This window comes from Staurois parvus, unplaced genomic scaffold (genome assembly GCF_062004578.1).
Source record: "Staurois parvus isolate SC_StPar_1 unplaced genomic scaffold, SC_StPar_1.0 ptg001227l, whole genome shotgun sequence".
NCBI classification, from domain to species: Eukaryota; Metazoa; Chordata; class Amphibia; order Anura; family Ranidae; genus Staurois; species Staurois parvus.
Genome location: NW_028319023.1, coordinates 1,094,361 through 1,235,819, shown reverse-complemented (window position 1 = coordinate 1,235,819; position 141,459 = coordinate 1,094,361). Strand labels below are relative to the sequence as shown.

The 141,459-nt window shown below is 48.4% G+C and overlaps 1 protein-coding gene across 1 annotated transcript; it reads right to left on the bottom strand.

Annotated features, from left to right (window-relative positions):
* Window positions 1–36,244: 36,244 nt before the first annotated feature.
* Window positions 36,245–125,816, bottom strand: LOC149438013 (dual specificity testis-specific protein kinase 1-like). The gene is made up of 10 exons (XM_089660340.1): window positions 124,399–125,816; window positions 60,307–60,428; window positions 56,698–56,746; window positions 55,379–55,525; window positions 53,055–53,137; window positions 51,423–51,504; window positions 51,258–51,341; window positions 48,871–48,960; window positions 46,648–46,780; window positions 36,245–39,958 (listed from the first exon to the last, which is right to left on the bottom strand). The coding sequence occupies exons 1-10, from the start codon at window positions 124,579–124,581 to the stop codon at window positions 38,349–38,351; spliced, it is 2,583 nt and encodes an 860-aa protein (XP_089516466.1). The 5' UTR covers window positions 124,582–125,816; the 3' UTR covers window positions 36,245–38,348.
* Window positions 125,817–141,459: the final 15,643 nt, after the last annotated feature.

Sequence of the window (141,459 nt, the reverse complement as noted above, 5' to 3'; positions counted from 1 at the left end):
ACCAGGAGGAACCCAGGACCAACTGCACCAGGAGGAACCCAGGACCAACTGCACCAGGAGGAACTCAGGACCCCCTGCACCAGCGTGGGGTCTGACAATGGGTCCAAGGATTTCATCCCCATACCTAATGGTAGTCAGCATGCCATTGTCTAGCCTGCAGAGGTCTGTGTGTCCCTCCATGGATATGCCTCCCCAGACCATCACTGGCCCACCACCAAATCGGTCATGCTGAACCATGTTACAGGCAGCAGAACGTTCTCCATGGCTTCTCCAGACCCTTTCACGTCTGTCACATGTGCTCAGGGGGAACCTGCTCTCATCTGTGAAAAGCACAGGGTGCCAGTGGTGGACCTGCCAATTCTGGTGTTCAATGGCCAATGCCAATCCAGCTCTATGGTGCCGGGCAGTGAGCACAGGGCCCACTAGAGGATGTCGGGCTTTCAGGCCACCCTCATGAAGTCTGTTTCTGATTGTTTGGTCAGAGACATTCACACCAGTGGCCTGCTGGAGGTCATTTTGTAGGGCTCTGGCAGGGCTCATCCTGTTCCTCCTTGCACAAAGGAGCAGATACCGGTCCTGCTGATGGGTTAAGGACCTTCTACGGCCCTGTCCAGCCCTCCTAGAGGAACTGCCTGTCTCCTGGAATCTCCTCCATGCTCTTGAAACTGTGCTGGGAGACACAGCAAACTTTCTGGCAATGGCACATAACCATTTTCCCTCCCCGGTGTCATGTGACTGGTTGGTGTTACAAGGTCTCAGGTGTGCATGGGGATCAGGTGTGTTACATTTGGTGTTATCGCTCTCACTCTCTCATACTGGTCACTGGAAGTTCAATATGGCACCTCATGGCAAAGAACCCTCTGAGGGTCTGAACAAAAGAATTGTTGTTCTACATAAAGATGTCCTAGGCTATAAGAAGATTGCCGAGACCCTGAAACTGAGCTGCAGCACGGTGGCCAAGACCATACAGCGGTTTAACAGGACATGTTCCACTCAGAACAGGCCTTGCCATGGTTGACCAAAGAAGTTGAGTGCACGTGCTCAGCGTCATATCCAGAGGTTGTTTTTGGGAAATAGACGTATGAGTGCTGCCAGCATTGCTGCAGAGGGTGAAGGGGTGGGAGGGGGTCAGCCTGTCAGTGCTCAGACCATACACCGCACACTGCATCAAATTGGTCTGCATGGCCGTCATCCCAGAAGGAAGCCTCTTCTAAAGATGATGCACAAGAAAGCCACAAACAGTTTGCTGAAGACAAACAGACTAAGGACATGGATTACTGGAACCACGTCCTGTGGTCTGATGACCCCAAGATAAAAGTATTTGGTTCAGATGGTGTCAAGCGTCAAGTTGGCGGCAACCAGGTGAGGAGTACAAAGACAAGTGTGTCTTGCCTACAGTCAAGCATGGTGGTGGGAGTGTCATGGTCTGGGGCTGCATGAGTACTGCCGGCACTAAGGGGCTACAGTTCATTGAGGGAACCATGAATGCCAACATGTACTGTGACATACTGAAACAGAGCATGATCCCCTCCCTTCGGAGACTGGGCCGCAGGGCAGTAGTCCAACATAACGACCCCAAACACACCTCCAAGACCACCACTGCCTTGCTAAAGAAGCTGAGGGTGAAGGTGATGGACTGGCCAAGCATGTCTCCAGACCTAAACCCTATTGAGCACCTGTGGGGCCTCCTCAAACGGAAGGTGGAGGAGCGCAAGGTCTCTAACATCCACCAGCTACGTGATGACGTCATGGAGGAGTGGAAGAGGACTCCAGTGGCAACCTGTGAAGCTCTGGTGACCTCCATGTCCAAGAGGGTTAAGGCAGTGCTAGAAAATAACGGCGGCCACACAAAATATTGACACTTTGGGCCCAATTCGGACCTTGTCACTTAGGGGCGGACTCACTTTTGTTGCCAGCAGTTTAGACATTAATGGCGGTGTGTTGAGTTATTTTGAGGGGACAGCAAATTCACATGTTATACAAGCTGTACACTGACTACGTCACATTGTAGCAAAGTGTCATTTCTTCAGTGTTGTCACATGAAAAGAGAGAATCGAATATTGACAACAATGTGAGGGGGGGAGGGGACTCACTTCTGGGAGATACTGTGTATATATATATATATATATATATATATACACACACATTGTATACAGTCCGGGGGAGGGGGGGGGGCTCACTTCTGGGAGATACTGTGATTTTATATATATATATAATGCCCTGCCCTGAGACCCTGATGTCTCATTAAAGGGAACCTGTCACCTAAAAATCATCACATATGGGACTTTATGTTCCCTGTGTGATGAAAAAAAAGTAAATTTTTTTTTAATTGCAAAAAAATAAAATTACACACAAGCACATTACCTCCCCCCCCCCAAAAAATGTTGAGCCACCCCCACAAATACACATATACAAACGTATGGGTGTTGTATATGAAAACATCGCTTGCAATATGTTACATATCGCCGCGCATGCCAGGATGAGAGCGAGAATTCTAGCAGCAGACCCGTATACTATACCGATGACCTGTAGGGGGCTTTCAAAGCGTCACCTATAGATAATATAGGGGACTGAGTTTGTCACCATTTCACAGGCGCACACAAATTTAAGGTTTGGCATGTTGGGTATCTATTTACTCGGCACAACCTCGTCTTTTATGTTTTACCAACAATGTGGGTAATTTATTGCATTTATTTGCCCTAAAGATTACTTTGGTGTGGTTTGTCCTGAAATTTTGCGTTTCCTAAACCTTCGCGGTAATATCGTACGACGTACAAAAATTGGAACTACCGCTATTTTATTCTCTAGAGCAGGGGTGTCAAACTGACGGCCCTCCAGCTGTTTTGAAACTACAAGTCCCATCATGCCTCTGCCTTTGGGAGTCATGCTTGTAACCGTCAGCCTTCCAATGCCTCATGAGTAGTTTGGCAATAGCTGGAAAGCAGGGGCGGACTGACCATTTGGAAACTTGGGCACTGCCTGAGGGCCTGGGGTCAGTAGGGGGCCCCATAAGATGCCCTTGGTACCTTTTTCATAGGCTTCTTTGAATTTGGGCAAGGACACAGGGGCCCCATGATCCCCTATTGCCTTGGGGCCCCATGAGTTGTCAGTCCGCCCCTGCTGGAGAGCCACCAGTTTGACACCCGTGCTCTAGGGTGTCTTCTTTCAGAAAATATATCATGTTTGGTGGGGGGGAGGGTTGTGTCATCTTCAGGCCTGTGCAAAAAATATGCAAAAGTGGCTCTAGCAATGAAAGGGCCCATCGCTAGCTGAAAAAATAGCTGCAGGCATCCGGTATAACCCCTTCACTGGGATGAGTAGGGAACTGAGGCTGAAGTGGTTAAAATTGCGTGCGCCTGTGAAATGGCTACAAACTTTGTTCCCCAATATCTATCATCACTGCCCCCTACAGGCCATCGGTTTAACCGGACTAGAATTATCGGTCTCACTCCGGCGCACACGGCGATATGTAACATACGTACCGCAATCAACGTTTTTGTGTGTAGACCCCCTCCCCCCCCCCGACATGTGTATTTTTGTTTGTACATATACAGTTGTGTTCAAAATAATAGCCGTGTGATGAAAAAAGTGACTAAAGCTGAAAATCCTTCTAATAGCTTTTATTTCCATCCACACAAATGCATTGGGAACACGACACATTCTATTCCAAATCACAACATGAAGAAAAATACATCAAATTTGTGTTGTTCCTCTAAAAAAATGGAAGAAAAGTGAATATTAGACGGTTCAAAAAAATGGCCGTGTTTGTATTCTTCTTTACAAACTCCAACATTCACTATATAAACTGAGAAATGTTTGAAGATTTTGCTTTCCTTTGAATGACTTGATGAATATTTGGTTGTAGTCGCACTGTTTCTGAGAACTGCTGTACATCTGTGTTGCATGGAGTCCCCCAACTTCTGGCCCCTGTGATCAGGTATTCCAGCCCAGGATGATTGGACCACATTCCACAGTTCTTCTCTATTTCTTGGTTTGGCCTCAGAAATGGCATTTTTGATGTCACCCCACAAGTTTTCTATTGGATGAAGATCCGGGGATTGGGCTGGCCACTCCATAACGTCCATCTTGTTGGTCTGGAACCAAGATGTTGCCCGTTTACTGGTGTGTTTGGGGTCGTTGTCTTGTTGGAACACCCATTTCAAGGGCATTTCCTCTTCATCATAAGGCAGCATGACCTCTTCAAGTATTCTGATGGATTCAGACTGATCCATGATCCCTGGTATGCGATAAATAGGCCCAACACCGTAGTATGAGAAACATCCCCATATCATGATGCTTGCACCACCATGCTTCACGGTCTTCACAGTGTACTGTGGCTTGAATTCAGTGTTTGGGGGTCGTCTGACAAACTGTCTCCGCCCACTAGACCCAAAAAGAACAATCTTACTTCCATCAGCCCACAAAATGTTGCCCCATTTCTCTTTAGGCCGGTCAATGTGCTCTTTGGCAGATTGTAACCTCTTCAGCACACGTCTTTTTCCCAACAGTGGGACTTTGCGGGGACTTCTTGCAGATAGCTTGGCTTCACATAGGCGTCTTCTAATTGTAACAGTCCTCACAGGGAACGTCACACCTTCTTTCATCTTCCTGGAGCTGATTGTTGGCTGAGTCCTCACAGGGAACGTCACACCTTCTTTCATCTTCCTGGAGCTGATTGTTGGCTGAGTCCGCCCCATTTTGGCTATTCTTCTATCCATTCCAATGGTAGTTTTTGGCTTTCTTCCACGTCTTTCAGGTTTTGGTTGCCATTTTAAAGCATTTGCCATCATTTTAGCTGAGCAGCCGATCATTTTCTGCACTTCTTTATATGTTTTCCCCTCTCCAATCAACTTTTTAATCAAGGTACGCTGTTCTTCTGAACAATGTCTGGAACGACCCATTTTCCTCAGAATTTCAGAGAGAAATGCACTGTAACCAGCATGTCCAACATTTGCTGCCTTCCTTCCTTAAATAAGGGCAATAATTGCCACCTGTTTATCAAAGAATGAATGACCTCACTAATAGAACTCCACATGGCTATTATTGTGAACACGCCCCTTTCAATGAGTGATTCAATGACACAGAATCAGCAGCATGCATGTCATGACTGTTGGGTCTGTTGGATTTCTATGACTCTACTACACCTGCTAGGAAATTATTTGCCATGTAGAAATATCATTTCCACCAAAAACAGTGATTGATCCGGTTAGTGATGTCTGACTGCTAGTATTTTCAGCACAACTGTATGTATGCGGGGCTTTAAAAAAAATCTTGGGGTGGGGGAGGGGTAAGTAAATTTAAGTGGTTGGGTTTAACAATTTTTTTACACTTTTAGGTTTATTATTCATCAAATAGGAGGCAGATGGTCCCAGCTAGACGGCAGTCCTGAACCACCCTCTCATGACATTTGGGTTCCTCAGCAACATGTGTGAATCCTGGATGAAAGTTGTGTAAATCTCACGTGGAAACGTTCATAAAAAGTCCAACATTCAATGAATCGCAGCTGTTTGGTAGTCCTGAGGGTACAAATTCTCCTTCATATAAACTTTGTCTGCAAGATTGTGCAATGCCCTAGTTTGAACACTAGATGTCAGCAGCGGATCACTGATTTGTTTATGCAGAATACTTGCTATGCCCTACTGGGAACACTAGATGTCAGCAGTGCAGCGATGTCACTCACTTTCATAGACTTCTTTTATTTTGTTCTAGGTATTTATATAGCGCCATCGATTTCCACATCACACACATACTGGGGGCCAATCAACTGAGTCTTTTAAGTGTTGGAGGACACCCAACACAGACACAGGAGGAACGTGCAAATGGTGCCGTGGTTGGGATTTGAACCGACAACCCTAGTGCTGGTAGCCAGAGGTGCTAACCACTTAGCCACTGTGCTCCCTGCAGGTTTTAACTCCTTTGTACTACAGCCTCCGCTATACCCCATTGTGAACAATAGGTGGCAGTGTCTGCTCAGCTCTCGGTGTAATGATCTATGTAAAAGGCCGGGGCCGCACTTGGGCGACAACATTTTCATAGGTTTTTCACGTCCTCCCATTGAAGTCTATGGGGGTCAAAATCGCACCAGATGAAGTACCCCGACACCTTTGCAATGCTCATACAGATGGGTGCTGCATAGGTGTGAACTGGCACCATAGACAGTAATAGGATGCTTCCTGTTATGCTTTGTTGCACACGTGTGAACAGAGACTGTTAATTGTTTGACGCTTTGCATTGCACTTGGTGATGGAAGGCTTGGATGCAGCTGCTCAGCCATGGAAACCCATTCCATGAAGCTCTCTACGCACTGTTGTTGGGCTCATCTGAAGGCCACACCAAGTTTGGAGGTCTTTAGCTATTGACTCTGCAGACAGTTGGTGACTTCTGCGCACTGTGCGCTTCAGCATGCGCTAAATGGGGTTGAGGTCAGGACTCTGTGCAGGACAGTCAAGTTCCTCCACCCCAAACTGGCTCCTCCATGTCTTTATGGACCTTGCTTTGTGCACTGGTGGGCAGTCATGTTGGAACAGGAAGGGGTCATCCCCAAACTCTTCCAACAAAGTTGGGAGCATGAAATTGTCCAAAATGTTGCCTTAAGAGTTCCCTTCACTGGAACTAGGGGGCCAAGCCCAACCCCTGAAAAACTACCTCCACACCATAATCCCCCCTCCACCAAACTTTACACTTGGCACAATGAAGTCAGGCAAGTACCGTTCTCCTGACAACCACCAAACCCAGACACGTCCATTGGATTGTCGGACAGAGAAGCGCGATTGGTCACTCCAGAGAACATGTCTCCTCTGCTCTAGAGTCCAGTGGCAGCATGCTTTACACCACGGCATCCGACGCTTTGCATTGCACTTGGTGATGGAAGGCTTGGATGCAGCTGCTCGGCCATGGAAACCCATTCCATGAAGCTCTCTACGCACTGTTGTTGGGCTCATCTGAAGACCACACCAAGTTTGGAGGTCTTTAGCTATTGACTCTGCAGACAGGTGGCGACTTCTGCGCACTGTGCGCTTCAGCATGCGCTGACCCCGCCCTGTCATGTGACGTGGCCTACCACTTGGTGGCTGAGTGGCTGTTGTTCCCAGTTGCTTCCACTTTGTTATAATCCCACTAACAGCTGAGCGTGGAATATTTAGTAGCACTGTTTTCATTTTTATAATTCCATTTGATTAGAAATGTGTGAATCCTGGATGAAAGTTGTTCGAAAACATTTATAAACAGCCCAGAGTTCAATGAGCAGCGATAGTTTGGTAAATGTGTGATAAGTTCTGTGTTGGACACTATTTCCTCTTTCCTTTATTTCGGCGTTGCCGACATGATTGTGCAATACCCCAGACTGAGCACTAGAGGGCAGTGGTGCAGCACTGACTTGTTTTCACAGAATCACACTACAGCTCCTGCTGTACCCTCAGTTGGACATTAGAGGGCAGTGTCTGCTCAGCTCCCTGTACAATGATCTATGCCATAGTAAGCTATAGAAGTCATGTCCCCTCTGTACATTACATTTTCTCTCCTAATATTACATCGTGAGGTGATATCAAAATGTCTGGAGACTAGTCTTGTAACACAAATGAGAACAAAAAAAACAAACTAGGACTCCTTTGGTTGTCAAAGAACATAGCGGCTAGCACCATCCCATAATACAAGGGTCAAAAGTTTAAAGTCCTGAGCTGGTAGCCAGGCATTAAGAGTTACTCACCACCGGTTGCCCCACCCAACCCCTACCCTGCCCCGCCCCTAAACACCCTCGTAAATTATCTCATGAAATTACATAGTTACATGTTTTATGAAGAATAAAGTCACAAAAATAAATATTAACAACAAATGAATCTATATTACCATATGTAATGTAAACTTCTCCTCCATCCAACGTCCTCCACCTCCTCCAACCCATGTCCTCCTTCTCCATCCCACATCCACCTCCTCCTCCATCCCATGTCCTCCTTCTCCATCCCACATCCTCCTGCTCCTCCATCCCATGTCCTCCTTCTCTGTCCCACGTCCTCCTCCTTCTCCATCCCACGTCCTCCTCCTCCATCCTACGTCCTCCTCCTCCATCCCATGTCCTCCTTCTCTATCTCACGTCCGCTTCCTCCTCCATCCCAAGTCCTCCTCCTTCTCTATACCATGTCCTCCTTCTGCATCCTACATCCTCCTTCTCTATCCAATGTCTACCTCCTCCTCCATCCCTCGTCCTCCTCCTCCTCCATCCCATGTCCTCCTTCTCCATCCTACGTCCTCCTTCTCTATCTCACGTCCGCTTCCTCCTCCATCCCATGTCCTCCATCCCAAGTCCTCCTCCTTCTCTATACCATGTCCTCCTTCTCCATCCTACGTCCTCCTTCTCTATCCAATGTCTACCTCCTCCTTCATCCCATGTCCTTCTTTCTCCATCCCACATCCTCCTCCTTTTCCATCCCACGTCTTCCTTCTCCTCCATCCCACGTCCTCCTTCTCCTCCATCCCATGTCCTCCTTCTCTATCTCACGTCCGCTTCCTCCTCCATCCCATGTCCTCCATCCCAAGTCCTCCTCCTTCTCTATACCATGTCCTCCTTCTCCATCCTACGTCCTCCTTCTCTATCCAATGTCTACCTCCTCCTTCATCCCATGTCCTTCTTTCTCCATCCCACATCCTCCTCCTTTTCCATCCCACGTCTTCCTTCTCCTTCATCCCATGTCCTCCTTCTCCATCCCACGTCCTCCTCCTCCTCCATCCCATGTCCTCCATCCCAAGTCCTCCTCCTTCTCCATCCCATATCCTCCTTCTCCATCCTACGTCCTCCTTCTCTATCCCACATCCGCCTCCTTCTCCATCCCATGTCCTCCATCCCAAGTCCTCCTCCTTCTCCATCCCATGTCCTCCTTCTCCATCCTACATCCTCCTTCTCCTCCATCCCATGTCCTTCTTTATTCCACTTCCGCCTCCTCCTCCATCCCATGTCCTCCATCCCAAGTCCTCCTCTTACTCTATCCCATGTCCTCCTTCTCAATTCTACATCCTCCTTCTCCTCCATCCCATGCCCTCCTTCTCTAGCCCACATTCGCCTCCTTCTCCTGCTCCCATGTCCTCCTTCTCCATCCCACGTCCTCCTCCTTTTCCATCCCACGTCCTACTCCTGGGACAGGAGGCGGCAGCAATACAGGAGAGGGGCAGTGGGACGGTGGGGGCAGTGTCACAGGAGGGGGGCAGCGGGACAGGAGGGGGGCAGTGGGACAGGAGAGGGGCAGTGGGACAGGAGGGGGGCAGCAGGACAGGAGAGGCAGTGGGACACGAGGGGGGCAGGAGCACAGGAGAGGGGCAGTGGGACAGGAGAGGGGCAGTGGGACAGGAGAGGGGTAGCAGAACAGGAGAGGGGCAGTGGGACAGGAGGGGGTCAGCAGGATAGGAGAGGAGCAGTGGGACAGGAGGGGGTCAGCAGGACAGGAGAGGAGCAGTGGGACAGGAAGGGGCAGTTTTACAGGACACAGAAAAATCTCCTCTGCATCAGGTCATCAGGTAGCGTTGGGTGGTTGGGCTTCTCCAGTCCCAGTTAGGGGGATAAGCATGGGGGGCTAAGTTTTACCTATAAGCCGGGGGTGCGAGGTCACCACGGGGATGGCGGTGGTCAGGAGGAGGGTCTCACGCAGGTGTCTGGCTCCTTCTGCCGTTCTTCTCCCAACCCAACTGAAACATGACATGCCAGACAGCTGAGCCACTGGAGACATCCTGCCACTTCAAAGAATGCACCCTGTGCCTCCTGCCCAGCTTACATGCCCGGCTCCCCCCTCATCCTCCCCACTACCTCCTGTCTGACCCCCGCTCCATCCAGGCGGCAGAATGGGCACTCTCCAGCCATCCACCTGCAGGCTGAGGATCATTACTGTACACCCAAGTTACGTCACCGGTAATGATCCTCGACAGGTAGGACAGGTCAATCAAGGCCTGCTGAGTTCTCAGCAGACTTCGATGCGGTGTTCTTTCTGCTCCGGGGTCAGCAGCCTGGGGACCAACTTGACAGCAACACACCGCATGTTCATATCACACGTGAGGATTGCCTGGACTGTTCTGTATGACACCCCCGACAATGGCAGCAATGTTGTGGATTGTTCTCTGACGATAGTCATGCACAAGTGGCCGAACGGTTACAACATTTTCGGGGGTTGAGCTCATTTAAGGTCTTCCCGATCTCTCATCGTCTTCCAGTGATTTTCTTCCGCTCTTGAAGCGCACGTGCCGCTCAAAACACCTTCGAACGACTTGCAGCATCGCCATAAACTCGCTGAATCGCGTCAAAGGTCTCTGCGGCAGAGTTGCCCAGTTTCACGCAGAATTTCACATTTGACCTTTGTTCTAACTTGCTGTCCACAGTGAAATAGCCGATGTGGTAACGCATGTGGTCAGAATAACACCAGTTACACAGCTCCTGATGTACACAGGACGATGTTTTTTGGCACACTGACTTATGAAGGTCGGTGCTCCCTGTGGCTGTGCGTGCAGCCTTGTGTTGGCATGTTACAAAACTAGTCTCCAAACTTTTTGATGCCATCTCGTATGTAATTTGCTTTCATAGACTCCTTCTGCCTCCTCAGTACTACAGCCTCTGCTATACCCCATTGTGAACAGTAGGTGGCAGCGTCTGCTCAGCTCTCTGTGATTAGGGCAATTGATAAGGCTGGGTTCCCACTTCCATGGGGTTTCCTGTGCTCCATTCAAGCCTGCGGGGGTCAAAACTTACAAAAAAAAAAAAAAAAGCACTTATGCCTTACCCTCCTCCACCCCCAAGTCTTACAGATGGGTGTTGCATAGGTGGGAACGGCCCCATGCACAGTAATAAGCGTCTTCTTATGGCGCCAACTCACCAGGACTAACTGTTTTCACACAACTTTCATTTCTCTATTTGCATCCGTTTGGAAAAGTGTGAGTCCTGGGTGAAAGTTGAGTGAATCTTGTGTGAAAGCAGTCCAGGGTTCAATGTTTAAGGAACCTCAATTGTTTGGTAAATGTACAAGAAGTTCTGTATTGGACACTATTTCCCCTTTTCTGACACGGTTGCTAACCTTCCCCTTTCGACTTTTTTTTTCTTCTGACAAGTCACGGAACATTTACTGACAGAGCCCAACCTGAAATATGAAAGAAACCCCTATTAGAAACTCTGAGAATTCATACACACGGCTCAAAAAAACTGAAATGAAGACTCTGAAAACCCATCAGATCCCAAAGGGGAGGAATCTCCTGCTGGATCTCTATACTGACATGGACGGGGGATGGGTGAGGAACGTAAGGACGTCCCATCGTTTGATGGAAATGATCGACCTACAGAGGACTGAATTCAAAGACACCCCGAAAATGAAAGTGAAAAAATGATGCAGCAGGTAAGTCCATGTTGGTGAAATGTCATTGCAGCAACTCAGAATGGTCCTCAGTAGTCTGCGTGGCCCCCACGTGCTTGTATGCATGCCTGACAACGTCGGGGGAGGGTCCTAATGAGAACACGGATAGTGTCCTGGGGGATTTCCTCCCAGATCTGGACCAGGGCATCACTGAGCTCCTGGACAGTCTGAGTTGCAACCTGGCGGCGTCGGATGGACCGCAACACGACATCCCAGAGGGGTTTTATTGGATTTAGGTCAGGTGAGCGTGGGGGCCATTCACTGGGATCAATTCCTTCATCCTACAGGAACTGCCTGCATACTCTCCCCACATGAGGCCGGGCATTGCCTGCACCAGGAGGAACCCAGGACCCCCTGCACCAGGAGGAACCCAGGACCCACCGCACCGGGGGGGATCCCAGGACCCACCGCACCAGGAGGAACCCAGGACACACCGCACCAGGAGGAACCCAGGACACACCGCACCTGGAGGAACCCAGGACCCACCGCACCTAGAGGAACCCAGGACCCACCGCACCTGGAGGAACCCAGGACCCACCGCACCTGGAGGAACCCAGGATCCACTGCACCAGGAGGAACCCAGGACCCCCTGCACTAGTGTAGGGTCTGACAATGGGTCCAAGGATTTCATCCCCATAGCTAATGACAGTCAGGGTTCCATTGTCTAGCCTGTAGAGGTCTGTGCATCCCTCCACGGATATGCCTCCCCAGACCATCACTGACCCACCACCAAATCGGTCATGCTGAACAATGTTACAGGCAGCAGAACGTTCTCCACGGCTTCTCCAGACCCTTTCACGTCTGTCACATGTGCTCAGGGGGAACCTGCTCTCATCTGTGAAAAGCACAGGGTGCCAGTGGTGGACCTGCCAATTCTGGTGTTCAAAGGCCAATGCCAATCCAGCTCTATGGTGCCGGGCAGTGAGCACAGGGCCCACTAGAGGACGTCGGGCCCTCAGGCCACCCTCATGAAGTCTGTTTTTGATTGTTTGGTCAGAGACATTCACACCAGTGGCCTGCTGGAGGTCATTTTGTAGGGCTCTGGCAGGGCTCATCCTGTTCCTCCTTCCACAAAGGAGCAGATACCATTCCTGCTGATGGGTTAAGGACCTTCTACGGCCCTGTCCAGCTCTCCTAGAGGAACTGCCTGTCTCCTGGAATCTCCTCCATGCTCTTGTCTCCTGGAATCTCCTCCATGCTCTTGAGACTGTGCTGGGAGACACAGCAAACCTTCTGGCAATGACACGTATTGATGTGCCATCCTGGAGGAGTTGGACTGCCTGTGAACCTCTGTAGGGTCCAGGTATGGCCTCATGCTACCAGTAGTGACACTGACCCTAGCCAAATGCAAAACGAGTGAGAAACAGTCAGAAAAGATTAGCGAAAAAAATGTCAGTGGCCTCCACCTGTAAAACTATTCCTGTTTTGGGGGTCATCTCATTGTTGCCCATCTAGTGCACCTGTTGGTAATTTCATGAACACCAAAGCAGCTGAAACTGATGAACATCCCCCTCTGCGACTTACCTGACCAGATCCATATCCCAGGAGTGTCATGGACTTGATCCTAGACTCGGATTACAAAGTCTTCCTTTCATTTTCTGAGTGGTGTATAAACAACAACAATGCTCATAACAAGTACTTTGCCTGGTTTTAAAATGAAAAAGTCAAAACAGCATAAATGGGATTATGGAAAACCCCAGGGGACCCTGGAATGGAGTCCTGTGGTGCACTGCGGTGGCCATTGTCAGGTTGTGCCTAACAGTGGGAGGGGCTTAAAGGGGGATGATTAAACAAAACCTGAGTCTAGTCCCTGTATACTCCACACATATACCACAGTCCTTGTACCCACAAAATATTGTAGTTACCGTGCCATAGGTGACAGCCTCCAAGACACACATTGGCTAAATGGTTAGCACTTCCGCCTGGCAGTACTCGGGTCGTTGGTTTGAATCCCAACCACGGCACCACCTGCCTGGAGTTTGCATGGTCTCCCTGTGCCTGCGTGGGTTTCCTCCGGGTACTCCAGTTTCCTCCCACACTCCAAAGACATGCTGGAAGGTTAATTGGCTCCTGTCAACATAGTGTATACGGGGTCAGGGGTATGTAACATACAACATAGTGTATAAGGGGTCAGGGGTATGTAACATACAACATAGTGTAAAAGGGTCAGTGGTATGTAACATACAACATAGTGTAAAAGGGTCAGTGGTATGTAACATACAACATAGTGTATAAGGGGTCAGGGGTATGTAACATACAACATAGTGTATAAGGGGTCAGGGGTATGTAACATACAACATAGTGTATAAGGGTCAGGGGTCAGGTGTATGTAACATGTAACATATAACATAGTGTATAAGGTGCAGGGGTCAGGTGTATGTAACATACAACATAGTATATAAGGGTCAGGGGTATGCAACATACAACATAGTGTATAAGGGTCTGGGGTATGCAACATACAACATAGTGTATAAGGGACAGGGATATACAACATACAACATAGTGTATAAGGGGTCAGGGGTCAGTAACATACAACATAGTGTATAAGGGGCAGGGGTCAGTAACATACAACATAGTGTATAAGGGTAAGGGGTATGCAACATACAACATAGTGTATAATGGGGCAGGGGTCAGAGGTATGTAACATACAACATAGTGTATAAGGGGCAGGGGTCAGGGGTATGTAACATACAACATAGTGTATAATGGGGCAGGGGTCAGGGGTATGTAACATACAACATAGTGTATAATGGGGCAGGGGTCAGAGGTATGTAACATACAACATAGTGTATAAGGGGCAGGGGTCAGGGGTATGTAACATACAACAGTGTATAAGGGGCAGGGGTATGTAACATACAACATAATATACAGGTGAAACTCCAAAAATTTGTATATGGTGCAAAAGTTGATTTATTTCAGTGCAGCAACTTAAAAGCTGAAACTAATATATGAGACTCATTCCATGCAAAGCAAGATAGTTCAAGCCGTGATTTGTCATCATTGTGATGATTATGGCTTACAGCTCATGAAAACCCCAAATCCACAATCTCAGAAAATGAGAATATTGTGAAAAGGTGGAATAATCTCGGCTCAAAGTGTCCCACTCTAATCAGCTCATTCAGCCATAACACCTGCAAAGGGTTCCTGAGCCTTTAAATGGTCTCTCAGTCTGGTTCAGTAGGAATCACAATCATGGGAAAGACTGCTGACCTGACACCATCACTGACACCCTCCATAAGGAGGGAAAGCCTCACAAGGTCATTGCAGAAGAAGTTGGATGTTCCCAAAGTGCTGTATCAAAGCACATTAATAGAAAGTTATGTGGAAGGGAAAAGTGTGGAAGAAAAAGGTGCACAAGCAGCAGGGATGACCGCAGCCTGGAGAGGATTGTCAGGAAAAGGCCATTCAAAAGTGTTGGGGACTTTCACAAGGAGTGGACTGAGGCTGGAGTCAGTGCATCAAGAGCCACCACACACAGACGGATCCTGGACATGGCCTTCAAATGTCATATTCCTCTTGTCAAGCCGCTCCTAAACAACAAACAACGTCAGAAGCGTCTTACCTGGGCTAAAGAAAAACAGACCTGGTCTGCCCTCAGTGGTCCAAAGTCCTCTTTTCTGATGAGACAACTTTTGCATCTCATTTGGAAACCAAAGACCCCGAGTATGGAGGAAGAATGGAGAGGCCCAAGGACCCCGAGTATGGAGGAAGAATGGAGAGGCCCAAGGACCCCGAGTATGGAGGAAGAATGGAGAGGCCCAAGGACCCGAGTATGGAGGAGGAATGGAGAGGCCCAAGGACCCCGGAGTATGGAGGAAGAATGGAGAGGCCCAAGGACCCCGAGTATGGAGGAAGAATGGAGAGGCCCAAGGACCCCGAGTATGGAGGAAGAATGGAGAGGCCCAAGGGCCCCGAGTATGGAGGAAGAATGGAGAGGGACAAGGACCCCGAGTATGGAGGAAGAATGGAGAGGGACAAGGACCCCGAGTATGGAGGAAGAATGGAGAGGGACAAGGACCCAGAGTATGGAGGAAGAATGGAGAGGCACAAGGACCCCGAGTATGGAGGAAGAATGGATAGGCCCAAGGACCCCGAGTATGGAGGAAGAATGGAGAGGCCCAAGGACCCCGAGTATGGAGGAAGAATGGAGAGGCCCAAGGACCCCGAGTATGGAGGAAGAATGGAGAGGCCCAAGGACCCCGAGTATGGAGGAAGAATGGAGAGGCCCAAGGACCCCGAGTATGGAGGAAGAATGGAGAGGCCCAAGGACCCCGAGTATGGAGGAAGAATGGAGAGGCACAAGGACCCCGAGTATGGAGGAAGAATGGAGAGGCACAAGGACCCAGAGTATGGAGGAAGAATGGAGAGGCACAAGGACCCCGAGTATGGAGGAAGAATGGAGAGGCACACACTGCAAGATGCTTGAAGACCAGTGTGAAGTTTCCACAGTCTGTGTTGATTTGGGGAGCCATGACATCTGCTGGTGTTGGTCCTCTGTGCTTCATTAAGTCCAGGGTCACCGCAGCCGTCTACCAGGAGATTTTGGAGCACTTCATGCTTCCTTCCGCAGACCAGCTTTATGGGGATGCTGACTTCATTTCCAGCAGGACTTGGCACCGCCCACACTGCCAAAAGCACCAAAACCTGGTTCAATGACCGTGGGATTACTGTGCTTGATTGGCCAGCAAACTCGCCTGACCTGAACCCCATAGAGAATTTATGGGGCATTGCCAAGAGAAAGAGGAGAGACATGAGACTGAACAATGCAGAAGAGCTGAAGGCCGCTATTGAAGCATCCTGGTCTTCCATAACACCTCAGCAGTGCCACAGGCTGATAGCTTCCATGCCACGCCGCATTGAGGCAGTAATTGCTGCAAAAGGGGCCCCAACCAAGTACTGAGTACATATGCAGCTTCTACTTTTCAGAGGTCCAATATTGTTCTATGTACAATCCGTGTTTTATTGATTGCATGGAATATTCTCATTTTCTGAGATTGTGGATTTGGGGTTTTCATGAGCTGTAAGAAATAATCATCACAATGATGACAAATCACGGCTGGAACTATCTTGCTTTGCATGGAATGAGTCTCATATATTAGTTTCACCTTTTAAGTTGCTGCACGGAAATAAATGAATGAATGCACCAGATTCTCATTTTTCGAGTTTCACCTGTATTAGGGTCAGGGGTATGTAACATACAACAGTGTATAAGGGTCAGGGGTCAAGAATCAGTTATATACAACACAATGTATAGAGTGCAGAAGGTGAGGTGAGAGGGCAAAGAGGGATGGGAGGGAGAAAGAATGGAGAGAGGGGATGGAGATAAAGAGGAGGGGGAGGGAGAGAGGGGAATAGAGAGGGGGGAGGGAAGGGAGTGAGAGGAATACAGAGGGGGGAGGTAAAGGAGAGAGCTGTTGGGGGGGGGGGGGGGGGTGAGGAAAGGGGGAAAGAAAAATTAAAGAAGAGGAAAGTAGGGTCAGGGGAAGAGAAAGGGATGAGGGAGGGATGGGGGAAAGAGGGGTAGGCAGAGAAAGGAGGGGAGTGAGGGGAATAGAGAGGGGGGAGGGGGGAGCAGGAAAGGGGGAAAGAGAAAAAGAGAAAGGGAGGAAGAGGAAGGTGGGGGGGGTGGAGAGGGATAAGCGGGATGAGGGAGAGAGGGGAAGGGACAAAGGATAATAGAGAGGGGGGGGATAGAGAGCCGTGGGGGGAGGGCAAGTGAAAGGGGGAAGAGAGAGGGGGAGGGGAAGAGAAAGGAAGGGAGAGAGAGAGAGGGGAAGATAGAGAGCTGGGGGGAGGGGAGTGAAAGGGGGTAGAGAGGCAGGAAAGGGAGACAGAGGAAAGGTAGGCACAGGGTGGAGATGAAGGGAGAGAGAGGGGAAGGGGGGAGGGAGGGAGAGAGAGGGGAAGGGGGGAAGAGGAAGGGAGGGAGAGAGAGGGGGAGGGGGGAAGAGGAAGGAACGGAGAGAGAGGGGGAGGGGGGAGAGGAAGAGAGACAGATGGGGGGGGGAGAGGAAGGGAGAGAGAGAAGGGGGAGAGGAAGGAAAGGAGAGAGGGGGAGGAGAGAGAGGAAGAGAGAGGGGGGGAGGGGAGAGGAAGGAAGGGAGAGAGGGGGTGGGGGAAGAGGAAGGAAGTGAGAGAGAGGGGTGAGAAAAAGTGAGAGAGGGGGAGGGGTGAGAAAAAGGGAGAGAGGGGGGGAGGGGGGAGAGGAAGGAAGGGAGAGAGACACAAATGTCAAACAGGATGTAGTAATGGCAGACCTGCATGGAGTGAAGGGAGGTTGTGCAATGGAGGACATTGTGGGCCAAGCCTTGTGCTGAAAGGAAGGGCTGAAGCCTGGTTAGTGAGGACATATGCTCTGCGTGTAGAGCACAGGGGGAAGGGGGAATTCTGTGGAATTAAAAGCTTCCCACCTGTTGCATCTTTAATAAATTTGTCAAATTGATCCTCTCCTTGGAATGGCCTTTGTGTGAGGCGCATCTTGCAGGCAGCTTTAGCTGTCCATACTTCTAGCCCAAAGATTCTGGGCATGCGAATGGAGATTAGAGCCATTCTAGAAATTTGTCCCATAACGTGGTCCAGGGCACCTACACAAAAGAGTAGAGCAGAAGACAATTGCTATAATTGCTCTGAAACAGCACATATCCATGTCAGTTGTTCATTGTCCTAGTCCAGTCAGCTGCAGTTTGACATACTGAAATTGCAGCAAGAGCTGGTTGTAGGGCTGGACCTGCTAAAGACATCCTTAAGAAGCATCTCACATTTTCTATCTACAGAATCGTTGAAAGAAGGAACATCTTCCATAGGTACAGTGAGAGGTTTATTTAGGACAGGGATGGGCAGGCTCAACCACAGGAATAGCCAACTTCTTTGTAAATTTGATTTTTGCAGAAGTACCAATCTTCTCTGGAGTGACCCAATAAACATGGATTTCATATTTCATGAACAGGGAATTCTTTGCAAGTCTTTGTAGGACTGTTTGTATTCAAGGGAGGATACGGTGGTATGGTGGAGGAGAATCAAGCTGCACAATGCCAAGCGTTTTGTGGACATTAGCAACAAGCTTTCACAGATTAGCAAGAATGTAGAGTGACGCTTCCTCCTCAGTATGGTGGCAACCTGGGGAGAGAAATCTTCCGCAACTTCCTCCGATACTGCCTCAATGTCCTTTCCATTCCCTTCTATGTCTACATCTTCTATGACTGACACATCGGGATCCGACTTGAGAAACAGAAGTAGAAGAAGCAGGTTGTTTTTGGTCCCTGGATGGAGATGGTTGAAGAAAGGCCATCATTTGCACGAGGAAATGTGACATAGGAGGTAGAATTTCTGCTTTAGTCAAATAGGGTGCTGATTGCATTCCTGAAAAAGAGCTGAGATCAGATGCCGGTGTTAGAGCAGACTCTTGCTCCAATGAAAGCAACGTGTCGTCACTCGACGTATTGTGCGAGCGAATGTTTGCCTGCCATTTTGCCTTGGCTCCATTTTGCCTGGTCTCCCCCATAGCCACGTGTGAGGGGTTTACTCATGAATACAGGTGCGGAGCATAGGGTAAAGCGCATCCACAAGGAGTGCGCAGTAACTCAGGTCAGACCGTCCTGTAACAAATCCTCATGGCGAAAGGGCAGGAGGATGACCAGATCATCCACCTGACAACCTTATAAGGGTCCAAACTAGGTGGTTGACCTGGTGTGATGCAACGCCAGATCATCCACCTGGGATTGGGCTTGGAGCAGATGAATTGTAGTGCCTAGTTTGAAACGTTTACACTCAAGTGAATACATTCCAAACATCGCCCTGTTTATACAGCAATGGTCAGAGGAACAAGGTGACCCGGTCTTACCTGTTCAAGATACTGCACTGTATATAAAGTCCAGGCTTCCTCCATTACTGTGTGCATAGCTCTGAAGGGGTCTTCAAGGACTGGGTTCCATTGTGATGAACCACTGCCCTGGATCTGTGCACCCTGTGGCTGACTCTGTGCAATATGGGCCAACGTGAGCGCCCCCCCACCAGCCATTCATCAAATATAGCCCCAGGATGGTGCCCCTGAAGCTAAAGCAGCAAGCAGTCAGGATCCAAAAGCTGCGTGTTCTGTCCTATATTAAACACCATTTCCTTTCTCTCATATAATATGGACATATATTAGTCCTAGAATTCTAGAACTATTACTGGGGGTGTCCAAATCCTAGTCTCACAGAGGTCCCAAAATATAGGACCATATTACCAGGGGTACCCAAATCCTAATCTCACAGAGGTCCCAATATATAGGACCATATTACTGGGGGTGCCCAAATCCTAATCTCAGAGGTTACATCCCAAAATATAGGACCATATTACTAGGGTGACCAAAACAAAATCTCAGAGTTCCCATGCCAAATTATAGGATCATACTACCCAGGTGACCAAATGACAGAGGTTCCACTCCATATTCTATATCCACATGACCAGGGGTGCCCAAATCTAAATCCCAAAAAGGTCAATTTCAAAATACAAAAATGTCAGGGATGCCCAAAACTATATCCCACAAAAGGTCCCACCCCAAATTTTAAAAGCATATTACCAGGGGTGCCTAAATCTAGACATCACAGAGGTCCTGCTCCAATTTGAAGAACCATATTAGCCGGAGTGCCCAAATCTAAATCCCACAGAGGTCCTATCCCAAACTCTAGAACCAAATGATTAGGAGTACCCAATTCTAAACACCACAGAGGTCCTGCTCCAAACTACAAAGATCTGACCAGAAGCGCCAAAATCTAAACCTTACAAAGCGCTCTCCCAGAATTCTAAAACCATGTGATCAGGGATGTCCAAATGGAAATCCCACCGAATTCTAGAACCATATTGCCAGGGGTACGAAATCTATATCCAGCAGAGGTCCCATTCCGAATATAGAGTCTATTACCTGGGGGTTCCAAAACCAAACCCAACAGAGGTTCTGTTCTGAATTTTAGACCCATATCATCTTCTGTGCTCAAATCCAAATCCCGCAGATGTCCCAATGAAAATTCTAGAATTATGCGACCCAGACTGCTCAAACCTAAATCTCACAGAGGGCCCGTCCCAAATTCTAGGCCTATATTATCAGGGTTGTCCAAATATAAATCTCACCCCAAATTCTGAAACCATATAATCAGGAGTGCCCAAATCTAAAGGCCCCAACTGGAATTCTAGAACCAAAGAACCAAGGGTGCCTAAATCTAACCACAAAGTTCCCTCCTCAAATTCTGAAACCACATGATCAGGGATGTCCAAAGAGAAAGCCCCAGAGGTCCCACCCTGAATTCTATATCCATTCTACCAGGGGTACCAAATCTAAATACCTCAGGAGGTTCTACCCCAAAATATAAATTCATAAAACCGGGGGTGCCAAAATCTAAACACCACAAAAAGTCCGCTCTAAATTGTAGAACCGTATGACCAGGCGTGCCAAGTCTTAAACCCAGAAGTCCTGTTCCAACCTAGAACCATTAAGTACCCCCTGTGACTGCGCGGCCCTTCAGAAACCTTGATTTGGTGGTGGTGTTCCTTGTAGCCATCACCTCTGCAGGGTGTCTGACCTGGCAGCTTTATCCTGCAAGAAACCCTTTCTGGTTCTGCTATTCACCTCAAACAGGAAATCATTGCTCTTCTGTTCATCTCTCCAGCTCGAGTTCCCTAAAAAGAATTTTTTTTCTCCGTCTAAAAATGATTCAGGGGGCAATGTTCCAAGGACCACAGGCACAGAGGGGCAATGTTCCAAGGACCACAGGCAAAGAAGGGCAATGTTCCAAGGACCACAGGCAAAGAAGGGCAATGTTCCAAGGACCACAGGCACAGAGGGGCAATGTCCCACTGACCACGGGCACAGAGGGGCAATGTCCCACTGACCACGGGCACAGAGGGGCAATGTCTCACTGACCACGGGCACAGAGGGGCAATGTCTCACTGACCACGGACACAGAGGGGCAATGTCTCACTGACCACGGGCACAGAGGGGCAATACTTCTAATGCTGCAGATTGAAATGCCAGGGGAACAGCACAACATTAAAAGAATGTCAGTCTCCGTTACATATGTATAAAAACTCACATACAGTGTCGCCAGTGAGAGCAGAAAATGCCCCAGAATTGGTGGGAGGGAACACCATAGGCTTGTTGACCAATGGGAGTATAACTAGTTATATCACTGCTGTCAATGACAGAAATAATGCCCCATTACTGGCGTCAGTGGAATACCACCCCATCATTGGTGTCAGTGGAGGAATAGTGCCCCATCATTGGTGTCAGTGGAGGAATAGTGCCCCATCATTGGTGTCAGTGGGAGGAATAGTGCCCCATCATTGGTGTCAGTGGGAGGAATAGTGCCCCATCATTGGTATCAGTGGAAGGAATAGTGCCCCATCATTGGTGTCAGTGGAGGAATAGTGCCCCATCATTGGTGTCAGTGGGAGGAATAACACCCCATCATCGGTGTCAGTGGGAGGAATAGTGCCCCATCATTGGTGTCAGTGGGAGGAATAGTGCCCCATCATTGGTATCAGTGGGAGGAATAGTGCCCCATCATTGGTATCAGTGGGAGGAATAGTGCCCCATCATTGGTGTCAGTGGGAGGAATAGTGCCCCATCATTGGTGTCAGTGGGAGGAATAGTGCCCCATCATTGGTGTCAGTGGGAGGAATAGTGCCCCATCATTGGTGTCAGTGGGAGGAATAGTGCCCCATCATTGGGGTCAGTGGAGGAATAGTGCCCCATCATTGGTGTCAGTGGGAGGAATAACACCCCATCATCGGTGCCAGTGGGAGGAATAGTGCCCCATCATTGGTGTCAGTGGGAGGAATAGTGCCCCATCATTGGTATCAGTGGGAGGAATAGTGCCCCATCATTGGTATCAGTGGGAGGAATAGTGCCCCATCATTGGTGTCAGTGGGAGGAATAGTGCCCCATCATTGGTGTCAGTGGGAGGAATTGTGCCCCATCATTGGTGTCAGTGGGAGGAATAGTGCCCCATCATTGGTGTCAGTGGGAGGAAGTGCCCCATCATTGGTGTCAGTGGGAGGAATAGTGTCCCATCATTGGTGTCAGTGGGAGGAATAGTGCCCCATCATTGGTGTCAGTGGGAGGATTAGTGCCCCATCATTGGTGTCAGTGGGAGGATTAGTGCCCCATCATTGGTGTCAGTGGGAGGAATAGTGCCCCATCATTGGTGTCAGTGGGAGGAATAGTGCCCCATCATTGGTGTCAGTGGGAGGAATAGTTCCCCATCATTGGTGTCAGTGGGAGGAATAGTGCCCATCATTGGTGTCAGTGGGAGGAATAGTGCCCCATCATTGGTGTCAGTGGGAGGAATAGTGCCCCATCATTGGGAGGAATAGTGCCCCATCATTGGTGTCAGTGGGAGGAATAGTGCCCCATCATTGGTGTCAGTGGGAGGAATAGTGCCCCATCATTGGTGTCAGTGGGCGGAACAGTGCCCCATCATTGGTATCAGTGGGAGGAACAGTGCCCCATCATTGGTGTCAGTGGGAGGAATAGTGCCCCATCATTGGTGTCAGTGGGAGGAATAGTGCCCCATCATTGGTGTCAGTGGGAGGAATAGTGCCCCATCATTGGTGTCAGTGGGAGGAATAGTGTCCCATCATTGGTGTCAGTGGGAGGAATAGTGTCCCATCATTGGTGTCAGTGGGAGGAATACTTTAGGGTCTCTCTGCCTCTATACAGGTTCAGTTTTATACATCAGGACAGAGGACACGCACGCGTCTTTTTTGTAATATATAATTTTATTTGAACATTTTAAATAAGCTTTGTATATATTACTAGCATTCTTTTTGGGTACCATTTTCAAAATAATAAAATAAAAATCAAGAAAAACAAAAACACAAATAGGCAGTGCACTGTTACAAGATCATGGGGGCCGCAGAGACAAAAAAAAATTATTTACAGAACCGCCAACGGGGTGCAGAGCGCGGCCATCTGATAGCGGGATCTCCAAATACGAGGTTATCATTTAAAGACAACATTTTAAGAATATTTTAAAGCAAAAAAAAAAAAAAAAAGTTAATATTTAGTCAAAAAACGTTTGGAATGCACAAATTCCAAACAGCCCTTTCATCACCAAGGCAAAGCACTGAACAGCAGAAGACAGGGCTGGCTCCACCTACGTGTCAGGACTGGACAGCTGGTGCTAACAATGCATGCTGGGATTTCTAGTCCTTCAGGAGTTGGAGCTAGGGGGGTAGGTGGTGGTGGTGTTGGAGGGGAAGGAGAAGTCACATAAATGCCAACACACTTCGGGACGACCACCTTGACATCAGAAACACATACAATTCAGTATATAAAACTTACATGTTAGAAGCAAAGTCCCACCAGAGGACAGATTACGGTTTGGGTCAGGAATGGACAAATCCCAGAAGCCGGGGAGCCAACATATTAAAAAATTACAACTGATGCCCAACTTTTTGCTTTTATATAGAAGGCACACAGGAGCCCCAGTCTCTTAGGAGGTTGTCCTTGTCAGTGGGTGGATCAGATCAGATGGGCCTCAATCTCTTCCAAGAATGTCCCATCAGTGGGTGTGTCAGATCTGATAGGTCCCAATCTCACGAGTCTGTCCCACCAGTGGGTGTGTCAGATCTGATAGGCCCCAATCTCACAAGTCTGTCCCACCAGTGGGTGTGTCAGATCTGATAGGCCCCAGTCTCACGAGACTGTCCCACCAGTGGGTGTGTCAGATCAGATGGGCCTCAATCTCTTCCAAGAATGTCCTATCAGTGGTTGTGACAGTTCTGATAGGCCCCAATCTCACAAGACTGTCCCACCAGTGGGTGTGTCAGATCTGATAGGCCCCAGTCTCAGGGGTTTGTCCCATCACTGGGTGTGTCAGCTCTGATAGGCCCCAGTCCCATGAGATTGTCCTACCAGTAAGTGTGCCAGATCTGATAGGCCCCAGTCTCACGAGACTGTCCCACCAGTGGGTGTGTTAGATCTGATAGGCCCCAGTCTCACGAGACTGTCCCACCAGTGGGTGTATCATATTGGATGGATCCCAGTATTTTATGAGTTTGTCCCATCAATTGTTGAGGCAGATCAGATGGCCCTCAGTCATACATGACAATGTCCCATCAGTGGATGTGTCAGCTCTGATAGGCCTCAGTCTCATGAGATTGTCAGTGGGTGTATCATATTGGATGGATCCCAGTATTTTATGAGTTTGTCCCATCAATTGGTGAGGCAGATCAGATGGCCCTCAGTCATACATGACAATGTCCCATCAGTGGATGTGCCAGCTCTGATAGGCCTCAGTCTCATGAGATTGTCCCATCAGTGGGTGTACCATATTGGATGGATCCCAGTATTTCATGAGTTTGTCCTGCCAGTTGGTGAGGCAGATCACCAACTGGCAGACTGTCCCATCAGTGGGTGTGTCTAATTAGACAGGCCCGTTTCTTAGGAGATTGTCCTGTCAGTGGGTGTGTCAAGTCAGATGGGCCCCAGTCTTTCACGAGATTTCTCAGTGGGTGTGTCAGATCCCATGGGCCACAGTCTCCTGAGATTGTCCCACCAGTCGGTGTATCAAATTGGATGGATCCCAGTATTTTAGGAGTTTGTTCTGCCAGTTGGTGAGGCAGATCTAATGGGCCTCAGTCCTATACGACAATGTCCCATCAGTGGATGTGTCAGATCTGATAGGCCTCAGTCTCATGAGATTGTCCCATTATTGGGTATGTCTAATTAGAAGGGCCCCCGTTTCTTATGAGTGTGTCCCATTAGTGGGTGTGTCTAATTAGGCGGTCCCGTTTCTTATGATATTCTCCTATCAGTGGGTGTGTCAAATCAGACAAGCCCCAGTCTTATATGAGATTTCACAGTGGGTGTGTCATATTCCATGGGCCCCAAGTCTCATGAGATTGTCCCATAAGTGGATGTGTCTATTTAGACGGGCCCCCATTTCTTATAAGATTGTCCTTTCGGTTGGTGTATCAAATTGGATGGATTCCAGTATTTTATGAGATTGACCATCAGTGGGTATGTCAGATCCCATGGGCCCCAGTTTCATAAAATTGTTCCATCAGTGCGAGTGCCTAATTAGACAGACCCCCATTTCTTATAGAAATTCTCCTGTCAGTGGGTGTGTCAAATTAAACAGGCCCCAGTCTTTTACGAAATCTCCCATTTGGTGTGTCAGATCCCATGGGCCCCAGTCTCATGAGATTGCCCCATCAGTGAGTGTATCAAACTAGATGGATCCATTATTTTTTTTTTTTAAAAGGTACCATCACTGGGTGCGTCAGATCAGTTGGCCCTCAATATCTTACGACAATGTCCCATCAATGGGGGTGTCAGATCTGGTGGACCCCAGGTCTCATGAGACTGTCCGGTCAGTGGGGGTGTCTAATCAAACAGGTCTCCGTTTCTTATGAGGCTGTCCCATCAGTGGGTGTGTTAAATCAGACGAGCCCCAGTCTTTACAGAGATTTCCCCATCAGTGGGTGTATAAGATTGGATGGGTTCCAGTGGGTGATTCAGTTTAGACAGGCCCCAGTCTTATATGAGATTGTCCCATCAGTGGGTGTAGAGAATTGGATGGGTCCCAGAGGGTGTACAAGATTGGATGGGTCCCAGTGGGTGTACAAGATTGGATGGGTCCCAGTGGGTGTACAAGATTGGATGGGTCACAGTGGGTGTACAAGATTGGATGGGTCACAGTGGGTGTACAAGATTGGATGGGTCCCAGTGGGTGTACAAGATTGGATGGGTCCCAGTGGGTGTACAAGACTGGATGGGTCCCAGTGGGTGTACAAGATTGGATGGGTCCCAGTGGGTGTACAAGACTGGATGGGTCCCAGTGGGTGTACAAGATTGGATGGGTCCCAGTGGGTGTACAAGATTGGATGGGTCCCAGTGGGTGTACAAGATTGGATGGGTCCCAGTGGGTGTACAAGATTGGATGGGTCCCAGTAGGTGATTCAGTTTAGACAGGCCCCAGTCTTATATGAGATTGTCCCATCAGTGGGTGTAGAGAATTGGATGGGTCCCAGAGGGTGTACAAGATTGGATGGGTCCCAGTGGGTGTACAAGATTGGATGGGTCCCAGTGGGTGTACAAGATTGGATGGGTCCCAATAGGTGCTTCAGTTTAGATAGACCCCAGTCTAGAGATTGTCCCATCAGTGGGTGTATCAGTTCAGATGGGCCTGTCCCATCAGTGGATGTGTCAGATCAGACAAGCCTCAGTCTTTAGGGAGATTTCTCCATCAGTAGGTGCATCAGAGTGGTAGGGTTCGAGTGGGCATTTCAGATACAACAGGCCCCAGTCTCTTGGGGGATTGTCCCACCAGTGGATGGGTCAGATCAGTGTGCCAGTCTTTAGAGAGATTTCTCCATTAGTAGGTGCATCAGATTGGATGAATTAAAGTGGGCATTTCAGATCCAACAGGCCCTAGTCTCTTAGGGGATCGTCCCATCAGTGGGTATGTCAGATCAGATGGGCCCGATTCTAATGAGATTGTCCTATAAATGGGTGTGTCATATTAGATGGGCACTTTTGGTGATTTGGTTCTCTTGCAGAATTATACCAGCCAAGAAACTTCGGCATCCAACAAACGTTCGGGGGTGCAGGATTCCTGGCCCCTCGCCTCACACCACGCTTCCACCAATCCTGTGACACTACTGTGCCCTAGCACACCTACAGCAAGGTATTGGTGTTCAGGTAGAAACGCACCGGACAGCGGTAGACAGATATTCAACTCCCCCCCGCAGTAACATGTCTGAAGACAACCACCAGTTTCCCTTACCATGACTCTGCCTGGTAGGATGACCCTAAAGAAAAGTTACGGGCTTCCAAAACTGGACCGTACCACATCAATAAACATGCCATTCCTTGCAGTATCTCTTGGACTGTATAAAGCGCTCACTCCCGGGGCTCCACCCATAATCCGTGGCATTGCCAAAATACTTTAAGGGAGCAATTTACACTGCAGGTGCCCATTCACAGGCTGCCAATGCCAGCCTGACAGCAGCCATCATCGCCCATTTTTTTTCAATGCACAGAATGTATTGTGGCCGGTGGAAATTAAGGAACATTTCCTGCTACTGTATTAGCGATTTGAGGTGCCATTCAAAGAGAAAGGCACTGCGGTGCGATCACGTGTGAATGGGCTCTTTATAAATGTCCGCAAAGCAGCTTCAGAGGTTCATCTGATAAAGACGGACAGCTCTAGAGCATTGCGTGAGCTGTAAGCTACCGTGTGCCAATAATCGGGATAATCCCTGTTAGACAGCCAAGCTCCCGGGAATAAGGAACAGCTGGTGGGATCTCTGATAATGACTCCTCATAAGCTGGCTAGTTGTAGCCTTCCAGCACTCAGTTATTGACCAGCATTTCTAAGCCTTGAATAGACATTACCTCAGCTAGTTGAAAGTGCCTCCTTGTGCTTGCCTTGCCCCAGCTTGCTTCTTCTTTCTACAAGGATCTGTCCATGCCTGGTCAACGACTATATTAGTATTGTGTCATTATCAGTAGAAGGAAGTCTACAAAGGCTGGGGCCAACGACTAGGACAATTTCAGCTCAATAACACGCTTGATGGTTGGTCTGTAGAAGGAAGTCTAAAAAGAACAGTGCCTGAGACTAGGACAATCTCAGCTCAATAACAGGTCTGGTGACTGGTCTGTAGAAGGAAGTCTATAAAAGGACAGGGCCTACAACTAGGATAATCTCAGCATAACAGGCTTGGTGATTGGTCTTTATCAGGAAGTCTATAGAGGATGGGGCCTGTGACAAGGACAATCTCAGCTCAATAACAGGTCTGGTGACTGGTCTGTAGAAGGAAGTCTATAAAGGACAGGGCCTACAACTAGGACAATCTCAGCACAAAAGGCCTGGTGACTGGTCTTTAGAAGGAAGTCTATAGAGGATGGGGCCTGTGACAAGGACAATCTCAGCACAATAACAGGTCTGGTGACTGGTCTGTAGAAAGAAATCTATAAAGGACAGGGCCTACAACTAGGACAATCTCAGCACAAAAGGCCTGGTGACTGGTCTTTAGAAGGAAGTCTATAGAGGATGGAGCCTGTGACTAGGACAATCTCAGCACAAGAACAGGATTGATTGGTCTGCAGAAGGAAGTCTATAAAAGCAGGAGCCTGCGACTAGGACAATCTCAGCACAAAAGGCCTGGTGACTGGTCTGTAGAAGGAAGTCTATAAAAGGCCAGGGCCTGAATCTAGGACAATCTCGGCATGTTTATTGGTGTAGTAAAGCCCAGTTTTGGGAGCCCAAGAGGCCTGATGATTGCTTTATAGAAGGAAGTCTATAAAGGCTGGGGCCTGTGACTAGGACAATCTCAGCTCAATAACAGGCTTGATAGTTGGTCTGTAGAAGAAAATCTACAAAGAACAGGGCCTGAGACTAGGAAAATATCAGCTCAATAACAGGTCTGGTGATTGGCCTGTAGAAGGAAGTCTATAAAGGCCGGGGCCTGTGACTAGGACAATCAGTACAACAGGTCTGGTGACTGGGCTGTAGATGGAAGTCTATAAAGGCCGGGGCCTGCGACTAGGACAATCTCAGCACAGTAGGTCTGGTGACTGGTCTGTAGATGGAAGTCTGTAAAGGCTGGTGAATAGGACTAGGACAATCTCAGCACAGTAGGTCTGGTGATTGGTCTGTAGATGGAAGTCTATAAAGGCCGGGGCCTGCGACTAGGACAATCTCAGCACAGTAGGTCTGGTGATTGGTCTGTAGAAGGAAGTCTATAAAGGTCAGGGCCTGCAACTAGGACAATCTCAGCACAACAGGTCTGGTGACTGATCTGTAGAAGGAAGTCTACAAAGACTGGTGACTATGACAAGCTCAGCACAGCAGATCTGGTGATTGGTTTGTAGATGGAAGTCTATAAAGGTTGGTGCATACGACTAGGACAATCTCTGCACAGCAGGTCTGGTGATTGGTCTGGAGATGGAAGTCTATAAAGGCTGGTGCCTACGACTAGGACAATCTCAGCAGAGAAGGTCTGGTGACTGGTCTGTAGAAGGAAGTCTATAAAGGTCATGGCCTGCAACTAGGAAAATTTCAGCATAACAGGTCTGGTGATTGGTCTGTACAAGGAAGTCTATCAAGGCTGGGGCCTGTGACTAGGACAGTCTCAGCACAACAGGCCTGGTGTCTGGTCTGTTGCATAGAGAAAAGGGAACTCCCTGTGTGCCACATTCATATATTGCTTTCTGAAAAGTCAAAACGTCCTTATGTACATGAAAATTAGGCATGAGTGAAGATTAAATTACAGGATTTCCCAAATGAAGACAACCAGAAGAAACAAAAACCAAGAAAAATGCAGAAATGTCAAAATTACACAGTCAGTACAGTCCTTGCATTGAATTCCACAAATGCTACATTTCACCGTCTCGTAGTAGACAAAGCATCATAAACAGTAAGCTGGACGGGACTTCCAAAAAAACAAAGTATAGAGTATGTTAGGATTCATTTGGGTCAGGATAGCATTGTGTGCACTGAGGTAGTATAGAGCAATGTACAGAGACGGCTCCATCCCCGGAGTGCAGTCAGAGGAGCTTGGGTCCAGGCAGAAAATATAAAGGCTCAGCACAAACGATTGCTAAATGAGATGTGAGAGAGGGGGTAGTGCTCAGGCCCGGGAGTGCTCGGGCCCGGTGTGTCACAAAGAGGTTAAGTGCTCAAGTTCACATGTAGTGTCAAGTAGCCTATACGACAGTCAAGACAAAGTGCAGATCATCACAGGGCAGTGGGGACTTCAGTGACGGGACATAAAGTGCTTTGCAGAAAAACACGGGAAGGGGGGCAGCACGACCAGGTCAAAGCATACATACAGGATAAAGTGCTTGTTGGAGATGCTTTACAAAGGAAGCGCCTCGTATCCAACAGAAGCATGAACACAGATTGTCAGAGAAGTCAACATTGGGGGGTAGATACTAGCCGAGTACCGACAATCATTCTCTTTATAAAGCAGATTGTATTCTAACCAATATTTGAGTTGTCTCAATTTTGATTGGGTTCAGATTGTCACTATCGTTGTAAAATTGCTTGTGGAGCATTATTTATACATAAACAAGGAAAACACAGCAAGAAAATCTAAAAACTTGTTTTTTTTTTTCAAAAACATCCCCGTGATCCTGTAGAAATTGTTCTGGGGTTTAGTGTGTAAATTTGCGTTGTCTATGAATAACCAGCTGCTGTTGATACTCTGCTGAGCTCCGGATTGTTCCTCAAAGGAGCAGAAGTACTGGCAACCTGAACATGTCTACCAAACAAGTGCCTTGTGTCTGAGGTTTTACACAGAGGAGCAGAATCGGGTCCCAGCTAGAGTACAAGCTCTCAGCTGTCTCAGAGATGATCTGTTCTGTGCTTAGAGCAATGATTGTGATGGATCAGAGGGGGGGTTCAGAAACGCAATGAATGATGGTGTTGGACGAGACGAGGGTTTGGGAACACAATGAATGCCTGCAATTGGAACAAATTAAATAACTGTGCTCTATCAGAGGGGGCTCAGGAACTTAATGACTAATTGTGATGGATCAGCGAGGGTTCAGGAACACAATGATTTTTATGAATCAGAGGGGGTCCAGGAACTCCATGACTGTGATGGAACAGAGGGGGTTCAGGAACACAATAAATATTTTCTATGGATCAGAGGGGGTTTAGGACCACAATGAATGGTTGTGATGGATCAGGTGGAGTTCAGGTACACAATAGTTGACTGTTATTGAAGAGTGAGGGCTCAGGAACACCATGAATGATTATGATGGATCCAAAGGGTTCAGGAACACAACGAACAACACAATGAACTATTTTTATGGATCAGATTGGCTTCAGGAACACAATGATTGTGATCAATCAGAAAACAAATAATTGTGATGGATCAGAGGGGTTTCAGGAATTTCAAATTAAAGGATTGTGTTCGATCAGAAGGGGGTTCAGGAACCTAATGACTAATTGTGATGGAACAGAGGGGGTTCAGGAACCCAATAAATTATTATTATGGATCAGAAACTCAATGAATGATTGTGATGGATCAGATGGAGTTCAGGAACACAATAAATAACTGTTACAGATCAGAAGGGGGTTAAGGAACGCCATGAATAATTGAGATGGATCAAACGAGGTTCAGAAACTCAATGAATAATTACGATGGATCAGATGGGGTTCAAGAACACAATGAATGATTTTTATGAATCAGAGGGGCTTCAGGAACTCAATGAATGATTGCGATGGATCTGAAAGGGTTCCAGAGCAAAAATGAATAATTCTTACGGATCAGAGGGGGTTCAGGACCACAATGAAGGATTGTGATGGATCAGATGGAGTTCATGAACACAATAAATAACAGTTACGGATCAGAGAGGGGGTTCAAGAACACCATAAATAATTGTGATGGATCAGATGGGGTTCAGGAACACCATGAATGATTATGCTGGATCAGAGGGGGTTCAGGAAGACAAATATAAAAACTCAAGACGCAGAAGCCGGTGATAAAACTTATGGTGCTATGATGGGAACAATGGGTCAAACATCATGCAAAGGGCATTATACAACATCGACATTTGCATGTTATCCTCTAAGGGTTCAATATGAAGCTCAAAATGATGAACAATCTGCTTTAAAATCAACAAAAATACTGTGCATCAAAGGTTAGAAGATTAAAGAACTGTCAGCATATCAGTTCAAACAGTTCACCATTTCCTTCCCGCTTTACCAACAAAACCGAATAATCTCAAAGAATAATGGAATATCACGCACAATGTAATACAATTTTAGCCCTAGTGCCCATTTGAGTTTTTAATGCCATTGTGGTAAATTTCCTTTACAAAAATTGTGCATTTTTTTTTACTCAATTTATTAATCATTTTGTTTAAATTTTTTAACTTTTGCAGTATAAAATCATTTCCTCACACTGCAATGATGGTACCTGAACCAAGTCAAGAAGCAGCCAAAACATTCACTATGGATTATTGCTGAGAAGTAAGGCATCCTTCGGTGAATCGGTACAGGTCTCACCATAGGTCAAAATACATCAGTGGAGCAGGGATCATGCTCTGTACAGGTCAGGTATGACTTACATTACTGGAAGCATTGGGGTTACTCACAAGAGCCGCCATAAATAAGTCAGGGTTACTCACAAGAGCCACCACAGACGAGTCAGGGTTCCTTACAAAAGCCACCATAGATGGGTTAGGGTAACTGATAAGAGTTAACATTGACTGGTCAGGACTCCTTAGAAGAGCCGCCATAGATGGGTCAGGGTTACTCACAAGAGCCGCCATAGATGGGTCAGGGTTACTCACAAGAGCCGCCATAGATGGGTCAGGGTTACTCACAAGAGCCGCCATAGATGGGTCAGGGTTACTCACAAGAGCCGCCATAGATGGGTCAGGGTTACTCACAAGAGCCGCCATAGATGGGTCAGGGTTACTCACAAGAGCCGCCATAGATGGGTCAGGGTTACTCACAAGAGCCGCCATAGATGGGTCAGGGTTACTCACAAGAGCCGCCATAGATGGGTCAGGGTTACTCACAAGAGCCGCCATAGATGGGTCAGGGTTACTCACAAGAGCCGCCATAGATGGGTCAGGGTTACTCACAAGAGCCGCCATAGATGGGTCAGGGTTACTCACAAGAGCCGCCATAGATGGGTCAGGGTTACTCACAAGAGCCGCCATAGATGGGTCAGGGTTACTCACAAGAGCCGCCATAGATGGGTCAGGGTACTCACAAGAGCCGCCATAGATGGGTCAGGGTTACGCACAAGAGCCGCCATAGATGGGTCAGGGGTACGCACAAGAGCCGCCATAGATGGGTCAGGGGTCCGCACAAGAGCCGCCATAGATGGGTCAGGGGTACGCACAAGAGCCACCATAGATGGGTCAGGGGTACGCACAAGAGCCACCATAGATGGGTCAGGGGTACGCACAAGAGCCACCATAGATGGGTCAGGGGTACGCACAAGAGCCACCATAGATGGGTCAGGGGTACTCACAAGAGCCACCATAGATGGGTCAGGGGTACTCACAAGAGCCACCATAGATGGGTCAGGGGTACTCACAAGAGCCACCATAGATGGGTCAGGGGTACTCACAAGAGCCACCATAGATGGGTCAGGGGTACTCACAAGAGCCACCATAGATGGGTCAGGGGTACGCACAAGAGCCACCATAGATGGGTCAGGGGTACTCACAAGAGCCACCATAGATGGGTCAGGGGTACTCACAAGAGCCGCCATAGATGGGTCAGGGGTACTCTCAAGAGCCACCATAGATGAGTCGGGTTTACTCAAAAGAGCCACCACAGTCATACCTTAAACTAAGGAGAGCGACCACAGACAGGGGAAGATGCTGGAAGGTCTGGTCTCCCAAAGGCATGGGCATAATGGGACTTGTAGTTTCGAAACAGCTGGAGAGCCGCCAGTTTGACACCCCTGCTCTATAGTGAAACACTTTGAAAGCATGCTGGGTGGCTCCCCCCCCCCAATAGTAGAACGGATTACATTGCTATAGAAGTCCCACTCACTTACCACTCTATTTCAGCAAGTGCACTGGAATGGTCTAGCTCAGTATCTACAGAACAGAAGCAGGTAAGGATCTGTGATGAAAAAAATCTAGTGTCCTTGTAATGTATTTACCTGACCTGCAGGAGGATGTTTATGGTCAACAAAAGTGGATTTTTGCTTTAAGGCACTGCTCACATTGGAGTGCTTCGATTCAAAGTCTCTGCAGTGTCCAGACACCTCTGAGGAAGTCTACAGTGCAGACAAACTGCAGCAAGCTGTACATTTCACACCTCAGTACAGTGCTGGGAATGACGCCAATGACTGCAAAGCGTTTCCAATTCAGCTGAAGGAAAACTGGGCCAAGTAATAGGCAGAATCATCAACATAAGGCAGTGCCTGAAGAAACGCCGCACTACAACCGGCCAACCTGGAACACCCGCAACTGGACAGGAGCTCCATTTCTAGCCCATCCGCCCATGACGTGCCCTTACGATACAGGTAGGTGAAGACGCAGAATGGCCCCACCAAATACACGTTATGGGCGGATGGGCTGAAGAAAAGGCCAGCTGTTCACAGGCGCATCTGCAGCTATTGTCTGTTCATCCGTGTGATAACGCATACAGTAATTGCGCCAACAGAAGGTACAAGTGCTGTTATTTCTACCCGCGTGCAAAACGCATCTCAACCAACTCAACATTGACATTTGTACGAAGCAGGCGCCATTTTTATCAGAAAGGAATAAGCGGCATGGTCAGTCTTAGAGATTTCCCACCATACAGGCCACCAAGGTGAGGTCGTTTTTCTTCTCGCTCAGACGTTTTGCATCGATAGCGAAAATCAGACCGTGTCCTATCATGATTGCATTGGGCAGAAATCGCTTTCTGATATAAGCCGCTAGCAGAAAAAGCCATAAAAAAACCCCAAAACAAATACGAGGATAAAGGAAGCACCCTGTCCCAGATGTAGCCTGGGATGCTTTATCTGTTCTATCAAGGTCACAAAGGAGATTCTGTGGGCATGCCTCCTGCACAGGGGCACCAGCCTCCATCCAGGGCGGGACGTGTTTACGCATGTACCGGTGTATACCCGCGTATAGACATCGATTTCTACGGGTGGCGTATACAGCTCCTGGACAGAGATATATACTTGTATTTTACGTTCTACGGCCAAAAGTGCCCATGTGCATGAGGCCTTAATGGGTATGTCCGGCCAAAACCTTGTATTTTTGTTTTGGATGACCTTGGGAAGGGTTAGAACCCAGACCCCCCCATCCCAACCCCATCAAAAATTTAACCTAGCTTCCTGTCCAGATGACATTTTACCAGACAGGAGGTGAGGGGAACTTTCCAACAGCAACAAAAAGATAAAAAACAGTTAAGTCGGAAAGGACTAGAATCCTGATCAGATTTTTATTTCAAGAACAGGATAGGTGGTGGATACATAATATCAAACAGGTCAAATGATTACTAAGGGGTGCAAAAGCTCTGGTGAGACTGTCCCCCCAAAAAAACTGGGTTCCCCCCAAGGAGGGAACCTAGATTAGAAAGAAGTCCAACGATAAGGAAGTCTAAAGTCTTTTAATACCGATCTCGGTCCACAAGAGAACGTGAAACAGGCAACGCGTTTCAGGATCCCCGCCATCTCCTACTTCAGGGATATAAAAATGAAGTCTTTTAATAATATTGGGTCACAAGAGAACTCAAAACATTCAATGCGTTTGGGTGGTTCAAAGACCGTCTCACATCCCCCCCCTTTCTTCAGGGCTTTAAAATGGTCATATGAACCCATATGGAAGAAAAATATATTTGAAATATATTTTAAAAATATTCTACCCAACTATATTGCCATATATTTGAAACGCTACAATTTTGGTCATATTCAATATATTTTAAAAAATCTGAATATTTAAAAAAAAAAAATTTTTTAAATATATTCTTCAGATTTTTTTTAACATATAAAAAAATAAGTCATTTTAACTTATATTTTTAGATATATTTGTACATGCATTCCTAAAATGTAGATTTGTATTTTTAAAAAGACATACAGTATATCTGAAAATGTATTTTTAAAAATATTTTTCATATATTTTGTGATAAAAACGCATTTCAACATGCAGAGTATAATATCTATATATAATGGCCAAAATTGAAATATATATATATATATATATATTTTTTTTTTTTTAATTTTGGCCAAAAAAAAATAAATATATATATATATATATATATATATATATATATATATATATCTCTATCTATAGATATATATATAGATAGATATAGAGAGAGAGAGAGAGAGAGAGAGAGAGAGGACATGGCCAAAACTTTATATATATATAATTTAAGTTTTGGCCATGTTCTCTCTCTCTCTATATCTATCTATCTATCTATCTATATATATATATATTATATAAAATATGGCCAAAATATTCTTCCCAAATATATTGCCATATATTTGAAATGCTACAAATATATTTTTCTTCCATGTGGGAATACCTAATCTTTTAATACTTATATTGGTTAACAAGAGAACACAAAACAGCCAATGCGTTTTTCGTTTTTAGGGTCTCAAACATTTCCCCGTTCTACGGGGCTATAAAATTTGATATATGAATACACTATTAGGGTTGCATTCGTATCAGGGTGATACACCCCAATAATTGAATTGATATACATCAATATAAATTAGGCCAACATAGGTATCCATATATCTATTTTATAAAAGGAGGGGGGATATTTGAATGCTGAAACGCGTTGGTGTTTCTTGTGATCTTGTTGTAACCTAATATCAATATTAGAAGACTTTGGACTCAGACCTTTTTTTGGCACTCTCAGATGATATATGAGTACCTATGTTGTTTTAATTCATATCATCTGAGAGAGCCAAACAAAAGGTCCAAGGTCTACTAATATTGATATTGGTTTACAACGAGATCACAAGAAACACCAACGCGTTTCAGCACTCAAATATCTCGTCCCCTTCTATAAAATAGATCTATGAATACCTATGTCATCTTAATTGATATTTATGTATTTTATAGATATTTGAGTGCTGAAATGCATGGTGTTTATTTTTATCTTGTTGTAATCCAATATCAATATTAGAAGACCTTGGACTCTTGGACCTTTCCTTTGGCTCTCTCAGATAATACATAAATCTGAATTAAGACGACATAGGTATTCCTATATCTATTTTATAGAAGGGGAGATATTTGAGTGCTGAAACGCATTGGTGTTTCTTGTTATCTTTTGTAATCCAATATCAATATTAGAAGACCTTGAACTCTTGGACCTTTCCTTTGGCTCTCTCAGATAATACATAAATCTGAATTAAGACGACATAGGTATTCCTATATCTATTTTATAGAAGGGGAGATATTTGAGTGCTGAAACGCATTGGTGTTTCTTGTTATCTTTTGTAATCCAATATCAATATTAGAAGACCTTGAACTCTTGGACCTTTTTTTGGCACGCTCAGATGATACATAAATATGAAGATGACTTAGGTATTCATAGGTCTAGCTTACAGAAGCAGGGAGATATCTGAGTGATGAAACGCGTTGGTGTTTCTTGTTGTGAACCAATATCAACCTTAGAAGTCTTTGGACTTCTAGACCTTTCATTTTGTGCTCGGAATTTGTAATTGCCAAAAATCTGTCCCTTTCGCAGATTTTCCTTACCTGGCTTTCGGCAGGTCAGGAAGTTAGGGGAAATCTGTCTAATGATACCCCCAGATAGTGCAAACAGGGACAGGGACTCTAATCTTTCCCCACTCAGTTCAAAACTTTCTAAAAAGTTTTCCCTTTGGCAAACAAAATTCAACTTCAGTTACCCATAAAAGTCACTCTGGCTGAAGGCCAATAGCTAGTTAGGATGTAGTGGTGGGAGCAAGGGAGTACTGGTAATGCAAAATGAAAGCGGATATTGAACTCCGCCTTGGCAAGGTATGTGAGGTGGCACTGATAGGTGGGGCGTGACGTGGCCCAGGTATGACCACAAAACCTCTAAGAATGACCATTTACTGCTCATCAAGCAGGAGTCATAAAACGTCATTACAATGGAAGGGCAGCATTGGATACGTCCATTTAAAGGGTTCCTTAATTAGACCTTTCTGAGTCTCCCACGGCTGGACAGACACGACACGTTATACAGAAGGAAGGAAGGAGAGCAGAGCTGCTTGTGCCTTGCTGGTAGTTAAACTCATCAACAGAGTCTTCTTCTATCTCATTCATAAAGGGCCCCTAAATTGTAGCCATGCTTGTGCATCAACGCGTAAAAATTTTTTCTTTCAACAAAAACATTAATTAGTATTACGTAGCTCGCGCCAGTAGTCGGCCAAAGCTGCAAGTGCAAACTCGGAGCAAAAAGAACGCATGGACTTGGACATAACCATCACAGCGGCTCCATGTTTGTAAACAAAGCCCCCACAAAGTGTCCCGTGCATCAGAAGACTTTCCGAAAGCTACAGAACTTGGAATCGCTAAGTCTGCGCTTCTGGCAGCTTCCTGCTTGGACCTGGTCTGGGAGTGCCAAGCCGCGGCGCTGTGTGGATGAGGCCACGACTCGACTCACAGTTCAGGTTTTGATATCGGGAGGTGTCTGGAGGTGAACGTCGACACACTGATATGAAGCTGAAGCTCCCTAGGCAGCAGGCAGGACAGGACACTGTCTCTTCATGGTCCAGAACTGAACTGGAGGAAGCATGCAGAGGAGCCATGCTTCCGCTCTCAGCTCCTTCACACCCCAGGCCTGGCAAGCTACCCTCCCATAGGCTGCCCTCCATTGAACCCAAAGGATGAGGATGCAGCAAGCCAACCCATCCGATGGGTTTGCTGCGGACTACATTGTTATTGTCCGAAAGACTTATCCTGTTGGGGACACCTGGTGGTTCCTGCTGCCATGTGCTTACAGGGGGAGAAGGGGAACGGGAAGACGATGGTGTAGAAGACGATGAAGAGTGAGGAGGAGTCAGGCGAGTGGGAAGTGATCCATTGGCCCGAACCTGCGGCAGCCTCCTACAAAAAGTGTTCTCTTCTGTGCTCTCCGGACTGCTTGAACAATCCATGGGCTCTGCAATCTCGGGCCGCTCAAGTTCCGCATTTTCTACTGACATTGTCCTATTAGGTTTCCACCGTTGGTTCCAGTCCTTTGAACTCTCATGAGACTTTGGGATCTCTGGACCTCCCGGCTGACTCTTCGTTCCATGAGGGTGAAGATTTGGGGATAAAGCTTTGACCTCCCAGTCTGAAACACTAATAGAGTTCTCTGCAGATTCTTTTTCCTTCAGGTCATCAGTACTTGGGGGACTAGTGTTTTTTGCTAACTGTTCACTGTTCGGATGTAGGGCTTTCCTTTCTGTGGACTCCTCTTTCATGTAGTCTATGAGAGTCCCATCAAACTGTCTCACTTCCTGGCCACATGCATCAGTGCTCGCGTTCAATGTCCATTCTTTATCGAGCAGAGATTCTGTGACCCCACCAGATTCCATATTTCTTGCAGAATTTAGACTTTGTAGCAGATTTTTTGGGGGATTCTCCACTGAGGTCTGAAAATCATTCTGTAAGAACCCATTGACTGTCCTATTGCTTCCATCTGTTTGTACAGAATTGACATCAGCATCAAAACTTTCCCCTTTACAGTGGAGACCTCTCTGTACAGGGGTGGTGACGGGACAAAGACTTCCTCTTCGCACTATCTCAGGAGAGGATGGAAGAGAGCGACAGCGTCTTGGTCTGCCCATCATCTCTGAGAAATCACACTGGGCATCCACCATGGGTTCGGGGGTGATCGGACTGCTGGTCTGGTAAGTCAGTGGAGGTGGAAGGTCAAATGTCAATGAAATGACCGATTTGCTTGGTGTGTCGTAAAGCTTAATTCTTCCACCCTTGAGGTCTTCTCTCTGCGAGAAAGGGTTAATGCGGGCAGGAGTGTCATGCAAGAGGTCATTGTATAGATCCTGAGAGCGCAGTAAGAGAGGTGGCTGTGGAGAGAACATGTCAGACTGGCTGCGGGACAAGCGCTGATCAGGGGGTGTTGGAAGATCCCAGGACCGTTCCTGATTATCTGAGAGCAACGAAGGTCTCCTTTCACCTAATAAACAAAAAAAGGAAATAAATTATAGTCACTGCTTCAAAACAAATAATACTGTTAATACAATTTTATTACAAAACTCAAAAAGAAAACATTAGTTGTGTATGATAGAAAAAAAAAAAAACCTTTACTTGGAGGCCACTGAGGAACACAGGAATTCAGATACTGTTGGGTTATATACTGCCACCTACAGGACAACATACCTCAGTGTGTAGCAAGCCGCACTAGTAGAATGATCATAACACAGGGGGATGGGACCTGTGGCCTTCAATACACCCCAAGAGACTGATTTGGTAGAAGTACAAAAACCCTATTTTCCTTCTCGTCCATTTAGGGACACAGGAATTCAGATCTCGTTGGGACATCCAAAGCAACAGGCCCAACAAAACCGGGGACTGCCTGCAGTCAAAGAGCTGCCATTGTCTGAAACGGATAGCAGATGACTCCAGATATGGGAACCTGCCAACATTACGACAAGGACAACATGGAAAATCAACTTGCTGCTCAAGACCAGACAGAAAATGACACCACCAGAAACGAATGACTTCTCATGGAAGGGAACACAAAAACCTGAAACAAGCTAGAAGCTAAAGAACCAGAATTCACCAAAAACAGGTGGAACAAAAACAATTTCCTATGTAGAAAAGAAAAGACTGACAACCTGATGTGGTAAATGAGGAGTGGGGTCAAGGACAAGAACCTGTTGTCTAAAAGAGATGGTCTAGCCAGACAATCAACCCGCTAAGTGAGACTTTCCTGGAAAAATCCTGAATAAGGTATAGTCTGCCAGAGAACTCAATATCATTGAAGGTGGTAGGGTGCATAGGAAGCACCAAAACAAAGTTTGACAAGAGACAGAGGTTAGTCCTTAGCCACAGACCAGTGAGTTGGATGCAGCCAGATAAAACCGAGAATGAAGCCACTACATCCTCTCTGGAATCTAACAGATGCTTCTGGACAACCCCAAAGGAATATTGCTAAAGCACAAACCTGCCTGTCAGGAATGGACTCAGCACTGGTGGTGGGACTCACCTGCCGTGTGGGCTGCAGTACCAGGGCTGACCAGCGGGTGCTCTCAGCAGCCAGAAGCTCACTCCTGTAGTCAGCCAACACCTGGGGCTGATTGCAGGAGGTGTATTTAAGGAATGACCAGGCCTGTGATCTGGGCCTTGGTGTATGTTTCTCATGAGCCCCTGTACCTGGTATCCTGTGTTCCTGCCTTGTTGCTGACCCTGCTTTGATCCTGACCTCTGCTGACCGTCTCCTGTTGAACCCCTGGCTTGCCTGACCATCCTTCTGCCTGATCCTTGGTATCGCGCTGCCCGCTACCTGCTGAACCTGGCTTGTGATCCCGACCATTCTCTGCTTGCTCCTCCTGTACCACGCTGCCCGCACGATACCGACCCGGCCTGTCTGACTACGCTTACTTCACCCGACGATCCATCCATCCCACACGGATCACCTTTAGTAAGTCTGCCTGCCTCTTCCCATCACACTCCGTTCCTGCACTCCCCTGCCAGTACTCTCTACCACAGCCGGACGCACTCAGGGGTCACGACCTGGTTCCAGTCTGCACCAAGTCCATCCCCACCATCAGGGGCCCTGGTGAATAGCAGACTGGGACTTAGACCCCACGCCCTGAGGAAATCCGTGCTGTGGGCTGCTAGAGACACTGCCAGGCGGCACCTGACAGTACCTTACGGCCTGCCTGACCATTCCACCTCTCCAGCCTGGCTACGCCTGTGTTCCTGAAGCCTGCTACTTCCCTGTGTCAGTCCACACATTTCTGGTCATACCTGGATCCCTAACACTGCCTATTCCCTGACCTCAAGGCATATTTCTAGGAATTCTCTTGATGCCCCATATTCAACAATGCAGCAGAATCCATAGAGCAAGGAACATAAATCTTAAAAGTAGAGAAAAGCACATTTGCCTGGCTGAAGGCAAAACTAGGCAAAGGATCTGAAGAACTGTCCTTGTGTGACTACCAATCAATCAAAGAAAGACGACGTGGATGTGGATCAGTCCTTAAAGTCATAAAGGCATTCCTTGTTCCTGTCCAAGGATGCCTGCAAGAGACTAGTGTGTATTGTCTGTTGACAATTCATGGACAGCCCTCTGCCGATATTCTTCACTTGCTTTGCAAGGTCTGAGGCACACCTAGGTGCAGGAACCTCTCCTGCCGCAAGTAGGACCTGAATTTCTTCTCAGTGGTGATGATACAGAAGCACCTAGATGGTGTCAAATGAAATCTAAACCAGGAGACATGCCTCACGATGCAGTAAGAATCATCTATTCTGGAGCACCAGAAAAATGTTCCTCAGAATTATTCTCCAATGAGGCACAACCCCTATGGGGAGAAGAATACCAACTGACGACCTGATGGAAAAGATTTAATTATTGCATTAGACTGCTCAGGAACTAGAGCCAAAAATGTGGGGAATTGGGATGAAGCAGACTGAGAAGAGATTGGAGAAAGGGAGATGTATCTGAGAGGAAGCCCCTCTAGTGCCCAAAGCTTCTGCAATGAAGGAAAGTGGGGTAACTCCCTGTCGGATGATGACAGGCACTGAAGAAAGACATGCTCTGGAGCTTAGAAGCAAGAAACCATGTTGGTTCCATTTGCCTAAAGGTGATCATTTCCAAACCTGAATCCTGAGGAGATCAGATCCAGCAGTGAATAGATCCTTATCAAGGGATCTAACCAATTCTTCCACAGCTTGCCAAATTATGGACACAGCAAACGCAGAACTTGCCAGAGGAAAACAAAAAAAATGGGGTTAAAAGGAGGGATACCAACTGGTCATCAGTAGAATCCTCAAAGAAAAGCATGCCCTCTACAGGTTTAGTGGTTTTCCTGTTAAGGTGGGACAGTGGCAGAACCCCAGTGGGCAAAGATCACCGTTATTGTTATTATTATTATACAGTATTTATAAAGCGCCAACAGTTCGCTCAGCGCTGTACATTACAAAGGGGGACAGATCATGTGACAGAATAATAACAATACAATGCGATACACGAGGGGTTCGAGGGCCCTGCTCCTTCGAGCTTACAATCTAGGAGGGAGGGGAGAGTGGTACAGGAGGAAATGGCTGTGGGGGGATGGAGTGGTAGGAAGTGCGGAGGAGATCGGCAATTAGCAGGGGGTGGGGTAGGCTTCCCTGAAGAGTTGGGTTTTCAGGGTGCGCCTAAAGGAGAGGAGAGTAGGTGATAGTCTGATGGGTTGGGGTAGGGAGTTCCAGAGGATGGGTGACACCCTGGAAAAATCCTGGAGGCGGGCATGGGAGGAGGAGACCAGGGAACTAGAGAGAAGGAGGTCTTGTGAGGAGCGGAGTGTGCGTGTTGGGTGGTATTTGGATATTAGGTTGGTGATGTAGTTCGGGGCAATATGGTGGACAGCTTTGTACGTCAGTGTTAGGATTTTGAATTTGATCCGTTGCGCAATCGGAAGCCAGTGGAGGGATTGGCAGAGGGGGGTGGCGGAAACGGAGCGGTTGGTAAGGTAGATGAGTCTGGCTGCCGTATTCAGGATCGACTGAAGCGGGGATAGCCAGCGGCGAGGCAGGCCAGTGAGGAGGGAGTTGCAGTAGTCGAGTCGTGATATGATGAGGGAGTGGATGAGCTGCTTAGTGGTTTCTGGGGTTAGGAATGGGTGGATTTTGGCGATGTTGCGGAGGTGGAGTCTGCATGAGTTTGTTAGTGATTGGACTTGGGGCTGGAAGGATAGGTTGGAGTCAAGAATGACACCAAGTACTCTGGCCTGCGGGGCGGGCCTGATAGTGGCATTGTTGGACATGATGGAGAAGTCAGTGGGGGGTGGGGTCCGGGCTGAGGGGAAGACTAGGAGCTCGGTTGTGGAGAGGTTCAGTTTAAGGAAGTGGAGCGACATCCAGTCTGATATGTCGCTCAGTAGGTGTGTGATTCGGGCGGAGACCGAGGGGGTGAGGTGGGGGGTTGAGAGATAGATTTGTGTGTCGTCGGCATAGAGATGGTAGTTGAAGCCGTGGGAGTGTATCAGTTTGCCAAGGGAGGAGGTGTAGATGGAGAAGAGAAGGGGCCCGAAGAAGGAGCCTTGAGGGACCCCAACAGAGGGGGAGTGAGGGGGAGGTGGTAGCATTATAGGTAACGCTGAAGGAGCGTTGTGACAGGTAGGATGAGAGCCAGCAGAGAGCGGAATCTCTGAGGCCAAAGGAGTGTAGTTTTTTGAGGAGGAGGGGGTGGTCGACTGTGTCGAAGGCCGCGGAGAGGTCGAGGAGTAGGAGCACTGAAAAGTGGCCATTAGCTTTGGCAGTTAGAAGGTCGTTGGAAAGTTTGAGTAAGGTGGTTTCGGTGGAGTGTAGGGGACGGAAGCCGGACTGTGGGGGATCGAGGAGGTTGTTGTTGTTGTGGTGAGAGCTTAGGCGAGTGTAGACTAAGCGCTCAAGGATTTGGATGTAAATGGGAGCAGGGAGATGGATCTGAGGTTATTCGGGTCACTGGGGTCCAGGGAGGGCTTTTTAAGTATGGGGGTGAAGTGCGCATTAGAATGTTTTCCCTTTGAGAGGGAATGTGTCAAACACACGCTAATGGTGCCAAATATCCTTCAAGGAGCTTCCAGTCTGCATAGGCGAATACCTCGAATAGTGAGAAGAGAGATATTACGCCCAGGTAAATCCCCCAAAGAGGCAGACTGTCGGTGCTCTGGCTCTATGTGTCCTCCCAACACAGTCACAACTTGAGAACAGATATGAAGAGCTGGCTATTTCTCCTCCCGAATATTTATCTTTATTAGAACAAGTGTACAGTTAAAATGCCTTATGCATTTCGGCAACAAGCCTTAGTCATAGCCTTTATTGCCTAAACGCGTAAGCCATTGTACCTGTACACCTTACTTGTCCTAAAAAAGATATCAATTCAAGAAGACGAGTAGCCGGCTCTTCATATCTAATCTCAAATACCTCGAATAGTGGTTGTAGTGGGGCCCAATACCCATAAAAGGGTACTGAGCCCCACTTGAGTGTGTTGGAACATTTTTCCTTTGAGAGGGAATTTGTCAAAACGGTGATCTTTGCCCACTGGGGTTCTTCCACTGACCCACCTTAACAAGAAAACCACTAAACCTGTGGAGGGCATGCTTTTCTTGAAGGATTCTACTGATGAGCAGTTGGCATCCCTCCTTTAAAATATTTTTTTTCTCCAGATGCAAGGTTGTACTTACAATACTACAACAATAAGGGTCCAAACAACCTCATGTAACTTCATACAACCTCCTTACTGTGTGGACTCGGAGTCGGAGTCAGTGATAATCACTGCAACTGGTGGCCCAGCCTGTTCTAAGGCCTCAGCTACAGTAGGAATAGACTCTGCAGGGAAAAACATGGAAGCGTGCCTAGAGCCTCTGCGGTCAAAATTTTTGAGGAATGAAAAGCATTTGGCCGCAAAGTCTTGTATGACTGCAAGACGCCCCTGATGATAAACTAGTGAACTTGACCTCACCCAATGGAGCTAAAGCAAACTCAAGTGAGGTAATCGGAATAACCATAGGGGCACTGGATTTCAGATTGCAGTCAATGTCCTCAGAGGTACCGAGCGATTAAACTGGGAACCATCAGCAGAGTATGGGCTGAGGACATCGGTTGCAGGAGGATTGCCCCCTCTTTTGTCTGGATACAGACATGTTGTGACCATGTGGTAGAAACGCAAGTAGCCTCAAGTTATGAAGGCCTCGGGTAGTCTTAAACCCAGGCAGCTGGTGCTGATGACTGGAGGTGACCAGGGTCATAGTATGTGGGCGGTAGGAAAGACCTGAAGATTGGAATTCCACGTAGTGCTTTTGCAAAGCAGGAGCAGCAATGGATCAATGCTTCCTCTATGCTGAATGACTGAAAGGAGCATGCGAGCATTCCCACAACGTTAATCCCTTCTGCATTACGGCTGACAGTAGTGGGGAATTTGAAAAGGCTCCCGGTAATGCCACTAATGAGGCAGCTTCCAGTGCTCAGCCTCAACAGCCAACTCAACTAAGTAAATCTTCAGAGACAGGGAAAATGTTGAGGCAATGTCTCAGCTCTGGACCTGGAAAGTGCTCTACTGCTCATCAGTAGAATCCTTAAAGAAAAGCACGTAGCAAACTTCTGGAAAGCCCAGACGTGAAACCCAGTGCCCAAAGACCACTTTTGGACTAGACCCATAATGCCTAGTCCAACGGAGTCCTGGCACATCAAAGTAAGGCTTCGGAAAGATCAATTTAGAAAGCTACCGCGGGAAGACCAGCTCAAGCATTGACATAGTAAGGAATCAATAGTAGCAGAGTTCATAAATAAAACTGAAAAGAAAGAAAGACCCATGATAGGCTACGCATTTCTCAGCAGAGCCGAAAAAAAGGACTTCATCTTCCCCAGACATTAGCAAAAAATGGGAGTAATGCTGGGGGTGGGAGGGCTTATCTTGGGATGCCAGTTTCCGAACCTTCCTGTACGCAGCAGGAAAACCCAACAATTTCTGAATTTCTGTGTTCCTCAATGGATGAGAAAGAAATTCTGGCATCCGTACAGGAAGGGTTCTCCATTGTGAGTACTGATCCTCCAGGAAACAACTACTTTTATACATATATTGTGAATATACTTATATTGCATAAAATGTAAAGTTGGTTCCCTTCACTGACAAGAGACCAATCAGGAGCCGTTATCTGCCCACATCGGCACACTTACTGCTGCCCGGGGTTATCAACTCCGACACGTCCTTCCGGCTTCTGCATGGAGTCTTCATCACATCCATCCCATCCAGGATGTCTTCAAGTCGCAGACTCACCTCACAGAAGGACGGCCTGGAGTCAGGTGCCATCTACGGGGGAACAGAAAGTGTGTCACCTTCAACAGAACATTTAAAGAGAACCACATATGATGATTACACAAGACCAGATTATTCAACCCCTTCACGCAGCCTGGTGGACTTTAATGCCTGAAGGCGGGGCTTCTATACCACGTGACTACTGTGATTGGTTCTCACAGAGGTCATATAATCAGAAGTCAGTCCCACTGGCACCCAATGAGAAGCTGTGACCAAGAGTTGTCATCTGACAGCTAAATCAGTGTGCTGGGTGGTGTGAGGGAACCCAAATCTTCTGGAACAATGTTCTGCAGGATAGGGGACCCCATTCTTCTCAATGATCTGTGGAGGGAGGGGACCCAATGTTCCTAGGGGAGTTGGACCCAATCTTTCTGCAACAAGGTTCTGTAGAATAGGGGACCCCATTCGTTTGAGACAAGGATCTGTGAAGGGTTGGGACCCAATTCATCTCAGACATTGAACTGTGGACCCTATTCTTCTGGGACAACGTTCTGTGGGGCAAGGGACCCAATTCTACTCAAAAAATCTTCTGTGGGGAAGGAAACCCAATTATTTTGGGACAATATTATGAGGGGGAGGGAACCCAATTCTTCTGGGACAATGTTCTCAGGAGAAAGAGCCTAATTCTGCCCAAGAAATGCTCTGTGTGGAAGGGGACCCAATTCTTCTGGGACAATATTATGAGAAGAGGACCCAATTCTGGAGCAATGATCTATTGGGAAGGGGACCCAATTCCTCTGAAACAATGTTCTCTGGGGCAGGAAACCCAATTCCTATGAAACAATGTTCTCTGGGGCAGGGAACCCAATTCTGCTCAATGTTCTGTGAGGGAGGGGGATCCACATCCTCTGGGATAATGTTCTGTGGGGAAAAAGGACCCAATTCTTCTGAAACAATGTTCTCTGAGGAAATGGACCCAATTCTGCATAAACACAGTTCTTTGGGGAAGCAGAACCAATTCTTCTGGGAGAATATTATGAGGGAAAGGGAACCCAATTCTTCTGGGACAATGTTTTCTGGGGCAAGGAACCCAATTATGCTCAAACAATGTTCTGTGGAGAAGGGGACCAAATTCTTCAGGGACAATATTATGTTGGAGAGACAACCCAATTCTTCAGGGACAATACTATGTGGGGGTAGGAAAACAAGTTGGACTGTCTGGAAGACGTAAAGCAGGAGAAATATCCAAAAATGTATCACAACTGTGAAGCATGTTGGAGGGACTGTGCTGCTTTGTGGCCTTGGGGATTGGAAAGCCTGCTATCCCAGTGAGTGCAAAACAGTGCAAAACTGTATGAAGCCTGTTTGACGGGATTGTCAGGATAGGTCTTGTTCACATGGGCAGCCAGGAGGCGATCAAAACAGGCAGTTGAGCTGCAGTCTAACTGCCCAATACCACCACCAGCACAGCCACCCACCTAAAGAGGAACATGCATCTACACAAGGCTGTACACAAGTTGCGGCAAACATTAAACCCAAATAAATGGGGGCGCACGGCATCCGTCATGCATGCGGCTACGGCACAGTGGTTTGATCTTTTCAGTTTTAAGATAGTGAGAAGGCAATATATTGCCTCTTAGCTGCCTGTTAACTGCCCGCTGAAAACTGATCCACCACAGGAGTGAAAAAAAGTACTATAGAGCAGTCATTCTCAAACAGGGGAACCCTAGGGCTCCTTGAACTTTGGTAAATTGACCTCCTTTTTGATGGGGCCTACATAGTCCTGGGACCAAAGTCAACTTCCAACTAACCATAGTTAAAGGCATTTTTCCCATTGACCCTTATTAATTGGTTTTGGTAAGGATAACTGAAGGCCTTAAAATTATTTTAGGGGTTCCCCTGGGGTAAAAGGGTTGAGAAAGGCTACTGTAGAGTGCCAACCCAAATCTGCTGACATCAAATCCAAGATATCGGCACCCAGCAGGAGTCTCAGGGCTTTTGGATGTCTAAACAAGGGAGGATTAAACAGGTAAAGACTAGGCAGTAAATACAAAAGTACAATGTCCAGTAAGGTGCTACAATGGCATATACAGGTACAGTCCCCTTCATATCATCACAATTTATAGACATAGAGATGTTTTTACCCAACAACAATGGAAGGCCAGCTGGAGGAAGGCAGGGGGACAGTCCGGCTGCACCATCTCCCGAAATGACTTGATATCCAGACCAAAATCCTGCCGGGAGAGACACAATGAGATAGGAGAACAAAACAACACAACACCCTGACCACGTGCCCAAAACTGACACCATCTGTGATCTGGCCTTAGCCATCATTTACTGGGAATGGAGCCAGACAGGAGCATCCCCTGAGGGTTGTGAAATTGCTTCACTGGTTGCCTCTGACTGCTAGTCTCACCATATATGGAGAGAGATTGGTGATGCCACTCAGTGTTCTCCTTGTCGGAGAGGAAGTTATACCTGAAGACCTGCAGTGCAATGATCTCTCTGCCTCTGCTTCATTCAATCTGTGAACCTGTGCTTCCCCCACATCTCCTGCATCTTCCTGAATATTCCCACACTAGGAGGGCAGCTCTGACATGAAGAAGCAAAGCCCTGCTCACCTACCAAGATGGCCACCAGAGACACAAATAATTGCCACACACACAGAGACACTGTGCAGAACAAGGCATGGCAAGTCAGTAACAGGATAGACCAAGACAAGACCACAGAAAATACTGATGTCCAGTCCTTGTCTTTATTTTCGAGTGCATCTTCCACAGTAGAAGTCCTCTATAACCTGAACAATGAAATTTATCTTATCACTTTACAAGAAAGAAAAAAAATCCCTATACCATAACCGTAAGGAGTTTAGTGATCCAGGTATGGACGGTAGGACAGGGGTCTGGCGATCTAGGTATGGACGGTAGGACAGGGGTCTGGCGATCTAGGTATGGACGGTAGGACAGGGGTCTGGCGATCTAGGTATGGACGGTAGGACAGGGGTCTGGCGATCTAGGTATGGACGGTAGGACAGGGGTCTGGCGATCTAGGTATGGACGGTAGGACAGGGGTCTGGCGATCTAGGTATGGACGGTAGGACAGGGGTCTGGCGATCTAGGTATGGACGGTAGGACAGGGGTCTGGCGATCTAGGTATGGACGGTAGGACAGGGGTCTGGCGATCTAGGTATGGACGGTAGGACAGGGGTCTGGCGATCTAGGTATGGACGGTAGGACAGGGGTCTGGCGATCTAGGTACGGACGGTAGGACAGGGGTCTGGCGATCTAGGTACGGACGGTAGGACAGGGGTCTGGCGATCTAGGTACGGACGGTAGGACAGGGGTCTGGCGATCTAGGTACGGACGGTAGGACAGGGGTCTGGCGATCTAGGTACGGACGGTAGGACAGGGGTCTGGCGATCTAGGTACGGACGGTAGGACAGGGGTCTGGCGATCTAGGTACGGACGGTAGGACAGGGGTCTGGCGATCTAGGTACGGACGGTAGGACAGGGGTCTGGCGATCTAGGTATGGACGGTAAGACGGGTCTGGCGATCTAGGTATGGATGGTAGGACAGGTTCCTGGTGGTCTATGTATGGACGGTAGGACAGGGGCATGGTGATGTGTATGGATGGTAGGACAGAAGCCTAGTGGTCTATGTATGGACAGTAGGACAAGGGGCCTGGTGATGTGTATGGATGGTAGGACAGGGGCCTGGTGGTCTATGTATGGTAGGACAGGGGCCTGGTGGTCTATGTATGGATGGTAGGACAGGGGCCTGGTGGTCTATGTATGGATGGTAGGACAGGGGCCTGGTGGTCTATGTATGGATGGTAGGACAGGGGCCTGGTGGTCTATGTATGGATGGTAGGACAGGGGCCTGGTGGTCTATGTATGGATGGTAGGACAGGGGCCTGGTGGTCTATGTATGGATGGTAGGACAGGGGCCTGGTGGTCTATGTATGGATGGTAGGACAGGGGCCTGGTGGTCTATGTATGGATGGTAGGACAGGGGCCTGGTGGTCTATGTATGGATGGTAGGACAGGGGCCTGGTGGTCTATGTATGGATGGTAGGACAGGGGCCTGGTGGTCTATGTATGGATGGTAGGACAGGGGCCTGGTGGTCTATGTATGGATGGTAGGACAGGGGCCTGGTGGTCTATGTATGGATGGTAGGACAGGGGCCTGGTGGTCTATGTATGGATGGTAGGACAGGGGCCTGGTGGTCTATGTATGGATGGTAGGACAGGGGCCTGGTGGTCTATGTATGGATGGTAGGACAGGGGCCTGGTGGTCTATGTATGGATGGTAGGACAGGGGCCTGGTGGTCTATGTATGGATGGTAGGACAGGGGCCTGGTGGTCTATGTATTGATGGTAGGACAGGGGCCTGGTGTTCTATGTATGGATGGTAGGACAGGAGCCTGGTGGTCTATGTATGGACGGTAGGACAGGGGCCTGGTGGTGTGTACGGATAGGTTCTTGTCTTCAAAGACCGAGCACACGGAAACATTCATTCAGGTTGCCCTCACCTCTGTTCGGGGAAGATAGTCAGGATCTGCTGGAATCCGGGCGATTATCTCACACAATATGATCCCAAAAGAGAAGACATCAGCCTGGTGGAGGAGAAGGAGACCTGGTGAGTGGAGGTCATACTCAGCTTCTGTTCACAGATGTGATAAATACCGAGAGATTACCTTCTCGTTGTACAGGTCACCTCGCAGAACCTCGGGGGCCATCCAATACGGGGACCCAACCACAGTGAGCGGTTCCGTCTGACTGGAAGAGAAAGGCCGGGAAGATGAGGGGAGGCCATATAGAATCACAGAACATTCGCACCACGCAAAGGTCTACAGGCTCTTTTAAAGACGAACACCACCTAGAACCGAGAATTCGGGAAGGTCTGACAGATCGACCCCATTGCTGGCATCTTGTATCATTCTGGGACTCCAATGACCGGATTCTCCCAACATTTCCGGTTCCATCAAATGGCCCCAGATAATAGAAAGACAGATGGTGGTATCACTCATCTGGAGGAAAATCTCCCCATTGTGGGAGGGGCAGAGACAGCAACTACTGGGGGAAATCACCCCATTGTGGGAAGGGCAGAGACAGCAACTACTGGGGGAAATCACCCCATTGTGGGAGGGGCAGAGACAGCAACTACTGGGGGAAATCACCCCATTGTGGAAGGGGCAGAGACAAACTACTGGGGGGAATCACCCCATTGTGGAAGGGGCAGAGACAAACTACTGGGGGGAATCTCCCCATTGTGGGCGGGGCATAGACACACTATTGCAGGGAAATCTCCCCACTGTGGGGGGGAGGGGCAGAGACACAAACTACAAATCTCCCTATAGGAGGTGCCGATATTAGTCAGCTGAAATAATGAGAAAATAATAAGAATACAAAAGGAACCAGGAAGAAGTGTGTGTCATTTATACACATTGATGGGAGGGGAAGGTTTCCCCGGGGTTCGCTCCGTGCGTCTACTACTCCCTGCACAATCCACCCTTCTCACATTTCCTCTGATCTCAGGCAGAAGCAGTCCCTGGGGACACGGTGTGTGACGGCGGTGCAGAGGTCAGAGACTCGGGTTATTAAACTCAGCAATAATTAATCAGGAAGAGATATCAGATCTGAAGACCTGAGGGTGACCCCACATCCCGGCCACGCCCCTCACCACTGGATTTAATGATTATGATTAAATTGTAATGAACTCAAAATACATAAATATATAACAGAAAAAAACTAATTATTAAAAATAATCAAATATAAAAAAAGTGTAAGTTTAAATAAAAAAGATAAAACAATGAAATTATAATAACATATAAAAAAAACAAAAAAACAAACAGTACAGAAAATGTAACATGTAAACATAATAAATAAAAAAAATGATTAAATTGTAATGAACGCAATAAAACACATAAAATATATAATGGAAAATAAGACAAATAAAAAACAAATAATAAAAATGATAAACACAAATAAAAATTTAAAAAATAATGATTAAATTGTAACAAACTCAAGAATTTAATCACAAAATATATTAGAAACTAAAACCCAAATGAATAATAATCAAAATAAAAAAATACTGAAAAATATGCAGCAATACAAAGTAAATAAAAATAAAATATTGTCATGAAATTGAATATTTTTTAATTCTATCCTGTATGATTGCGAATATCACCTGCCAAGTGTATAACACACGGGGAACTCTGCATAACACCGCAGCATGCGCACAGAGTGGAGGACGCCCCTGCAGGTTCCTTGAAGGTAAACAACTCCCTAGGATAGGCAGCTTGTGGTCACATGACCTGGGGTCTCACCTGCGGTCAGGTATCTTCTCGGCCAGTCCAAAATCTGCCACCACAGCCGTGTACCCGCTGTCATCGTATCTCACCAGGCAGTTCTAGGAGAGGTGGGGAGGCGTCAATATACATGCAAATATTACATTTGATGTACCAAACACACAAGAGATTTGTCTAGTATTCCCAGTGTCTAATAGGTGTGTGGCCCCGGGCCATGGGGCCAATGTCTGTTAAAGGATTTATCCAGCTCAGAGGTCCACTTTCACACCTCAGCAGGTGGTATATGGAGGGTAAACAGCCCTCAGGTCTACCCTCAGACCGAACACCAGAGTCTGCAGGCAGTTAGGTGATGTACGGAGGGGAAAAAAAAAAAATCACAGGTCTGATCTCATGCGTAAAGAATCAGAAAGAATCAGTTTACTTGAAAAACGAAAAAGATCCAATCAAGCCCGGCATCTACTTAGTCTTCCACACATGATATATTCAAGCCCAGCATATACCTAGTTTTCCGTACATGATATAATCAACCACAGCAGCTACCTAGTCTTCCACATACTATATAATCAAGCCCAGCATCTACCTAGTCTTCCACATACTATATAATCAAGCCCAGCATCTACCTAGTCTTCCACACATGATATATTCAAGCCCAGCATCTACCTAGTCTTCCACATATGATCTAATCAAGTCCAGCATCTTCCACACATGATCTAATGAAGCCCAGCATCTACCTAGTCTTCCACACACGATATATTCAAGCCCAGCATCTACCTAGTCTTCCACACATGATCTAATCAAGCCCAGCATCTACCTAGTCTTCCACATATGATCTAATGAAGCCCAGCATCTACCTAGTCTTCCACATATGATCTAATGAAGCCCAGCATCTACCTAGTCTTCCACACATGATATAATCAAGCCCGGCACCTACCTAGTCTTCCACACATGATCTAATCAAGCCCAGCACCTACCTAGTCTTCCACACATGATATATTCAAGCCCAGCACCTACCTACTCTTTCACACACGATATAATCAAGCCCAGCATCTACCTAGTCTTCCATACATGATATATTCAAGCCCAGCACCTACCTAGTCTTCAACACATGATATATTCAAGCCCAGCATCTACCTAGTCTTCATACACGATATAATCAAGCCCAGCATCTACCTAGTCTTCCACATACTATATAATCAAGCCCAGCACCTACCTAGTCTTCCATACATGATATATTCAAGCCCAGCACCTACCTAGTTTTTCATACATGATCTATTCAAGCCCAGCACCTACCTAGTCTTCCATACATGATATATTCAAGCCCAGCACCTAGTCTTCCACACATGATATAATGAAGCCCAGCACCTACCTAGTCTTCCACATACTATATAGCCAAGCCCAGCACCTACCTAGTCTTCCACATACTATATAGCCAAGCCCAGCACCTACCTAGTCTTCCACATACTATATAATCAAGCCCAGCATCTACCTAGTCTTCATACACGATATATTCAAGCCCAGCACTTACCTAGTCTTCCATACATGATATATTCAAGCCCAGCACCTACCTAATCTTCCATATATGATATATTCAAGCCCAGCACTTACCTAGTCTTCCACATACTAAATAATCAAGCCCAGCATCTACCTAGTCTTCATACACGATATAATCAAGCCCAGCATCTACCTAGTCTTCCACATACTATATAATCAAGCCCAGCACCTACCTAGTCTTCCATACATGATATATTCAAGCCCAGCACCTACCTAGTTTTTCATACATGATCTATTCAAGCCCAGCACCTACCTAGTCTTCCATACATGATATATTCAAGCCCAGCACCTAGTCTTCCACACATGATATAATGAAGCCCAGCACCTACCTAGTCTTCCACATACTATATAGCCAAGCCCAGCATCTACCTAGTCTTCCACATAATAAATAATCAAGCCCAGCATCTACCTAGTCTTCCATACATGATATAATCAAGCCCGGCATCTACCTAGTCTTCCATACATGATATAATCAAGCCCGGCATCTACCTAGTCTTCCACACATGATATATTCAGGGTTGTCATCTACTCAGGGTACTGCTGAGCGGGCCACCCATTATATAACTAAGCCCAGCAATCACCCGGGATACCACTGAGCAGGCCACACATGGTACAATCGGACTGGTTGGACTGCACAGAGGTCTTGATGTTTGGAGCCCCAGAAGACTCAAACAAATGGAAAAAATAAGATAATGTCGTCTAGATCTGTGATCTGGATGATGCAGATTGTACGGTTATTCCTCCCACATTCCTTCAGATCAACGATGATGGGACCCCTACAAGCACAGTACCTTGGAGGTGAGGTCACGATGAAAGACCCCCTTGGAGTGCAGATAGCGCAGACCCCAGGCAATATCCAGACTCAGCTTCACCCGTACAGACCAGGAGAGGGGCTCCGAACTCTGCAGTAACTGCTCCAGGTTCCCGCCATTGATGTACTGCAAACACACAACGGCAGTCAGGACAGATCTCCGTACAATGTGACCCAACACAGCTCCAGATCTCCATACAATGTGACCCAACACAGCTCCAGATCTCCATACAATGTGACCACACACAGCTCCAGATCTCCGTACAACGTGACCACACACAACTCCAGATCTCCATACAGCGTGACCACACACAGCTCCAGATCTCCATACAGCGTGACCACACAGCTCCAGATCTCCATAGAGCGTGACCACACACAGCTCCAGATCTCCATACAATGTGACCACACACAGCTCCAGATCTCCATACAATGTGACCCCACACAACTTCAGATCTCCATACAAGGTGACCACACACAGCTCCAGATCTCCATACAATGTGACCACACACAGCTCCAGATCTCCATACAATGTGACCACACACACAACTCCAGATCTCCGTACAGCGTGACCACACACAGCTCCAGATCTCCATACAATGTGACCACACACAGCTCCAGATCTCCATACAGTGTGACCAAACACAGCTCCAGATCTCCATACAGTGTGACCAAACACAGCTCCAGATCTCCATACAGTGTGACCACACACAGCTCCAGATCTCCATACAGTGTGACCACACACAGCTCCAGATCTCCATACAGTGTGACCACACACAGCTCCAGATCTCCATACAGTGTGACCACACACAGCTCCAGATCTCCATACAGTGTGAACACACACAGCCCCAGATCTCCATACAGTGTGACCACACACAGCTCCAGATCTCCATACAATGTGACCACACACAGGTCCAGATCTCCGTACAAGGTGACCACACACAGGTCCAGATCTCCGTACAAGGTGACCACACACAGGTCCAGATCACCATACAATGTGACCACACATGGCTCCAGATCTCTATACAATATGAACACACACAGCTCCAGATCTCCGTACAAGGTGACCCCACACAGCTCCAGATCTCCATACAGCGTGACCACACACACAGCTCCAGATCTCCATACAAGGTGACCACACACAGCCCCAGATCTCCATACAAGGTGACCACACACAGCCCCAGATCTCCATACAAGGTGACCACACACAGCCCCAGATCTCCATACAAGGTAACCACACACAGCCCCAGATCTCCATACAATGTCCCTAGCACTGATCACCCTTGTGGGTGGAATACTCACCTCGGTCAGGGCATGAAGCTGCCCCTGCTGCACACACACCCCCATAAACCTGAGAAAGATGGAGAGAAGAAGAGTCAGCAAGGAAATAGAGGTACATCTACATTTTCTACTAGACTTACAGAATACGGGGGGTACACCTACCTCAAGGGGGGGTGGGGCATTATTTGTGGGGGTGCATCTACCTCAAGAGGGACAAGGTATGAAGGTACACCTACCTCAAGGGGGTGTGGGGGGGGCGTTATATGTGGGGGTACATCTACCTCAAGAGGGACAAATATGAAGGTACACCTACCTCAACGGGGTTGCACCTACCTCAAGAGGGAGTGAATATGGAGATGCACCTACAGCAAGAGTGACAGTATATGGAGGTACATTTACCTCAAGGAGGACAGGATATGGACAGGATATTGAGGATACACCTACTTATAGGAGGAGTGGATATGGGGTGTACACTTACCTCAAGGGGGAGAGGATATGCAGGGTACACCTACTTCAAAGGGAAGAGGATATGGGGGGTACACCCATCTCAAGGGGGGAAAAATGGGGTGCACACCTATCTCAAGGGGAAGTGGCTATGCAGGGAACACCTACCTCAAGGGGGACAGGATATGGGGGGTACACCTACCTCAAGTGGGAAATGATATGGGGGTACACCTACCTCAAAGATAGGATATGGGGGTCCACCTTCTCTAAGGGGGGCAGGAGATTGGAGCCGACCTACACTGCCTTGAAAAAGTCTTCCTCCCCCTTGAAACGTTCCCCATGTTGTCATGTGACAAGCAGAACCTTCAATGTATTTATTGGGATTGGATGTGATAGACCGACACAAAGTTGCACATAATTGTGAAGTGGAAGGAAAATGAGAAATGGTTTCCAACATTTGTGACCAATAAATCTGTGAAAAGTGTGGTGGCATTTGTATTCAGCCCCCTTTACTCTGATACCCCCAACTAAAATCTAGTGGAACCAATTGCCTTCAGAAGTCACCTAATTAGTACATAGAGTCCTCCTGTGTGTCATGTGATCTCAGTATAAATACAGCTGTTCTGTGAAGCCCTCAGAGGTTTGTTAGAGAACATTAGTGAACAAACGTCATCATGAAGGCCAAGGAACACACCAGACAGGTCAGGGATAAAGTTGTGGAGAAGTTTAAAGCAGGGTTAGGTTATAGAAAATCTCCCAAGCTTTGAGCATCCCACGGAGCACTGTTCAATCCATCATCATCCGAAAATGGGAAGAGTACGGCACAACTGCCAACCTACCAAGACATGGCCGTCCATCTAAACTGACCGGCTGGGCAAAGAGAGCATTCATCAGAGAAGCAGCCAAGAGGCCCATGGGAACTCTGGAGGAGCTGCAGAGATCACAGCTCAGGGGGGGAATCTGTCCTCAGGACAACTATTAGTCGCGCACTCCACAAATCTGGCCTTTATAGAAGAGTGACAAGAAGAAAGACATTGTTGGAAGAAAGCCATAAGAAGTCCCGTTTGCAGTTTGTGAGAAGCCATGTGGGGGACACAGCAAACATGTGGAAGAAGGGGCTCCGGTCAGAGGAGACCAAAATTCAACTTTTTGGCCTAAAAGCAAAACGCTATATGTGGTGGAAAACTAACACTGCCCATCACCCTGAACACACCATCCCCACCGTGAAACATGGTGGTGGCAGCATCATGTGGTGGGGATGCTTTTCTTCAGCAAGGACAGGGAAGCTGGTCAGAGTTGATGGGAAGATGGATGGAGCCAAATACAGGGCAATCTTAGAAGAAAACCTGTTAGAGTCTGCAGAAGACTGGAGACCGGGGCAGAGGTTCCCCTTCCAGCAGGACAACGACCCGAAACATCCAGCCAGACCTACAATGGAATGGTTCCGATCAAAGCATCTTCATGTGTTAGAATGGCCCAGTCACAGTCCAGACCCAAATCCAATGGAGAATCTGTGGCCAGACCTGAAAATTGCTGTTCCCAGACGCCCTCCATCCAATCTGACAGAGCTTGAGGGATTCTGCAAAGAAGAATGGGTAGAAATGTCCCTCTCTAGATGTGCAAAGAGACATCCCCAAAAAGACTTGCAGCTGGAATTGCAGCCAAAGGGGGTCCTACAAAGTATTGACTCCGGGGGGCCAAATACAAATGTCACCTCACTTTTCACAGATTTATTGGTCACAAATGTTGAAAACCATTTCTCATTTTCCTTCCACTTCACAATTATGTGCTACTTTGTGTCGGTCTATCACAGTGTTTCTCAACCTTTTTTCAGTCAAGGCACCCTATAAAATGATGGACAGTCCCGAGGCACCCTATAAAATGGACAGTCCCGAGGCACCCTATAAAATGGACAGTCCCGAGGCACCCTATAAAATGATAGGCAGTCCCGAGGCACCCTATAAAATGATAGGCAGTCCCGAGGCACCCTATAAAATGATAGGCAGTCCCGAGGCACCCTATAAAATGATAGGCAGTCCCGAGGCACCCTATAAAATGATAGGCAGTCCCGAGGCACCCTATAAAATGATAGGCAGTCCCGAGGCACTCTATAAAATGATAGGCAGTCCCGAGGCACCCTATAAAATGATGGACAGTCCCGAGGCACCCTATAAAATGATGGACAGTCCCGAGGCACACTATAAAATGATGGACAGTCCCGAGGCACCCTATAAAATGATGGACAGTCCCGAGGCACCCTATAAAATGATGGACAGTCCCGAGGCACCCTATAAAATGATGGACAGTCCCGAGGCACCCTATAAAATGATGGGCAGTCCCAAGGCACCCTATAAAATAATGGGCAGTCCCAAGACACCCTATAAAATGATGGGCAGTCCCAAGACACCCTATAAAATGATGGGCAGTCCCAAGGCACCCTATAAAATGAACAGTCATGAGCCACCCCATTATAAAATGTGGCAAACGATTCTAATAGTTTTCTATAACACAGCAACATCCACACATGTAGGACACCCAACATTAGAGGGGATTTTGTCTTCCAAAGCAAATACACTTTTGCACCCTGGTACTGTCTAGTATTCCAATGTTTCTCTTCTCCTTCAATTTTTCTCCATCACTGAGCTAATGTGACCCCAGCACTGATGGAGAGGGGCGGGGGCAGATCAAACTAGAATGCTGTGCAGGCAGCAGACGTCCTACTTATCAACTGATGTCATTGGCTGTCCGGACGCCGGGGGCTAGAAGGTCATGGTGTACAATAAAAACCTGTGGCTTTGTGCAACTAAAAAACAGGCTTGTCCACCGCAGGCTTGTATACGTTTTGGGCAATTTTCAGAGATTTTGCGAAGGCACCCCTGAAGAAACCTCAAGGCACCCTGGTTGAGAAAGGCTGGTCTATCACATCAAATCCCAATAAAATACATTGACGTTTTTGGTTGTAAGATGACAAAATGTGGGAAATATCGAGGGGTAGGAATACTTTTTGAAGGCACTGTACCTCAGGGTTTTAATATTTAAGGGTACAGCGGACTTATGATGTGGGAGTTACAGAATATGGAGGTACACTAATCCAAACGTGTTGAGGTGACTGGAAGCACTATAGAGATAAACCTAATTTAGGACATGGGTGTGACAGTATATGGGGAGGGGGGGAGGTACACCTACCTGAGGATATTGGGGTGACAGAGTCGGTTCATCAGCTGGACCTCTCGAAGCATATTGGCACGGTTGCTCATCATCTTGTTCATCTTCAGTACCATGATCTGCCCGGACTGGCGATGCCGCACCTGCGGGAAGAGTGACAAAATGAGCGCAACACCCTCAACTCCAGCTCCATCCACCAACCAGTCAACTGTCCTTCACCGGTCATACCTGATGACATCATTGCCTGGTATAAAATGGTTTTATGAAGGTAGAGAACAGATCCATACATAAGAAGAGAAGATGTACATGCCCATGGACTCTGCAAGCTCTTTGTCCTATGGACAGGGCCATCATCATCAAAGGTGGTGGCACCTTACTGGCCCAGGGAAGGGGGTGCTGACAGGTAGGCTGTATGGGGCCCCCGACTCATAGCAATGAATGGAGTGCAAGGAGCATGCCAGGGGCCTGGCTGGTTAGAAAATGTGTAATCTGCTCTAATCTATTGGGGGAGTAGAAGAATGTAGGAGAAGAATGAGAGAGGGCACCATAGAAGAGCAACACCTTAGAAGACTCTGTACTTTGCCCCTTTTAGTAAGAGCTCCACTTTACAGCAGGGACGGTATACAGCATATACCTTCCATGACCAGCAATTCCACCCATTGTCATTCTCACCTCATCCAGCAGCTAAGTCCTCCCTCCAGTCACCTTACCTTTGTCTATCTATATAGCTATAAAAATAGACACATATATATATATATATATATATATACACACTAAAATTTCCAAAAGTATTGTTCCCGCCCTCAAAATCATGTGATTCAGGTGCTCCAATCCCCTCCATGGACACAGGTGTATACAATCAAGCCCCTAGGCATGCAGACAGCTTCTACAAACATTGGTGAAAGAATGGGTCGCTCTCAGGAGCTCAGTGACTCCAAGCGTGGTCCCGTGATAGGTGGCCACCTGGGCAATAAGTCCATCCGTGACATTTCCTGGCTACTAAATATTCCACGCTCAACTGTTAGTGGGATTATAACAAAGAGAAAGCCACTGGGAACAACAGCCACTCAGCCACCAAGTGGTAGGCCACGTCACATGACAGAGCGGGGTCAGCGCATGCTGAAGCGCACAGTGCGCAGAAGTCGCCAACTGTCTGCAGAGTCAATAGCTAAAAACCTCCAAACTTGGTGTGGCCTTCAGATGAGCCCAACAACAGTGCGTAGAGAGCTTCATGGAATGGGTTTCCATGGCCGAGCAGCTGCATCGAAGACTTCCATCACCAAGCGCAATGCAAAGCGTCGGATTCCGTGGTGTAAAGCACGCTGCCACTAGACTCAATAGCAGTGGAGACGTGTTCTCTGGAGTGACCAATCACACTTCTCTGCCTGGCAATACAATGGCCGTGTCTGGGTTTGTCGGTTGCCAGGAGAACGGTACTTGCCTGACTGCATTGTGCCAAGTGTAAGGTTTGGTGGAGGGGGGATTATGGTGTGGGGTTGTGTTTCAGGGCTTGGCCCCCTAGTTCCAGTGAAGGGAACTCTTAAGGTGACATTTTGGACAATTTCATGCTCCCAACTTTGTGGGAGGAGTTTTCGGATGGCCCCTTCCTGTTCCAAAATGACTGCGCACCAGTGCACAAAGCAAGGTCCATAAAGACATGGAGGAGCCAGTTTGGGGTGGAGGAACTTGACTGTCCTGCACAGAGTCCTGACCTCAACCCCATAGAACACCTTTGGGATGAATTAGAGCGGAGACTGTGAGCCAGGCCTCCTCCCCCGACATCAGTGCCTGACCTGACAAATGTGCTTCTGGAAGAATGGTCCAACCTTCCCATAGACACCCTCCTAAACCTTGTGGACGGCCTTCCCAGAAGAGTTGAAGCTGTTATAGCTGCAAAGGGCGGGGCCAACTCAATATTGAACCCTACGGACTAAGACTGGGGGGCCATTAAAGGTCATGTGCGTGGAAAGGGCGGGGCCACTCAATATTGAACCCTACGGATTAAGACTGGGAGGCCATTAAAGGTCATGTGTGTGGGAAGGGCGGGGCCAACTCAATATTGAACCCTACGGACTAAGACTCGGAGGCCAATAAAGGTCATGTGCGTGGAGAGGGCGGGGCCAACTCAATATTGAACCCTACGGACTAAGACTGGAAGGCCATTAAAGGTCATGTGCGTGGAAAGGCCAGTGGCCCAATACTGTACACACACAAATAAAATAATTTTTACTTCAAATCTATAAATCTGCAGCAATTACCAAAAATGACGCAGAGGTGGAATGGCGAGGGGCGGGGACAGGGCAGTCATGTGACATATCTAGCTGGCGTTCCCGCGTATTTCCGCGTAGCAGAGACAACCCATATGTAATGGATTACAGAGGAGATAGGGGAGGTCAGGGAGAGGATTCCTCCACAAGGCTGTAGGAAAATGTTTATCAGATGGAGGTGGCAGAGAGTTCTCAGGCCGGGACTGACACACGCCACACCCGACCTGCAGCCCAGGGGCCACATGTGGCCCTTTATACACAAATTACAGCTAAATAAATAAATTGTTATCTCCATCACAATCTACCTCCCGCCGAAAGCAGCAAAGACAAATCCCCGGCCATCCTGTGCAGAACTGGGTGCTGGGATCAATCTCCTGGATGAAAACTTTCCATGTTCTCCCTAATACCTAGAACCATGGATGGCGGCTATAAGAAGGTCATCCAGAGTTCCACATTCCAGGACTGATTCGCAGCGGAGCATTTGGCAGCTTAAAGTATTATCTGAACCCGAGAACAAAGATGTCATTTATTGTAGCTTAAAGTGGCTGCATTAGTTTTCTCTTTCCAGACATCTCTCCCATTTATTTTTACCTGGTGGTCCTGCCAGTAATACACTTCCTGTCCTACGGTGACAACGCTCACTGTACTGTATCCGTGGAGCAGCAACGTTGGCACTCTACAGAACCCCTTCCTCTCTCCATTCAAGATACTGTAGAGACATATAGGTTCTGTAGTCCTTACACACTCAAGTAAGAGGCTTCTAAATATGGGGGGGGAAGAGAGGGTCACGTAAGAAACCTCTCCATGGGGGTGAAGGGAGGGGGGGGGGGGGGGTCACATAGAAACCTCTCCATGGGGGTGAAGGGGGAGGGGGTCATGTAGAAACCTCTCAACGGGGGTGAAGGGGGGTCACGTTGAAACCTCTCTATGGGGGTGAAGGAAGGGGGTCACGAAGAAACCTCTCCATGGGGGTGAAGGGGGGGTCACCACGTGGAAACCTCTCCACGGGGGTGAAGGGGGGGTCACCACCGTGGAAACCTCTCCACGGGGGTGAAGGGGGGGTCACCACCGTGGAAACCTCTCCACGGGGGTGAAGGGGGGGTCACCACCGTGGAAACCTCTCCACGGGGGTGAAGGGGGGGTCACCACCGTGGAAACCTCTCCATGGGGGTGGAGGAGGGGGGTCACGTAGAAATCTTTCCATTAGGGTGAAGGGAGGGGGGTTACGTAACAGACCTCTCCGGTGGGGGAGGGGGGGAGAATTCACGTGAGACCCCGCCATGGGGGAAAGGAGAGGGGTTACGTAAAAGGACCTCTCCATCGAGGTGAAGGGGGCGGGGTACTTATGAAACCTTTTCACATGGGTGAAGGGGGGGTTATGTAAAATACCTCTCCATGGGTGGGAGGGAGGAGTCACGTGAGAGACCTCACCATGGGGGAAAGGGGGGGTCATGTAAAAAACCTTTCCATGGGGGTGAAGGGTGGGGGTTATGTAAAAGACCTCTCCATGGGTGGGAAGGTAGGTCATGTGAGAGACCGCACCATGGGGGGAAAGGGGGGGGGGTTCACGCAAAAGACCTCTCCATGGAGGTGAAGGGGGCAGGTTACGTAGGAAAGCTCTCAAGGGGGGGCTGAAGGTTGGGGGGGGTCACATAAAAGACCCCTCCATGGGGGGATCACTTAAAGAACCTCTCCATGTGGGTGGTTTCACGCAAGAGACCTCTTCATGAGGGAGGAGGATCACGTAAGGGACCTCTCCATGGGGGGGGGGGGGGGGGTCATGTAAAAGACCTCACTGTGGGGATGGGATGAGCATCACGTGACATCTCCATGAGGGGGGGGAAGGGGGAGATTGCTCCCAATATGTTTGCCATTCTTTTCTCCATTTCCAGCACAAATATTACAAATCTAGCAGCAATAAAATGTGAAGTGCAATCGGAGGAATAGTCAGCATTCTTCTAATCTCCGTACAGAGGAATGTCCATATACAGTGCGGATGTCAGAAGTCCCTGTGTGAGGAATGTAGCTGCACTTTGCCCCCAGGTGACAGGCGGGTGGTGGCACTGCTGATAAGCCAGGAATGTCAGGGGTGCAGCTTTCCGCAAAACACCGGCACGTGTACAATCCCAGCACGGCACGGACCTACTATTGTTGTTCAATAGTGAGGTTCTCCAATTATATAGCCCTGACATATACCGCAGTGCTGTACAGAAGAACACTGAGCCAGTCACAACAATCTCTGTACCAGGGGAACTCAAGGAGCTCAGGCCGCAAATTCTGACTCAGATCTGCTCTCCATTGCCAAAACTGCCTACTAGACCATAGGGACCATTCATAGTCTGAACAACCAACAGGGAGTGGCAGAATGGGGTGGGCCAGTCTTGAGGTGTTAAAGAGCTCTCCATGTACGTAAGACTTTGGGCCAAGGTATGGCTGATAACATACAAATGTTTTCTTTTTCCAAGATCTGATTCTCAATCATCCTCCTAAAGAGAACCTGTAGTGGAACCTGGGAAGAAAAAAAAAAAAAGGCTATCTGGAAACTGACTGGAAGCAGACCACCCTAATGCTTTATCAGTGTAAGACCAGAAGACCTTCTAGAAGTCAACAATGCCCATTAGAATTAAACCCAAGTCCAGGTATCACCAACCAGAAGAACTTCTAGAAGTCAAGAATGCCCATGAGAACCAGACCCAAGTCCAGGTGTCACCAACCAGAAGACCTTCTAGAAGTCAAGAATGTCCATGAGAACCATACCCAAGTCCAGGTATCGCCAACCAGATGACCTTCTAGAAGTCAACAATGTCCATGAGAACCATACCCAAGTCCAGGTGTCACCAACCAGAAGACCTTCTAGAAGTCAAGAATTCCCATGAGAACAAGACCCAAGTCCAGGTGTCACCAACCAGGAGACTTTCTAGAAGTCAACAATGTCCATGAGAACCAGACCCAAGTCCCGATGTCATCAACCTATGTGTCTACGTCAACACGACAACAAAAAACGTAAAGCAGTTGCCATCTTTGCAGGCAGCAGCCAATTAGGGTTACTTTTCATGCACAGCAAGGAATCTGATTGGTATTTTTGGGTAACCGACACGGGTGAGATCTACACATGCAATATACACTCACCGGCCACTTTATTAGGTCCACCTTGTTCGTGGAATGAGAATATCCCCCACACCATTACACCACCACCAGCCTGAACTGTTGATACAAGGCAGGATGGATCCATGCTTTCATGTTGTTTACACCAAATTCTGACCCTAGCATCTAAATGTTGCAGCTGAACCAGTCTGCCCTTCTCCTCTGACATCAACAAGGCATTTTTCTTCACAAAACTGCCGCTCACTGGATATTTTCACTTTTTCGGACCATTCTCTGTAAACTCTAGAGATGGTTGTGTGTGAAAATCCCAGTGACTAGCTGTTTTTGAAAGACCAGCCTGCCTGCCTGGCACCAACCTTGCCATGTTCAAAGTCACTTAAATCCCCCTTCTTCCCCATTCTGCTGCTCGGTTTGAATGTCAACAAGTCGTCTTCACCACCTCTAGATGCCTAAATGCATTGAGTAGCTGCCCTGTGATTGGCTGATTAGCAATTTGTATTACCAAGCGATTGAACAGGTGGACCTAATAAAGTGTCCGGTGACTGTAATATATATGAAATCATGCGGGGTCCCATCTTCAGAGGTGATTTGGGATCTGCACATATAACCGTATGAAATGACTTCTGATCATAAATCTGCAGGTCTGGGATCCAGCATTGAAGCTCAGGGTTTGTCCCGGTACTGAAGAGTCTCTAAGCTCAGAGCCATCAATAATGAGATCACAGGCTCAGACCTTTCCTTATTAGTCCACAGCAGGATCTGTGTGTGACTCACAATTCATAGCCGTGTGTGCGAGACCCGACAGCTGAGCAAACGTCAATGCTGCAAACTACACCAGTCCCCCCGTCTCCCGAGGACAGCATGTCATCACCAACCAGCTGTAATAGTATTTCCATCTCATTCATCTGTATCCACCACCATCCCCACCCTATACACCATACTACTCGCATCATCTCCCGAGTACATGCTCCTCAACTATTTCCATCTCATTCATGTGTATCCACCAGCATCCCACCCTATACACCATACTACTCCCATCATCTCCCGAGTACATGCTCCTCAACTATTATTTCCATCTCATTCATCTGTATCCACCAGCATCCCCGCCCTATACACCATACTACTCCCATCATCTCCCGAGTACATGCTCCTCAACTATTATTTCCATCTCATTCATCTGTATCCACCACCATCCACACCCTATACACCATACTACTCCCATCATCTCCCGAGTACATGCTCCTCAACTATTTCCATCTCATTCATGTGTATCCACCAGCATCCCACCCTATACACCATACTACTCCCATCATCTCCCGAGTACATGCTCCTCAACTATTTCCATCTCATTCATGTGTATCCACCAGCATCCCACCCTATACACCATACTACTCCCATCATCTCCCGAGTACATGCTCCTCAACTATTTCCATCTCATTCATCTGTATCAACCAGCATCCCCGCCCTATACACCATACTACTCCCATCATCTCCCGAGTATATGCTAATCAACTACTATTTCCATCTCATTCATCTGTATCCACCAGCATCACCGCCCTATACACCATACTACTCCCATCATCTCCCGAGTATATGCTAATCAACTACTATTTCCATCTCATTCATCTGTATCCACCAGCATCCCCGCCCTATACACCATACTACTCCCATCATCTCCCGAGTACATGCTCCTCAACTATTATTACCATCTCATTCATGTGTATCCACCACCATCCCCGCCCTATACACCATACTACTCCCATCATCTCCCGAGTACATGCTCCTCAACTATTGTATCCATCTCATTCATCTGTATCCACCAGCATCCCCACACTATACACCATACTACTCCCATCATCTCCCGAGTACATGCTCCTCAACTATTATTACCATCTCATTCATGTGTATCCACCACCATCCCCGCCCTATACACCATACTACTCCCATCATCTCCCGAGTACATGCTCCTCAACTATTGTATCCATCTCATTCATCTGTATCAACCAGCATCCCCGCCCTATACACCATACTACTCCCATCATCTCCAGAGTACATGCTCCTCAACTATTGTATCCATCTCATTCATCTGTATCAACCAGCATCCCCGCCCTATACACCATACTACTCCCATCATCTCCAGAGTACATGCTCCTCAACTATTTCCATCTCATTCATCTGTATCCACCACCATCCCCACCCTATACACCATACTACTCCCATCATCTCCCAGCTGGACCAGCTATGTTATCCTGGACCAAGATATCCACCACTGTCCCTGTCCTAAAGCCACCATCTAATATACACCACACTAGTCTCGTTATCTCCTGAGCATATCATAAACGACCAGATATATTACACTCTCCTCCCTCTGTATTCACCACAATCTGCACCCTATACATCATACTATACATCATCTCCAGGATATATCCACCTCAACGATCTATGATATCTTTTCCATCTCATTCATCTGTATCCACCAGCATCCCCGCCCTATACACCATACTACTCCCATCATCTCCCGAGTACATGCTTCTCAACTATTATTACCATCTCATTCATGTGTATCCACCACCATCCCCGCCCTATACACCATACTACTCCCATCATCTCCCGAGTACATGCTCCTCAACTATTTCCATCTCATTCATCTGTATCCACCACCATCCCCACCCTATACACCATACTACCCCCATCATCTCCCGAGTATATGCTAATCAACTATTATTTCCATCTCATTAATCTGTATCCACCAGCATCCCCGCCCTATACACCATACTACTCCCATCATCTCCCAGCTGGACCAGCTATGTTATCCTGGACCAGGACATCCACCACTGTCCCTGTCCTAAAGCCACCACCTAATATACACCACACTAGTCTCGTTATCTCCTGAGCATATCATAAACGACCAGATATATTACACTCTCCTCCCTCCGTATTCACCACAATCTGCACCCTATACATCATACTATACATCATCTCCAGGATATATCCACCTCAAAGATCTATGATATCTTTTCCATCTCATTCATCTGTATCCACCTATACACCATACTACTCCCATCATCTCCTGAGTATACCCTCCTCAGCTATTCTATGCATCTCATTCATCTGTATCCACCACCACCCCACCCTATACACCATATGACTCCCATCATCTCCCAAATAAATGCTCCTTAACTATTATTTCCTTCTCATTCATCTGTATCCACCACCATCCCCACCCTATACACCATTACCTGATATACACCACACTAGTCCCATCTTCTCCTGAGTATATCATCCTGGACCAGCTATGTTATCAACTCCTTCCTCCATATCCACCATTGTCTCTGTCGTAACGCCACCACCTAATATACACCACACTAGTCCCGTTATCTCCTGAACATATCATCAACGACCAGATATATTGCACTCTCCTCCCTCCGTAGTCACCACGATCTCCACCCTATACATCATACTACTCCCATCATCTACAGGATATATCCACCTGGAATATCTATGATATCTTTTCCATCTCATTCATCTGTATCCACCTATACACCATACTACTTCCATCATCTGCCGAGTATACCCTCCTTAACGATTATTTGCATCTCATTCATCTGTATCCACCACCATCCCCACCCTACACACCATACTACTCCCATCATCTCCCGAAGATATCACCAACCAGATATGACATCATTTCCATCCCATTCGTTTTTTATGCAACACCATCCCCGCCCTACACACTTCCACCCAATATACACCATCCTGCTCCCATCATTTCCCAAATATATCCTCCTCAACTAGCTATGATAATATTTCCATCTCATTCATCTGTATCCACCAACGTCCTTGTCCTACACACCACCACCTAAAAAACACCACACTAGTCCCAACATCTCCTGAGGATATCATCATCAACTAGCTACGATAAATTTTCCATCTCATTCACCTGTATCCACCACCATTCCCACCCTACACACCAACACCCAATATATACCATCCTACTCCCATCATCTTCTGAGTATATCCACCTCAACTAGCTATATTTTCCATCTCATTCACCTGTATCCACCACCATCCCCACCCTACACACCATACTACTCCCATCATCTTTTGAAGATATCACCAACCAGCTATGACATTTCCATCCCATTCATTTGTATGCACCACCATCCCCACCCTACACACTTCCACCCAATATACAAAATCCTACTCCCATCATTTCCCAAATATATCCTCCTCAACTAGCTATGATAGTATTTCCATCTCATTCATCTGTATCTACCAATGTCCTTGTCCTAAACACCACCACCCTATATATACCATCCTACTCCCATCATCTTCCGAGTATATCCTCCTCAACTAGCTATATTTTCCATCTCATTCACCTATATCCACCACCATCCCCACCCTACACACCCACCATCCAAATCTAGGGTCACATCTATGCAGATTTAGTTTGATGCATTTTGTGTTTTTTTTCAGACTTGTTTTTGATGAGTTTTTTCTATTTTATTAATACATTTTGTGTGAGTTTAGCTGGTTGTTAAGGAGCGGGTGGCCGCTGAGTAACAACCGATCAAGAAACCTACTGCTGGCAATTAAGAAAAAAAAAAATTTGAGGAAAAAAAAAAACAAAAAAAAAAAAAAACACCCAAGAAACAGTGGGGTCCCCCCTCCAATTCATGCCAGGCCTTTCAGGTCTAGTATGGATTTTGAGCAGCACAGTGGCTAAATGGTTTGCACTTCCACCTGGCAGTACTCGGGTCATTGGTTCGAATCCCAACCACAGCACCACCTGCCTGGAGTTTGCATGTTCTCCCTGTATCTGCGTGGGTTTCCTCCACGTACTCCAGTTTCCTCCCACGCTGCAAAGACATGCTGTTACGTTAAGTGGATCCTGTCTAAATTGGCCCTAGTATGAACGTAGGTTAGGGACCTTAGATTGTACACCACTTGAGGGTTAGGGACTGATGTGAATGTGTAATATAATAAAATGTAAAGTGCTGTGTAAATTGACGGTCCTATATATGTACCTGAAAATAAATTTTAAGGGGACCCCCATGCCAAAATTAAAAAAAAAAAAAAAAAAAAAAAACTGTATGGGGTTCTCCCCAAAATTCATACCAGACCCTTATCTGAGCATGCAACCCAGCAGGACAGGGAAGGGGGTGGGGAATGAGCCAACGAAACCCCCCCCTCCTGAACTATACCAGGCCACATGCCCTCAACATGCATGGGGAGGGGTGCTGCCCCCTTCTCCCAAAAGGACCTTGCCCCCATGTTGATGAGGACAAGGGCCTTTTTTCCCACAACTCTGGGATGTGGTTGTGGGGGTCTCCAGAGGGGTGACTTATCAGAATCTGGAAGCCCCCGTTGGGGAATCCCCCAGGTTCCCACCCCATGTTCACAAAAAAAGGAGTGTAAAAAGTGAATAAAAACATGACAGTTTTTGACAAGTCCTTTATTAAAAAATTAAAACCAAAAATTGTCCCCTGAAGTAGATCCAACGTCACTCATGAACGTCCATTACAGTCACAAAAAACACAACATGCAAATTGCATAAACGCACACAAATCGTATCAAAAATGCAACACTTGCGTTTTTGGTACAGTTCCACAGAAGTCTATTACTCGCAAAACGCAACCTGCTGCAGGAAAAAAGTCCCCAACCCTTTCAAACATTTGCACCGGCTGAAAGCGCACAGATGTGAACTAGATCCATAGGGAATCACATTAAAAGAGCTACAGTGCGTTTCGGCAAACTAGAACACACTGAAATACGCAAAAGTGTGACCCTGGGGTAACGCACACCACGCTAGTCCCATCGTTTCCTGAGTGCATCATCAACGACCAGCTATATTATCCTCCCCTTCCTCCATATCCACCATTGTCCCCATCTACACACCACCACCTAATATAGTCAGGTCCATATATATTTGGACACGGGCACAATTTTAGTTTTTTTCAGGCATTGACCAAAACATCTTCCAGCTCTAGTTCTATGATGGATCTGGGCGGACAGTGCGCACTCTCAGGTGTAATTTGAGGGTATGTACATCCACATTGGGGGAGGGGTTTAGGAATTACAGCTCTTAAGAGTAGCCATCCTCCCTTTTTTTCAAGGGACCAAAAGTAATTGGACAATTGAATCAAAAGCTGTTTCATGGCCAGGTGTGGGCTACTCGTTCATTGTCTTCAACTAAGCAGATAAAAGGTCTGGAGTTGATTCTAAGTGTGGGATTTGCATTTGGAATCTATTGCAGTGAACCTACATCATGCGTTCAAAGGAGCTGTCCATGCAAGTGACTCCGGCCACTGCAAGGCTTCAAAGATTAAACCAATCCATCAGAGAGATCGCAGCAACATTAGGAGCGACCAAATCAACAGTTTGGTACATTCTGAGGAAAGAAGAACGCACTGGTGAGCTCAGCAACATAAAAAGGCATGGAGGTCCATGGGAGACAACAGTGGTGGGTGATCGCAGGATCCTCTCTATGGCAAAGAAAAACTCATTCACCACATCCAGACAAGTGAAGGACACTCTCCAGGAGGTGGGCGTATCATTGTCAAAGTCTACAATCAAGAGGAGACTTCACAAGAGCAAATACAGCGGGTTCACCACAAGGTGCAAATACAGCGGGTTCACCACAAGGTGCAAATACAGAGGGTTCCCCACAAGGTGCAAATACAGAGGGTTTCCCAGAAAGAGCAAACCATTCAGAAGCCTGATGTTATGGACCACCTGGTGTACTCTAGCAGTCCCCAGGACAGGATTCCCCAGGGCGCAGAGTCTAAGCCCCAGTCCGCTTGTTCACCAGAGCCCCTGATGGTGGGGATGGGCTTGGAGCGGAAAGTGACCAGGTCGCAGCCCCTGAGTACACCCACCTGAGGTAGAGGAATCACCAGAGGTAATGACAGGTAGAGAGCCTGCTGTGAAGAGGCAAACAGATCTGGAGAATAGCACCTAATCCGTGCGGGTCGAATGGATGGCTGAGCAATAGCGTGGTCAGACGGGCCGGGTCGGTAACGGGCGGACAGCGTGGTACAAGACAGCAGGCACAGAGTAATCGGGTCACTCGCCGGGTCTGGTAACAGAAGTTCAGATCAGAAGGGATATCCAGAAAAGTAGTCAAACGAGCCAGAGGGTCAGGGCAGGAGAATATCAGCAAGGTCCGGTTCAAGCAAAGGTCGGCAGGAGAATATCAGCAAGGTCCGGTTCAAGCAAAGGTCAGCAACAGTCAGGAATCAACTCACAGATCACAGGAACCAGATCAGACCATACGGCAACTTGTGTCTGTGCAGGGCTGGTTTAAGTAGCCCGTCCTGCGCCTGACAGGCGCAGCCTAGATCCTAGTGCCTGCCCAGCGCCGTCATAGGTGACGGGTACGCTTGGGTCCTAGTGCCCTGCTGCCTGCATGTCTTGACAGACACCTACGCATGTGCAGACCCATGCGTCATGATGGTCCCTGACACCTGAAGAATGGAAAAGCCAGATTAGACTTTGCCAAAAAACATCTGAAAAAGCCAAACCAGTTCTGGAAAAGTATTCTTTGGACGGATGAAACTGAGATGAATCTGTGAATAAGAAAAATTAATAATAGCGCCTATGGTCAAAATTATATAACTTACTAATAGTGTACCAGCTGCAAAAAATCACCATATATAAAAAGTGTACCAATAAATAAATAATTTGCGCTAGTAAATGTGTATAAATATATATAAAGAAATCATCAAATCATAAGTCCAGAAAAAAATATATATATGCCAATACCACAAAAAAAATATATAAAAAAAAACTTTTAAGTGCAAAAAACTTTTGTGCAAAAAAAGTGTCTAAATATGAAAAATTTCACCAAAAAACCTTGATAATATAATGTCAGATCATCCATAAATATATCTTCAGAAACGGAAACTCTGCAACACACCGATCCTCATCGATCGAAATAACAGGATGAAAAACTTTATAGTTAATCGAAAATCCACTTCTCCAATAGATAAAGGACCACCTTCAAACGTATCCATGGGGGGAAATGCCAAGCACTCGAGAGAAACAAAGACTTCATGGTGCAATATTATAAAAACCAATTCCTTTATTAGGTACTCATTGCACTCCGCTCCGTGAGGACGTCGATGACGAAACGCGTAGGGCGGAGCTTGATTGATGTGACGTCATTACGTTTTTGGCTGCCAGCTACTGCGCATGTGCTGAGTAGCCAGGCTCGTTTATGTGATTGCTGTTATGCTGTTGATGCTGGTGTCGGCTGGGACACCTCTTGAGTAAGTGCAATGAGTACCTAATAAAGGAATTGGTTTTTATAATATTGCACCATGAAGTCTTTCTGTTTCTCCCGAATGCTTGGCATTTCCCCCCATGGATATGTTTGAAGGTGGTCCTTTATCTATTGGAGAAGTGGATTTTCGATTAACTACAAAGTTTTTCATCCTGTTATTTCGATCGATGAGGATCGGTGTGTTGCAGAGTTTCCGTTTCTGAAGATATATTTATGGATGATCTGACATTATATTATCAAGGTTTTTTGGTGAAATTTTTCATATTTAGACACTTTTTTTGCACAAAAGTTTTTTGCACTTAAAAGTTTTTTTATATATTTTTTTGTGGTATTGGCATATATATATTTTTTTCTGGACTTATGATTTGATGATTTCTTTATATATATTTATACACATTTACTAGCGCAAATTATTTATTTATGAGATGAATCTGTACCAGAATGACGGGAAGAAAAAAAAAAAGTGTGGAGAAGGCTTGGACTAGCTCATGATCCGAAGCACACGTTATCTGTAAAACATGGTGAAGGCGGTGTGACGGCATGTGCGGAGGCGGTGTGACGGCATGTGCGGAGGCGGTGTGACGGCATGTGCGGAGGCGGTGTGACGGCATGTGCGGAGGCGGTGTGAAGGCACGGGCGGAGGCGGGGTGACGGCACGGGCGGAGGCGGGGTGACGGCACGGGCGGAGGCGGGGTGACGGCACGGGCGGAGGCGGTGTGACGGCACGGGCGGAGGCGGTGTGACGGCACGGGCGGAGGCGGTGTGACGGCACGGGCGGAGGCGGTGTGACGGCACGGGCGGAGGCGGTGTGGCGGCACGGGCGGAGGCGGGGTGACGCATGGGCGGAGGCAGGGTGATGGCATGGGCATGCATGGCTTCCAGTGGCACTGGGTCATTGGTGGTCATTGATGATGTGACAGAAGACAGAAGCAGCCGGATGGAGTTCTTTTGGTGATGCGCAGTGTTTTTGCGCCAAACATATCTTTTGGAATTATGGCCAAAAAGTTCAGCCTTGGTTCCATCAGACCAGAACACATTTTCCCACATGCTTTTGGGAGACTTCAGATGTGTTTTTGCAAAAATTTAGCTGGGCTTGGATGTTTTTCTTCTCAAGAAAGGGCTTCAGTCTTCCACTCTACCCCACAGCCCAGACATATGAAGAACACGGGAGATTGTTGTCACATGGACCACACAGCCAGGACTTGCTAGATATTCCTGCAGCTCCTTTCATGTTGCTGTAGGCCTCTTGGCCGCCTCCCAGACCAGTTTTCTTCTCGTCTTTTCCTCCATTTTGGTGGGACGTCCAGTTCTTGGTGATGTCACTGTTGAGCCATATTTCCTCCACTTGATGATGACTGTCTTCACTGTGTTCCATGGTATATCTAATGCCTTGAAAATTCTTTTGTACCCTTCTTCTGTCTGATACTTTTTAACAATGAGACCCCTCTGATGCTTTGGAAGCTCTCTGCGGACCGTGGCTTTTGCTTTAGGATGCGACTAAGAAAATGACAGCAAAAGACCTACTAGAACAAGTTAACTTTATTTGGGGTTAATCAGAGGCATTTTAAAATGATGGCGGGTGTGTACTGACTCCTATTTACCATGATTGTGAATGTGATTGCTAAATTCTGAACACAGCGACATCCCCAGTTATAAGAGGATGTGCACACTTATGCAACCGCATTGTTTTAGTTATTTATGTATACTCCCCCCCCCTAAAAGATTTTTTTTTTTTTTTTTTTTTATTGAGTTGTACAGTTTATAGGTCACATTAAAAGGTGGAAAAAAGAAATGATTAATCTCTGTCTCATTTTTTTTACATCACAGAAACCTGACATTTTAATAGGGGTGTGTAGACTTTTATATCCACTGTATATACAGTCACCAGGTCCTGCTCACGGCCACACCAGTTATATGATGCTGTACTGATTTTGTTTTTTTGTTTTTTTAATTTCCTCATTTCCCCCCAAGAAAAAAACAAAACTCACCATGCCTTTTAATAAATACTTTGGACTGTCTACTTTCCAAAAAGGGATGATTTGGGGGATATTTGTACTCTCCTGGCATTTTTGGGGCTCCAAGAAATGAGATCGGCCGTCAGTACATCAGGACTGATTATCAGATATATATCCCGAAGTTTGTGAACTCTACAACTTACCTACAAACTAAATAATAAAAACACGGATTTGGGTTATTGTCACCAAAGCAATGAATAGAATACAGTTTGGCCAAAATTTATGAAGAAAGATTATTTTTTTAGTGGTGCACCGAATGAGACTTTTGTATCGAATCCGAAAATTTAGGATGTACTTGGGCGAAAACTGAAACCGAAATGGACAGTTTATTTAAAATAATACATAATTTGCATTATATTTGCCTTTTTAATTAATGTCAAGAATTTAAAAAATACAATTCAGTCACATAAAATAACTTTTACTGAAAGAAGCACAAAAAGTGGACGGAAAATAAAATGAGATTTATAGAAAAAGTAAAAAAAAAAAACTTAAGAGGCATTTTTGCACTGCAGCCAATGGGGGAGCGATTTGCCACTCAAGCCAATGGGGGAGCGATTTGCCACTCAAGCCAATGGGGGAGCTATTTGCCACTCAAGCCAATGGGGGAGCTATTTGCCACTCAAGCCAATGGGGGAGCTATTTGCCACTCAAGCCAATGGGGGAGCTATTTGCCACTCAAGCCAATGGGGGAGCTATTTGCCACTCAAGCCAATGGGGGAGCTATTTGCCACTCAAGCCAATGGGGGAGCTATTTGCCACTCAAGCCAATGGGGGAGCTATTTGCCACTCAAGCCAATGGGGGAGCTATTTGCCACTCAAGCCAATGGGGGAGCTATTTGCCACTCAAGCCAATGGGGGAGCTATTTGCCACTCAAGCCAATGGGGGAGCTATTTGCCACTCAAGCCAATGGGGGAGCTATTTGCCACTCAAGCCAATGGGGGAGCTATTTGCCACTCAAGCCAATGGGGGAGCTATTTGCCACTCAAGCCAATGGGGGAGCTATTTGCCACTCAAGCCAATGGGGGAGCTATTTGCCACTCAAGCCAATGGGGGAGCTATTTGCCACTCAAGCCAATGGGGGAGCTATTTGCCACTCAAGCCAATGGGGGAGCTATTTGCCACTCAAGCCAATGGGGGAGCGATTTGCCACTCAAGCCAATGGGGGAGCGATTTGCCACTCAAGCCAATGGGGGAGCGATTTGCCACTCAAGCCAATGGGGGAGCGATTTGCCACTCAAGCCAATGGAAGAGCGATTTGCCACTCAAGCCAATGGGGGAGCGCTTTGCCACTCAAGCCAATGGGGGAGCAATTTGCCACTCAAGCCAATGGGGGAGCGATTTGCCACTCAAGCCAATGGGGGAGCGATTTGACACTCAAGTCAATGGGGAGCAGGCAGGTGTGGGAGGTGAAGGCGTTTGGAGGATAGCCTGGTGTCAAGAAGGCCAGCAAAGAAGCCACTTCTCTCCAGAAAAAACATCAGAGACAGACTGATATTCTGCAAAAGGTCCAGGGATTGGACTGCTGAGGACTGGGGGGGGCACTATTCCTCCCACCGACACCAATGACGGGGCACTATTCCTCCCACCGACACCAATGACGGGGCACTATTCCTCCCACCGACACCAATGACGGGGCACTATTCCTCCCACCGACACCAATGACGGGGCACTATTCCTCCCACCGACACCAATGACGGGGCACTATTCCTCCCACCGACACCAATGACGGGGCACTATTCCTCCCACCGACACCAATGACGGGGCACTATTCCTCCCACCGACACCAATGACGGGGCACTATTCCTCCCACCGACACCAATCATGGGGCACTAATCCTCCCACCGACACCAATGATGGGGCACTAATCCTCCCACCGACACCAATGATGGGGCACTAATCCTCCCATTGACACCAATGATGGGGCACTAATCCTCCCACTGACACCAATGATGGGGCACTATTCCTCCCACTGACACCAATGATGGGGCACTATTCCTCCCACTGACACCAATGATGGGGCACTATTCCTCCCACTGACACCAATGATGGGGCACTATTCCTCCCACTGACACCAATGATGGGGCACTATTCCTCCCACTGACACCAATGATGGGGCACTATTCCTCCCACTGACACCAATGATGGGGCACTATTCCTCCCACTGACACCAATGATGGGGCACTATTCCTCCCACTGACACCAATGATGGGACACTATTCCTCCCACTGACACCAATGATGGGACACTATTCCTCCCACTGACACCAATGATGGGACACTATTCCTCCCACTGACATCAATGATAGGACACTATTCCTCCCACTGATACCAATGATGGGCACTATTCCTCCCACTGACACCAATGATGGGCACTATTCCTCCCACTGATACCAATGATGGGCACTATTCCTCCCACTGATACCAATGATGGGGCACTATTCCTCCCACTGATACCAATGATGGGCACTATTCCTCCCACTGATACCAATGATGGGGCACTATTCCTCCCACTGATACCAATGATAGGGCACTATTCCTCCCACTGATACCAATGATGGGACACTATTCCTCCCACTGATACCAATGATGGGACACTATTCCTCCCACTGATACCAATGATGGGGCACTATTCCCCCCACTGATACCAATGATGGGGCACTATTCCCCCCACTGACACCAATGATGGGGCACTATTCCCCCCACTGACACCAATGATGGGGCACTATTCCTCCCACTGATACCAATGATGGGGCACTATTCCTCCCACTGACACCAATGATGGGGCACTATTCCTCCCACTGATACCAATGATGGGGCACTATTCCTCCCACTGATACCAATGATGGAACACTATTCCTCCCCACTGACAACCAATGATGGGAGACTATTCCTCTCTCCGATACCAAAGATGGGACACTATTCCTCTCCCTGACAACCAATGATGGGACACTATTCCTCTCCCTGACAACCAATGGTGGGGCAATGTCTATTCCCACTGATGTTGGGAAATTTTCTACTCTCACTTGCCACAGTCCAACAGGCCCCCCCTAAAGTATGAAGGACAGGTCCTTTGTTTAGAAAGTTTGGAGACCCCCACTGTAAAGCATGGAGGTTGATCTTTTCTCTTTTGGGAATGTGGGTGAGCAACAACAACCAAGAAAAATTAAGTGAAAATTGATGGCAAGATGAAAGCAGCATATTCTCAGGAATTATTCAAGGAACATTTGCCTTCATAAGACCAGAAGATGGGCATGTGACCCATTTGTGCTTTCCAACATCACAATGACCTGAAACAGAAGGTCAAGTCAATCCTTCAGAGGCTGCAGCAGAAACAGTGAAGGTTCTAAAGTGGCCTTCACAATCTCCTGACGTCAACACCACCTTTGGGATATCTCAAACATGCAGCTCATGCTAGACAACCAAAGAATTAGCCGGATCTGGAAAGTTCCTCTACGAAGAAGAGCAAGAAGCTTTACCACCCAAGAACATATAGGGCCTCGTTCACAACTATCGCAAAAGACTGCAAGCCGTCATCGATGCCTAAAGAGTAAACCAATGGAAGCCCTCAGATGAGGAGATCAGCAGCACATGGAAGTCTGCAGAATTCATTCTCTAAATAATCAGAGAGGGATATGGTATCACCACCGCATGAACACGGTCCAAGAAGAAGGTGCCGCGTGATGTTCAGATTGGGGAGATCACCAAGGTAAGCGTCATGATATTTACTACCAGAATAACATCTAATCTGCAGAAACCAAGGACGGGCCATATGTAGCATGTACGCCTAATATATACTCCAACAGCAAGATCTCCAACCATAGATGTCGGCTCTGATCCTGTCCACCTGGGAGATGTGTGAACCAGTTATGGCCGTTCTCTTTAAAGGGTCTCCCTTGTATCTTCTCACCCCTACACATTACACTGTGCTGTATATAGAGGGACTCCGTGAGAGAGCAGGCACCAGGTAATGCTATTTTACTCCAAGTATTGTCAACAATGGGAGGTGGGGAGGAGAAGTCGGTATCCAGGTTTCCACGTCCCCAGGGTCTCTTCTGATAATTACTATACATATGGGTCCTCCTCCTAGGAATGGTGTATACATTGCCACCTGAATGACTCCGGCAGCCATATTTATAACTCTGGGTTCACCCCCAGAGGAGTCCTAATTACAGCTGATTCAATAAACCTAGTGTGCACGAATACATATGGTAAGGGCCTGTGCTAATGGACTTTTTTCACTTCAAGCAGGTTTCACATTCACATACGAGTCTGTAGGAATGCAAAAACTCCCTTAAAGCAGGACAAATACATGCAAGGTGCATAGAACATGTGACAAGTCTTTTATGGAAATACATCTAATATAGGTCACATGGCATGGGGTCCTGGAAGCAAAGCCACTATGGGTCACATAGCACAGGGTCCAGGATCCAAATCTATCATTGGTCAGGTATCACAGGGTTCTGGACCCAAATCCACCGTGGGGCACATGTCACAGGGTCCTGGAACCAAATCCATCATGGGTCACATGTCACAGAGTACAGAAACCAAATCCATGAACGATCACATGGTATAAGGGTCAAGAAACCAAATCCACCTAGTGTCCCGTCAGGGAGTACAGGAACCGAACCCACCAAGGGTCACATGTCACAGGGTCCAGGAAGCAAATCCACCTAGGGTCCGATGTCATAGGGTCCAGGAACCAAATCCACCTAGGGTCACAGGGTCCAGGAACCAAATCCACCAAGGGTCACAGGGTCCTGGAACCAAATTCATCAAGGGTCACATGTCACAGGGTCCAGGAACCAAAACCACCTAGGGTCACATATCACAGGGTCCAGGAACCAAAACCACCTAGGGTCACATGTCACAGGGTCCAGGAACCAATCCATCTAGGGTCACATGTCATAGGGTCCAGGAACCAAAACCACCTAGGGTCACATATCACAGGGTCCAGGAACCAAAACCACCTAGGGTCACATGTCACAGGGTCCAGGAACCAATCCACCTAGGGTCACATGATTTAGGGTCCAGCAACTAAATCCATCATGGATAAAAATATGCCATGGGGTCCAGGAATCAAGTCCACATTGGGTCACTGCATATGCAGACTATTTCCTACTTCGATTTGCACGTCACGGGGTTCAGGAACCAAATCCACCATGGGTCACATGTCACAGGGTCCAGGAACCTAATCCACCTAGGGTCACATGTCACGGGGTCCAGGAACCAAATCCACCTAGGGTCACAATGTCCAGAAACCAAATCCACCTAGGGTCAAATGTCACGGGGTCCAGGAACCAAATCCACCTAGGGTTACGGGGTCCAGGAACCAAATCCACCTAGGGTCACAGGGTCCAGGAACCAAATCCACCAAGGGTCACAGGGTCCTGGAACCAAATTCATCAAGGGTCACATGTCACAGGGTCCAGGAACCAAAACCACCTAGGGTCACATATCACAGGGTCCAGGAACCAAAACCACCTAGGGTCACATGTCACAGGGTCCAGGAACCAATCCACCTAGGGTCACATGTCATAGGGTCCAGGAACCAAAACCACCTAGGGTCACATGTCACAGGGTCCAGGAACCAATCCACCTAGGGTCACATGTCACAGGGTCCAGGAACCAATCCACCTAGGGTCACATGATTTAGGGTCCAGCAACTAAATCCATCATGGATAAAAATATGCCATGGGGTCCAGGAATCAAGTCCACATTGGGTCACTGCATATGCAGACTATTTCCTACTTCGATTTGCACGTCACGGGGTTCAGGAACCAAATCCACCATGGGTCACATGTCACAGGGTCCAGGAACCTAATCCACCTAGGGTCACATGTCACAGGGTCCAGGAACCTAATCCACCTAGGGTCACATGTCACGGGGTCCAGGAACCAAATCCACCTAGGGTCACAATGTCCAGAAACCAAATCCACCTAGGGTCAAATGTCACGGGGTCCAGGAACCAAATCCACCTAGGGTCACAATGTCCAGAAACCAAATCCACCTAGGGTCAAATGTCACGGGGTCCAGGAACCAAATCCACCTAGGGTTACGGGGTCCAGGAACCAAATCCACCTAGGGTTACGGGGTCCAGGAACCAAATCCACCTAGGGTTACGGGGTCCAGGAACCAAATCCACCTAGGGTTACGGGGTCCAGAAACCAAATCCACCTAGGGTCACATGTCAGTGTCCAGGAAACAAACCCACCTAGGGTCACATGTCACAGGGTCCAGGAAACAAACCCACCTAGGGTCACATGTCACAGGGTCCAGGAGCCAAATCCACCTAGGGTCACATGACACAGGGTCCAGCAACCAAATCCATCATGGATAATATGCCGTGGGGTCCAGGAATCAAGTCCACCTTGGGTCACATTACACAGGGTCCAGCAACTAAATGTATCATAGGTCACATGTTACAGGGTTCAGCAACCAAATCCATCATGGATAAAAATACGCCATGGGGTCCAGGAATCAAGTCCACCATGTGTCACATGACACAGGGTCCAAGAACCAAATCCACCATGGGTCACATGACACAGGGTCCAGGAACCAAATCCACCATGGGTCATATGACACAGGGTCCAGGAATCAAGTCCATATGCAGGCTGTACTTCCTACTTAGATTTGCACCATGCAAAGCAGGCCATACTATACAATCAGATTGTACATTCTCCGTTAGATCTGGATTGTGCAGGCGTGTACAGTCAGATTGCACAGTGTATGGCCAGCTTAGGAGGAAAGGTAAAGCACCATCTATGGACATGCTCAAACAGATGTGGGTTTTCCGTTTGGTTGACACGTCAACTGTTTATTATACAGCTAGGACATGACGGGCTCCGACTTTCAGAGCTGCAGTTTCTAATGCACATGGTGGGAAGCTCACAGTGTGCAGTGAAATAACAGTCAGCCATCTGCGAACAGGAGAACCTGGAGGTCAGATTTAGGAGGGCCCCTCCTCCCCTCCAGGCCCAGCACTTGGCGTTGGTTCAGCATTAATAGCAGGTTGCACTCCGTGTCCTCCCAGGATATATAAACCCGGGACCAGCAGTTATTTCCTAGGTGGTTATTATGACGCTTTTTGTGTGGTTTAGTAATCTGCAGTTTAGATGAGAGCGAACATTCACCTCCGGCGTGGTGCCTCCCCGGAGAGGTCACCTGGAGTCACCTTCTCACATCGACACAAAGCATTCCACCACCAAAGACGTTCTCCTGCTCAGAACATGTAGACCAGGGGTGTCAAACTGGCGGCCCTCCAGCTGTTCCGAAACTACAAGTCCCATCATGCCACTACCTTTGGGAGTCATGCTTGTAACTGTCAATCTTACAATGCCTCATGGGACTTGTAGTTTGGCAACAGCTGGAGGGCCACCAGTTTGACACCGGGGATGTAGAGGTGCCCATTAACACCATAATACGATTTCCCCTAGTTTGTGTCCTTCTACCTTGTGTCCTCTATGTGTGCTGGTCCTTTAATAAGAGTCTCAAGGTGGCCAGAGAGCAATACTATCTGTACAAGCAAAGGTGGAGCCCTCCGGTGCAGCTACAATGCCAGAGCAGATAAGAGCCTAGAGTGGCCCCGTGTGTGTATAGAGGGTGAGGTGACTGCCACTGCAGATACGCGGACAGGAGACGTCAAACCCCTTAGGGCTCTGAGGTCTGCAGTCTAGGATCTGAGTGAAAGCGTACCCAGGTGGTCAGGGGTCTGCAGACGTCATAATGCCCCATATTATGGTGTACGTGGTATGTCTAGGTGGTCGGTATTATGTGTCCTGCAGACATGATGATGCCCCTTAATGCGCTGAATGCAGAATGATATGCTGAAGGTGGTCCACAGGCATGATGGTGCCTCTAAGTGCTCTGTGTGGACTATGAAATCTGGGTGGTGGTGTCCAGTGGTATACAGACCTGATGCACTTTAATGTTCTGGGTGGTGGTCGCCCAGGTGGTCAGGGGCCTGCAGACGTGATGGTGCCCCTTAATGCTCTGTGTGTAGTCTGAAATCTGGATGATGCTGGCCTAAGAGGTCATGGTCAGGGGTTTACAGACCTGATGGTGCCCCTTAAAGCTCTGTATGGAAAATTAAATCTTGGTGGTGGTCGCCCAGGTGGTCAGTGGTCTGCAGACTTGATGGTTCCCCTAATGCTCTGTGCATAGTCTGAAATCTGGATGATGCGGGTCTAAGAGGTCATGGTCAGTGGTTTACAGACCTGATGGTGCTCCTAATTCTCTATATGAAATATGATAGCTGGGTGGTGGTGACCCAGGTGGTCAGAGGGCTGCAGATATGATGGTGCCCCTTAAAGCTCTGTATGGAAAATTAAATCTGGTTGGTCGCCCAGGTGGTCAGTGGTCTGCAGTGGTCTGCAGACTTGATGGTTCCCCTTAATGCTCTGTGTGTAGTCTGAAATCTGGATGATGCGGGTCTAAGAGGGTCTAAGAGGTCATGGTCAGGGGTTTGCAGACCTGATGGCGCTCCTAATTCTCTATATGAAATATGATACAGTTGCAAGAAAAAGTATGTGAACCCCTTGGGATTACGTGGAGTTTTGCATGAATTGGGCATAAAATGTGCTCTGAACGTCATCTAAGTCACAACAATAGAAGAACACAGTCTGCTGAACATAATACTACACAAACATTAGATGTTGCCATGGTTTAATTGCACATAACATGTAAACATTCACAGTGCAGGGAGGAAAAAGTATGTGAGGCCCTAGCTTAATGACTTCTCCCAGAGCTAATTGGAGCCAGGAGTGAGCCAACGTTGACTCCAATCAGTGTGATGATATTGGATGTGTTGCTGACAGCTGTCCTGCCCTTAAAAAACACACACCTGTTTTGGGTTTACTGGTTTCAAGAAGCACTGTCTGATGTGAACCATGCCTCACAGAAAAGAGCTCTCAGAAGACCTACGATCAAGAATTGTTGACTTGCATGAAGCTGGAAAGGGTTACAAAAGTATCTCCAAAAGCCTTGATGTTCATGTGTCCACGGTAAGACAGACTGTCTACAAATGGAGAAAGTTTAGCACTGTTGCTACTCTCCCTAGGCGTGGTCGTCCTGTAAAAATGACTGCAAGAGCACAGCGCAGAATGCTGCATGAGGTAAAGAAGAATCCCAGAGTGTCAGCTAAAGACCTACAGAAATCTCTGGCACATGCTAACATTTTTGTTGACACATCTACAATAAGAAACACATTAAACAAGAATGGAGTACATGGGAGGACACCACGGAGGAAGCCATTGCTGTCCAAAAAGAAGATTGCAGCACGTTTGAAGTTTGCAAAAGAGCACCTGGATGTTCCACAGCACTACTGGCAAAATATACTGCGGACAGATGAAACCAAGATTGAGTTGTTTGGGAAGAACACACAACACTATGTGTGGAGAAAAAAAGGCCCAGCACACCAACATCAAAACCTCATCCCCACTGTGAAACATGGCGGAGGGAGCATCATGGTTTGGGGCTGCTTTGCTGCCTCAGGGCCTGGACGGATTGTTGTCATTGATGGGAAAATGAATTCCAGAGTTTATCAAGACATTTTGCAGGAAAACGTACGACCATCTGTCCGCCAACTGAAGCTCCGCAGAGGATGGGCGATGCAACAGGACAATGACCCAAAGCATACAAGTCATTCAACAAAACAATGGCTGCAACAGCACAGAATACGCCTTCTGGAGTGGCCCAGTCAGAGTCCTGACCTCAACCCCATTGAAATGCTGTGGCATGACCTTAAGAGAGCGATTCACACCAGACATCCAAAGAATATTGCTACACTGAAACAGTTTTGTGAAGAGGAGTGGACCAAAATGACTCCAGATCGTTGTGCAGGTCTGATCTGCAACTACAGGAAACGTTTGGTTGAGGTTATTGCTGCCAAAGGAGGGTCAACCAGTTATTAAGTCCAAAGGTTCACATACTTTTTCCTCCCTGCAGTGTGAATGTTTACATGTTATGTGCAATTAAACCATGGCAACATCTAATGTTTGTGTAGTATTATGTTCAGCAGACTGTGTTCTTCTATTGTTGTGACTTAGATGACGTTCAGAGCACATTTTATGCCCAATTCATGCAAAACTCCACGTACTCCCAAGGGGTTCACATACTTTTTCTTGCAACTGTATGTGGGTGGTGGTGACTCAGGTGGTCAGGGGGTCTGCAGACATGATGGTGCCCCTTAAAGCTCTGTATGGAAAATGAAATCTGGGTGGTGGTGCCCCAGGTGGTCAGTGGTCTGCATATGTGATGGTGCCCTTTAATGCCTGGGATCCCGGTGATGAGGGCCCTTGTGGTCAGGAGTCTGCTAATGTGATTACACCTCTTAATGGTCTCTGGAGTATGAAATGTGGATGACGATGGCACAGGCAGTCAGGGGTCTGCAGATGTGTGATGACACCCCCCTTGGTTCTGCGAGTGCAGTCTGGAGGTGGGTGGACCCAAATGTTTAGGGGCTTGCAGAAGTGTTGGTCCAATGTGGTCAGGGGTCACACAGTGATGCCCTTTAAGCTCTGAATGGAGTATGAAATCTGTCCAGAGGTCTGCTGATGTGTGATGACACCCCTAGTGCGGTCCAGGTTCTTGGTGGGTCAGGGTGTGGGGAAATGTATGATAGAGCCCCTTGGTGCTCTGGGACCTGGGTGGTGTTGGTGGGAGTCGGGGGGCTGGGAAGATGACAGGGGTATGCAGACATGATAATGCCCCTTAGTGGAGTTGTGGTGAAGACAAATCATGGAGATAGGGGAATATGGTGGGTTGGTGACAGAGAGCTCCCAGGGGACCATGAAGAGGACCTGCCATTCACCACAGCAGCAGCTCTGTCCTGGGACAATGCTCAGCCTATCAGAGGTGGAGAAGGAGGACGATGTGGCCTGTAGTAACCTTTGAGTGTGGAAGAGAGCCAGGGCTGAAATAACACAGCGAGGGAGCCGGCGAGGAAATGTACCGACATAAACAAATATGACAAGGAAGATTCCGGAGAAAGCTGCAAGAAGCTGAAGGACCTGTCCAGGGTCACTCCTGGGACCTAAGCTGGAATAAAGACTACAACACAGAGGGGTCCTCATTACTGAACTCCACTCTAAACTGAATCTTCTCTAACATGTGTAATGACACGCCAATGGGGGGTGAGATGTGTACATAATACCCAACACAGGCCTGGAGGCATCTCCACAACTTCACCCATCCAGGAAAGGTGGAAGAACAACAATAAGACCTGAAGTATGAAGAACACATACATACATACATAAATACACATACATACATAAATACACATACACACATACATAAATACACATACACACACACATACATAAATACACATACACACATAAATACACATACACACACACATACACACACACATACACACACACATACATAAATACACACACATACATAAATACACACACATACATAAATACACATACACACACACATACATAAATACACATACACACATAAATACACATACACACACACATACACACACACATACATAAATACACATACACACACACACACACACACACACACATACATAAATACACACACATACATAAATACACACACATACATAAATACACACACATACATAAATACACACACACACATACACACACACACACATACATAAATACACATACATACATAAATACACATACATACATAAATACACATACATACATAAATACACACTTACACCCACCCCCCGCTCACAGAGAGGTTCTGGATGGGCAACCCCAATGTGTATAAAAATAATGGCTGCTATCAGTCTGCCATATCCAGACAGGAAAACCAGGGCCCACATCACTCCCTATAACCCCTCCATCCTGACCAGGGCCCACATCACCCCCTATAACCCCTCCATCCTGACCAGGGCCCACATCACTCCCTATAACCCCTCCACCCTCACCAGGGCCCACATCACTCCCTATAACCCCTCCATCCTGACCAGGGCCCACATCACCCCCTATAACCCCTCCATCCTGACCAGGGCCCACATCACCCCCTATAACCCCTCCATCCTGACCAGGGCCCACATCACCCCCTATAACCCCTCCATCCTGACCAGGGCCCACATCACCCCCCTACACCCCCTCCACCCTCACCAGGGCCCACATCACCCCCTATAACCCCTCCACCCTGACCAGGGCCCACATCACCCCCTATGACCCCTCCACCCTGACCAGGGCCCACATCACTCCCTATACCCCCTCCACCCTGACCAGGGCCCACATCACTCCCTATAACCCCTCCACCCTGACCAGTGCCCACATCACCCCCCTATACCCCCTGCACCCTGACCAGTGCCCACATCACCCCCCTATACCCCCTGCACCCTGACCAGTGCCCACATCACCCCCCTATACCCCCTCCACCCTGACCAGGGCCCACATCACCCCCCTATACCCTGACCAGGGCCCACATCACCCCCTATAACCCCTCCACCCTGACCAGGGCCCACATCAACCCCCTATACCCCCTCCACCCTGACCAGGGCCCACATCACCCCCCTATACCCCCTCCACCCTGACCAGGGCCCACATCACCCCCCTATACCCCCTCCACCCTGACCAGGGCCCACATCACCCCCCTATACCCCCTCCACCCTGACCAGGGCCCACATCACCCCCCTATACCCCCTCCACCCTGACCAGGGCCCACATCACCCCCCTATACCCCCTCCACCCTGACCAGGGCCCACATCACCCCCCTATACCCCCTCCACCCTCACCAGGGCCCACATCACCCCCCCATACCCCCTCCACCCTCACCAGGGCCCACATCACCCCCCCATACCCCCTCCACCCTCACCAGGGCCCACATCACCCCCCCATACCCCCTGCACCCTGACCAGTGCCCACATCACCCCCCTATACCCCCTGCACCCTCACCAGGGCCCACATCACCCCCCTATACCCCCTGCACCCTCACCAGGGCCCACATCACCCCCCTATACCCCCTCCACCCTGACCAATGCCCACATCACCCCCCTATACCCCCTCCACCCTCACCAGGGCCCACATCACCCCCCCATACCCTCTCCACCCTGACCAGTGCCCACATCACCCCCCCATACCCTCTCCACCCTGACCAGTGCCCACATCACCCCCCCATACCCCCTGCACCCTGACCAGTGCCCACATCACCCCCCTATACCCCCTGCACCCTGACTAGTGCCCACATCCCCCCTACACCCCCTGCACCCTCACCAGGGCCCACATCAACCCCCTATACCCCCTCCACCCTGACCAGGGCCCACATCACCCCCCTATACCCCCTCCACCCTGACCAGGGCCCACATCACCCCCCTATACCCCCTCCACCCTGACCAGGGCCCACATCACCCCCCTATACCCCCTCCACCCTCACCAGGGCCCACATCACCCCCCTATACCCCCTCCACCCTCACCAGGGCCCACATCACCCCCCTATACCCCCTCCACCCTCACCAGGGCCCACATCACCCCCCCATACCCCCTCCACCCTCACCAGGGCCCACATCACCCCCCCATACCCCCTCCACCCTCACCAGTGCCCACATCACCCCCCCATACCCTCTCCACCCTGACCAGTGCCCACATCACCCCCCCATACCCCCTGCACCCTGACCAGTGCCCACATCACCCCCCCATACCCCCTGCACCCTCACCAGGGCCCACATCACCCCCCCATACCCCCTGCACCCTCACCAGGGCCCACATCACCCCCCTATACCCCCTCCACCCTGACCAATGCCCACATAACCCCCCTATACCCCCTCCACCCTGACCAGGGCCCACATCACCCCCCTATACCCCCTCCACCCTCACCAGGGCCCACATCACCCCCCCATACCCTCTCCACCCTGACCAGTGCCCACATCACCCCCCCATACCCTCTCCACCCTGACCAGTGCCCACATCACCCCCCCATACCCCCTGCACCCTGACCAGTGCCCACATCACCCCCCTATACCCCCTGCACCCTGACTAGTGCCCACATCCCCCCTACACCCCCTGCACCCTCACCAGGGCCCACATCACCCCCCTATACCCCCTGCACCCTCACCAGGGCCCACATCACCCCCCTATACCCCCTCCACCCTGACCAATGCCCACATCACCCCTATACCCCCTCCACCCTGACCAGTGCCCACATCTACCAATGCCTCCGCTGGTACAGAGACTGATGTGACTGGGGGAGGGGACATTAGAGTGTAAGCTCCTCTGGTACAGAGAATGATGTGACTGTGGGGGAGGGGACATTAGAGTGTCAGCTTCTCTGGTTGTAGTCTCATCATTCATACATCAGGCAGAATTCTGCTCGCTCTCTCCAGCGCGCTCGGTGGTCACACCCGGGGGTGGGGGATGATGGGAGGGGATCGGTAGATCTCAGTCCTCAGAGGAGGATGACATAACCTGGATTACGGAATTTAGACGCCCCAACAATGGGAACCGCCAGCCGGGGATTAACCCCGTCACTGCCAGCACTGTGCACACCCCGGGCCTGTACTACAATGACAACAACAGATCACATCCCTCTCAGTGACCACACAGAGCAGGATCAGCACAGCAACACAGCGCGTCACTGGTCTGTGCCTGCTGGGAGGTGTAGTCCTTCCCTCATTCCTCCACTATTCTCCACCTACAAAGATCCAAATAAAACCGATTATCATCGTCTCCGAGGAGGACCTTCATGCATGATGGATGAAGCAAGATCACTTACTATATACACACAGCACTACAGTACACCTCCCTCACACTATACACACAAACACTAGAGAAGACCTCCCACACACTATATATACACACACAGCACTATAGTACACCTCCCTCCCACTATACACACACAGCACTACAGAACATCTTCCACACACTATACACACACAGCACTACAGAACATCTCCCACACACTATGCACACACAGCACTACAGTACATCTCCCACACACTATACACACACAGCACTACAGAACACCTCCCACACACTATACAAACACAGCACTACAGAACACCTCCCACACACTATACAAACACAGCACTACAGAACATCTCCCACACACTATACACAGCAAAAGTACACCACACTCTGTATGCCACCAGAATAAATTCAAACTAAATAATCCAAATGAATGTGAAGTTCAGACTTTCTGATTTAATACAAGGGGCTGACCATAAATATCAAGTACACATTGTAGGACCTGCAACCATTTGTATACACAGTCCCTCCATTTTCAGGGGACCAAATGTAATTGGACAAATGAATATAATCCTAAATCAGATGTTCATTTGTAATATTTTGTTGAGAATCCATTACTGGCAATGACTGCCTGAAGTCTGGAACCCATGGACATGACCAAAGACTGGGTTTCCTCCTTTCTGATGATTCGCCTGAAGTCTGGAACCCATAGACCTGACCAAAGACTGGGTTTCCTCCTTTCTGATGATTCGCCTGAAGTCTGGAACCCATAGACCTGACCAAAGACTGGGTTTCCTCCGTTCTGATGCTTCGCCTGAAGTCTGGAACCCATGGACCTGACCAAAGACTGGGTTTCCTCCTTTCTGATGCTTTGCCTGAACTCTAGAACCCATGGACCTGACCAAAGACTGGGTTTCCTCCTTTCTGATGCTTTGCCAGGCTCTAACTACAGCTGTCTTCAGTTCTTTGTTTCTGGGTCTTTCTGCCTTTAGTTTTGCCTTCAGCAAGTGAAATGCATGCTCAGTTGGGTTGAGATCAGGTGATTGACTCGGCCATTGCAGAATATTCCACTTCTTTTCCTTCACTTTCGCTCCTTTTCCTGGGTTGCTTTTGCAGTGTGTTTTGGATCATTGTCCATCTGTACTGTGAAGTGCGGTCCAATCACCTTTGCTGCATTTGGCTGAATCTGGGGTGACGGTATATCTGTAAACACGGCAGGATTCATCCGGCTGCTTCTGTCTTCTGTCACATCATCAATAAACACCAATGACCCAGTGCCACAGGAAGCCATGCATGCCTATCACCCTGCCTCCTTCCATCACACTGCCTCCGCCCATGCCATCGCACTGCCTCCGCCCATGCCATCGCCCTGCCTCCGCCCATGCCATCACACCGCCTCCACCCATGCCATCACCCTGCCTCCTTCCATCACACTGCCTCCGCCCATGCCATCGCACTGCCTCCGCCCATGCCATCGCCCTGCCTCCGCCCATGCCATCACATCGCCTCCGCCCATGCCATCGCCCTGCCTCCTTCCATCACACCGCCTCCACCCATGCCATCGCCCATGCCATCGCCCTGCCTCCTTCCATCACACCGCCTCCGCCCATGCCATCGCACCGCCTCCGCCCATGCCATCGCCCTGCCTCCTTCCATCACACCGCCTCCGCCCATGCCATCGCACCGCCTCCGCCCATGCCATCGCCCCGCCTCCGCCCATGCCATCGCCCTGCCTCCGCCCATGCCTCCGCCCATGCCTCCGCCCATGCCTCCGCCCATGCCTCCGCCCATGCCTCCGCCCATGCCTCCTTCCATCACACCGCCTCCACCCATGCCATCGCCCTGCCTCCGCCCATGCCATCGCCCTGCCTCCGCCCATCACACCGCCTCCACCCATGCCATCGCCCTGCCTCCGCCCATGCCATCGCCCTGCCTCCGCCCATCACACTGCCTCCACCATGTTGTACAGATGACGTTGTGTGCTTTGGATCATGAGCTGCTCCAAGCCTTCTCCACACTTTCTTCTTCCCGTCATTCTGGTACAGATTCATCTTAGTTTCATCCGTCCAAAGAATGATTTCCAGAACTGGTCCGGCTTTTTTACATGTTTTTTGGCAAAGTCTAATCTGGCTTCTCTATTCTTCAGGCTTATGAATGCTTTGCACCTCGTGGTGAACCCTCTGTATCTGCACCTTGTGGGGAACCCTCTGTATCTGCACCCTGTGGTGAACCCTCTGTATCTGCACCTCGTGGTGAACCCTCTGTATCTGCACCTCGTGGTGAACCCTCTGTATCTGCACCATGTGGGGAACCCTCTGTATCTGCACCTCGTGGTGAACCCTCTGTATCTGCACCATGTGGTGAACCCTCTGTATTTGCACCATGTGGGGAACCCTCTGTATCTGCACCCTGTGGTGAACCCTCTGTATCTGCACCTCGTGGTGAACCCTCTGTATCTGCACCTCGTGGTGAACCCTCTGTATCTGCACCTCGTGGTGAACCCTCTGTATTTGCACCTCGTGGTGAACCCTCTGTATTTGCACCTCGTGGTGAACCCTCTGTATCTGCACCTCGTGGTGAACCCTCTGTATTTGCACTTCGTGGTGAACCCTCTGTATCTGCACCTCGTGGTGAACCCTCTGTATCTGCACCTCGTGGTGAACCCTCTGTATCTGCACCTCGTGGTGAACCCTCTGTATCTGCACCTCGTGGTGAACCCTCTGTATCTGCACCTCGTGGTGAACCCTCTGTATCTGCACCTCGTGGTGAACCCTCTGTATCTGCACCTCGTGGTGAACCCTCTGTATCTGCACCTCGTGGTGAACCCTCTGTATTTGCACCTCGTGGTGAACCCTCTGTATTTGCACCTCGTGGTGAACCCTCTGTATCTGCACCTTGTGGTGAACCCTCTGTATTTGCACTTCGTGGTGAACCCTCTGTATTTGCACCTCGTGGTGAACCCTCTGTATTTGCACCTTGTGGAGAACCCTCTGTATTTGCACCTTGTGGAGAACCCTCTGTATTTGCACCTTGTGGTGACCCCTCTGTATTTGCTCTCGTGAAGTCTCCTCTTGATTGCAGACTTTGACAATGATACGCCCCCCTCCTGGAGCGTGTCCTTCACTTGTGTGGATGTTGTGAATGGGTTTTCCTTACCATAGAGAGAATCCTGCGATCACCCACCGCTGTTGTCTCCCATGGACCTCCATGCCTTTTTATGTTGCTGAGCTCACCAGTGCGTTCTTCTTTCCTCAGAATGAACCAAACTGTTGATTTGGCCGCTCCTAATGTGGCTGCGATCTCTCTGATGGATTCGTTTCATCTTTGCAGCCTTCCAATGGCCTGTTTCACTTGCATGGACAGCTCCTCTGAACGCATGATGGAGGTTCACAGCAATAGATTCCAAATGCAAATCCCACACTTAGAATCAACTCCAAACCTTTTACCTGCTTCATTGATGAAGAAATAACGAAAGGAGTAGCCCACACCTGGCCAGGAAACAGCTTTTGATTCAACTGTCCAATTACTTTTGGTCCCTTGACAAAGGGAGGATGTCTACTCTTAAGAGCAGTAATTCCTAAACCCCTCCTCCCATGTGGATGTACAAACCCTCAAATTACACCTGAGAGTGCGCACTGTCCGCCCAGATCCATCATAGAACTATAGCTGGAAGATGTTTTGGTCAGTACCTGGAAAAAAAACTAAAATTGTGCCCGTGTCCGTGGATGTCAATCACCGGGTCCTAGCCTATAATTACTCGCCGGCGCCGGGTGATTTCCGAGGATCTCCGACGGGGAGGAGGACTGTTTTCTTTACTAACAGTCCTCCTCCCTGTCAGCTCGGACACACTGCACAGCACATCCATTCAGAGCAGTGTGATTACAGTGAAGCACACAGACCCCGCCCCCTAGTAAAACACTCCCAGCACACAGTTAGCCCTTTGATCGCCCCTCACATTAACCCCTTCCTGCCCAGTGCCATTAGTACAGTGTCGGAGCTTTTTTTTTTTTTTTTTTTTAGCACTGATCACTGTATTGGTGTCACTGGGGATGTCAGTGACACCAAGTCAGTTCCCCTCCAGTGTCAGAATGTCCGCCGCAGTCCCGCTATAAGTCGCTGATCGCCACCATTACTAGTAAAAATAAAAAAATCCCAGTACATATACCGCCATTTGTAGACGCTATAACTGTCAGGTAAACCAATTAACACATATCGGGATTTTTTTAGCAAAGACACGGAGCGGAATACATTTTGGCTGAAATTTATAATGAAATTTGATTTTTTTAAAAGTTTTTACTGGACATGTTTAATAGGAAAAAGTCAAAAATACTGTTCTTTTCTCAAAAATTTTTTTTTTTATAGCGCAAAAAATAAAAAATGCAGAGGTGATCAAATACCACGGAAAGGAAGCTCTATTTGTGGGAGAAAAAAAAAAAAAGGACATACATCTCATTTGGGGGCAGCGTTGCATGACTGCGCAATTGTCAGTTAAAGTAACGCAGCGCCATAACGCAAAAAATGGCCTATTCATGAGGGGGGGGGGAATCCTCTGGAGGGCGAGGGAAAAGACAGACTTTGTAATCCAAGTCGCATCGAGTCCATGACACTCCTGGGATATGGATCTGGTCAGGTAAGTCGCAGAGGGGGTTGTTCATCTGTTTCAGCTGCTTTGGTGTTCATGAAATTAACAACAGGTGCACTAGATGGGCAACAATGAGACGACCCCCAAAACAGGAATGGTTTTACAGGTGGAGGCTACTGACATTTTTTCCCTCCTCATCTTTTCTGACTTTTTCTCTAGTTTTGCATTTGGTTAGGGTCAGTGTCACTACTGGTAGCATGAGGCCATACCTGGGCCCTACAGAGGTTCACAGACAGTCCAACTCCTCCAGGATGGCACATCAATACCTGCCATTGCCAGAAGGTTTGCGGTGTCTCTTAGCAGAGTCTCTAGAGCATGGAGGAGGTTCCAGGAGACAAGAGCATGGAGGAGGTTCCAGGAGACAAGAGCATGGAGGAGGTTCCAGGAGACAAGAGCATGGAGGAGGTTCCAGGAGACAAGAGCATGGAGGAGGTTCCAGGAGACAAGAGCATGGAGGAGGTTCCAGGAGACAAGAGCATGGAGGAGGTTCCAGGAGACAAGAGCATGGAGGAGGTTCCAGGAGACAAGAGCATGGAGGAGGTTCCAGGAGACAAGAGCATGGAGGAGGTTCCAGGAGACAAGAGCATGGAGGAGGTTCCAGGAGACAAGAGCATGGAGGAGATTCCAGGAGACAAGAGCATGGAGGAGATTCCAGGAGACAAGAGCATGGAGGAGATTCCAGGAGACAAGAGCATGGAGGAGATTCCAGGAGACAAGTGCATGGAGGAGATTCCAGGAGACAAGAGCATGGAGGAGATTCCAGGAGACAAGAGCATGGAGGAGATTCCAGGAGACAAGAGCATGGAGGAGATTCCAGGAGACAAGAGCATGGAGGAGATTCCAGGAGACAAGAGCATGGAGGAGATTCCAGGAGACAAGAGCATGGAGGAGATTCCAGGAGACAAGAGCATGGAGGAGATTCCAGGAGACAAGAGCATGGAGGAGATTCCAGGAGACAAGAGCATGGAGGAGATTCCAGGAGACGGGAGCATGGAGGAGATTCCAGGAGACAAGAGCATGGAGGAGATTCCAGGAGACAAGAGCATGGAGGAGATTCCAGGAGACAAGAGCATGGAGGAGATTCCAGGAGACAAGAGCATGGAGGAGATTCCAGGAGACAAGAGCATGGAGGAGATTCCAGGAGACAAGAGCATGGAGGAGATTCCAGGAGACAAGAGCATGGAGGAGATTCCAGGGGACAGGCAGTTACTCTAGGAGGGCTGGACAGGGCCGTAGAAGGTCCTTAACCCATCAGCAGGACCGGTATCTGCTCCTTTGTGCAAGAAGGAACAGGATGAGCCCTGCCAGAGCCCTACAAAATGACCTCCAGCAGGCCACTGGTGTGAATGTCTCGGACCAAACAATCAGAAACAGACTTCATGAGGGTGGCCTGAGGGCCCGACGTCCTCTAGTGGGCCCTGTGCTCACTGCCCGGCACCATAGAGCTGGATTGGCATTTGCCATTGAACCCCAGAATTGGCAGGTCCACCACTGGCACCCTGTGCTTTTCACAGATGAGAGCAGGTTCCCCCTGAGCACATGTGACAGACGTGAAAGGGTCTGGAGAAGCCGTGGAGAACGTTCTGCTACCTGTAACATGGTTCAGCATGACTGTATTGGTGGTGGGTCAGTGATGGTCTGGGGAGGCATCTCCATGGAGGGACACACAGACCTCTACAGGATAGACAATGGCACCCTGACTGCCATTAGGTATGGGGATGAAATCCTTGGACCCATTGTCAGACCCTACGCTGGTGCAGTGGGCCCTGGGTTCCTCCTGGTGCGGGGGGCCCTGGGTTCCTCCTGGTGCAGGGGGTACTGGGTTCCTCCTGGTGCAGACAATGCCCGGCCTCATGTGGGGAGAGTATGCAGGCAGTTCCTGGAGGATGAAGGAATTGATCCCATTGAATGGCCCCCACGCTCACCTGACCTAAATCCAATAGAACCCCTCTGGGATGTCATGTTGCGGTCCATCCGACGCTGCCAGGTGGCACCTCAGACTGTCCAGGAGCTCAGTGATGCCCTGGTCCAGATCTGGGAGGAAGTCCCCCAGGACACCATCCGTGGTCACATTAGGAGCCTCCCCCGACGTTGTCAGGCATGCATACAAGCACGTGGGGGCCACACAGACTACTGAGGACCATTCTGAGTTGCTGCAATGACATTTCACCAACATGGACTCGCCTGCTGCTTCATTTCTTCACTTTGATTTTCGGGGGTGTCTGTGAATTCAGTCCTCTGTAGGTCGATCATTTCCATCCAATGATGGGGCGTCCTTACATTGCTCACCCATCCCCCGTCCATGTCAGTATAGAGATCCAGCAGGAGATTCCTCCCCATTGGGATCTGATGGGTTTTCAAAGTCTTCCTTTCATTTTTTTTGAGCGATGTATATATATATATATATATATATATATATATATATATATATATATATATATATATATATATATATATATATATACACACATACACATACACACACAGTCAGGTCCATAAATATTGGGACATCGACACAATTCTAACATTTGTGGCTCTATACACCACCACAATGGATTTGAAATGAAACGAACAAGATGTGCTTTAACTGCAGACTGTCAGCTTTAATTTGAGGGTATTTACATCCAAATCAGGTGAACGGTGTAGGAATGACAACAGTTTGCATATGTGCCTCCCACTTGTTAAGGGACCAAAAGTAATGGGACAGAATAATAATCATAAATCAAACTTTCACTTTTTAATACTTGGTTGCAAATCCTTTGCAGTCAATGACAGCCTGAAGTGTGGAACGCATAGACATCACCAGACGCTGGGTGTCATCCCTGGTGATGCTCTGCCAGGCCTCTACTGCAACTGTCTTCAGTTCCTGCTTGTTCTTGGGGCATTTTCCCTTCAGTTTTGTCTTCAGCAAGTGAAATGCTCAATCGGATTCAGGTCAGGTGATGGACTTGGCCATTGCAGAACATTCCACTTCTTTGGTGTCTTTTGCAGTCTGCTTTGGGTCATTGTCCATCTGCACTGTGAAGCGTCCAATGAGTTGTGAAGCATTTGGCTGAATATGAGCCGATAATATTCCCGAAACACTTCACAATTCATCCGGCTGCTTCTGTCAGCAGTCACATCATCAATAAATACAAGAGAAGCAGTTCCATTGGCAGCCATACATGCCCACGCCATGACACTACCACCACCATGATCACTGATGAGGTGGTATGCTTAGGATCATGAGCAGTTCCTTCTCCATACTCTTCTCTTCCCATCACTCTGGTACAAGTTGATGTCGGTCTCATCTGTCCATAGGATGTTGTTCCAGAACTGTGAAGGCTTTTTTACATGTCGTTTGGCAAACTCTAATCTGGCCTTCCTGTGTTTGAGGCTCACCAATGGTTTCCATCTTGTGGTGAACCCTCTGTATTCACTCTGGTGAAGTCTTCTCTTGATTGGTGACTTTGACACACATACACCTACCTCCTGGAGGGTGTTCTTGATCTGGCCAACTGTTGTGAAGGGTGTTTTCTTCACCAGGGAAAGAATTCTTCGCTCATCCACCACAGTTGTTTTCCGTGGTCTTCCGGGTCTTTTGGTGTTGCTGAGCTCACCGGTGCGTTCCTTCTTTTTAAGAATGTTCCAAACAGTTGTTTTGGCCACGCCTAATGTTTTTGCTATCTCTCTGATGGGTTTGTTTTGTTTTTTCAGCCTAATGATGGCTTCACTGATAGTGACAGCTCTTTGGATCTCATCTTGAGAATTGACAGCAACAGATTCCAAATGCAAATAGCACACTTGAAATGAACTCTGGACCTTTTATCTGCTCATTGTAATTGGGATAATGAGGGAATAACACACACCTGGCCATGGAACAGCTGAGAAGCCAATTGTCCCATTACTTTTGGTCCCTTAACAAGTGGGAGGCACATATGCAAACTGTTGTAATTCCTACACCGTTCACCTGATTTGGATGTAAATACCCTCAAATTAAAGCTGACAGTCTGCAGTTAAAGCACATCTTGTTCGTTTCATTTCAAATCCATTGTGGTGTATGGAGCCAAAAATGTTAGAATTGTGTCCATGTCCCAATATTTATGGACCTGACTGTATATATATATATATATATATATATATATATATACACACATACACACACACAGAACTACAGAACACCTCCCTAACATTATACATACACAGCAGTTCAAGTACAACCCCAACACACTATACAAAGTAACACATGTACACCTCCTGCTAAATATATATATATACACACAAACATACACACAGCACAGCATGCACACCTCCTGCACACAGCTCTACAGTACACCTCCTGCACACCATATATGCAGAGCACTACAGAACACCTTCCACAAACTATATATAGTACAAACAACACTAAAGTACACCCAATGCACACTATATACTAAACAGCACTACAGAATACCTCCATCAGAGTACACATAAACCTATAGAACACCTCCCATGCACTATACATCATATATACACACTCAGCACTACAAGTACACCCCCCATAGTCTATATTTACACAGTGTTAGAGTACACCTCCTCCACACTCTATATGAGGATCACTACAGTACACCTCCCCCACACAGTACAGTTCTACAATACACCACTCTGACATTGTGTGCCAATGGATGCGCCAAATCCAAAACCAAGTAAAGACCGCCAGTTCCTGTCTTCTGGAGGCGGAGCTAATGAGGACGCACAGCGAGAGGAGGCAGCTGTCATGCATTGTACAGATGGCGCCGTGAATGCCACATTCAGGTCCTTCTTCTAGACAGGGAGATGGACTTGGCGCATTCAGCATCACTTTCACAGTGCCTGAGAGATACAAAATCTGTCTGCTCCAGTGTCAGCACTCCCGGGAATATATCCACAGCACTACAATGCACCTCCCACACACTAAACACATACACACATATATATATATATATATATACACACACACAGTGAAGGAAATGTGTATTTGCTCCCCGGCTGATGTTGAATGTTCGCCCCTCACACAGAAATGATCGGTCTAACAATGGAATGTTCGCCCCTCACACAGAAATGATCGGTCTAACAATGGAATGTTGGCCCCTCACACAAACGATCGGTCTAACAATGGAATGTTCGCCCCTCACACAGAAATGATCGGTCTAACAATGGAATGTTCGCCCCTCACACAGAAATGATCGGTCTAACAATGGAATGTTCGCCCCTCACACAGAAATGATCGGTCTAACAATGGAATGTTCGCCCCTCACACAGAAATGATCGGTCTAACAATGGAATGTTCGGTGTAACACTGAGAGACAGAATACAACAACAAATTCAGCAGAAATGCGTCTAACAAATGATGACGGATCTGCATGTTCATGAGGGAAAGAAGGATTTGATCCCCTATCATTCAGCAGGATTTCTGGCTCCCAGGTGTCTCTCATACAGGTAACAAGCTGAGATTAGAAGCAGTCTCTTAAAGGGAGTGCTGCTAATCTCATTTTGTTACCTGTATAACAGACACCTGTCCACAGGAGCAATCAAACCATCAGATTCCAAACTCTCCACCATGGCAAAGACCAAAGAGCTGTCCAAGGATGTCAGGGACAAGATGGTAGACCTACACAAGGCTGGACTGGGCTACCAAACTATGGCCAAGCAGCTTGGTGAGAAGGTGACAACAGTTGGTGCAATCATTCACAAATGGAAGAAACACAAAACAACTGTCAGTCTCCCTAGGTCTGGTGCACCATGCAAGATCTCACCTCGCGGAGTGTCAATGATCATGAGAACAGTGAGGAATCATCCCAGAACTACACGTGAGGATCTTGTCAATGATCTCCAGGCAGCTGGGACCACAGTGACCAAGAAAACAATTGGTAACACACTACGCCGACAAGGACTGAAATCCTGCAGTGCCCGCACGGTCCCTCTGCTGAAGAAAGCCCATGTCCAGACCCGTCTGAAGTCTGCCACTGAACATCTGAATGATGCCGAGGAGGACTGGTGGGACGTGTTGTGGTCAGATGAGACCAAAATCCAGCTCTTTGGCATCAACTCAACTCACCGTGTTTGGAGGAGGAGGAATGCTGCCTATGACCCCAAGAACACCATCCCAACTGTGAAACATGGTGGTGGAAACATTCTGCTTTGGGGGAGTTTTTCTGCTAAGGGGACAGGACAACTGCATCGCATCAAAGGGACGATAGACGGGGCAATGTACCATCAAATCTTGGGTGAGAACCTTCTTCCCTCAGCCGGGGCATTGAAAATGGGTGGTGGATGGGTGTTCCAGCATGACAATGACCCAAAACACACAGCCAAGGCAACAAAGGAGCGGCTCAAGAAGAAGCACATTGAGGTCCTGGAGTGGCCTAGCCAGTCTCCAGACCTTCATCCGATTGAAAATCTGTGGAGGAGCTGAAAGTTCGAGTTGTCAAACATCAGCCACCAAACCTTAATGACTTGGAGAGGATCTGCCAAGAGGAGTGGGCCAAAATCTCTCCTGAGATGTGTGCGAACCTGGGGGCCAACGCCAGGAAACGTCTGACCTCTGTGATGGCCAACAAGGGATTGGCCACCAAGTACCAAGTCATGTTTTGTGAAGGGGATCAAATCCTTCTTTCCCTCATGAACATGCAGATCAGTCATTATTATATATACACAGTACAGTGTGCGGTATATCCCCCATCCCTCTATATATACACAGTACAGTGTGCGGTATATCCCCCATCCCTCTATATATACACAGTACAGTGTGCGGTATATCCCCGTCCCTCTATATATACACAGTACAGTGTGCGGTATATCCCCGTCCCTCTATATATACACACAGTACAGTGTGCGGTATATCCCAGTAGCAGTGTGCGGTATATCCCCATCCCTCTATATATACACAGTACAGTGTGCGGTATATCCCAGTAGCAGTGTGCGGTATATCCCCATCCCTCTATATATACACAGTACAGTGTGCGGTATATCCCAGTAGCAGTGTGCGGTATATCCCCATCCCTCTATATATACACACAGTACAGTGTGCGGTATATCCCAGCAACAGTGTGCGGTATATCCTCCATCCCTCTATATATACACAGTACAGTGTGCGGTATATCCCCCATCCCTCTATATATACACAGTACAGTGTGCGGTATATCCCCCATCCCTCTATATATACACAGTACAGTGTGCGGTATATCCCCCATCCCTCTATATATACACAGTACAGTGTGCGGTATATCCCCGTCCCTCTATATATACACAGTACAGTGTGCGGTATATCCCCGTCCCTCTATATATACACACAGTACAGTGTGCGGTATATCCCAGTAGCAGTGTGCGGTATATCCCCATCCCTCTATATATACACAGTACAGTGTGCGGTATATCCCAGTAGCAGTGTGCGGTATATCCCCATCCCTCTATATATACACAGTACAGTGTGCGGTATATCCCAGTAGCAGTGTGCGGTATATCCCCCATCCCTCTATATATACACAGTACAGTGTGCGGTATATCCCAGTAGCAGTGTGCGGTATATCCCAGTAGCAGTGTGCGGTATATCCCCCATCCCTCTATATATACACAGTACAGTGTGCGGTATATCCCCATCCCTCTATATATACACAGTACAGTGTGCGGTATATCCCCATCCCTCTATATATACACAGTACAGTGTGCGGTATATCCCAGTAGCAGTGTGCGGTATATCCCCATCCCTCTATATATACACAGTACAGTGTGCGGTATATCCCCCATCCCTCTATATATACACAGTACAGTGTGCGGTATATCCCCATCCCTCTATATATACACAGTACAGTGTGCGGTATATCCCCCATCCCTCTATATATACACAGTACAGTGTGCGGTATATCCCCGTCCCTCTATATATACACAGTACAGTGTGCGGTATATCCCCATCCCTCTATATATACACAGTACAGTGTGCGGTATATCCCCATCCCTCTATATATACACAGTACAGTGTGCGGTATATCCCCCATCCCTCTATATATACACACAGTACAGTGTGCGGTATATCCCCCATCCCTCTATATATACACAGTACAGTGTGCGGTATATCCCCCATCCCTCTATATATACACAGTACAGTGTGCGGTATATCCCAGTAGCAGTGTGCGGTATATCCCCATCCCTCCATATATACACAGTACAGTGTGCGGTATATCCCCATCCCTCTATATATACACAGTACAGTGTGCGGTATATCCCCATCCCTCTATATATACACAGTACAGTGTGCGGTATATCCCAGTAGCAGTGTGCGGTATATCCCCATCCCTCCATATATACACAGTACAGTGTGCGGTATATCCCAGTAGCAGTGTGCGGTATATCCCCATCCCTCTATATATACACAGTACAGTGTGCGGTATATCCCCATCCCTCCATATATACACAGTACAGTGTGCGGTATATCCCCATCCCTCTATATATACACAGTACAGTGTGCGGTATATCCCAGTAGCAGTGTGCGGTATATCCCCATCCCTCCATATACTGGGATTGGCAGAGACTGGAGTCTGGTGACAGAACATGTTGTCCTTTCAGTGGGGGAGGGGAGGGGGGGATGGGGGGTTCCCTGTGCGTCCGTCTGGCGGAGAGCCCGGAATCCCGAACATTATTCACAGATGACCTCAGCCTGTCAGCGAGAGACATGTGACACCCGGGAACACCCCACCGCCGTCAACACAAACCTGGGGGGGGGGGGAAATTGTGCTCACAGCCAGATCACATTCACAGCCAATTACGTAAGAGCAGACGGTGACAGCGAGCCGCCCGCCGGGGACACACCAGGCCGGCATTGTACGGATCATCACCCAACACAATGGCTCCTCTCAGTTCTCCTGCCTGTTATTTAGTAACAGAGACATTCTACCAAAGACCCCCATCCACCCTACAAGCCAACAACGTTACCCAAAGGATGGTCAGTCGGGTCTACCAGGAAGATCCACCACCCCACCATGGACGCCCATCAACTGGAAGACCTCACAGTCAGGTTGTACCATCCATGGTTCTAATCCATCCATGCAGGTGGTTGGCACTCCTTGGCACCTTCGATCACACGGAACACACCTGCGGTCATACATTCCCACACCCCGGGTAGTTTTTTGCACAATGTTAGACATTTGCGCTGCAGCAATACCACAAACGATCCTCGAGAGGAGCCCAAAACCAGGGGGAACCAACTCTTTTGGAGTGAGGAGACCAAAGCTGAACTTTATGGTTACAACAATGAAACACTAAGTTTGGAGAGGAGAAAACGAGGCGTATGAAGGGAAGTGCACCATCCCTACTGTGAAGCATGGAGGAAAATCTCTGGAGATCAGTATAGACTCCAGGGACATCAATGAGGCCTATGAAGGGAAGTGCACCATCCCTACTGTGAAGCATGGAGGAAAATCTCTGGAGATCAGTATAGACTCCAGGGGCATCAATGAGGCCTATGAAGGGAAGTGCACCATCCCTACTGTGAAGCATGGAGGAAAATCTCTGGAGATCAGTATAGACTCCAGGGGCATCAATGAGGCCTATGAAGGGAAGTGCACCATCCCTACTGTGAAGCATGGAGGAAAATCTCTGGAGATCAGTATAGACTCCAGGGACATCAATGAGGCCTATGAAGGGAAGTGCACCATCCCTACTGTGAAGCATGGAGGAAAATCTCTGGAGATCAGTATAGACTCCAGGGGCATCAATGAGGCCTATGAAGGGAAGTGCACCATCCCTACTGTGAAGCATGGAGGAAAATCTCTGGAGATCAGTATAGACTCCAGGGGCATCAATGAGGCCTATGAAGGGAAGTGCACCATCCCTACTGTGAAGCATGGAGGAAAATCTCTGGAGATCAGTATAGACTCCAGGGGCATCAATGAGGCCTATGAAGGGAAGTGCACCATCCCTACTGTGAAGCATGGAGGAGAATCCCTGGAGATCAGTATGGACTCCAGGGGCATTAATGAGGCCTATGAAGGGAAGTGCACCATCCCTACTGTGAAGCATGGAGGAGAATCTCTGGAGATCAGTATGGACTCCAGGGGCATCATTGAGGCCTATGAAGGGAAGTGCTCAGCCATACATGTGTTTTTAGAGGAGTCCCAGGGCCTATGAATAGAAGCACACCATCCCTACCGTGAAGCATGGAGGAGGATGTCTGGAGGACAGTATGGAGCTAATCTAAGGCACTTTTTGACACCTCCAGTCAGATGGAATACACTTACGGTTCTAGGTTTCTATACATTACTTCTGGAACAGTTGGTACAATATTATGGTCACAACGATAAATGCAATGTTTGGAGGGGAGTCAATGAGGCCTATGAAGGGAAGTACACCATCCCTACCGTGAAGCATGCAGGAGAATCTCTGGAGATCAGTATGGACTCCAGGGGCATCAATGAGGCCTATGAAGGGAAGTACACCATCCCTACCGTGAAGCACGGACGAGGGTCTCTGGAGGTCAGTATGGCCTCCAGGGGCATCAATAAGGACTATGAAGCGAAGTACACCATCCCTACCGTGAAGCATGGAGGAGAATCTCTGGAGGTCAGTATGGCCTCCAGGGGCGTCAATAAGGACTATGAAGGGAAGTACACCATCCCTACCGTGAAGCATGGAGGAGGATCTCTGGAGGTCAGTATGGTCTCCAGGGGTGTCAATGAGGCCTATGAAGGGAAGCACACAACCATACATGTGTTTTTAGAGGAATCCCAGGGCCCATGAGTAGAAACACACCATCCTTACTGTGAAGCATGGAGGAGGATCTCTGGAGGTCAGTATGGAGTTAATCTAAGGCACTTGACACCTCCAGTTAGATGGAATACACTTACGGTTCTAGGTTTCCATACAGTACTTCTGGAAGAGTTGGTACAACATTATGCTCACAACGATAAACGCAATGTTTGGAGGGGCGCTAATGAGGCCTATGAAGGGAAGTACACCATCCCTACCGTGAAGCATGGAGGAGGATCTCCGGAGGTCTGTATGGAGTTGTGTAGGTGGTCACCAATCTAAAGAATGTGGTTTTAGGTGGTTGGCACTTCTTGGTGGCCCACCTCCAATCACATAGAATACATTTGTGGTCACACGGGGACTAGCAGGGAGGATAGAGACCTTGCAATGTAATGAACACCGATTGGCTGCTCCTCAGGAAAGGGGCGTGTCTGAAAGCAGAGACCCCAGAGAATGGTGGTAGTTCCAATTTTTTATGTCGCAGGATATTACTGCAAAATTTCAGTAAAAGTTAATTTTAGGGCACAAAAAAATGCAATAAGTGATCTTATTTTTTTTGGTATATATAAAAGACGAGGTTGCAGCGAGCAAATCGATATCCAACTTGTCCAACCTTAAATTTGCGCGCACTCATGAAATGGTGATGAACTTCAGTCCCCTATATTTTCTTTAGGTCGATACTTTCTAAGCTCCTTATAGGTCACCAGTTTAGCGTTACGGAGGAGGTCTGGTGCTAGAATTATCGCTCTCATTCTGGCGTGCGCGGCGATATGTGACATGGGTATCGCAATCGACGGTTTCATGCGTAGGACCCCCAGCGTGTGCTTAACCAAAAAGGTCAACTCTACGGGGGCTGGGGTTCTGGAATGGCCCATTGGGATCTCCTGACCTCAACATCGCTGAGCCACATTGGGGAAATGTCTAACATCGATCTTCTACTAGGCAGCCAAAAAGAGTCTACAGGACCTGGAGAAGCCTCAAAAACGTCAGAGTGATGAGACCAAAACTGAATTTTGCGATCACAGTAAAAACACTATGTGGAGCGGAGTCACCGAGGTCCATGAGGAGGAGCATATGATTCCTACTGTGAAGCATGGAGGTGGATGTCTGCTGTTGGGGGCGTGCAAGCTACAAAACAAAAGGAATTTACTTAAAAACGGTCAGCGAGAGGACTGCAGATTTTATCAGAAAGCACTGGTGAAATATTGGCTCTCTTCATCAATGGAGATACACATGGGACTCACTTGGACTTTCCAACACAACAATGATCCAAAAACATAAAAATTCAAAACAGCTCTACAGTGTTTATGGTTCTGGATTGGCCGTCAGAATCTCCAGATCTCAAAATCATTTGGGACTTCTCCAGGTCGTGTAGGCTCCTTGTGGCTTTGGGAGTACCTCAAACATCGAGGTCCAACTAGACAACCAGAAAGAGACCTGGAGAAACCTCAAATCTTCTGATAAAAAAAATCATTTGGGACTTCTCCAGGTATTGTAGGCTCCTTGTGGCTTTGGGAGTATCTCAAACATCGAGGTCCAACTAGACAACCAGAAAGAGACCTGGAGAAACCTCAAATCTTCTGATAAAAAAAATCATTTGGGACTTCTCCAGGTCTTGTAGGCTCCTTGTGGCTTTGGGAGTATCTCAAACATCAAGGTCCAACTAGACAACCAGAAAGAGACCTGGAGAAACCTCAAAACTTCTGATAAAAATAAATCATTTGGCGTAATGAGACCAAAACTGAAAACTGGTTGCAACCATAAACAGTATGACTGGAGAGGAGTCCTATGAAGTCCATCACTCCCAGCATGAAGAATGGAGGTGGACCTCTGCTGTTGGGAGGTGTGAGCTACACTAGCACAGGGGATTTAGTCAAACTTCCAATGAATAGATGAATGCAGCTCATTATCAGGAATTAGTGGGGAAAGTTGTATTCATCAGGCATGAAGCTGCGCACGGGACACACTCGGCCTTTCCAGCATGACAATGCTCAGAAACAGAAGGCCAAGTTGATTCTTCTGAACGCCCTCCATGGATACGTCAGATTCTTCCCCCTCCAGGACCTGAAAGTCTTCTGCGGCTGTCAGCTGCTGCAATAAAAACTTTCAGTTCCTCCAACTGTCAGCTGAAGAGAGACTATAACCAGGGAGATCACTGCCGGGACGAGGAGCAGCGACCACACACACTGACATCTGCTGCTCGCTATTCTCAGCCACAATTTATCAGTCTTCCCTACATTGTCATAGAATTATACACATTGAAAGTCCTGACTGGGTCTGTTCAAGTACCAGCACTCGAGTCCCAGACCTTCCAATGACTACGAACCGCAATAATTGGACGCCCAGGCGACTCCACGCGTCGCAGCCGCTGGACGCCCAGGCGACTCCACGCGTCGCAGCCGCTGGACGCCCAGGCGACTCCACGCGTCGCAGCCGCTGGACGCCCAGGCGACTCCACGCGTCGCAGCCGCTGGACGCCCAGGCGACTCCACGCGTCGCAGCCGCTGGACGCCCAGGCGACTACACGCGTCGCAGCCGCTGGACGCCCAGGCGACTACACGCGTCGCAGCCGCTGGACGCCCAGGCGACTACACGCGTCGCAGCCCTTGGACGCCCAGGCGACTACACGCGTCGCAGCCCTTGGACGCCCAGGCGACTACACGCGTCGCAGCCCTTGGACGCCCAGGCGACTACACGCGTCGCAGCCCTTGGACGCCCAGGCGACTACACGCGTCGCAGCCCTTGGACGCCCAGGCGACTACACGCGTCGCAGCCCTTGGACGCCCAGGCGACTACACGCGCCGCAGCCCTTGGACGCCCAGGCGACTACACGCGCCGCAGCCCTTGGACGCCCAGGCGACTACACGCGTCGCAGCCCTTGGACGCCCAGGCGACTACACGCGTCGCAGCCCTTGGACGCCCAGGCGACTACACGCGCCGCAGCCCTTGGACGCCCAGGCGACTACACGCGCCGCAGCCCTTGGACGCCCAGGCGACTACACGCGTCGCAGCCGTTGGACGCTCAGGCGACTACACGCGTCGCAGCCGTTGGACGCTCAGGCGACTACACGCGTCGCAGCCGTTGGACGCTCAGGCGACTACACGCGTCGCAGCCGTTGGACGCTCAGGCGACTACACGCGTCGCAGCCGTTGGACGCTCAGGCGACTACACGCGTCGCAGCCGTTGGACGCTCAGGCGACTACACGCGTCGCAGCCGTTGGACGCTCAGGCGACTACACGCGTCGCAGCCGTTGGACGCTCAGGCGACTACACGCGTCGCAGCCGTTGGACGCTCAGGCGACTACACGCGTCGCAGCCGTTGGACGCTCAGGCGACTACACGCGTCGCAGCCGTTGGACGCTCAGGCGACTACACGCGTCGCAGCCGTTGGACGCTCAGGCGACTACACGCGTCGCAGCCGTTGGACGGCCAGGCGACTACACGCGTCGCAGCCGTTGGACGGCCAGGCGACTACACGTGGTGCAGCCGTTGGACGCTCAGGCGACTACACGCGTTGCAGCCGTTGGACGGCCAGGCGACTACACGTGGTGCAATCGTTGGACAGTCAGGCGGCTACACATGTTGCAATCGTTGGATGGTCAGGTGACTATACATAGAGCAATCACTGGACAGTCAGGTGACTACAAACAGCACAATCACTGGCCAATGTGAACCTGGGCTTTTAGGATGGGTCAAAACCAACCTTCAAAAGGGCCATCTAACAGGTATTTCTGACTCAATAGCTACTGTAGGAGAGACATGGTACATTGCACCAATCCGCCTGGCACATATGTTCATCAAGCTTTTTGACCCAACCATGGGCCCCACCAACAGCTCATAAGATGGTACCAATAAGCCCAGCCTACATGTCACTGGGCATCGCGCTTTCTGACCCAACCATGAGGCCCAACAGCTAGGTGAGATGGTGTGCGTTGTACCAATTTGCCTAGTACGCACATCCATATTTATTAATTAGGTTTCCTCACCAACCATTGGTCCCCTGAACAGCTAGCTAAGATGTTGTACCTTGTACCAATGATCTCAGCACACATCATTGTGTATCAAGCTTTCTGACCCAATCATGGGCCCCACCAACAGCTCGTAAGGTGGTATATATTGTACCCACCTGTCTGTTCATGTGTATTGAGCTGTCCTAACCATGGACCTTCCCCAACTGCAAGGTGACACAAAGTACATTGTACCGAATCACCCAGTACACACGTCCATATTTATTAGGATTCCTCACCAACAATTGGTCCCCTGAACAGCTAGGTGAGATGGTGTACCTTGTACCAATCAGCCCGTCACAAGTCATTGTGTATCAAGCTTTCTGACTCAGTCATGGGCCCCAACAGCTCATAAGATGGTACCAATGAGCCCAGCCCACATGTCATTGAGCATCGTGCTTTCTGACCCAACCATGAGCCCCACCAACAGCTAGGTGAGATGGTGTATATTGTACCAATTCGCCTAGTACACACATCCATATTTATTAGGCTTCCTCACCACCCATTGGTCCCCTGAACAGCTAGGTAAGATGGTGTACCTTGTACCAATGAGCCCAGCACACGTCATTGTGTATCAAGCTTTCTGACCCAGTCATGGACCCCACCAACAGCTTGTAAGATGGTACCAATGAGCCCAGCCCACGTCATTGAGCATCGCACTTTCTGACCCAACCAAGAGCCCCACCAACAGCTAGGTGAGATGGTGTACGTTGTACCAATTCGCCTAGTACACACATCCATATTTATTAATTAATTAGGCTTCCTCACCAACCATTGGTCCCCTGAACAGCTAGGTAAGATGGTGCACCTTGTACCAATCAGCCCAGCACACGTCATTGTGTATCAAGCTTTCTGACCCAATCATGGGCCCCACCAACAGCTCGTAAGGTGGTATATATTGTACCCACCTGTCTGGTACACATGATCATGTTTATCGAGCTGTCCTAACCATGGATCTACGCCAACTGCAAGGCGTTGTACCAATTCACCCAGTACACTTCCATATTTATTAGGATTCCTCACCAACCATTGGTCCCCTGAACAGCTAGGTAAGATGGTGTACCTTGCACCAATCAGCCCATCACACGTCATTGTGTATCAAGCTTTCTGACGCATTAATAATCAATATTATCAAATCATGACTCGACTACTGCAACTCCCTCCTCACTGGCCTGCCTCGCCGCTGGCTATCCCCGCTTCAGTCCATCCTGAATACGGCCGCCAGACTCATTCACCTTTCCAACCGCTCCATCTCCGCCACCCCCCTCTGCCAATCCCTCCACTGGCCTCCACTCAGTGTCCTCCACCCCCCTCTGCCAATCCCTCCACTGGCCTCCACTCAGTGTCCTCCACCCCCCTCTGCCAATCCCTCCACTGGCCTCCACTCAGTGTCCTCCACCCCCCTCTGCCAATCCCTCCACTGGCTTCCGATTGCGCAACGGATCAAATTCAAAATCCTAACACTGACATACAAAGCTGTCCACCATACTGCCCCGAACTACATCACTGACCTAATATCCAAGTACCACCCAACACGCACACTCCGCTCCTCACAAGACCTCCTTCTCTCTAGTTCCCTGGTCTCCTCCTACCATGCCCGCCTCAAGGATTTCTCCAGGGTGTCACCCATCCTCTGGAACTTCCTACCCCAACCCATCAGATTATCACCTACTCTCCTCTCCTTTAGGCACACCCTGAAAACCCATCTCTTCAGGGAAGCCTACCCCACCCCCTGCTAATTGCCGACCTCCTCCACTCTTCCTACCACTCCATCCCCCACAGCTATCTCCTCCTGTGCCACCATCCCCTCCCTCCTAGATTGTAAGCTCCAAAGAGCAGGGCCCTCGATCCCCTCATGTTTTGCATTGTATTGGTATTGTTCTGTCACATGTTCTGTCCCCCTTTGTAATGTACAGCGCTGAGCGAACTATTGGCGCTTTATAAATACTGTATAATAATAATAATACTAATATTAATATCTCTGCACACTCCAAACTCTAACAATACCTCCTACACCCTGAAAGAAAAGTAAAAAAACTTACACCCTTGAAAGTCAACGTAAATAACTAAACTCTTCTCTGTGAATAGATCTATCCCAATCTGAACATATATGGCTAAATAAAAACTAAATAAATGCAAAAAAAAAAAAATAAAACAATAAATAAATAAATAATAAATGTCCCAACATTGTCTATTGTACATTGTCTTTTCCGCTTCCAAATCAAATGGTGTCACTGTTTATTAATCCAACGTAACGTTTCCAAATTCTTTGTGTACCGCAAAAAATAAAAATAAAAAAACTTATGCTAGCGTATGACCTTTTAAATAAATCAACTAAGTGCAACAAATCGTGTATCATGCAAACTGCATATCATGTGCACTCAACTCACACGTGAAAGAAGAGAGAACACCTTAATCAATATATAAATACAATAAATATCCAAACATATATCTCCATAAAGATGCCCGTGTGACTATGAACACTCCAACGTCAAACAATACAAATAAGTGATCCTCTCCACACAGTGCAAATGATGATTGACAAACCAAATAATTAGGTCAAAAAGTGAAACTCCATACCACTCCTGTGGTGGTTCCTCCTTAAGCCCGCTCTCATAGAGTGAACACTTCTAAAAAAATTGATTGTAAAAATAAAGGGTTTCACTCCAGCTGGTGCAACAATGGATAATTACCCTAAGCCAGTAATAACAGGCTCTCCCCAAACAATGGATGATGGCACTCTCCAGGCTTCCTAATAGTCCTGTTGCCACTCTTCCATGATCCTCATAAAGTAAAATCGGAGATTAAAGATGATCGGTAGCAAAGTACAAACAACATTTATTAAGTAGCTTACATTGAAAACAGAAGAAATCAGCTTCCAGCATAAAAAACAACTCAAGTGTAGTCCTATTATGAGAAAAAACGCATGTTCCCAATTCCAAGATGGCAGCGACAGCACTTCCGGTTCTGCGTGGGTGCGTCAGACGTCACGCGTCCCGATGCGTTTCGTCACTCCCTGGACTTTTTCACAAGGGATCCATCCCGGCACACGCATTGAGTATCGAGCTTTCTGACGCAACCACAGGCCCCACCAACAGCTGGTGAGATGGTGCACATTGTACCAATCTGTCTGCCACACATGTCCTTGTTTATTGAACTTCACCCATTAATCCCTCAAAACACAAGGTAGGATGGTGCACATTGTACCGATTCACCCAGTCCGTGTCCACGTTTACTGAGCTTTCTGACCCAACCATGGGCCCCTCCAACAGCTGGTGAGATGGTATACATTGAACCAACCTGTCTGCCACACATGTTCATTGAGCTTCCTCACCCAACCATTGACCCCTCCAACGCAAGGTGAGATGGTGCACATTGTACCAACCTGTCTGGCACACATGTCCTTGTTTATTGAACTTCTTCACCCATTAATCCCTCAAAACACAAAAGGTAGGATGGTGCACATTGTACTGATTCACCCAGCACATGTGTCCAAGTTTATTGAGCTTTCTGACCCAACCACGGGCCCCTCTATTAACTAGGTGAGATGGAGCGCATTGTACTGATTCACCCAGCATACATGTCCATGTGAATCGAGCTTTCTGACCCAACCATGGGCCCCACCAACAGCTGGTGAGATGGTATACACTGAACCAACCTGTCTGCCACACATGTTCATTGAGCTTCCTCACCTAACCATTGACCCCTCCAACACAAGGTAAGATGGTGTACATTGTACCAATTCACCCAGCATACATGTCCATGTGTATTAAGCTTTCTGAGCCAACCATGGGCCCCTCTAACAGCTAGGTGAGATGGAGTACATTGTACTGATTCACCCAGCACACATGTCGATGGGTATCGAGCTTTCTGACCCAACCATGGGCCCCTCTATTAGCTAGGTGAGATGGATTGGTACAATGCACTCCATCTGGCATCAACCACAGGTCTTCCAACAGCTGGATAAGATGTTGCACATTGTACCAATGCTCCAGGCACACGTGTCATTGTGTATCGAGCTTTCTGACACAACCACAGGCCCCACCAACAGCTGGTGAGATGGTACACATTGGACCAATCTGTCTGGCACACATGTCCATGTTTATTGAGCTTTCTGTCCCAAACAGAAAAACAGAATCTTCCCCGACAGCAAGGTGAGACGGAGTACATTGTATGGATTCACCCAGCACACATGTCCATGTGTATCGAGCTTTCTGAGCCAACCATGGGCCACTCCAACAGCTAGGGGAGGTGGAATACATTGTACCGATTCAACCAGCACACATGTCCATGTTTATTGAGCTTTCTGTCCAAAACAGAAAACTGGAATCTTCCCCGACAGCAAGGCGAGACAGCGTACATTGTACTGATTCACCCAGAACACAAGTCCTTAGTTATTGAACTTCTTCACCCATGAATCCCTCAAACGCAAGGTAGGACGGTGTACGTTGTACAGATTCACCCAGCACGTGTCCATTTGTATCAAGCTTTCTGAGCCAACCATGGGCCCCTCCAACAGCTGATGAGATGGTATACACTGAACCAATCTGTCTGCCACACATGTTCATTGAGCTTCCTCACCCAACCATTGACCCCTCCAATGCAAGGTAAGATGGTGTACATTGTACCGATTCACCCAGAACACGTATCCATGTGTATCGAGCTTTCTGAGCCAACCATGGGCCCCCCTATTAGCTAGGTGAGATGGAGCGCATTGTACCAATCCACCTGGGACACATGTCCATGTGTATTGAGCTTTCTGTCCCAAACAGAAAACCGGAATCTTCCCCGACAGCAAGGCGAGACGGCGTACATTGTACTGATTCACCCAGAACACAAGTCCTTATTTATTGAACTTCTTCACCCATTAATCCCTCAAACGCAAGGTAGGATGGTGCACATTGTACAGATTCACCCAGCACACATGTTCATGTGTATCGAGCTTTCTGAGCCAACCATGGGCCATCCCAACAGCTGATGAGATGGTATACATTGAACAACCTGTCTGCCACACATGTTCATGTTCATTGAGCTTCCTCACCCAACCATTGACCCCTCCAAAGCAAGGTAAGATGGTGCACATTGTACCGATTCACCCAGCATACATGTCCATGTGTATCGAGCTTTCTGAGCCAACCATGGGCCCCACCAACAGCTGGTGAGATGGAGTACATTGTACCATTCTGTCTGGCACACATGTCCTTGTTTATTGAGCTTCTTCACCTAACCACTGACCCCTCCAACGCAAGGTAAGATGGTGCACATTGTACGGATTCACCCAGCACACGTGTCCATGGGTATCGAGCTTTCTGAGCCAACCAAGGGCCCCACCAACAGCTAGGGGAGGTGGAATACATTGTACGGATTCACCCAGCACACGTGTCCATGGGTATCGAGCTTTCTGAGCCAACCATGGGCCCCTCTATTAGCTAGGTGAGGTGGAATACATTGTACCGATTCACCCAGCATACATGTCCATGTGTATCGAGCCAACCATGGGCCACCCCAACAGCTGATGAGATGGTATACACTGAACCAACCTGTCTGGCACACGTCCTTGTTCATTGAGCTTCCTCACCCAACCATTGACCCCTCCAACGCAAGGTAAGATGGTGCACATTGTACCGATTCACCCAGCATACATGTCCATGTGTATCGAGCTTTCTGAGCCAACCATGGGCCCCACCAACAGCTGGTGAGATGGAGTACATTGTACCATTCTGTCTGGCACACATGTCCTTGTTTATTGAGCTTCTTCACCTAACCACTGACCCCTCCAACGCAAGGTAAGATGGTGCACATTGTACGGATTCACCCAGCACACGTGTCCATGGGTATCGAGCTTTCTGAGCCAACCAAGGGCCCCACCAACAGCTAGGGGAGGTGGAATACATTGTACGGATTCACCCAGCACACGTGTCCATGGGTATCGAGCTTTCTGAGCCAACCATGGGCCCCTCTATTAGCTAGGTGAGGTGGAATACATTGTACCGATTCACCCAGCATACATGTCCATGTGTATCGAGCCAACCATGGGCCACCCCAACAGCTGATGAGATGGTATACACTGAACCAACCTGTCTGGCACACGTCCTTGTTCATTGAGCTTCCTCACCCAACCATTGACCCCTCCAACGCAAGGTAGGATGGTGTACATTGTACCGATTCACCCAGCACACGTGTCCATGGGTATCGAGCTTTCTGACCCAACCACGGGCCCCTCTATTAGCTAGGTGAGATGGAGCGCATTGTACCAATCCACCTGGCACCGTGTTTATCGAGCTTCGTATGACTTTCCAATGACTCGCATGGACATCCCAACTCCCCTGCCGAGCGCTCAGGAAGTGCCCGGCCAACCTGTAGTTACATTCACAGCAGCGGGAACCGGTGGGCTCTAACTGGAACTTCTGCCAGGTTTTTATTCCCACTGGTGACACCAATGAGCCCTTTCCAGTTGTATGTGGGGAATATAATCCACAGAGGGGAATTAGTGTCACCAGGACAGGAAGTGAAGGACAAAATCCCCACCGGGGACACGGATAGAACTAAATATCCAACAAAGGTCCCAACTCTTCTCTACTCCATCCAGACCTAGTGGAAAATATTTCTGGCTGGAGTTCCACTTTCAGCGTTTGATAATCAAAGGTTTCCTTTTTTTCCCCCTTAAGCAGAACTCCAACCACAAATATCAACATAAAAAAAAAAGGTCTAAAATAATAAAACCAGACTGTGCTGCAACATTCATCTTCACGCGAGAGATTTACCCCCTGCTTCATTTCTGTCCATGAAACCCACCCATCCTGAAGGGTAGCCTGCCCTGAGCCACTAAAGGTCCTCAGACAGCTAGCATCATTCACCCGATTCCTGCAAGCCCAGGTCACCTAGACTGACTATACAGCGATAGGCTCATCTATTTGTGACTCTGCTCCCCCCTCCTATCAGCATGCTTTTTGTCAACACATAAAACTGGCTCCTTGTGCTGCTTCTCCCTTTCCCAGTCTGGGCTCTGCTGTACAGAGGCTGATACCAGGTCACATTCAGTGACTCACACTGCTCGAATTTATAGAATACATTTATCGACATGTGAATTACAGAGCTGCACTGGTCGTGCGTGTTCAGCTTCCTACTACACAACAGCCTCCGGGAATGTTCCTCCTCTCGGTTCCCTCCATATGACGTTCAATTCTGGGCCATTACAACCGACAAGTGGGACTTCCCCCGTCATCGGCAATGTGGAACCTCCATCGTAGGACTGTGCTGAAGGAGGTCGATCCAGCTGCAGACTCCGGCTCCAGGCCTTGGTAAGGGGTGATTGTGCGCGGCAGCTGTCAGAGAGGCCGGATTACGGGACGCACAGCGGGATCTCACTGACCGGACGAAGCACAGACACGACCTATACGGAGAGCCTCACACATAGACACTGGGCAGGCGTGTGCGCACCGTCCTCCAGCATTGTCCATCACAGGCACTGGGCAGGCGTGTGCGCACCGTCCTCCACAGGCACTGGGCAGGCGTGTGCGCACCGTCCTCCACAGGCACTGGGCAGGCGTGTGCGCACCGTCCTCCACAGGCACTGGGCAGGCGTGTGCGCACCGTCCTCCACAGGCACTGGGCAGGCGTGTGCGCACCGTCCTCCACAGGCACTGGGCAGGCGTGTGCGCACCGTCCTCCACAGGCACTGGGCAGGCGTGTGCGCACCGTCCTCCACAGGCACTGGGCAGGCGTGTGCGCACCGTCCTCCACAGGCACTGGGCAGGCGTGTGCGCACCGTCCTCCACAGGCACTGGGCAGGCGTGTGCGCACCGTCCTCCACAGACACTGGGCAGGCGTGTGCGCACCGTCCTCCACAGACACTGGGCAGGCGTGTGCGCACCGCCCTCCAGCATTGTCCATCACAGACACTGGGCAGGCGTGTGCGCACCGTCCTCCAGCATTGTCCATCACAGACACTGGGCAGGCGTGTGCGCACCGTCCTCCAGCATTGTCCATCACAGACACTGGGCAGGCGTGTGCGCACCGTCCTCCAGCATTGTCCATCACAGACACTGGGCAGGCGTGTGCGCACCGTCCTCCAGCATTGTCCATCACAGGCACTGGGCAGGCGTGTGCGCACCGTCCTCCAGCATTGTCCATCACTGGAAGAGCTTGGTATGAATACCCTGCAGTGCTGATCAATGGCCTGCCCGATCTTCCCGAGATCTGCCAGCTGGAACCGCAGAAAGGTGCTGAAAAAAAAATTTAAAGGACGACTCCACATTTAGTAAGATTGTCCACTAAACCCATCCAACCCGAAGGGCAGCCAGCCATAAATGCTTGCCATGGCAGATGACATACAACCTTTACAAGGAGAAAATCATTGCCTATTGTGCACCATTCCTATGGAAGGTCCATACTCCTCTGGATGACTGGGGGCACCATGAGTATGCCCCATTCCTATAGACTGCCCTGAGCCTAGTGGGCACACTCCATTGGAGGGCCTATATTCCTCTGGATGGCTGGAGGCCACCATGAGTGTGCACCATTCCTATGGAAGGTCCATACTCCTATGGAAGGTCCATACTCCTCTGGATAACAGGGGGCACCATGAGTATCCCCCATTCCTATAGACTGCTCTGAGCCTAGTGGGCACATTCCGTTGGAGGGTCCATACTTCTCTGGATGGCTGGGGGCCACCGTGAGTATGCACCATTCCTATGGAAGGTCCATATTCCTCTGGTTGGCTGGGGCTGCCATAAGTATGTGCTGTTCATATCAAAGGTCGGTACTTATTTGGTTGGATGAGGCCACCATGCCTATGCACCATTCCTATAGACTGACTTGAGGCTGTTGAATGGTCCATATTCCTCTGATTAGCTGGGGTCCACCATGAGTATGCACCATTCCTATGGAAGGTCCATACTCCTCTGGATGGCTGGGGGCCACCATGAGCATGCACCATTCCTTTGGAAGGTCCATACTCCTCTGGATGGCTGGGGTCCACCAATCCATTGGAAGGTCCATACTCCTCTGGATGGCTGGGGTCCAGCATTCCTATGAAAGGTCCATACTCCTCTGGATGGCTAGGGGCCACCCAGAGTATGCCCCATTCCTGTGGAAGGTCCATACTCTGGATGGCTTGGATGGCTGGGTCCACCATGAGTATGCCCCATTCCTATGGAAGGTCCATACTCCTCCAGATAGCTGAAGACCACTATGAGTATGCACCGTTTTTACAGAGTCTGTACACCCCTAAATGGCTAAAGACCTCCATGAGCATGCACCATTCCTATGGACAGTCCATACTGCTCTGGTTGGCTGGGACCGCCATAAGTATGCACCATTCCTGTGGAAGGTCTGTATTCCTCTGGTTGGCTGAGGCCGCCATGAGTATGCATCATTCTTATGAATGCTCCATACTCCTCTAGGTGGCTTAGGACTGTCATGAGCATGCACCATTCCTACAGATTGTCTGTACTTGCCCTGGCCCTCCCGACCACCAGAGCCTCGCCCTGGCCCTCCCAATCACCAGAGAGTTGCCATCGCCCTCTAGTGGCTGCAGATCTGTCATCACCTAATGTCCTGCACACTGGGGTGCCGGTCTAAGTTGGTGTGTTAGCACAGATTGCCGTAATCCGAGATCCCACCCCACCGCAGAACGATCGTAGAGACGCCTCAGCAGAAGATACGGATTGCAAGGATGGGCACTGAGAGGTCAACTGGAGAAAGAGTTAAAAGGAAGAGTTCTGCCTCAGGTTCTAAAAGGAGAATAAACCGAGAGAAGTAGGAGAACGTCCAGATCCCGGTCTGTGGGGGTGCAAATATCAGCTGATAAAGACGAATATTACCACCCCCCCGTCACTTACAGGAAGCTCTGCAGCCATCATGAGACTCGCTCAGAAGCTTTAATAAGATTATCAGATTAGAGGAACCGTTATTTCCAGCACTGATCTGCAGAGCGCGCACTCCACATCACATGACACCAGTCACCCCACCCACCATGGGTATCGTACCACCACACAGGCGCCAACCTCCTCCATGGAGGTGAAGAGAACCTGTCACCAAGCAAATCAATGAGCACAGATGGGGAGGAGATGAAGTACCACCCTTCAGTGTATGGAGGGATCTTCTCATCAATGTCTGCACAGTCAGATCCGGGATGTGGAGGGATCCGGGATGCGGAGGGAACCGGGATGCGGAGGGATCCGGGATGCGGAGGGATCCGGGATGCGGAGGGATCCGGGATGCGGAGGGAACCGGGATGCGGATCTTGTGAACAATGTGGAACGTATGTGTAGCTGTACACGAGATGAGCTCATTGCATAGTAATAAAGGTTCAGTTGGGTGATGTGGAGGGATCCGAGATGCGGAGGGATCCGGGACGTGGACGGAATCCGGGACGTGGACGGAATCCGGGACGTGGACGGAATCCGGGACGTGGACGGAATCCGGGACGTGGACGGAATCCGGGACGTGGACGGGATCCGGGACGTGGACGGGATCCGGGACGTGGACGGGATCCGGGACGTGGACGGGATCCGGGACGTGGACGGGATCCGGGACGTGGACGGGATCCGGGACGTGGACGGGATCCGGGACGTGGACGGGATCCGGGACGTGGACGGATCCGGGATGCAGATCTTGTGAACAATGTGGAACGTATGTGTAGCTGTACACGAGATGACCTCATTGCATAATAATAAAGGTTCAGTTGGGTGATGTGGAGGAATCCGGGATGTGGAGGGATCTGGGATGTGGAGGGATCTGGGATGTGGAGGGATCTGGGATGTGGAGGGATCTGGGATGTGGAGGGATCTGGGATGCGGATCTTGTGAACAATGTGGAACGTATGTGTAGCTGTACAGGAGATGACCTCATTCCATAGTAATGAAGGTTCAGTTGGGTGACAACCCGACCATAAATGTAAATGAGAAGAGGACTCAGAGGTGATTGCAGGGTGTGTGTTGGTTGTCGGAGAGTCTAGTAAAATGAGATGACAGTTTACAGTCCGGCTTTATAGGACGGTGTGTGATGACCCCTCCCAGGTGGTGACCCTTTTGGTACAGGTGACCTCTTTTCAGGTTGTAAACCCTGTGGTACAAGTGACCTCATACCAGGCGGTGACCCCATAGTACAGGTGACCTCATACCAGGCGGTGACCCCATAGTACAGGTGACCTCATACCAGGCGGTGACCCCATAGTACAGGTGACCCCATAGTACAGGTGACCCCATAGTACAGGTGACCCCATAGTACAGGTGACCCCCATACCAGGCGGTGACCCCATAGTACAGGTGACCCCCATACCAGGCGGTGACCCCATAGTACAGGTGACCCCCATACCAGGCGGTGACCCCATAGTACAGGTGACCCCATAGTACAGGTGACCCCATACCAGGCGGTGACCCCATAGTACAGGTGACCCCATACCAGGCGGTGACCCCATAGTACAGGTGACCTCATACCAGGCGGTGACCCCATAGTAGAGGTGACCTCATACCAGGCGGTGACCCCATAGTAGAGGTGACCTCATACCAGGCGGTGACCCCATAGTAGAGGTGACCTCATACCAGGCGGTGACCCCATACCAGGCGGTGACCTCATAGTAGAGGTGACCTCATAGTCATACCAGGCGGTGACCCCATAGTAGAGGTGACTCCATACCAGGCGATGCCCCTATAGTACAGGTGACTCCATACCAGACGATGCCCCTATAGTACAGGTGACCCCATACCAGGCGGTGACCCCATAATACAGGTGACCCCATACCAGGCGGTGACCCTGTACCAGTCAATGGCCCCAAAAAGGACAATTGACCCCCTACCAGGGGTTGATGCCTGTGGTACAGGTAATCCTCCAAAGCAGTACTGTATTCTGGCAGTACAGGTGACTCCAGTAGTACAGCTGTCCCTTAAATTGTGACCCCCAGTAGTACAGGTGACCCCCAACCAGGCTGGGAACCCCAGTAGTATAAGTGACCCCCTACCAGGCAGTGACTTCAGTAGTACAGGTACCCACTCTAGTACAGGTAATAAGCTACCAGGTGGTGACCCCATAGTACTGGTGATCCTCTTCCAGCTGGGGACCCCCATAGTACTGGTGATCCTCTTCCAGCTGGGGACCCCATAGTGCCGGTGATCCTCTTCCAGCTGGGGACCCCCATAGTACCGGTGATCCTCTTCCAGCTGGGGATCCCATAGTGCCGGTGATCCTCTTCCAGCTGGGGACCCCCATAGTACCGGTGATCCTCTTCCAGCTGGGGACCCCATAGTGCCGGTGATCCTCTTCCAGCTGGGGACCCCATAGTACCGGTGATCCTCTTCCAGCTGGGGACCCCATAGTACTGGTGATCCTCTTCCAGCTGGTGACCCCCATAGTACTGGTGATTCTTTCCCATGATCCCATAGTACATTTAACCTCTGAGCTAGTGACCCCATGTCTCAGGCAGGTTTGATAAATGGACGCGGGGCGCTGTATGATGTGTGGATGTACGGGATGCTGTGAATGATGAGAGTTGTAGTTGGCGGGGAAATCACATCTCATGACAAGGATGAGGAGTGCAGATCACCATCACACTGTCCCCGCCCCTCACACAGCCGCCCCATCAAACCTCACTGTCCCCGCCCCTCACACACTCGTCCCATCAAACCTCACTGTCCCCGCCCCTCACACACTCCTACCATCAAACCTCACTGTCCCCGCCCCTCACACAGCCGTCCCATCAAACCTCACTGTCCCCGCCCCTCACACACTCCTACCATCAAACCTCACTGTCCCCGCCCCTCACACAGCCGTCCCATCAAACCTCACTGTCCCCTCCCCTCACACAGCCGTCCCATCAAACCTCACTGTCGCCTCCCCTCACACAGCCGTCCCATGAAACCTCACTGTCCCCGCCCCTCACACAGTTGTCCGATCAAACCTCACTGTCCCCGCCCCTCACAAAGCCGTCCCATCAAACCTCACTGTCCCCGCCCCTCACACACTCGTCCCATCAAACCTCACTGTCCCCGCCCCTCACACACTAGTCCGATCAAACCTCACTGTCCCCGCCCCTTACACACTCGTCCCATCAAACCTCACTGTCCCCGCCCCTCACACACTAGTCCGATCAAACCTCACTGTCCCCGCCCCTTACACAGTTGTCCGATCAAACCTCACTGTCCCCGCCCCTCACAAAGCCGTCCCATCAAACCTCACTGTCCCCGCCCCTCACACAGCCGTCCCATCAAACTTTTGGCTTCTCCGGCATCCAGCCAGCATTTTGTAAGTTATTAAAAAAAAAAAGTCAGTGTGTACGAAATGTGAGCGCTTCATAACGGCGGTCTGTATGTGGCCCCGCCCACCGGCAGCGCTAAACCGCACAAAACTGAGGACGGACAGATCTCCACAATGAACACGTCATCCCGCTGCACTGACAGGGAAATATACACAGAGGATCCATCCGATACAATGTATAGAAAATGTATCAATACAACCCGTGACCCCGCCCACCTTCCTCCAATAGACGGCAATGGACTGGAGCATTGCAGGAAAATCTTGGGGCCCCAAAGCATTGGGCAAGGCACCATGGGACTGCACTGCAGGACACTCATGGGGCCCCAGAGCATTAGGCAAGGCACCATGGGGCCACACTGCACTACAGGACACATGTGGCGCCCAAGAGCATTGGGCAAGACACCAGGGGGCCGCATTACACTGCAGGACACTCTTGGGGACCCAGAGCATTGGGCAAGGCACCATGGGGAAAAACTGCACTCACAGATGTCCTGATGCACTGCAGGACACTCTGGGGCCCCCAGAGCACTGGGCAAGACTCCAGGGGACCAGTTGCATTACAGAAAGCTTTGGGGTCCCCTGGGTATTGTGTAAGGCTCCAGGGTGCCCAAGTGGTTTGCAGGAACCTCTGGGGGCCCTAGGACATTGGGCAAGGCCCCAGGGGGCTCCATTGCACTGCTAGAGGATTACAGACCACTCTGTAGGGCCCAGGAGCATTGCAGGAGGCTTTGGGGGCCCCACTGCACTGTATGAGATTGGGGGGGGGGGCAATGCTTTGCAGGAAGCTTTGAGGGTCCCAGGGCATTGTGCAGGTCTCTGGTGGACCCTACTGCAGCACAGGAAGCTCTGGGGGTCCTACTGCATTGTGGGGGCCGCAGGGCATTGTAAATGGCCCTCGGGGGGGGGGGGCCCACTACACCTTCAAAGACTATGGGGCCCAGGTGTATTGTAAGAGGTTCCCAGAGACCCCACTTCATGGGCAGAGGCCCCAATGCACTGCAGGGGTAAATGGGGGCCCCGGTGCATTTGTGGGAGGCCCCAGTGCATTCTTGGGAGGCTCTAGGGGCCCCCAGCCATCTGTAAATACTGCACACACATGGTCCAATCACGGTCCTACCTTGTAAACCTCAGAGAAGAAGCCGGTCCCGATCCTCTCGCAGTAGAAGTCGTCGATGCGGGCCAGGTTGGAGACAGCGCTGCGAAGGGCCCGGTAGGAAGAGGGCCGCAAGCGGCAGGAGCCCTGACTGGTCAGAGTACATCCATTGGGGGCCCCAGACTCCGGATCTCCATCCAATTCCATATCAGAGATGTGCGGACATTCCCCAGGGAGGAAGGAGAGACAGGCGGGACGGTCACATGGTCCTCACATGTGGGGAGGGGCCACCCCACTACAACGCTCCTCGGGGGAGGGATCCGTCCAGGGACTGCGCCACATCTGCTCCGCATGTACAAGGAGGGGACTGAGGGACCGGGCCCCGCCAGACATGGGGGCCCCTAGCACTTCACAGTCTGTCCTGTGTAAGGCCAATATGGACCCCGACTGACCCCAAGGAGGAGCCTGACCATTCCCTACACCCAATATGGACCTTCCAAGGGCTCCCAACACCCAATATGGATCTGAGGGCCCCCCCAGCAACCAATAATGACTTTCCAAGGACCTCAGACACTTAATATGGACCTTCCAAGGGCTCCCAACACCCAATATGGATCTCTGAGGGCCCCCCAACAACCAATAAAAACTTTCCAAGGACCTTGAACACTTAATATGGACCTTCCAAGGGCTCCCAACACCCAATATGGATCTGAGGGCCCCTCCAACACCCAATAAAGACTTTCCAAGGACCCCGGACACTTAATATGGACCATCCAAGGGCCCCAAACACCCAATACAGACCTTCTGAGGGCTTCTAATACCTAATGTGGACCTTCCAAGGACCCCAACACCCAATACTGATCGTCCAAGGGACCCCAACACTCAATATAGATCTCTGAGGACCCCCCAACATCCAATATGAATCTTTGAGGACCCCTCAATATCAAATATGGATCTCTGACAGCCCCCCAACACCCAATAAAGACTTTCCAAGGACCCCAAACAATTAATATGGACCTTCTGAGGGCTCCTAACACCTAATATGGACCCCAACACCCAATACTGACCTTCCAAGGGACCCCAATATGTAAACCTGACCACAGCTGCCCTCTGCACCCAAAATGGACCTCCAGAGACCCCAAATATAGGCCCTAACCGACCCCCTCCCCCTATACTGAATCCCTGAGAACCCCTAAAATCCAATGGGGGCCCTAACTGTCCTCTACACCCAATATGGACCCCCAGGGGCCCCTATACTGGCCAATGACTAGATATACCCCCCACCTACACCTGAACTATGGGGACAATGAGAGGGCCCCTCCACCGAGAACCGAGCTCCTCCTCCCTCTACACGGATCCTACCACCTTCTCTCCCCTCCGATCTCTCCGGACTGACAGCTACGGCCTCCGACACCCCGACCGAGGCCGAGACTAGGGGAGGAGCCTGGGGAGGGACAGGAGGAGGAGACTTCTACACCGCCTACTCACTGACAGCCAGACTGCGCATGTGCGGAATACAGAGCGCGAACCCCTCCTCCCCCCCGTACACCCTGCAAGATTCAATCCTTCACAGGGCACTGACACCAAACCACGCCCCGTCCATACAGAGCAACATATGAGGGCCACGCCTCTCCCTTCACACCTACTGTACGGAACTGCAACTCCGCCCCTTCTATCACCTCTACTGTACGGAGGGACTCTCAGGGCGGGTCACGTGACGGAGGAATGGTGTGCTCATTGGAGGGAACTTTTCAGGAGAGTGTACAGATAGCGATGTGTGATCTACTGGAGAATGCTGGATTGTTGTACCATTTATTGTATATAGTCAGTGAGGTCATCAATATTATTGTATATAGTCAGTGAGGATCAATATTATTATATATAGTCAGTGAGGGGATCAATATTATTGTATATAGTCAGTGAGGGGATCAATATTATTATATATAGTCAGTGAGGGGATCAATATTATATATAGTCAGTGAGGATCAATATTATTATATATAGTCAGTGAGATCATCAATATTATTATATATAGTCAGTGAGGATCAATATTTTTATATATAGTCAGTGAGATCATCAATATTATTATATATAGTCAGTGAGGGGATCAATATTATTATATATAGTCAGTGAGAGGATCAATATTATTATATATAGTCAGTGAGGATCAATATTATTGTATATAGTCAGTGAGAGGATCAATATTATTGTATATAGTAACTGAAGGGATCAATATTATTATATATAGTCAGTGAGAGGATCAATATTATTGTATATAGTCAGTGAGGTCTCCAATATTATTGTATATAGTCAGTGAGGGGATCAATATTAATATATGTAGTCAGTGAGAGGATCAATATTATTGTATATAGTCAGTGAGGGGATCAATATTATTCATACAGTGTGGCAAAAAAGTATTTAGTCCCCACCAATGGTACAAGTTCTCCCACTTACAAAGATGAGAGAGGCCTGTAATTGGCATCATAGGGAGACCTCAACTATGAGAGACAAAATGAGAAAACAAATCCAGACAATCTCATTGGCTGATCTGAAAAGAATTTATTTGCAAATTATGGTGGAAAATAAGTATTTGGTCACCTACAAACAAGCAAGATTTCTGTCTCTCACAGACCTGGACCTTCTTCTTTAAGAGGCTCCTCTGTCCTGCACTCATTACCTGTATCAATGGCACCTGTTTGAACTTGTTATCAGTATAAAAGACACCTGTCCACAACCTCAAACAGTCACACTCCAAACTCCACTATGGTGAAGACCAAAGAGCTGTCGAAGGACACCAGAAACAAAATTGTAGACCTGCACCAGGCTGGGAAGACTGAATCTGCAATAGGCAAGCAGCTTGGTGTGAACAAATCAACTGTGGGAGCAATAATTAGAAAATGGAAGACATACAAGACCACTGATAATCTCCCTCCATCTGGGGCTCCACGCAAGATCTCACCCCGTGGAGTCAAAATGATCACAAGAACGGTGAGCAAAAATCCCAGGACCACACGGGGGGACCTAGTGAATGACCTGCAGAGAGCTGGGACCAACATAACAAAGGCTACCATCAGTAACACACTACGCCGCCAGGGACTCAGATCCTGCAGTGCCAGACGTGTCCCCCTGCTTAAGTCAGTACATGTCGGGGCCCGTCTGAAGTTTGCTAGAGAGCATTTGGATGATCCAGAAGAGGATTGGGAGAATGTCATATGGTCAGATGAAACCAAAATAGAACTGTTTGGTAGAAACACAACTCATCGTGTTTGGAGGAGAGAGAATGCTGAGTTGCATCCAAAGAACACCATACCTACTGTGAAGCATGGGGGTGGCAACATCGTGCTTTGGGGCTGTTTCTCCGCAAAGGGACCAGGATGACTGATCCATGTACAGGACAGAATGAATGGGGCCATGTATCGTGAGATTTTGAGTGCAAACCTCCTTCCATCAGCAAGGGCATTGAAGATGAAACGTGGCTGGGTCTTCCAACATGACAATGATCCCAAACATACCGCCCGGGCAACGAAGGAGTGGCTTCATAAGAAGCATTTCAAGGTCCTGGAGTGGCCTAGCCAGTCTCCAGATCTCAACCCCATAGAAAACCTTTGGAGGGAGTTGAAAGTCCGTGTTGCCCAGCGACAGCCCCAAAACATCACAGCTGTAGAGGAGATCTGCATGGAGGAGGAGATCTGCATGGAGGATGGGCCAACATACCAGCAACAGTGTGTGCCAACCTTGTGAAGACTTCCAGGAAACGTCTGACCTCTGTCATTGCCAACAAAGGATATATAACAAAGTATTGACATGAACTTTTCATATTCACCAAATACTTATTTTCCACCATAATTTGCAAATAAATTCTTTCCAGATCAGCCAATGAGATTGTCTGGATTTGTTTTCTCATTTTGTCTCTCATAGTTGAGGTCTCCCTATGATGCCGATTACAGGCCTCTCTCATCTCTGTAAGTGGGAGAACTTGTACAATTGGTGGGGACTAAATACTTTTTTGCCCCACTGTATAGTCAGTGAGAGGATCAATATTATTAGTTTTTATTATTATGATATGATGGACCTACAGAGGACTGAATTCAAAGACACCCTGAAAATCAAAGTGAAGAAATGATGCAGCAGGCGAGTCCATGTTGGTGAAATGTCATTGCAGCAACTCAGAATGGCCCTCAGTAGTCTGTGTGGCCCCCACGTGCTTGTATGCATGCCTGACAACATCGGGGGAGGCTCCCAATGAGACCGCGGATGGTGTCCTGGGGGATATCCTCCCAGATCTGGACCAGGACATCACTGAGCTCCTGGACAGTCTGAGGTGCAACCTGGTGGTGTCGGATGGAGCGAAACATGACATCCCAGAGGGGTTCTATTGGATTTAGGTCAGGTGAGTGTGGGGGCCAATCAGTGGTATCAATTCCCTCATCCTCCAGGAACTGCCTGCATACTCCCCCCACGAGGCCGAGCATTGTCCTGCACCAGGAGGAACCCGGGACCCACCGCACCAGGAGGAACCCAGGAACGCCTTCACCAGCATAGGGTCTGACAATGGGTCCAACAATTTCATCCCCATACCTAATAGCAAAAAATATATATAGCTGAATATTAACCCCTTCCATACCGGGCAATTTACCCCCTTCCTGCCCCCAGGCCAGTTTTCAGGTTTCAGTGCTCTCACACTTTGAATGACAATTGCGCGGTCATACAACATTGTACCCAAACTAACATTTTATAATTTTCTTCACAACTAGAGCTTTCTTTTGGTGGTATTTAATCACCGCTGGGGTTTTTATTTTTTACTAAATTAACAAAAAAAGACCAAAAGTGTTTAAAAAAAAACACGTTTTTCTTTGTTTCTGTTATAAAAGTTTACAAATAAATAATTGTTCTTCATAAATTTAGGCCGAGATGTATTCTGCTCCATGTCTTTGGTGAAAATAACCCAAATTAGGATGTATTATTTCGTTTGTAGGAAAGTTATAGAGTTCACAAACTATGGTATAGATCTGATTATTGATCAATCCTGAAGTACTGACAGCCAATCTAATTTCTTGAGGTCCAAGAATGTCAGGACGGTACAGATATCCCCCAAATGTCGGGACGGGACAGATATCCCCCCAAATGTCAGAACAGTACAGATATCCCCCAAATGTCAGGACGGTACGGATACCCCCCAAATGTCAGGACGGTACAGATATCCCCCAAATGTCAGGACAGGACAGATATCCCCCCAAATGTCACAACAGTACAGATATCCCCCAAATGTCAGGACAGTACAGATATCCCCCAAATGTCAAGACAGAACAGATATCCCCCCAAATGTCACAACGGTACAGATATCCCCCCAAATGTCAGGACGGTACAGATATCCCCCAAATGACAGGACAGGACAGATATCCCCCCAAATGTCACAACAGTACAGATATCCCCCCAAATGTCACAACAGTACAGATATCCCCCAAATGTCAGGACAGTACAGATATCCCCCAAATGTCAGGACAGTACAGATATCCCCCAAATGTCAGGACAGAACAGATATCCCCCCAAATGTCACAACGGTACAGATATCCCCCCAAATGTCAGGACGGTACAGATATCCCCCAAATGACAGGACAGATATCCCCCAAATGTCAGGACGGTAGAGATACCCCCCAAATGTCAGAACGGTACAGATATCCCCCAAATGTCAGGACGGTACGGATATCCCCCAAATGTCAGGACGGTACGGATATCCCCAAATGTCAGGAGGGTACAGATATCCCCCAAATGTCAGGACGGTACAGATATCCCCCAAATGTCAGGACAGGACAGATATCCCCCCAAATGTCACAACAGTACAGATATCCCCCAAATGTCAGAACAGTACAGATATCACCCAAATGTCAGGACAGTACAGATATCCCCCAAATGTCAGGACAGAACAGATATCCCCCCAAATGTCACGACGGTACAGATATCCCCCCAAATGTCAGGACGGTACAGATATCCCCCAAATGTCAGGACGGTACAGATATCCCCCAAATGACAGGACAGATATCCCCCAAATGTCAGGACGGTACAGATATCCCCAAATATCAGGACGGTACAGATATCCCCCAAATGTCAGGACGGTACAGATACCCCCCAAATGTCAGGACGGTACAGATATCCCCCAAATGTCAGGACGGTACAGATATCCCCCAAATGTCAGGACGGTACAGATATCCCCCAAATGTCAGGACGGTACAGATATCCCCCAAATATCAGGACGGTACAGATATCCCCCAAATGTCAGGACAGGACAGATATCCCCCCAAATGTCACAACAGTACAGATATCCCCCAAATGTCAGAACAGTACAGATATCACCCAAATGTCAGGACAGTACAGATATCCCCCAAATGTCAGGACAGTACAGATATCCCCCAAATGTCACAACGGTACAGATATCCCCCAAATGTCAGGACGGTACAGATATCCCCCAAATGACAGGACAGATATCCCCCAAATGTCAGGACGGTACAGATATCCCCCAAATATCAGGACGGTACAGATATCCCCCAAATGTCAGGACAGTACAGATATCCCCCAAATGTCAGGACGGTACAGATATCCCCCAAATATCAGGACGGTACAGATATCCCCCAAATGTCAGGACGGTACAGATATCCCCCAAATGTCAGGACAGTACAGATATCCCCCAACTGACCCCTTTTTGCAGAGTAGACAGTCCGATGTATTTCATAAGAGGAATGGCGAGCTTTTTGAAGTTGTATTTTCTTTGTCATAATTTTTCGGAAAATTAAAAAAATTATTTTCACTATTTTTTTTACATGCTGTCACCAGTGCAGTACAGCATCATCATATAACTGGCATTGCGGTGATCAGGGACACTGACTGGTGACAGTATGAAAAAATTGGTCACAGCAGGTCACATGGTACCGGCAATGGGGGCAGGTACTCAGATCTGTAATCAGCCGTGTCCGAGGCACACAGCCGGTGACAGATCGCGCCGCTGCGCGGCTCTGCAACCGCGCGAACTGCGCATGTGCGGGAGGACGCCAAATGGCGTGAACCCGGAAAGCTACAGCATTTTTGCGGCCGCCAAACGGTTATAGGCCGGGCGGCTAATAGTTAAGGAATATATATTTGTATCCTCTCTTGGTCGTTTACCTTTTGATAATAAAAAATCAGGAGATCTCTATTCCCATTTACACCAGATGATGCCGATCTGTGCTGGGAAACCGCGCTATAATCCACCCCGATGTGCAGAGCAGTGGCGGCAATATGGGCGGGCTTACTAACACGGGTCAAAGGTGCAAAATTGTGCTTAGGTGTTGAGATTTGTTTTACCCTCAGGAAGGAAGTCTGTTCTATTCTATTCTATGTATCATATTCTTTGTATTGTATTCTATGTATCATATTATATTCTATGTATGGTATTCACTGTATCATATTCCCTGTATTATATTCTATGTATTGTATTCTATGTATTGTATTATATTCTATGTATGGTATTCTATGTATTGTATTGTATTATATTCTATGTATGGTATTCTATGTATTATATTCTATGTATTGTATTCTATGTATTGTATTATATTCTATGTATGGTATTCTATGTATTATATTCTATGTATTATATTCTATGTATTATATTCTATGTATGGTATTTTATGTATGGTATTCTATGTATTGTATTATATTCTATGTATGGTATTCTATGTATTGTATTTTATTCTATGTATGGTATTCTATGTATTATATTCTATGTATGGTATTTTATGTATGGTATTCTATGTATTATATTCTATTCTATGTATCATATTCTATGTATTATATTCTATATATTATATTCTATTCTATGTATGATATTCTATGTATGATATTCTATGTATGGTATTCTATGTATTATATTCTATTCTATGTACCGTATTTGCCGGCGTATAAGACGACCCCCCTACTTTTCCTGCTAAAATTTAGTGTTTGAGCTATACTCGCCGTATAAGACTACCCCTCTTCCAATGCACACCAGTGGCAGGAATAGTGCCCCATCATTGGTGTCAGTGGGAGGAATAGTGCCCCATCATTGGTGTCAGTGGGAGGAACAGTGCCCCATCATTGGTGTCAGTGGGAGGAACAGTGCCCCATCATTGGTGTCAGTGGGAGGAATAGTGCCCCATCATTGGTGTCAGTGGGAGGAATAGTGCCCCATCATTGGTATTAGTGGCAGGAATAGTGCCCCATCATTGGTATTAGTGGCAGGAATAGTGCCCCATCATTGGTGTCAGTGGGGGGAATAGTGCCCCATCATTAGTATTAGTGGGGGGAATAGTGCCCCATCATTGGTGTCAGTGGGAGGAATAGTGCCCATCATTGGTATCAGTGGGAGGAATAGTGCCCCATCATTGGTGTCAGTGGGAGGAATAGTGCCCATCATTAGTATCAGTGGGGGGAATAGTGCCCCATCATTGGTGTCAGTGGGAGGAATGGTGTCCCATCATTGGTGTCAGTGGGAGGAATGGTGTCCCAACATTGGTGTCAGTGGGGGGTGGAATAATACCCCATCGTTGGTGTCAGTGGGGGGGGGAATAGTGCCCCATCGTTGGTGTCAGTGGGGGGGAGGAATAGTGCCCCATCGTTGGTGTCAGTGGGGGGGAGGAATAGTGCCCCATCGTTGGTGTCAGTGGGGGGGAGGAATAGTGCCCCATCGTTGGTGTCAGTGGGGGGGAGGAATAGTGCCCCATCGTTGGTGTCAGTGGGGGGGAGGAATAGTGCCCCATCGTTGGTGTCAGTGGGAGGAATAGTGCCCCATCGTTGGTGTCAGTGACACCAATGATGGGGCACTATTCCTCCCACTGAGACTTGCTGACCCTGTTCTAGTATGGTGCTGCTGCAGCCAGCATATGTGGTTGCAGCAGCACCTCTACACTGACCACTTACCTGCTGGTCCTGCACTCGACTTTCGCGGGGCCGCTCGGCTCCACCCCCTCGCCGGTGATTGGCCGCCTGTGTGCCTTTCCTGAGCTACAGTTCTGGCGGCCAATCACTGGTGAGGAGGCGGAGCCGAGCAGCCGCACGAACATCCAGTGGCCGAACTGAAGGCGCAGCCGCGCTTCCTGGACCGGATCGTCGTGGGACCGGAACCAGGTAAGAAACAGCCGCTGCCCACCCCTGTACTTAGTGTCCCTTCCATTGGGGGAAGGGGGGGGGGGGCGGCGGCGGCAACGCGCCGCCCCCCCTAAAAAGTGTCAGTATGCCGTATACCGGCGTATAAGACGACCCCCGACTTTTGAGAAGATTTTCAAGGGGTAAAAAGTCGTCTTATACGCCGGCAAATACGGTATTATATTCTATTCTATGTATTGTATTCTATTCTATGTATGATATTCTATTTTATGTATTGTATTCTATGTATGGTATTCTATGTATGGTATTCTATGTATTGTATTCTATGTATTGTATTCTATGTATGGTATTCTATTTTATGTATTGTATTCCATGTATGATATTCTATGTATGGTATTCCATGTATTGTATGGTATTCCATGTATTGTATTGTATTCCATGTATGGTATTCCATGTATTGTATGGTATTCCATGTATGGTATTCCATGTATTGTATGGTATTCCATGTATGGTATTCCATGTATTGTATTGTATTCCATGTATTGTATGGTATACCATGTATTGTATTGTATTCCATGTATGGTATTCCATGTATTGTATTGTATTCCATGTATGGTATACCATGTATTGTATTGTATTCCATGTATGGTATTCCATGTATGGTATGGTATTCCATGTATTGTATTGTATTCCATGTATGGTATTCCATGTATGGTATGGTATTCCATGTATGGTATTTCATGTATGGTATGGTATTCCATGTATGGTATTCCATGTATTGTATTGTATTCCATGTATGGTATTCCATGTATTGTATTGTATTCCATGTATGGTATTCCATGTATTGTATGGTATTCAATGTATGGTATTCCATGTATGGTATTCCATGTATTGTATTGTATTCCATGTATGGTATTCCATGTATGGTATTCCATGTATTGTATTGTATTCCATGTATGGTATGGTATTCCATGTATGGTATTTCATGTATGGTATGGTATTCCATGTATGGTATGGTATTCCATGTATTGTATAGTATTCCATGTATTGTATGGTATTCCATGTATGGTATTGTATTCCATGTATGGTATTCCATGTATTGTATGGTATTCCATGTACGGTATGGTATTCCATGTACGGTATTCCATGTATTGTATGGTATTCCATGTATGGTATTCCATGTATGGTATGGTATTCCATGTATTGTATTCCATGTATTGTATGGTATTCCATGTATTGTATGGTATTCCATGTATTATGTTGCCTTTTATATTTCATGTTATATACAGTATTTTATATTGTTTTTCCCTGCAGAGGATTTTCTTTATGTTGGAGACGTGTTCAGCCACGTGGAAGATCCTCTTTCTACTTCCTTTTTATGAAAAGATGAAACCACAGAAGAGGATGTTGTGCGATAACTCCGCTGATATATTTCTTATATTTTTGCTGATTTATGTTGTTATAATAAATAATAAAAAACAGAAGTTTGTTGCTCTGAGCCGAGTTTGGCAATTTCCTGATTACGGGATCCCCTCCGATCGCATCCCCCCATCTATTATTGTACTGACTCCCCCGCCCGATAGAATTTAAAGTGAAAACGCAGAAAGGACAACTAAGAGGGGCCCTTAGAACAATTTCAGGCTCAGGGTCCAAAACCAAGAATGATCTTCTCTTTTTCCTTTTGCTCTGTTAACGCTGTAAAAAAAAAAAAAAGGAAAAGATTTATCATATTGCAGCTTTCCAATTCATAGATGCAGCAGCTGCATTAGTTTTCCTTTTCTTCAATTTTTACCTGGTGATCTGCCCAGTAATGCCGGCCATCCGCGGGTCAAATTCTGAACAAATTTTCTTTAGAAAATCAGAAATTTTGTAACCCGCTGATTTCAAAATTCGACCCACCGAGCCTTCCGTTTCGCCTCGTGTTGCTGCAGAAAAAAGAATCTTCTTGTTTCTTTTTCGATTCTGTTTCTCACACTATTCTCCCATCATGGATTAGAAATTCGTTCGCTAACGATTTTCGAAAGAAAATTCTTTCAGAATTCAACCCGTGTGTGGCCTGCATCAGTCTGTGGTTTTTCAAAAGAACAAGCCCCATCCCCTCTGCAGATGTATCAGAGGGATGAGACAAACCATTTAGCACTGACGGGGGGGGAGGGGCTTACAATGATCAGCTTTTACTTATGTCAAATCTTCATTCCAAAAAGGAGAAAAAAAAAATATTGTAACCGATTTTAAAGTTGGAGTCTGGCTCCAGGTTGTTAGTGTATGTAAATCTGCTAGTTATTTGATCACGGATACGTTGTTGGGGTTGTATTCGGTGTGTGCAAAGCGGACCATGATAAAAAAATTTGTAAATGCATTGAAAACTAATTAATCTGTTCCGGGGGGTCAGAAAAAAGTAAAAAAAAAAAAAAAAAAGTCTTTTTTTTTTTTTTTTTTTTTTATCTGTTCAAAACTCTTTATAAATTGCACTTTAAAAAGGCATAAATACTCTACAGCGACATGATAGAAAAAAATTGTAAATGCATTGAAAACCAATTAATTAATCGGTTAATATTGTGCAAAAAAATTTGCAAATGCATTGAAAAACAATTAATCCGTTCCAGAGATCAGAGAAAAGTAGAAAAAATCTTATCTGTTCAAAACTGTTTATAAAGTGCACTTTAAAGGCATAAATACTGTACAGGGACATGATAAAAAAAAAAAAATTGTAAATGCATTGAAAACCAATTAATCCATTCCGGAGGTCAGAAAGAAGCCAAGAAAAAAAGTCTTTTATCTGTTCAAAAAAAAATGTTATAAAATGCACTTTAAAGGCATAAATACTGTACAGGGACATGATTAATTGGTTTTCAAGGCATTTACAAAAAATTTATCATCATGTCCCTGTACAGTATTTATGACTTTGAAGTGCACTGTATAACTTTTTCTTGGCTTCTTTCTGACCTCCGGACTGATTAATTGGTTTTCAATCCATTTACAAATTCATTTTTAATCATGTCCCTGTACAGTATTTATGCCTTTAAAGTGCACTTTATAAAGAGTTTTGAACAGTTAAAAGACTTTTTTTTTTTACTCTTTTCTGACCTCCGGAACAGATTAATTGGTTTTCAATGCATTTAATAGTTTTTTTCACAATCTGAACAGATGAATTTGTAAATGGATTGAAAACCAATTAATTTTTAATCATGTCCCTGTAGAGTATTTATGCCTTTAAAGTGCACTTTATAAAGAGTTTTGAACAGATAAAAGACCTTTTTTTTTTTTTTTTTTTTTTTTTATCTGTTCAAAACTCTTTATAAAGTGCACTTTAAAAGGCATAAATACTGTACAGGGACATGATGAAAAATTCATAAATGCATTGAAAACCAATTAATCCGTTCATATTGTGCAAAAAAATTTGCAAATGCATTGAAAAACAATTAATCCGTTCTGGAGAAAAGTAGAAAAAGTCTGAATTGTTCCAAACCGTTTATAAAGTGCACTTTAAAGGCATAAATACTGTACAGGGACATGATAAAAAAAAAAATTGTAAATGCATCGAAAACCAATTAATCCATTCCAGAGGTCAGAAAAAAGCCAAGAAAAAGTATTTTATCTGTTCAAAAAAACATTATAAAATACACGGACAGTGTGCAGGGTCCCTCAGCAGCAGCTCCCAGGGCACTCAGCAGCAGACAGCTTCCAGGGACACGCAGCCACGGATAGTGTGCAGGGTCCCTCAGCAGTAGCTCCCAGGGCACTCAGCAGCAGACAGGGTGCAAGGGTGCCCAGTAGACAGGCTTACAGACTGGCAGGGTCTCAGCTGTGGGGTCTGACCTTTGAGGAGAAGGCTCATGCAGAGCTGTGGAGACTCCCAACCCTGGGGTATTACAGAGGGCTACAGTCCTGACCTTTTGGGGGTCTGCAGAGTGCACAGGGGGGGATGGCTGGAGACGCTCGGTCCCCCTCACCCGAGCCTCCCAGCATCTTTCTGGGAGCAAGATGATTCCAGCAGCATGGACAGGAACAGAGAGAAGGGCTGCTTCCTGTGCGGGTCTTTTGAAAACCACGCGGGACGCGGCTAGGTTGCCTCAGCAACGGCCAGTCCTGTCCTGTCCATGGAAGCTCCACGGACATCGGAATGTGCAAGGGGGAAGGGAGGGGTGGAGAGATATGGCAGGGGATAGGAGAGGCACTGGCAGTCTGTGACAACTCCTCCCCCTTCCATTTTACAAGTGCCGGCAAGGGGACCTCAACAGGTCTCCTTGGAGGCACTTGTGGGGTGCTATCGCTCTCCATCTTCTTCCGCGCTCTGGTCCTCCACCGTTGCCACCAGTATAACGGAAGCGTAGGCAGGACAGAGCACACGGAGAAGATGGGGAACACACAAAGCTTTATTGAAGCAAAATGACAGACACTCAATAGGGAAATGGCAGGGAGGGTGATGTGTGCACAAACCAGGGACAATTCCAGGCATGGGGGGTCTTCGGCGACAGGCAGGCAATCTCCCCCCTAGGCTTGGGGCCTCAGCTGAGCTCCCTCCGTGACTGGACAACGGATTGGAGATTTGGGCAACAGGCGGGCAATCTACCCCTGAGCAGGGGTCTTGAGCAACCTACCACTGGGCAGGGACCTCGGCCAACAGGCGGCAACCTACCACTGGGCAGGGACCTCGGGCAAAAGGCGACAACCTACCACTGGGCAGGGACCTCGGGCAAAAGGCGACAACCTACCACTGGGCAGGGACCTCGGGCAACAGGCGGCAACCTACCACTGGGCAGGGACCTCGGGCAACAGGCGGCAATCTACCCCTGGGCAAGGGTATCAGGCAACAGGCGGCAACCTACCACTGGGCAGGGACTGCGGGCAACAGGCGGCAACCTACCACTGGGCAGGGACCTCGGGCAACAGGCGGCAACCTACCACTGGGCAGGGACCTCGGGCAACAGGCGGCAATCTACCCCTGGGCAAGGGTCTCGGGCAACAGGCGGCAACCTACCAGTAGGCAGGGACCTCGGACAACAGGCGGCAACCTACCACTGGGCAGGGGTCTCGGGGACTCAACGGGCCTCTAGCTGTGGAGTCTGGCCTCAGCACAGCTCCCATCTAGCTTTCTAGGGACATTGGGTTCACGGGGACTCAACGGGTAGCGATGGCTCAAGCACTCAGGGGCACCACAGGTAGCTATACTCCGGGCACGCCATGGGGCGGTTCAAGTAAGGGTAGTCTAGGCGTGTAGTAGGGCAGTGCATAACCCAGGTGGTCTGTGCGCACAACAGGGACAGTTCAGGACACGGGTGGTCGGTGCACACAGCGGGGACAGTTCAGGACACGGGTGGTCGGTGCACACAGCGGGGACAGTTCAGGACACGGGTGGTCGGTGCACACAGCGGGACAGTTCAGGACACGGGTGGTCGGTGCACACAGCGGGGACAGTTCAGGACACGGGTGGTCGGTGCACACACCGGGGACAGTTCAGAACACGAGTGGTCGGTGCACACACCGGGGACAGTTCAGGAGACAGGTGGTCAGTGCGCACAACAGGGACAGTTCAGGATACAGGTGGTCAGTGCGCACAACAGGGACAGTTCAGGACACTCACGGTAAGCAGCTTGCAGACCCTCAGCGGCAGGCGGCTCCAGACAGGGACGACCAGCGGTCAGCGTTCCAGGGATGACCGGCGGTCAGCATTCCAGGGACAACCAGCGATCAGCAGACAGCAGCAGCTCCCCAGGAACTCAACAGCGGATGGCTTCCAGGGACACGCAGCCACGGACAGTGTGCATGGTCCCTCAGCAGCAGCTCTCAGGGCACTCAGCAGCAGACAGCTTCCAGGGACACGCAGCCACGGACAGTGTGCAGGGTCCCTCAGCAGCAGCTCCCAGGCCACTCAGCAGCAGACAGCTTCCAGGGACACGCAGCCACGGATAGTGTGCAGGGTCCCTCAGCAGCAGCTTCCAGGTCCCTCAGCAGCAGACAGGGTGCAAGGGTGCTCAGTAGACAGGCTTACAAACTTGCAGGGTCTGAGCTGTGGGGTCTGACCTTTGAGAAGACTCATGCAGAGCTGTGGAGACTCCCAACCCTGGGGTATTGTAGAGGCATTGCAGAAGTCCTGACCTTTTGGGGGTCTACAGAGTGAACAGGGGGGATGGCTGGGGAGGCTCGGTCCCCCTCACCCGAGCCTCCCAGCATCTTTCTGGGAGCAAGATTATTCCAGCAGCATGGACAGGAACAGAGAGGAGGGCTGCTTCCTGTGCAGGTCTTTTGAAAATCATGTGGGACGCAGCTAGGTTGCCTTGGCAACGGCCGGCCCAGCCCTGTCCATGGAAGCCCCACAAACATCGGAATGTGCAAGGGGGAAGGGAGGGGTGGAGGGATATGGCGGGGGATGGGAGAGGCCCTGGCAGTCCATGACAGGGGGATTTGTGCTTGTGGATCAGAGGTCCCCCCATCACATCAGAAATCCCCCCATCACATCAGAGGTCCTTCCATCATTTCAGAAGCCCCCCATCCCCATCATATCAGAGGTCCCCCCATCACATCAGAGATCCCCCATCACAACAGAGTCCCCCCATCACATCAGAGGTCCCCCCATCACAAAAGAGATCCCCCCATCACATCAGAGGTCCCCCCATATCAACTGAGGTCCCCCATAATTTCAGAAGCCCCCCATCCCCATCATATCAGAGGTCCCCCCATCACATCAGAGGTCCCTCCATTTCAGAAGCCCCCCATCCCCTTCATATCAGAGGTCCCACCATCACATCAGAGGTCCCCCATCACATCAGAGATCCCCCCATCACATCAGAACTCTTCCATCTCGTTATAGATCCCTCTTCACATTAGAGGTCCTTCCATAACATCAGAGGTCCCCCATCATATCCAAGGTCCCCCATCACATCAGAGGTCCTCCCATAACATCAGAGATCCCCCCATCACATTAGGTCCCCCATCATATCCAAGGTCCCCCCATCACAACAGAGATCCCCATCACATAAGAGGTCCCTCCATCACTTCAGAAGCCCCCAATTCCCATCATATCAGAGGTCCCCTATCACATCAGAGGTCCCCCATTACATCAGAGATCACCCCATCACATCAGAGGCTCCTCTTCACATCAGACGCCCCCGTCACATCAGAATTTTTCCATTTTGTTATAGATCTCTCTTCACATTAGAGGTCCTTCCATCACTTCAGATGCTCCCCATCACATCAGCGGTCCCCCTTCACATAAGAGGTTCTTCATCACATCAGAGACCCCCTCTTTATTCCGGAATTCCTCCCTTCACATCAGACTCCCCCATCACATGAGAAATCCCCTCTTCACATGAGGCCCCCAATCCCATCAGAGATCCCCCTTCACATTATAGCCTCCCTTCACATCAGAGGTCCCCCCATCACATCAGAGGTTCCCCCTTCACATTAGTGGTCCCATTACCACATCAGATGCCCCCATCACGCCAGAGGTCTCCCCTTCACATCAGAGATTGCCCTTCATATCAGAGATCCCAATACCACCTCCAATACCCCATCACATCAGAGATGCCCCATCTTATCATAGCCCACCTTCACATCAGAGGTCCCCCATTACATCAGAGATTCCCCCTTCACATGGTACCCTGGTTGAGCAGCACTCTAATAAAGGACCTTGTCCCAGCACTGCGAGGAGAGTATGGATACCCTTTGTTGTTGAAGAGTAGAATGCTTGGAAATATGCTGAAGATGAATGGAGCCTTCCAGTAATTACCAGAGTAAAGTCCTATGTATGGGAGTGCTGCTACTTTGTTTCTGTGGATGCCACTTCTTCTGTAGGGGGGATTCCCAGAAGTCCCATAGCAGGGAATACAATACCATACAAAGCATGTTCTCTACATTGCTGCATGATGTATGAATGGAAGACCTTTGTCACCCCCTCCTGGACAGACACAGTAATGCGTTTGCTTTAAAATCGGTTTGCATGTTGTAGTGTTATTCCTTCAGAAAAAGACAAAA

Coding starts and splice junctions, on each gene's coding strand:
- LOC149438013 (XM_089660340.1), bottom strand. CDS start 124,581: ATGGAATTGGATGGAGATCCGGAGTCTGGGGCCCCCAATGGATGTACT. Junction 51,342..51,422: donor GTGACCTGTACAACGAGAAG/GTAATCTCTCGG, acceptor CTCCTCCACCAG/GCTGATGTCTTCTCTTTTGG. Junction 46,781..48,870: donor TGGCCTTCCATTGTTGTTGG/GTAAAAACATCT, acceptor GTTCCCCCGTAG/ATGGCACCTGACTCCAGGCC.